The sequence below is a fragment of the Carassius auratus genome, chromosome 1 (assembly GCF_003368295.1).
Source record: "Carassius auratus strain Wakin chromosome 1, ASM336829v1, whole genome shotgun sequence".
Taxonomy (NCBI): Eukaryota; Metazoa; Chordata; class Actinopteri; order Cypriniformes; family Cyprinidae; genus Carassius; species Carassius auratus.
Window position 1 is genome coordinate 10,489,553 of NC_039243.1, and position 143,660 is coordinate 10,633,212.

The 143,660-nt window shown below is 37.6% G+C and overlaps 9 protein-coding genes and 9 long non-coding RNA genes across 22 annotated transcripts; 1 reads left to right on the plus strand and 17 right to left on the minus strand.

The window, feature by feature from the left end:
* Window positions 1-5,141: 5,141 nt before the first annotated feature.
* Window positions 5,142-33,671, plus strand: rnf24 (ring finger protein 24). Of its 3 annotated transcripts, none has more exons than XM_026273933.1 (7): window positions 5,142-5,403; window positions 5,484-5,511; window positions 17,284-17,433; window positions 23,639-23,681; window positions 23,807-23,848; window positions 28,913-28,992; window positions 30,334-33,671. In XM_026273933.1, exons 3-7 carry the CDS (start codon window positions 17,291-17,293, stop codon window positions 30,473-30,475), a joined length of 450 nt encoding a protein of 149 aa, XP_026129718.1. In that variant the 5' UTR covers window positions 5,142-5,403; window positions 5,484-5,511; window positions 17,284-17,290; the 3' UTR covers window positions 30,476-33,671. The 3 variants fall into 3 exon arrangements, with proteins under 3 accessions (XP_026129718.1, XP_026129702.1, XP_026129710.1); XM_026273917.1 differs by adding an exon at window positions 8,302-8,355 and having other exon boundaries at window positions 5,143-5,511; XM_026273925.1 differs by having other exon boundaries at window positions 5,146-5,511.
* Window positions 33,672-38,472: 4,801 nt separating this feature from the next.
* Window positions 38,473-74,566, minus strand: fbxo41 (F-box protein 41). The gene is made up of 13 exons (XM_026273071.1): window positions 74,462-74,566; window positions 62,112-63,099; window positions 53,863-54,070; window positions 50,841-50,914; window positions 47,454-47,803; window positions 46,069-46,292; window positions 45,098-45,213; window positions 44,238-44,390; window positions 43,166-43,261; window positions 42,842-42,960; window positions 41,571-41,729; window positions 41,213-41,328; window positions 38,473-39,770 (listed from the first exon to the last, which is right to left on the minus strand). The coding sequence occupies exons 2-13, from the start codon at window positions 62,828-62,830 to the stop codon at window positions 39,708-39,710; spliced, it is 2,397 nt and encodes a 798-aa protein (XP_026128856.1). The 5' UTR covers window positions 62,831-63,099; window positions 74,462-74,566; the 3' UTR covers window positions 38,473-39,707.
* A 12,656-nt stretch (window positions 74,567-87,222) lies between these two features.
* Window positions 87,223-89,986, minus strand: LOC113109712 (early growth response protein 1-like). Its single transcript, XM_026273457.1, has 2 exons — window positions 89,484-89,986; window positions 87,223-89,278 (listed from the first exon to the last, which is right to left on the minus strand). The coding sequence occupies exons 1-2, from the start codon at window positions 89,638-89,640 to the stop codon at window positions 88,014-88,016; spliced, it is 1,422 nt and encodes a 473-aa protein (XP_026129242.1). The 5' UTR covers window positions 89,641-89,986; the 3' UTR covers window positions 87,223-88,013.
* A 7,495-nt stretch (window positions 89,987-97,481) lies between these two features.
* LOC113109480 (mannosyl-oligosaccharide glucosidase-like) lies at window positions 97,482-101,884 on the minus strand. Of its 2 annotated transcripts, none has more exons than XM_026273043.1 (5): window positions 101,622-101,884; window positions 100,827-101,233; window positions 100,496-100,719; window positions 99,803-99,996; window positions 97,482-99,577 (listed from the first exon to the last, which is right to left on the minus strand). In XM_026273043.1, exons 2-5 carry the CDS (start codon window positions 101,173-101,175, stop codon window positions 97,813-97,815), a joined length of 2,532 nt encoding a protein of 843 aa, XP_026128828.1. In that variant the 5' UTR covers window positions 101,176-101,233; window positions 101,622-101,884; the 3' UTR covers window positions 97,482-97,812. The 2 variants fall into 2 exon arrangements, with proteins under 2 accessions (XP_026128828.1, XP_026128825.1); XM_026273040.1 differs by having other exon boundaries at window positions 101,612-101,883.
* Window positions 101,885-103,131: 1,247 nt separating this feature from the next.
* si:dkey-56e3.3 (zinc finger protein 16) lies at window positions 103,132-108,349 on the minus strand. Of its 2 annotated transcripts, none has more exons than XM_026273319.1 (8): window positions 107,928-108,349; window positions 107,709-107,812; window positions 107,058-107,160; window positions 106,702-106,799; window positions 106,514-106,616; window positions 106,067-106,152; window positions 105,340-105,397; window positions 103,132-105,219 (listed from the first exon to the last, which is right to left on the minus strand). In XM_026273319.1, exons 1-8 carry the CDS (start codon window positions 108,190-108,192, stop codon window positions 104,444-104,446), a joined length of 1,593 nt encoding a protein of 530 aa, XP_026129104.1. In that variant the 5' UTR covers window positions 108,193-108,349; the 3' UTR covers window positions 103,132-104,443. The 2 variants fall into 2 exon arrangements, with proteins under 2 accessions (XP_026129104.1, XP_026129096.1); XM_026273311.1 differs by having other exon boundaries at window positions 106,067-106,155.
* A 1,387-nt stretch (window positions 108,350-109,736) lies between these two features.
* Window positions 109,737-114,074, minus strand: LOC113109692 (uncharacterized). Its single transcript, XM_026273425.1, has 14 exons — window positions 113,941-114,074; window positions 113,785-113,846; window positions 113,507-113,607; window positions 113,388-113,430; window positions 113,107-113,285; window positions 112,804-112,925; window positions 112,612-112,676; window positions 112,372-112,475; window positions 112,201-112,228; window positions 111,925-112,103; window positions 111,601-111,716; window positions 111,452-111,507; window positions 111,055-111,286; window positions 109,737-110,838 (listed from the first exon to the last, which is right to left on the minus strand). Exons 1-14 carry the CDS (start codon window positions 114,004-114,006, stop codon window positions 110,743-110,745), a joined length of 1,449 nt encoding a protein of 482 aa, XP_026129210.1. The 5' UTR covers window positions 114,007-114,074; the 3' UTR covers window positions 109,737-110,742.
* Window positions 114,075-117,131: 3,057 nt separating this feature from the next.
* LOC113109740 (mucin-5AC-like) lies at window positions 117,132-120,815 on the minus strand (the record flags this gene model as incomplete). The annotated part of the gene is made up of 13 exons (XM_026273486.1): window positions 120,777-120,815; window positions 120,549-120,670; window positions 120,396-120,457; window positions 120,090-120,248; window positions 119,832-119,986; window positions 119,604-119,725; window positions 119,451-119,512; window positions 119,155-119,313; window positions 117,948-118,102; window positions 117,720-117,841; window positions 117,567-117,628; window positions 117,269-117,427; window positions 117,132-117,165 (listed from the first exon to the last, which is right to left on the minus strand). Coding segments are annotated over exons 2-13 (1,317 nt in total), but the record flags the coding sequence as incomplete, so codon positions are not given.
* A 1,019-nt stretch (window positions 120,816-121,834) lies between these two features.
* Window positions 121,835-124,593, minus strand: LOC113109730 (mucin-5AC-like; the record flags this gene model as incomplete). The annotated part of the gene is made up of 13 exons (XM_026273478.1): window positions 124,555-124,593; window positions 124,327-124,448; window positions 124,174-124,235; window positions 123,875-124,033; window positions 123,617-123,771; window positions 123,389-123,510; window positions 123,236-123,297; window positions 122,926-123,084; window positions 122,669-122,823; window positions 122,441-122,562; window positions 122,288-122,349; window positions 121,981-122,139; window positions 121,835-121,877 (listed from the first exon to the last, which is right to left on the minus strand). Coding segments are annotated over exons 2-13 (1,326 nt in total), but the record flags the coding sequence as incomplete, so codon positions are not given.
* A 70-nt stretch (window positions 124,594-124,663) lies between these two features.
* Window positions 124,664-126,459, minus strand: LOC113109000 (myb-like protein U; the record flags this gene model as incomplete). Its single annotated transcript, XM_026272463.1, has 9 exons — window positions 126,437-126,459; window positions 126,209-126,330; window positions 126,057-126,118; window positions 125,750-125,908; window positions 125,492-125,646; window positions 125,264-125,385; window positions 125,111-125,172; window positions 124,813-124,971; window positions 124,664-124,709 (listed from the first exon to the last, which is right to left on the minus strand). Coding segments are annotated over exons 2-9 (831 nt in total), but the record flags the coding sequence as incomplete, so codon positions are not given.
* A 5,311-nt stretch (window positions 126,460-131,770) lies between these two features.
* On the minus strand, window positions 131,771-132,722 carry LOC113110119 (uncharacterized). Its single transcript, XR_003293075.1, has 3 exons — window positions 132,683-132,722; window positions 131,922-132,080; window positions 131,771-131,819 (listed from the first exon to the last, which is right to left on the minus strand). It is a non-coding gene; the product is annotated as an uncharacterized LOC113110119 (long non-coding RNA).
* Window positions 132,270-132,641, minus strand: LOC113110167 (uncharacterized). Its single transcript, XR_003293089.1, has 3 exons — window positions 132,613-132,641; window positions 132,384-132,505; window positions 132,270-132,292 (listed from the first exon to the last, which is right to left on the minus strand). It is a non-coding gene; the product is annotated as an uncharacterized LOC113110167 (long non-coding RNA).
* LOC113110170 (uncharacterized) lies at window positions 132,721-133,089 on the minus strand. Its single transcript, XR_003293090.1, has 3 exons — window positions 133,061-133,089; window positions 132,834-132,955; window positions 132,721-132,743 (listed from the first exon to the last, which is right to left on the minus strand). It is a non-coding gene; the product is annotated as an uncharacterized LOC113110170 (long non-coding RNA).
* A 76-nt stretch (window positions 133,090-133,165) lies between these two features.
* On the minus strand, window positions 133,166-133,649 carry LOC113110144 (uncharacterized). The gene is made up of 3 exons (XR_003293082.1): window positions 133,631-133,649; window positions 133,318-133,476; window positions 133,166-133,215 (listed from the first exon to the last, which is right to left on the minus strand). It is a non-coding gene; the product is annotated as an uncharacterized LOC113110144 (long non-coding RNA).
* A 1,872-nt stretch (window positions 133,650-135,521) lies between these two features.
* Window positions 135,522-135,933, minus strand: LOC113110062 (uncharacterized). The gene is made up of 3 exons (XR_003293050.1): window positions 135,905-135,933; window positions 135,676-135,797; window positions 135,522-135,584 (listed from the first exon to the last, which is right to left on the minus strand). It is a non-coding gene; the product is annotated as an uncharacterized LOC113110062 (long non-coding RNA).
* A 105-nt stretch (window positions 135,934-136,038) lies between these two features.
* On the minus strand, window positions 136,039-136,510 carry LOC113110080 (uncharacterized). The gene is made up of 3 exons (XR_003293055.1): window positions 136,474-136,510; window positions 136,176-136,334; window positions 136,039-136,061 (listed from the first exon to the last, which is right to left on the minus strand). It is a non-coding gene; the product is annotated as an uncharacterized LOC113110080 (long non-coding RNA).
* Window position 136,511: 1 nt separating this feature from the next.
* LOC113110187 (uncharacterized) lies at window positions 136,512-137,370 on the minus strand. The gene is made up of 3 exons (XR_003293097.1): window positions 137,326-137,370; window positions 136,625-136,746; window positions 136,512-136,534 (listed from the first exon to the last, which is right to left on the minus strand). It is a non-coding gene; the product is annotated as an uncharacterized LOC113110187 (long non-coding RNA).
* A 75-nt stretch (window positions 137,371-137,445) lies between these two features.
* LOC113110066 (uncharacterized) lies at window positions 137,446-137,931 on the minus strand. The gene is made up of 3 exons (XR_003293052.1): window positions 137,895-137,931; window positions 137,586-137,744; window positions 137,446-137,481 (listed from the first exon to the last, which is right to left on the minus strand). It is a non-coding gene; the product is annotated as an uncharacterized LOC113110066 (long non-coding RNA).
* Window positions 137,930-138,305, minus strand: LOC113110162 (uncharacterized). Its single transcript, XR_003293088.1, has 3 exons — window positions 138,277-138,305; window positions 138,048-138,169; window positions 137,930-137,956 (listed from the first exon to the last, which is right to left on the minus strand). It is a non-coding gene; the product is annotated as an uncharacterized LOC113110162 (long non-coding RNA).
* Between the last annotated feature and the right edge of the window lie 5,355 nt (window positions 138,306-143,660).

Genomic DNA, 143,660 nt, shown 5'->3' on the forward strand with positions numbered 1-143,660 from the left:
ATTTCCCACCACGTTTAAAAAGGCCCAGGTAACCCTATGCTCAAAAAAGCCAACACTCAATCCCACAGCTGCTGAAAACTACAAACCAGTCTCTTTTCTGTCCAAACCCTTGAAAGAGTTGTGTTCAATCAGCTCTCCGCTTTTCTATCAAAGAACAGCGTAGGTCAGTCTGGCTTCAAAAGTGGACACACCACGGAGGCCACACTAAAGGGTATCTGTAAAAAAAATTTAAATCAAATTTAAGACTTTTTAAGACCTGCACAAATAAAATTTATATAATATAGGTGGGGTAGGGTAATGTCTATGGTAACATATTAAACCAGAATATTACTTTAAAAAGCATGATTGATAGGTTTCAGATAGATAGGTTTTCACAAAAATAAAAAGTTCAGCTCTGTCATCACAGGAATAAACTGCATTTTAAAACATAATCAAAAAGAAAAGAGTTCTTTAATAAAGCTGTTTTTACTGTATCATTGAATGGTTAATAAATGCAGTATTGGAGAGCTTAAGAGAATTTTTTCAAAAACATTAACAAATCTTAATTATTCCAAATTTTTGACCTGTACTGTATTGTTTATATGTCAACAATGTGACTCATAGGAAGGCTGAAATATGAAATCACCATTAAATTATTAAACCTTGAACATCCAGAGCTGTAATGCAATGTAAGTGCATATAAATATATAAAAAACTAAAGAGAGACTGATAATAGTTAACACTGCTGAAAGAAAGTCAAAGGGTTCACTGTTCACCTCTTCATTCTCTTCATTAGTAAAAGAGGCCATGAAGATGTGTTATACAACTGTTCTGTAGCTGTAAGTAATGCCACAGGCTCAGCTGTGAAATGTCTGGAGTAAAGTGTCCTCTATCAGCTAGAATTAGATTAAAATGATATCATCTGTTAACAGTGCATTCAAAAAGGACACCACCTTTGCATGCATTGCACAGACTGCTGCCTTGCACTTGCTGGAATGATATATATATAGTGAAGTGAAAATGACAGTTGTCTTTGCACCTGTTTAGTCACAACGACTAGTTTCTCAATCAAATCTGTTTTTCAGAACATTATATTTAGTCAGATTCAGTTCAGTTATGGAGACAACTGCTGTCTGTGACTGCTTGCGCAGGAGCATGAATCTCTGTGTTTTATGTTCTACAGAAACCATGGAAACTTCATTCATCATCTCTAGAGACTGAAAGAGGGAATCTGTGATTCACTGTGAAAGCGCAAGCAGAGTGTGTAATTTCTAGCGCTGCGGAGACATTAAGAGGCCCAGAAAAACACTACCCATGTATATCAAGTAAGGCTTGACCTCCAGGAGAGAAATTGCATTTCGAAGGCACCTAGATTGGTGCTGCCACATAGAGGATACATAGATGTAGAACAGAAACGTGAAAAATCTGTTGTGGAAACACTTTATTATTGATACTGTACATATTCTGATTGTTATGAAACAGATGACTTATAGAATTATTTAATTAAGGGATGATTTCATGCAGGATACAGGCATTTTATCAAAATGATGGAGTTTTATGTGTATTGTTTTAAGTGTATTATTGTTAATTTTCTGTTTTTCATATATTGGTGTTATATTTCATTTCTACTGGGTAATTATGTCAGGAATACCATGTATGTTTGCACTATGTTTGTACTTTCTTTTTCACTTGAAGGTCCTGCTGCCAAGACGGATTCCTTGTGTGTGTAAATATATTTCGTAATAAAGCTCTTTCTTTCTTCTGACTTCTGAAAGTTCACTCTCAAGCTTCATCTTGACATGAAAGAGCTCCACTTCCTCCCAGCTATGACCTCTGTCAAGTCTCTCTCTATTTCGGTTAAAGGTCAGTTGTCGCCTTCAGGTGTGTAGTAAATAACATTCCCACTAGCTGTTAGAACAGCTGATGCTCTAACCACATTACAAAACAACTACAAAAAGCTCTACACCGCCCTGTAGGGTGTTTGTTATGTCAACTCATCTTTAGAGAATTGTATGTAGTAAATAAAGAAAGTGTGCATTTATACTATAACAAACAAACTAAATTTGTATTTATTTGCAATTTGTGCATTTCATTTCGCAAAAGATGATTTAAATATGATGAAAGGACTTTTATTCAGCAAGGATGCAGATAAGTCATAATGTTACAATACATTTCTATTGTAAATAAATGCTGTTCTTTTTAACTTGTTTTTCAAAGAGACCTAAATAAAAATGTATCACAGTTTCCACAAAAACATTAAGCAGCCCAACCGTTTTTAACTTTAATAATAATTTCATAAGCAACAATTTAGCATATTAGAATGATTTCTGAAGAATTGTGTGACACTGCAGACTCCTGTACTATTTTAATTATTAGAATTTAAATAAAATGGATCTTTGTCACCATTAGAATTTTCTTCTAAGAACATTTTTACTGACCCATTATACTTTTGAACAATATCTAAAAAATAAAATAAAATTAAAAATGTAAAACCTGTAAACCTATTTTGTATCTGAAGTTTGTGCAATGTTTAAAATAGCAAAGAACATTTAGCTCTGCATATGAAGTGTGTACTAACAGTTGTGGCAGATATTCTGTTATGCAACACAAAATGTTTCATATACATCCAATCCTTTAAGAAGTAAAAACAACATGGTAGGTTCATTTTTATCTGAACTGTAATAGCTATCTTTAAACACTAGAGGGAGTAAGAAGCCCTCATATACAAATCAGAAGAAGGCTGCATTGAGATCTGAACATCTGATTTCAACTTCTGTGGTAACCATGGAGATGAGTAGCCTATGGATGAGTTCCCCTGTTGTCTGACAATTTCCTGTTCTCTGTTCATTTGCTCAAAAATGATTCATAGAACTATCAACACATTCGTTAAACACACACACACACATACATATATATAGGTGCTGGTCATACAATTAGAATATAATCAAAAAGTTTATTCATTTCCAAAGTTAGCTTTGCCACTGTGTGCAGGGGCCAAGCCATGTTGGAAAATGAAATGTGCATCCCCATACAGTTGGTCAGCAGCAGGGAGAATGAAGTGCTCTAAAATTTCCTGATATACAGGTCCTGTTGACCTTGGACCTCAGAAAACACAGTGGACCAACACCAACAGATGACATGGCACCCCAAACCATCACTGACTGTGGAAACTTTACACTGGACCTCAAGAAACGAGGATTGTGTGCATCTCTGTTGTTCAAGAATGGCTTGACACAAGGAATGCGACAGCTGAAACTCATGTCTTGCATACATCTGTGTGTAGTGGTTCTTGAAGCACTGACTCCAGCTGCAGTCCACTCTTTGTGAATCTCCCCCACATTTTTGAATGGGTTTTGCTTCACAATCCTCTCCAGGATGCGGTTATCCCTATTGCCTGTACACTTTTTTTCTACCACATCTTTTCCTTCCCTTCACCTCTCTATTAATGTGCTTGTACACAGAGCCATGTGAACAGCCTCTTTTGGAATGACCTTTTGTGTCTTGCCCTCCTTGTGCAAGGTGTCATTGGTGGTCTTTTGGACAACTGTCAAGTCAGCAGTCTTCCTCATGATTGTGAGGCCTACAGAACTAGACTGAGAGACCATTTAAAGGCCTTTGCAGGTGTTTTGAGTTAATTAGCTGATTATAGTGTGGCACCAGGTGTCTTCAAAATTTAACCTTTTTACAATATTCTAATTTTCTGAGATACTGAATTTTTGATTTTCCTTAGTTGTCTGTTATAATCATCAAAATTAAAATAAACATTTGAAATATATCAGTCTGTGTGTAATGAATGCATATAATATACAAGTTTCACTTTTTGAATGGAATTGGTGAAATAAATACACTTAATTTCAAATTGCTTGGCACTTTGTAGTTTAAATCACATTGTGAAATCAGCACTTATGTGTCCATAAGAGGACAAGACATTGTGGCTTTATTAATTTAATCTCTGGACATTGAATTAAAAGATAAAAGAATATGTAAATGAGTGTATGCTTTGATTTTTATTTTTTTTGTAGGCTAATTCAAAATATTTTAATAACCTCTATGGAAACATGCCATGAGCTATTATTTTGACTTAAGAATTGAATATGGGGGCAAAAAGATGATTGTGGTGGCTGACAAATGCTGAGATTGCTTTAATTGTCATTCTACAGGTCCATATACAATGTTAAGAGTAACACTCTCTTCTGCTTGCTCGGTTTTTGTGAAGGATAATGCTTCCTGCCTCCTTGCACTCTTTGTACCCCACATGTCGCTTGATTCAGTGCCAGTCTTGCGCCTGGTGTGCCAGCTTCAATAGGGCTTTGAAAGCACTGCCATCCTGATCTCCCGACCCACCCCCCAGGCAGCTATTCATGGGTTCCCATGATTCCTCCCAGTTGGCTCGGGTACAATATGAGTCTGTCAGGGGAACCTCATTGGCATGCACTGGCACATGCGCACAGGCTATGTCTCAACCAAGTGTGCCCTTACAATGTGCTTTCCAGAGACGGTTGAATCCAAAACGGTTTGCACTGGGCACCGAATCGCACTTTTTAAGACTTTCCTAGATTCATCAAATTTAGAAATGCAAAACATTTAATGTTATGTATATATAGATAAAAGAAATGGGGGAAACCTATATTATATTATATTATATATTATTCTGCAAACCACTTTGATCTATCATATGTAGGATTGCTTTAAATCAGCGAGAGGTATACATTTATCCTGGAGGGCCACTGTCCTGCACAGTTTAGCTCCAACCCCTGAAAAAAAAAAAATATTATAAAAAAATAAAAAAACTACCTGTATCCTGAAGACCTTGATAAGCATGTTCAAGTTTGTTTGATTAGGGCTGGAGCTAAACTCTGCAGGAACTTCAGGACCAACGTTCCCCAGCCCTGCTGTACATTATATACATTATAAAAAATATGTACATTACACTGATATATATATATATATATATATATATATATATATATATATATATATATATATATATATATATATATTCAGCAAGAGCTATATGTCTCTGCCCATCTGCCCCTCCCTCTGAGAAAGAATCCGCATCCCTCACCACACGCAGTCTCTACTACCCCCTCTCTTTCTCTCTGTCTCTCTCTCTCTCTTTCTCTCTGTGATGAAGGAGGAGCGACCTGCTCGTGTCGTGAGCTACGTGCAGAGTTCAGATCTACCACCAAAAATCTCACTCGCCCATCCCATGAAGACGTAACGTTATATCAAGAGCGCGCACAGCCCACTACAGTCTCATGCGATCTGGAGAGCGAATTTAGTTTCTGTTTTACGAGTATCCGTGAACCCACACACAGCCTGCGATGCTTGAGCTTACACGATTATTGATTTGTTAATAATGCGCACCGTTTTATGCACATTTAAATACGTGATTGTTTCATTTATGGTCGCTTGTTAGAAAAGATAATAAGGTGCGTTATATTGCGGAGGCGCTGATATTGATCTCTTTTCATCTAACGTTATTTGCGTTTGTGATCGAGCAGGAGGGAGGAGTGGCGGTGACAACGACTGGTAAGTCCATAATACTACACCCACACGAGCAATTAATACATATAGCCTATCATGTGGTATTTGCGCTGTCATAAACATACATTCTTCCTTGGCGAGGTTCATTCCGCGAGTGCACTGATCAAAGCGCGACGCTTAACAGTTAAACTGAAGTTTAAAAAACATGAACTGATATCTTGTAACGTAGACTCCGTTAGCCCGCTGGTTAGCATGTCCGAATCGTGAATGAATCGTTCATTCGAGTCGGATCTCTGTAATGTTTCGGTTGATCCGTTTCACATGTCCAATCGGACTGAATTGAGCGAGAGAACCGTTTCTTTTGAATATGTCCGATTCATAATCCAATATAATAATAATAATAATAATAATAATAATAATAATAATAATACATGCATTAAACCAAGGATTTCACTGATAGGACGAAAACTATGAAAGTTACTCTAAAAACCTAATAATTGTAATATTACATATTAAATGTACTGGATTTAATTTTATTTTACTAATTGGGTTGACAACTTTTATCAACAAGCCTTTGCTTTAATAACTCTCATTTTATTTGAGCATGAATAAACTTTTCAGAAAAGGGAATTCGTTTTTTTAATGTAAATGAAAACTATATTTAAGTTCCAAAATAAAATGCGTGTAACTATAAATCCTACAACAATATAGTATTATTAGCAATACTAAAATGGGATGACGGAAGACGTCATCATGACGTAAAAGAACGTTGAATCATTTAAAATGATTTCCTTTAACTGTTCGAATGAGTCGATTCGCATAAATTAGTCTGAATTCCTTGTTCTGTTTCAAATAGTAGAGCTGCTCGTGAGTTTATGCAAGTCGAAGCGTTAATTGTCGCTATTAGGCTTATAATGTTTATGTTAATTACAATTAGACATAGCCTACATGCTTTTGCTTTTACAAGTAATGTAAGAAAACATTAATTTCTCTGTGTATGGACGACAGAGACACTGCCTTCTATCAGTCCAATAAAAAATATATCCGAAGTTATAGATCAATGTTTTAACCGATTAAATGGAACTCGGTCGGGTTTTCAGAAGTGTAGACTGCTTTTATTTGCTTTGTCTGCCACTGCGAGAGGGGTTTTTGCTGAATGCTCGTTCATTCACGTGTGGTGTCAAAACTTCTCGACGTCATTATGAAAACAAAAGGAAGCGCGAGAGCAGAATGTTCGAGGCGCGTGCTGGTCTGACCCCAGCTGTTTGTGTACCACGCGCTTCTGTTATACAAAGTAAACACAATAGCAATCTGTGCACTTCATTATGAACTCCATGAATGTTAAGTTATGGTGTACCAAAACATGATTTAAAGTTGATTTGAGATATAGGCCTAATTCTTGAGCATACTTTTAATTGCTGTATGTCTGTCCAGTGTTAAACCTGGATTGGGTCTTACGTGTTTTTATTTATTTATTTTTTTTATTTTTTACTTTAAACTTAATGGTTTTCATGGATGAAGGTATATTCAACTTATTATTTAACTTATTATTTAGTTATTATTGAACTAATTTGGTGACTGACTACAGAGTAAAAGATTAATTTGTGCCAAAACACAATAGAGTTTCACTGACCACTTTGTTGCTGTAGTTATGCGCAATTATAGCTTGGTGTTATTTTGGACCATTTTGTTATTCTGAATAATTTTGGGTCTTGGCCTACCAGTTAAATTACACTGATTTAGATATGGTGCAAATGTAAATGTCATAAGATGAAGAAATCCAAACCACAGCATTCTTCTTCATTTGTCATGGCAAGAACATTTATTTATTTTATTTGCTTCGGTTGCATCATTAAGCAGGCATGTCTGGTCTCTGGTGTAATACACCAAGCTTGTGCATGCTGGTTTTCAGTGTAGCTGGCTGAACGACATGTACGATAAATAATAAGATCTAATCAGGAACATGTTTTTGTGCACAATGTCCAGAGATGTCAGTTTGCCTTATGCCACCTTGGCCGTTTGGTATTAGACAATGAAAATAACAGCCCCCCTATGGTGTAGAGCAGTGTTTCCCAATCCTGGTCCTGGAGGCACCCCAACACTGCACATTTTGCATGTCTCCTTAATCAAACACCTTATCCAGGTCATCAGCTCATTATTAGAGACTCCAAGATGTGAAGAGGGAGTGTCAGAGAAAAGAGACATACAAAATCTGCGGTGTTGGTGTGCCTCCAGGACCAGGACTGGGAACCTCTGCTGTAGAGGACCTTACTGTATGTGGAGCAGTGCTCAGAAACGATAAACATTTGCCTACAGCTCACTGTTAAAAGCAGTTTATTCATGGACAACTGACCCTCACCTCTATCTCTTTTCACTATGTGTATTTAAAACCAAAGTGGTAATTTCTGATGTTTATGCATTGTAATAATGTACAAAATGTTTGTATGATGCTGTATGGTTATGATTGACAAATCCATATTTTGCTAATTTAACTCTGAGGTTACTTAACATGCAAATGAGCTGTTGAACCTAGCCTGTGATTGAGCTGTGGATAATGCTTATGAACACATGCCAGAAATGACTCATGGGTCATTTGTGGTAAGTGTAGTTAACTCCAGTTATTCCATTTATTTATTTATTAATTTTTTTTTTTTTTGATAAGACCAGAAATTGTTTTATTCTAAACTATATGTGGAAATGCAACCTAGGTACTGAGGCAATTTACCATCAGCTGGATTTGCATGTTTGTTCCCCTCAATACTCTTTTGTAAAAAAAAAAAAAGATTATGTAAGTTTTTAAAGACACAGATGTGAATTAGCCATCATGTTTTGCAGGCTCCTGAATTCGGAATCCTGCCTAAAATCCACAAAGATGCTATATCTGCCAGTGTAAGTCTTAATATACTACTTTACAACATATTTGATAGCTGAGTTCAAGTTGTCTGGTCATTTAATGGAATATTTCACTCAAAAATGAACATTTGTTGAACACATACTCTCTCTCAGATCTTCAAGATGTAGAGTTTGTTTTTTCAATAAAATTTTTTTTAGGAATTTACCATCACATCACTTGCTCACCAATGGATCATCTGCAGTGAATGGGTGCCGTCAGAATAAGATTTCAAACAGCTGATAAAGCATTACAAAAATCCTTCAGTTAATGTCTTGTAATGTGAAAGGCTTTAAGAAACAAATCCATCATTAAGACGTTTTAATGCAGGCTTCCTCTAGTCGAAAATCCTTACATCTGAATCCACTGATATTTGTTCAGAGCTTTAGTTTGTAGACAGTGCTTGATCTGTGCATATTTCTCTTCTAATTCTAACTGGACAACATTATCACTGGAGAAAGCTTTGTTATGGATAGAGGATCTCGTATTTTAGCCAGAAGCAACTATTTGAAGTTAAAAATGTCTTAATTATGAATTTGTTTATTACAAACACAGCTTTTCATTTAACAAGACATGAATTAATGGACTGGAGTTGTGTGGATTCTTGTGATGTTTTTAAACTAATCAACTCAAAACACCTGCAAAGGTTTCCGATCCTTCAAAATAGTCTCTCAGTTTGGTTCACTAGACTACACAATCACGGGAACAGTGCTGATCTGACAGTTGTCCGTAAGATAATCATTGTCACCCTTCACAAAGAGGGTAAGTCACAAACATTCATTGTCAAAGATGCTGGCTGTTCACAGAGTGCTGTATCCAAGCATGTTAACAGAAAGTTGAGTGGAAGGAAAGAGTGTGGAAGAAAAAGATGCACAACCAACTGAGAGAACCGCAGCCTTTTGAGGATTGTCAAGCAAAATCAATTCAAGAATTAGCCAAAATCAACACAATTAAAAGAACCAAAGACTTAAACTACTTCAGTCTGTGCACTGCATTTATTTAATATACAAGTTTCACATTTTGAGTTGAATTACTGAAATAAATGAACTTTTCCAGGACTAATTCTAATTTATTGAGATGCACCTGTATTATTAAAGAATTAAACTGTCCCTTGTATGATTGATCATTCAGCTGAATTTCCTCACCTTCATCATGTCTTGCATCAACAGCTTGTAAGATTCTTTAATGAACAGTTGCTCTGATATTTCCAGTATCTGGTGTTTTATAGACTCAATGAAAGAAGACAACTCTGTTGTTTTAGAAAAACGAATTCTCTAGTGAAAGATACTAGTGTAATACTAATACTGAATCAAAGGGCTATTGCGTGCATATTTGTGTACAGTATATACATGGCCACACAATGAACAGAAGATGAGAAATAAGACCAAAAGAAAGACCGGCAAAAAGAAATACATAGTTGTTTATGAGGGCCCTGTGGGAAATGTCAGCTGAGAGGGTAAATTAGGGGCAACAGCTGCTGGTGTCACTTCTACAACTTGTTTGTACCATCTCATGTTACTGTTTAGCCTCACAAGACAAGACACTTGCCCTCTTTAATACATTTAAGATCATTAAACCACTCATAAAAGTGACAACAGATCTGTTCTCAGATCAGTATAACAAGCCAGCTTGCACTCTCAGCACATAGAGCTTTGGAGAGAATTATTGCAAGATAAGCTATTTGATAGCATGCACACTATACATCATTACTCTGGACCTATAAATCATATCATATTTGTTCCCGTGCTTCGTCTACAGTGTGTATTCATGTTCACCCAGAAATGGAAATTCTGTCATTTGCTCACCCTCTTGTTGTTCCAAACCCATATGACTTTCTTGCTCTCAGGGAACACAGAACGACAACATTTCTCCTTTTGTGTTCCTTAATAGATAAAGTCATACGGGTTTGGCTTCTCTTCTCTGTCCTTTATAATCCCTCACCTGCAGCTCTGCTTCTCCTTAAAATGGATTAATTAGCTGTGGATCTCACTGCCCACACATTCTGAGACAAGACCATTTTTTATACTAATCTTTGATGATTTAGATGATTGTTGCATTGATAGAAGGTTCATTTCTGTGCCGTCATTCCTTTAAGATTGAATAGAAGAACAGTAGTGAAAGAGCAGATTTTACACTGATAAGAAAAGTGTTTATTAATGCAGACATTGGCACAGTCATTGTCTGATACTATCTATTATTCTCTCAGCTGAGTTGAAGCCTTGAAAGCAAGCTTTGTGATATCAGTTAATTTTGAGGCATTCTAGGGTATATATTTTTTTTATTTTATTATTATCTCGTTTTAATAAATGTGAGTGACCGCTACTGTAGACATGGTTCTACAAGACTCACTAGCATGACACCAACAGTGTCAGAACCCACACCACTCCCCTTACGAAGCTTGAGGTCCGCTAGTTTTGTTGTGATATTAAGTTTCAAATGTGCAGCTGGGATAGCCAGGGCTCAAGGCTCAGTGGAAATTTCCACTTCAGATTCAGGCAGCAGCCTTTGTTCTGATACAGGGGCTCGACTCAATTTGCTGGGAATTGGCTTGGGACTTTGTTGCGAAAAAGTGCAAACAGTGTTTTCCCGTAATAAGAAAAAAAAAAAAATAGATGAAAACCGATAATGATTAAAAAAAAACAACAACAACAACAAAAAAAACTAAAAATCAATTTCTGGTAAAGCATGATGATTTTTTTTTAAAGGGCTCCAGTGAATAGAAGGATGTTGAGCAATCCTAGCTTTTTCCAGCCTTAAATAGTCAGACTACACTTCTTTTTTTTTAGGAAGGCAGAATCATGTTCATTCTGTAAAAATGTTTTGCCTTTCACTGCCCCTTTTTACTGACATACATCAGGAATACTAATTATCCAAATTTCTCCAATATAGCCCTATTGATTTTGTTTGGAGTCTAAACGGCTGTAAAAAGGGAACTATCAACAATCAGTGTTAGGTGGGGAGTAATGTTTAATGCTCAGTAGGGGCATGAGATATTGAGATCCTTGTTTGATGGTGGGGGTAACAACTACCCTCCCTTTTTTACTAGAAGTACCCAGAAAGGAGTCTTTTTTTTCTGCTTGATAATGTGCATGGATAAATAAGAGTTTTAACTTAAAAGAAAAGGTGGGTTATGGAAGCAAGTGTTTCAGTCTCCATTAATACCATGTTGATTTCTATGGCGCTTACACAAGTGTTGTAGAGAGGTCAAATAGTGGTGTCAGTGAGAGTAGTAGAGTTATTTTTGCCTGGTTGAATGGACATAACTGCCTTTGAATGAAAAGCTGAGTAGAGACTTTACATAGGGAAAACAATTATAGTCTGTCTGTTCCAAAACCTAGTAATCTAATGTCTGCCTATCCAGACAGCATTTTAGATCATTATAGATACACTCTTGATGCAAAGGGTGGATGACAACAGTATATTAACTTCTCAGTGACATCATTTTTTAGGAAAGTATAAGTATAGCATGGCTCATGCATCCTTTGTGACGAAGGCGATCCCAAAATGCTCTGCGAAAAATTTATATAAGTTGTAAAAATAGGATATGAGAAATGTTGATTATTAATATGCTGTATTTAGTACTGAAGGAGCCACTTCTCGCTTTTCTCTCCAAAACTGTCATCCGTGGTTTGATAATATTCAGGAGTTTGCGCTTGCCAGGGCAGATGCTGAAGTTCATCTTGGCTCTCCAACTGTCCAGGTTTTATGATCTTGACACCACCTTTTGTGCATTTGAGCATGTTTGCTTTTGTGATTTAAAGTTTTAGCAGTTGCAGCTCTTTCATGGAAGTTGACTTTGTGATGGTCAGTTTTTGTGGAAAACTGAATATTAAGGTTTGCTGTCACCTTTACTGCAGTAGTTCTGTCATGTTTGGACACAGTCCTTAGCGTTTGACATTCCTATATCATTCACTTTTGGTTTTCGCACAGTATTTTTCTTTGCTGATGAAGTCTTGCCATGAATTTGTTGATGCATTCTTAATTGTAAAGACTGATGATCTTAAAACTATAATACAATTAGGCTGTTAGGTTACAGATATGGCTCAATTTAAGGTGTTAGTTTAATTAGTTATGGAAAAATAATGCAATTTAAAATATTTTAATGCAGTTAATGCACTCGCCCCATTCCAGATCTGTATGTCATCTTATATTTCAAATAGAAAACTGTTGGCAGCAACTCACTGTGTGATTTAGTATATAAATGCAGTTATGTGCAAATTCAAGGTATTTGGGCAAAAAATACCTCTGTATGAGAATTTGTCTCATATTTATGCCATATGATATCACATGAGCAGAGAGTACAATATCACACAAGTGCTGTTTTTGTCCCCAATATCAATAGTGCACATTTCTTTTAATACAATTCAGTAAATAAGAAGTTATATTTTGTTAACTTACATTGCCTGTTTTTGCTCCGTTTTGCCAATGAGAATATTATCTATAAAGCCACAGCAGAACTCAGAACTAATATATGTCTCTTACAGTTACACAGCGATTATTAGTGTCTGAAATAATTTGTGTTTTGATGAATCATGTGAACCAATGATTCAGTCGCTCGTTCATAAAGGGAGCCTTTGACATCATTCCTCACATCAAGCCGTCTGAACGAATCAAATGAATGAATGACTCAATGACTTACTCATAAATAATTCACCAACATTTTCATAAAACAAACAAACAAACAAATGGATAGTTGGCCCAAAAAAGAAATACTTTCATCATTTACGTTCATGTTAGAATATTTGCTAAGCTACATGCTGATGTGAAACTCTATTTCAATCCATTGTGAGTTGTGTTTCCTGTGTACTACACGTGAAGAGTGCTGGCTGTATGAGTCAGATGTCCTGTGTTGTTTGTTTCAAATAAGTCACTTATGTTGTTCCATGATTGTTAGGATGCTGTCTTGGAAGGTCCACTTTAGTTTAATATTGTTTGCATGTTCATTTAAACGTCATTTATATTTAATATGTTTGGGGCCACTCAGAGGATGTGCGAAATATCTATGCATTAATGTTTGCCACTGGGTCTTTAGCTGCCAGGCAACATAAGAGAGGTCATTATAAAAGTGTGTGTGCTGATGGTTTACTTAACTTTCACAACATCTCTATGCAAACACTGTAGCAATCAGGGTTGTGCAAAGAGTGTGTAATTATAGCTCTCATTACTGCAATAAATGCTTCCTTTTGCGTCTTTGCTCAGTGTCAAAGTGAAACATGACTCATGAGCAAATATGAAAGTGAATTTGAATGTTAGAACATTTCATATCCTTAGTGTTTATTAGGGAAATGTTTGGTGGCCTATAGACAGAGAAAGAGAAAGTATCTCATTTTCTTTTCCAGAGATATGGTGGTGCTTTTCTTTTAACCTCAGAAGGACTTTTTGCTCTTTTTGGTAACAAAAATTGACATTTCCAGCTTTTATTGTTAGGATTACTGTGCATATTAAAGACATTTCCAGAAGACAGTAATCCAATGGTGGTCAAACATTGACTATATCAGCTATCAGCTATGGATCTGGCAATTAATAACACCTTTTTTCTTGCGAAGTATGAACATGGTTTGTGTGGCCTGCTGGTTGCAGATCTAGACTGCTAACCAAAATAAGTTGTAGTTTAGAAACCTGAAAATGCCTCTGAAGTATGGGTTGTAGTTTAGTTTGGATAAAATAATCTGGTAAAGGACAAAAAACCTATAATTTGACATTTCATTTCCAAAACAGAACAGAAACAGAAAGCCGTATTCTGATTCTGTCAATGACAAATTGGTTTCAAGTGTTTCCTTCAAGAGTTAAACATTTACAGCATTCACGTATTTGAACAGTGTTAATATTTACATAATGCAGTTTTAACATTGCAAGTTCTATGAGTTAATGAACTATGAATGATCTTGAATTATTTAAAGACATGTATTTTTATAAATTAAGGCTAACTTTGATAAATGCTGTAAAACAATATATTGTTATTATTATTTAATGTAAATAATAAAAGTTCATGATAAAATTCTGTTAACCAAGATTCAAGATTATTGTTAATTGTTATTGCTTTCACTCCAGTGCTATTTTGTTTTCAAGCACCAATCATTTACTAGTGTCGGAAGTCATCCTCTCAGCTCTGAGAGTGACTCTGCTCTATTGAAAAGCTTTCCCTTCTCAGCAGAGGTGAAAATACCATTTGGCAGTGTCGTTACAGCAAGCCAAGCATTACAGAATGACCTTGTCTGGCCAGTTTGGTGACATAATGGGAAGTAGGGGTGAGAAGAGACTGGATATTGCACCCTGTGGTACGGTAGATCAGAAAAAGAAGCTGCTTAATTTCACTTCCCGTTATTTTAGGTGGCAGCAATGGCCCGACACACACTTAAAAACACCTTTTGTGGTTTGGCTTGTCTTCCACAGCAAGACATTGGCTCCAGGATGCATTTGGTGTCTGCGACTATCTTGCTTAGCAGAAGCTGGTGTGTGAAACTGTCACTGCGGTTCACAGGGGGTTTCCATTTGTGGTGTCCCTGCTGCGACCTCTGCAAGCTTTCCGTCTTCTCCCTTTTGAGAAGTTGACATGTAATTCTGAAGCTTTAGACGATCTGATCAGCACACTATTGGAGATTCCCTTTACAGGCTAGGTTCTTAAAAAGTTACATAACTAACTGTAGTCCACCGAGAATGAGACTCGAAGGAAAGACGCCTATTACTCATTTAAGAAACATCTTCTCAGAATCACAGGATCAGATTTGGGGAAAATCCCTAACACTCCAAAGGTGGATTTGTGTTATTATGTCTTGAGTAAACAAAGGATTTTTTTTAAAGTGCCATAAAATCACATTGTTATCATTTACACTATAATTCAGTGCTGCAGTTCATCACATTTGGGATCTTTTTAATGGTTATAAAGACAAAATTGATAGTTGCTTTTAAAGATTCTGCTTAAGTTTTGTACATTTATGTGAGAAAGACAAAATACAGAACGTTTTGTTTGATTGTTTTTATCTTCTGTGCAGGATGAGATTCATAAATTGGATGAGGGATTTGCATTGAGTTGATATCACTTCACTCAGTAAATTGTTTCATTACCTACAAGATAAAACTTGCAATGCAAAGGTAGAACTGTGTATTTGAAATAGTAGCAGTTTAATGCACTTGCTGGGTTTAATGAGTTCATTATTAATGATATGAAAAATTTTATCACAGCCCAATATTTTATCTCATTTATTTAGTTTTACTGGGTTTATTTTAGTGTCTCAGTGAGAAATTTCTAATGATGTGACAATACTGTCTGATCTGTCTGATGCATTTGCTAATTCTGCTTTTCAGAGAGTAAAGTAAACGTATTAGTTATTGTATCATCTGCAACAAGCTGTTGTTATTGATATCAGCCCAGAATTTTCACATCAGTGCATACTTTATGTTTGTGGTGGTTATTTTAACCTATCCAAACCCTTTTACTGTTAACTGGGGTGAAAGTGATGTTGTGACAAATACATCCAGCTCTCATACTTTGGTCAAATACCTATCTGTTTTTTTTTTTTTTTTTTTTTTTAATCAGATCAATGTGTCTCTTTGTTCAACTTTGATAACAGTGAAAAATGTTTCTGGAGCACAAAATGTCAGCATATCAGAATGATTTCTCAATGAACTTAAGGAGTTTGCCCAAGTACATGCTATGTATGTTTTTGGCTTTGTGACAAGAACCAGGCCGCAAGAGCTCAGACAGTTAATTAATGGCTGTACAATCATATTCTGCATCATGACCCCGACAGATTCAGATCTCAAACTAGGTTAAACAATTAATAGTGTTTACTAGTACATACTGTATCGTTAAGAGTAAGCAATGCTGTTGTTGATAAAACAGAGTGTGTGTGTGTGTGTAAAGGCAGCTGGTTATTGATTTTCTGTTTGGATGTTTACCCTCATCTGTCAGAAAGCTTTGCATGGGTAAAGCTGTACAGACACAGACAGAGGAAAGTGGGAGCGTTTCCGAATGTCTCAAAGGCCCTCACATTCAGATAGGTCAAGGATGTCAGATGTTTATACGGAGATCACAGCACCACCAAGTCTGAGAGAATAATGTAGCATATATATATATATATATATATATATATATATATATATATATATATATATATATATATATATAATCACTAACACCCAGCTGCATTGTGCTGTTACATCACACAGCTTTCCTTTTCTATACCAAGCTTCCCCTTTGTTTACACACACACTGTCTCATGTGTCTCTTGTCTACTAAAGGGATGTCCAGACATGCCTGTACTGGGGGGAGTAACATCCCTAAGAATGTCCCACTCTCACACAGATACACAAACAAAACTGTTGGGGTGACTGTACTCGTGCCATTACTGAATTTAAGTTTTGGCTAGAAAATGTATTAATGATTCTGTTAGAAAGTTCAGGGTTCAATTTTGAGTATTTCTTCACGTCAGAAGTGAATATATGATGCATTAAATATATAACAAACATGCTCATAAGGGACCGAGTCGGAGCTGTGCTGACTCTCAGTAGATTAGTTAACACTAATTTCCCACAGACAGACAGTGTGGGTATTACTTAATGGCTCCTGCAGGACCAATGTTCTCAAACTCTCTCCCCTAGAATATTACATGCACTACCCAAAGCACAATTTAATGCATTAATGAATTTATTTATTGGTCTGTTGGGTACATAAGCAGTTGTTGTGGAAACCGTCCAGAAATCAAGCCAAGCCACATATCAAATCACAGTCATACTGACCAGAACATTTGCTTATGCGTGCATCAGCGGACAGGGTGATTATTTTCCTTTGAGACTGAGCTGACACAGCATAAATGGATTACCGCACTAATGGCCATGTGGTCTGCTAGCATTTGCACTTGCATTTAGTGTTGTGATCAATAAATCGCTCACTGATGTTTCTTTGTCTCATTTCCCTCTCATTCTAGGTTATCCATGAGCTCAGATCTACAGCATTACAGTTTCAGGATGCCGAATATAGGGTTCCAGAACCTTCCCCTCAATATCTACATTGTCGTCTTTGGGACGGCCATTTTCGTCTTCATCCTCAGCCTACTCTTCTGCTGCTACCTGATTCGGTAAGACCACCTGGTTGTTCAATGTGTGCGGCAGCAGAATGTGTTTGGACAAGCCTCAAAATGCCATACATTTGCTTTTTTATCCTCTTCAGCCAGTTACAGGGTTTTTAAAGTCTGATTTAATCTCTAAATATACAGGCTATAAAACGGGATTGTTGTAATTAAACGGCTAACACTCATTTAAGATTAATTTGCATCATGATTTGTTTGCAAATTCATGAAAAAGGATATCCACCCTGTATGAGTAAGTGGGTGTAGTCAGAACATGTGTTGCCATCAGGACTGATGTACGCCATTAAAGTCACAATTTCACCACAAATATAAAAGTAACAGTTCTCTTTCATCTTCAAATTGTGTGTATAGCTTTTATCACGCTTACCTTTAAAGACTGAACCAAGTCTGAATTTCAGAGCCATGCCTTAATTATTAGTGGCTGCCTGATAAAGAAGTAGAGATAAAATGGCAAGTTTTATTCATTTTGCTAATTTGGGAATCTAATCCTTCAAATTAACACAGTTTGTTGTTGTTTAATCTAATGGAGCTGTTCAGTTTCAGAATGGGTTCCCTCTGAAATGTTAGATTTAGTTTTGTATTTATGAGTAAAATAAGGTCTATTATTAGCATTTCATTATATAGACTTCTCTGTAAATTGCACTGTCATACCATAATGTGGTTTTTATTTATTTATTCATTTATATTTTTTAAATACACATTTAAAGTCAATTCCCATGGGGAATTCCCAAATTACAGCCTTTCCAGGTTGGTCTACAAACCACATCTTGATGGCATGCCTGAACAGCTCTACTGCATAACAGCATTTTCTTGGGGACGGTGTGTTCATCTTGTAAATGAAATCCAAAGCTTCGGAAATTCCTAAATAAGCGATGATCGGGACAACAAGGCAATTGTTTGGCATTTTGAAGGAAGATCATGATTACTTGTTGCAGAAATGGTTTTGTTACTTTACATTTTTTGTTTGATGCACTAACAAAGATTTTCACGAAGAGTGAGAAGGTCAAACAGCACAGTTTGGAGAAGCTAAGAAAACTACTGACTTGATAATCTGAATTTAAAATAAAAACACCATTACAATTTTGCCCCTGCTTGGATTTGGCTGGTAGTTTACTTGTAGATTGATATAAAGCTTCTTATTTTTCACAATAACGGAACCCAAAGCAGCTTAGTTGCACGATCACAAATTAATGCATTTTCCATTTTCAACTACATTGTATCACAAAATTCCCTTAAGTTAACTCTACAACAGCTGCTTCACAACTTGAAGGACATATTCTTTTTCTACTAAGAGAGAATGAACCTGGCAATGAGCAAACACATAGAAATGGGAATATTTGGTCCTTCATGAAGCTTAAAAAACGCTTTTTCCTTCGGCTATTGAGCTGCTGTCATCTAGTCTGATTTCATGTCAGATTTGCACTGCCATGTGGTCATTCCTGGCAGCAGAGATACTGAAGCTTTAATGTGCAACTGTGTAGCATCTCTTACATAAGACACTGAGAACCAGCGGCTCTTATCCAAATTCACACTAACCAGTGGGGAAGATGGTAAGTTCTTTCCCATTTAATATAAATTATTTCTGTTTTATTTGACTTTGCCTCCCCCCTTACTGTATTTTCAAATGTTGACCTGTATTGATAGCCTTTAATAGTACTATATTAGTAGTACCAGTAAAAGAACACTAAATTCTTGAATGAAAAACTGCCAGATTACCAAGTCATTTCTAAAACAAGTTTGCATTTAGTCCAGATTCCAAGCTTCTAAAGATGCAGTCTCCCTTGCATGGAATTAGTTCACAAATTGTCATAACTTTCCCATGGAATAACATTTGTTATGCCCCCATGCACAAAGAGTATGTGTCCACTAAAAACATTTCAGGCGCACTTAAAAATAAATTAACATCATTTTAATAATAATTTAATAATTAAATAAACAATGTCAAGATAACTGGTATTTAATTAACTTGACTGCACAGGTACACTTTTCACCTACAACATTTAACAAAAACATGTTAGTGGGGCCACTGTACATCTAAAAAAAACCAGCTCTCAAATATATACTGTACATTACACCAGCAGGGGATAATGAAAATGACAACAATCGCAAATTCAGCATGTACCAAAAGAGTAGGCCACCATTTTGCCTAGCTGCATTTTCCACTAAATTTTTATCGTACTATTTTTGACCTCCACATATACATTCAGCACTGTTGAAACAATATGGGAGAACGCAGAGTGCTTATGCACAGCTTTTTACATCATTTAACAGTTGCTTTTGATAGGATGGATACGTCCCTAATGAAAAGACCAGCATATGTTGTGCTTGAATGCTGGTTACTAACATGGGATGTCTGTATGCTAGCGTAACTTTCCTCCCGTAGAACACAAAAACCGTATGTTTAAAGAATATCTTGACTACTCTTTTCAATACAATGAAAGTGAATGAGGACTGGTGCTGTCAAGTCAAAAATGGCAACTTATCCAACTGATCCAGTCACATTGATCTGGCCACTGTGCTAAACAGCTCACTAAACGCACATTTCAGCCATTTCTATACCAAACCTTCTGTATGGCTTCAGAAGACTTGGAATGTAGTTGTTTGGACCACATCTAAGGTCCGTTTATAGTTCTTTTATGTCTTTTATGAAACTTGAAAGCTCCAGTCCCATTTCATTGTGAATGCATTGAAAAAGGCGACCAGTGTGTTATCAAATAAATTCCCTCTTTTCCAAAGAAAGAAGTAATGTGGATGAGTAAATGATAACAGAATTTTACTTTTTGGTGAAACTAATTCTCTTATATAACTTAACTAGTTACCAGCTAGAAAAGCATGAAGTTAGTCTTTTCAGCAGGGATTTCTATGTAAAAGATGCTTTCCTTTAAACTGCTATTTTATCAGGGAAATCATAGACCGAATAAAGGACCATCAGATTGTAGTCGTGCGATTCTGTGGACGTTCACAAAGATGAAGGGAGTCGTGAGCTCAAGTGGACCTGTGATGGATGTCGTGATTGAGAGCAAACACATGCAGCCGCACGTAACAGCCATGCACCAGCTCTGACACATAAATGCGAAGTGCCCCTGTGACTGGTGAACACACACATGGAGAAGAAAACAGCCGGGTGGGGGAGTGTTCGTCTGGCGCAGTCATCCTCATGGGAAGAAAATCACAAATTCACACACACCCGTCTGAGATTGAGCACTTACTGTGACATGTTAATAGCTGTACCAGCTATTTTACAATGCAGGGAAATGGTTATAAGGTGGTTTTCTACATGATTGACTGGAACACTAACCTAATGGTGCATGAGCAATCATGACTGCCTGTAGTTTATCTTGACCTAGCCAACCTCAGGAACAACACTTTGATTTTGGCCATGATTATGAAACATGAATATCTTCCTATTTTGAGTTCCCATAACGTTATCATATTTTTGCTTAGAAGAATGAATGGTCCTTGACTCCTTTTACCCAGCCACCACAGACTTCAGGTGCTATTCCCACAAAACACATTTTTGCATTCCACTTGACATCATTTCCATTGTTTTTCTTTGTAATTATGCGGCAGGCAGACATGTGCGACCACCTGCATTTTTTGCAGCATCTTATGCATGACATGGCATTCAAAAATGCGTTGCTTTTTTCATTCCCGTGCCTTAAAAAAACATTATTTTTAGGGGCCCTTTAGATATCAACATTAGCACCCGGGTTTTGGGTTCGCTTTGTTTTTGCATGCCAATGAGGACAAACAAAATTTTTCCTAAAATACCCATAAATCCCTCATCCTCACCCCAAAAGGGAGAATCTGCACCTTTACCTGCTGGTCTCTTACAGAATGTCAGTTTTCTCCTAGACTGTGCTGCCTGTTTTACAGATCCCTCTCACTCTGCTGCGAGAGGTTAAGCTTACTTGTAATGGAGGTAAATTTTTACAATACATGTCTCCAGTTTTCTCATATCTATCCAACTCTTTCTTCATTTGCTAAATCTTTTCTGAATGCATACTGTGTTGTCTTTGATCAGATTTCAAGATACTGCAGTATCGTATGTTGTGTTCTTTTCCTTCACGCAGGAAGGAAGTAATATTGGTTGAAATGATGTCAAATCTTTCAGAGCATCTAAATGAAAAGGGTTCCAGCTAAACAAACATTCAAAAAAGGCCAAGATAAATGTCTTGTAAAGCTATTGGACTAGGACTAATGTTCTAACAGCTCTACAGACATTAACAAGTCAGTGTTAACAAATTAGAGGCTAAACATAGTGTGTGAGGCATTTGCTGATTTTCTTTAAATAGCCTTTTTCTTACACCAGAGACTCGATGCATTCCAGTTATTTTCTGTCAGAGTTTCTCGCTCACTTTCTCTCTCTCTCTGTCTGTGACACACACACTTGCTCAAGATCAAAATAGTGTTAAAAGTAGACTGTCCATTGCTTGGCTGCCTCCATTTCTTGAGATTATGCCAAGTGTATCGGTATATAGTTCTTTTAAATGGTTTGGCTCCAGTCAGACAGTCACAGTCAGTAAAGCATTGCAGCGGTGTGAGAAGGTAGTATCTGGGTAGTTTGGTTCAGACAGGCTGTTAAAGTGTGGTCAAGCATGATGAAACAATACAAGACTACTCTAGAAAGACTCATAGCACTGCTAGAACTGGACGCAGCCAATGTCAAAAGGATGTCAATCTCTGAAAGTGGATGGGTTTTATTTAATTATATGATTAAGCTCAAATATGGTGGATATAATTTATACTATACACTGACCGGCCACTTTAGTAGGTACACCTGTTCAATGGCTTGGTAAAACAAATTGCTAATTAGCCAATCACATGGGAGCAACTCAATGTATTTAGGCATCTAGATGTGGTGAAGACGACTTGCTGAAGTTCAAACCGAGCATCAGAATGGGGAAGAAAAGGACGATTTAAGTGACTTTGAACGTGAAATGGTTGTTGGTGTTAGATGAACTGGTCTGAGAATTTCAAAAACTGCTGATCTACTGGGATTTTCGAAAAATAGAAAATATCCAGTGAGCGGCAGTTGTGGGGACGAAAATGCCTTGTTGATGTCTGGTTGAGGAGACTGGTTTGAGATGATAGAAAGGCAACAGTAACTCAAATAACCACTCGTTACAACCAAGGTATGCAGAATACCATCTCTGAACACACAACGCATCGAACCCTGAAGCAGATGGGCTACAGCTGCAGAAGACCACACCAGGTGCCACTTAAGGCCACTTAAGAACAGGAGACGGAGGCTACAGTTTTCACTGGCTCACCAAAATTGGACAAACAGAAGATTTGAAAAAAAAACATTGCCTGGTCTGATGAGTGTCAATTTCTGCTGCAACATTCAGATGGTGGGGTCAGAATTTACCTTGTCTCAATGGTTCAGGCAGGTGGTGTAATGGTGTGGGGCATAGTTTTTTGGCACACTTTGGGCCCTTTAGTACCAATTGAGCATCTCTTCGATGCAACAGCCTACCTGAGCATTGTTGCTGACCATGTCCATCCTTTTATGACTATAGTGCACCCATCTTCTAATGGCTACTTCCAGCAGGATAATGCACCATGCCACAAAGCTCAGATCATCTCATACTGGTTTCTTTAACATGACAATGAGTTCACTTTACTCAAATGGTCTCCACAGTCATCAGATCTCAATCTAATAGAGCAGCTTTGGGATGTGGAGATTTGCATCATGGACACAACTGCGTGATGCTATCATGCCAATATGGACCAAAATCTCTGAGGAATGTTTCCAACACCTTGTTGAATCTATCCCACAAAGAAATAAGGCAGTTCTGAAGGCAAAAGGGGGTCCAACCCAGTACTGTCAAGGTGTACCTATAGAAGTGGCCAGTGAGTGTATATGATTATCAGGATGACAGGGGCAATGCCTTTTGGGTTGAGAAGAACACAATTCATCAAATTGTGGTTGAAAAATAAGGTTTAGGCAGGTGTTTGCCATATACAGCTGGAATATAGGTCCAAAAGTGAATACAATTCATTTATCAAACCCAGAAAACCCTGTGAAAACATTGCCATTTAAAGTGGTCTGTAATTAGTGTTTTATCATGGTTCAACTTGATCTTGGTCTTTGTTTATATATAGTTTGGTATTATCAGTGTCTCTCCAGCACAGGTTTATGAAAATGTTGACACAATCTGAACTAAAACAAATATTTCCTTTTGTCCAGGTTACGGCACCAGGCTCACAAAGAGCTCTATGCATACAAGCAGGTGAGCTGCTGATGTATCTGTATTGTGTAAATGTACATTATTTACCTTCTGATTCAGTTTGGGTGTGAATGGGAGTGTTGCAAACTGATTGTTTTTTTTGTTTTGTTTTTTTGTTTTTTTAACAGGTTATTCAAAAGGAAAAGGTCAAAGAATTAAACTTGCATGAGGTGAGATTTCCATTTATCTAATGATTTATAGTGACCAATCATGTTAGTCATTATCTCAAAGAAATTGTACAAATTGTACAACACTGGTTTTAATCACTGTCTGTTCACCGCTGTAGCCTTTTCTCGTGTTTTTGTATTTTGAGAAATTCACGTTCAAGTTTAACATTGCCACCCTAATTGACTATACACTTGTAACCACAGTAGCTGTCTGTCCTTATATTAATAAATATCAGTTACACTGTACTTCTCAGTAGATACAGACTGTTAGACCTGCGTATGTGCATGAATGCAATGTAATATTTCAACAAAACAGCTATTTTTTTTTTTTCCATTTGTTGGAATACTCGGGCTTGTGTAGCATCTGGCTTCTTTTTAATTTGTATTTGATACAACAGTGCTACAGTTGCAACACAAACAAAACAGTTAGTAACACATTATCTTGGAAAGGAAGAAAAAGTTCTCCCAGCCACTTCATTTTTTTCTAGTACATATAGTGTCATCGATATTAACAGCACTATTAGTGATTTATATTAGTCATATTTTTTTAAACACACCTGAGAACTATCAGAACTGCCCAGAAGTGCCAAGCAAATGTCAGCCGCACTTGTAAACTCAGTTTTTATGGTATTCTGCATGATTTGTTGGACTTTCCGTGCCAGCAGTCATGGCGCGCAATTGTCGGACTCAAGGTTTTATATTTGATTTTTCATAAATAGGTTTGGGGAAACACTTAACACCATGTGCCTGATACTGGCTTTTTATAGTTTGCAGGTGTTTCCCATCTTTTGTTCGGTAACAATATCTGTTAACCAGGCTAATTTGATTCTGCTTTAAGCGTAAGACCAACAAGGGCTTAGTTCTCTCAGCTATTTTTAAATGTATTGTCACGGGAGGAGCACAAGACAGACACAGTGGGCGTGGCGTCAGGCCTCGGAGAGGCTTTTATTAACAGAAATCATAAAACAAAGGGAATAAAAGTGGCCAAAGGGGGAAAGTGTCCAAAATAACAGGGGATCTGGTGTCCTCGTTGTGCTGCGGGGTTCGTGTGGGTCGGGCAGTGTTCATTGAGGAAGGGTCCAGGCAAGGGGCGGAGTCCGGCGGCCGCACGCGCTCCCCTCCTAGGTCCGGGGCGCGAGGGGCGGCGGCTTCTCCTAGCGGCCGCGTCTCTCTCATTGGCCGCGGCGCTGGTAGGGGATGGACGGCCCGGCATCCTGGCCCGTCGGCCGTGTAAACGGGTGCGGTTCTCCTCCGGATCGCGGGTCCGGCTGCTCACGTCTCTTGTGGCGCGGGAGTCCCTCAACGCACCCTTCCTGGACCCACGAGGACACCAGCGTGCATGCACGGGGAAGAGACCGGTCTCCTGAGGAGAGGCGCGTTGGGCTTTTAAACAGCGGCGGTAATGAGGCTCCACTTCCTTCAGGTGTGCCCCATCACACGCCGCCAGCCCTGACTCGTCCGGCGCCCCTCCTCTCACACACCCACTCCAGTCGGGAGCCTGGTGAAGGGCGGCGATTTAGGACGGGGTGCCGGTGATAATCAGGGAGGAGGCAGCTGACTCGTCACATTCCCCCTCCCAAGCGACATCCCCGTCATCAGGGCGCCGCCCACACGGGAGTGCTACCATCCTCAACCAGGCTCCAAACGGTCGGAGTGGGCGGGGCTTCCTCTCCGGGCGGTCCTCCCTCTCGCAGCGCACCAGAACAGGGACAGAGAAACCGGGTTTTAGTGACAGCCTCAACCAACCACAGGGTAAAATGACAATGGAAAAGTCACTTACCCCTTGTGTGGCTGGGAGGCTGTCCCCAGTTTTCCTCCGTCCCAGTCTGGGTTCTCACGAACGTTTGCAAGCGAGAGGGAGTGACGTCACCAGACGTTTCCCAACTGCGCTGTCTAGGCTCCGCCTGCCCGCATTCTCCACCAGTGTCACGGGAGGAGCACAAGACAGACACAGTGGGCGTGGCGTCAGGCCTCGGAGAGGCTTTTATTAACAGAAATCATAAAACAAAGGGAATAAAAGTGGCCAAAGGGGGAAAGTGTCCAAAATAACAGGGGATCTGGTGTCCTCGTTGTGCTGCGGGGTTCGTGTGGGTCGGGCAGTGTTCATTGAGGAAGGGTCCAGGCAAGGGGCGGAGTCCGGCGGCCGCACGCGCTCCCCTCCTAGGTCCGGGGCGCGAGGGGCGGCGGCTTCTCCTAGCGGCCGCGTCTCTCTCATTGGCCGCGGCGCTGGTAGGGGATGGACGGCCCGGCATCCTGGCCCGTCGGCCGTGTAAACGGGTGCGGTTCTCCTCCGGATCGCGGGTCCGGCTGCTCACGTCTCTTGTGGCGCGGGAGTCCCTCAACGCACCCTTCCTGGACCCACGAGGACACCAGCGTGCATGCACGGGGAAGAGACCGGTCTCCTGAGGAGAGGCGCGTTGGGCTTTTAAACAGTGGCGGTAATGAGGCTCCACTTCCTTCAGGTGTGCCCCATCACACGCCGCCAGCCCTGACTCGTCCAGCGCCCCTCCTCTCACACACCCACTCCAGTCGGGAGCCTGGTGAAGGGCGGCGATTTAGGACGGGGTGCCGGTGATAATCAGGGAGGAGGCAGGTGACTCGTCACATTATTTAAATCCATTCCACCATAAAATTGTGACCATTTTACTACAAAATTACAGTAAAAATGTGCAAAAGTGGTCATCTATATAATGTAGTATAGATGATATTTTTTCCTTATTTGTAGTTTAAACTAGAGCATATTGAAACATTGTTTATAAAGACTTATAAAGGGTTCAGTTACGTTTTTTTTTTTTTTTTTTTTTTTTTGTCTACATTGATACTGTTCAGTTTAACAGTACACATGCATGAAAGATGCCCCCCACCCAAACTCAGCTCTCAAAACATTAAGTACCCTTCCTATAAGGTGATTATATTTACACACACACACACACACACATTATAGGGTAGAGTTTGTGCATGGATGATTGACGTGCAAACACACTGGTGCAGAAATCTAGCACATGTGCCAGACGGTTGCCAAGATATGGATCCTCAGTTGGCAACCAGTGACAACAGCAAGGACATAAATATCACATCATTTTGTAAGATTTATTTTTCCTAATTGCACTGCAGTGAAATAGTTGCAATTAAAACCGCATGGTTTGTGTTTTATTATACTTTTATTATACTTGGCTCTCTAGGTGAGAGATCAAACAAATGAGAGCGGCGGTGTGAAATGGACTTAGCAGTACTCATTTCCGCACGGTAAAAAAAAAAGATTCCTGGCAGACATATTTGAACTGCAGTGGTGGTCTGTTCAATTCAGAAACCCAGCAGATGATCCATGGTAGTTATATTGAGTTTTTTTATATACTATTGTAGCTATTTTTTAAATATTGTCTGTTTTCATTTTAAGTTCAGGTAATTTTGTTGTGTGTTATGTATTTTGTTTCATAAGGATGTACTTCTGTTAGTGTTTTATATTTAATTTCAGGTAACTTATTTTTTTTCTGTTTTAATCTTAGCTCAAGTTTTAGTTCATCTTAATATCCATTATGAGAATGACACTGGACTGGCTGAAAGATTTATTATAACCAGACTGGCCTTGGTTTAAGTACTGTATAAAACAATAATAGTGAAAGAAATAGTAGTGTCTGTTTTGAGCAGGATTTAGCTACATGTTTATTGCTGTGAGAAACATTCTGTCCCTTGTTGGCCTGTTAATGCCATTCTTTCCTCACAAAAGCCAACAGTGTATATTCAGCAGACAATCTCTTGCGAGACGTGTGCTTGCAGTCTCGCTGGTCTCAGACAGAGAACCATTGTGTCTCGATTAATTCGCCAGCTCCCCCCAGCTCAGGGTCAATGACACCTAAAGCACTCGGGCTGTATGCAGAACGATATCTTGTTTTATGATGCACACAGAACAGTAAATAACTGTTGTGACCGATACCCATGTGCCCCGGCACATTTGTCTGAAACCACTTGTCTTCTCTTAAAACTGGTACTGTGCATTTCCCAGCACCCTTGTTTGCTGTCAGCAAGGTTGATGAAATATTTACTTTGTAATTAGTTCTGGAAAATGTCCTGGATAAAAAGAGCTATGATACATACTGTCACTTGTATTCTAAATTATTACAGAAAGGTATTATAATTGTATGTATATTGTGAATTAAAACTTTGTCAAGGCTGTATGATTTATTATAAATATTCAGAAAATTCTAAAAAATAAAAAAGTGGCAGAATTTTTCTTAAGATTTACAGAATTAGCTTAATGTAAATTAACAGTAAAAATTAAGTCTTTATTTTTTCTGTGAATTTTTTTTTTTTTTTTTTTTTACATGGAAAATAAAATGGAGATAAATGTTTTCAGAACATTTCTTAGATATTTGCAATTTTTACATTTTAGCTTAATATCTTTACCGTGGTACAGCTTTTGTTTCTGTTTGGCTTTTCCTCAGTTGACTTTCTCATTTGCAACTACTGTAGATGTTAGCCTTCGGCCTTATATGGAATAGCCAGAGTATTTTGCCTACCTCCAGATTACATCACTATTTATATCCAAATTAATGAAACAAAGAAAATAGATTTAGCTAAATATTGAGGTTGGTACCTTGGGTGTCCAATCAGATGTCAGGGATGTCTAGTGCCACCCGTCTGGCTCCACCACTCCTTTACAGCTCTGGATCTGGATCTAGGATGTTAGCCAGCAATCAGAAAATGCTGCCTTTCAATGGATGTCCATGAAACGATTTTGTCATATCTACACTTCACTGCTAGATTACAAAGGAAAGGTCTTGAGTGTAGTCCATTTGATGGCTTAAGATGGAAAAGCCGTAAAAAAAGAAATGTTCTTAGGCATATTGATGGTATGTCTATTATAAAGATGTAGGTTAAAATCTTCACAAGAATACTGCATTACAACATATATTCTGTCCTCACTGAACTTTGAAGGATATATCGTCCATTTCTTGTAATAACATGCTGAGTGTATTCAATGGAACGGTTTTCTTCATTGAGGGCAAATTAGTTTTTATTTCAACATTTTACCGGTGTTCATGGGAATGTATTGTTTTCTCTCCCCAGATTTGTGCGGTGTGTTTGGAGGAATTCAAGCAGAAAGATGAGTTGGGAATCTGCCCGTGTAAACATGCCTTTCACAGAAAGTGAGTACCCTGGCATATGTTGTTTTCTAAAAAGAGGAACATTTCTGCACCGCTAGCTGCACCAAACAGTTTTTGCAGTCTGTTTATTTGAGTGACTCTCCTGGGCCAAAATGAACATTGGGGTCTGATGTTGGACCACCTGTCTGATGAACAATGGCAGACATGTAGTGTGTAGTAAATTCAATGAAATGCAAATGCACAATGTAACATGGTTTTAAATGTGCTGGATAACTGTAATCTGCAATTGATCTATTTGAAATGTCTGACTCACCCATCTCCTCTTTCGCCACTTTCTGAAACATTTGCACTGAGTTGTGTATCAGAGTAAATGCCAAAGTAAATGTCAGAGCAGTGCTTGGACTCTTATCAAAGGGGTGGGCAACTCTCTGTTCTTTATAAACATATCAACATTATAGTTTGCTTCTATGTGAATCCAGACAATTTTTAGCTTAAATGGGTCGTTGAAGTGAAGCCATATATTGCACGGTAAACTGGTCAAATGATAGTAGTTAATTGTTTAATCAATTTGTATTTTTATATTAATTCATATGTTTCTGTTATTTTATTTTACATTTATTTTCATTAAATTAAGGTTTGAATACTTATGATACTTTAGAGGAGACAAAATGATACTTAATGCAACAGATTTGAGCTATTAATAAAGGAACGAAAACATTAAAGAAGAAATTTAAAAAATATATATATTAAAACTGGAAATATAAAAATTATTAAATGTTCAGGATAATTATAAAATAATTATAATAATAATAAATATAAATAATAATAATAATTGTTGTTGTTTGGATGAATATTGATTATAATGGACTGTTATTGAAATACAGAGAGGTATTTCTAAATCAGTTTGATTCATTTGTGAAATAAAAAATATTAAAACTTAAATAAGTATATATAATATTAATACAAATTATAAAATGGATACAATTCCTTAAAAAAAAAAACCCTAAAGGCTTCAACATCCAGAATGTATTAGTGGTAAATGGGGACTTCTGTATCATAGATCTGTTTGTGTACCTGATGGGACCAGCACGGCCTAAAATAGAACCGTGCTCACAGTGAATTATTCATCAGTGCAGAGATGGCAACATCTCACTCAGACTAACCCGAGATTCATTCTCACATTCCACATGGGAAGAGAAGACGCATAACCAGCTCTGAGATCATATGAGCTCACTTTAGTCTCGCTATCAGTAGCATTATTAGTAGTTTGGGTTAGCAGTGTCTATAGGGAGTGGGATACTCTGTTGTGATCTTGGAAATTTTGGGACAGATTATTATCTAGTTGGCCATTCATCTTCTAAATTCTCTTTGTGTCTCTCTCAGGTGCCTTATTAAATGGCTGGAGGTGAGGAAGGTTTGCCCGCTGTGCAACATGCCCGTCTTGCAGCTGGCGCAGCAGCAGAGCATGTCCGAATCTGTGCCCCCATCGCAGCAGCCTCTGCCCGGAGTGGAGAACCTGGTGTAGCCCCTCCTGTTTCTCCTAAAAATCTGACCACCACTACCTTCACACTCACTCCTGTACAGGTACACATTCATATCCAAGGACAGAGCGCAGGATTTGTGCCTGGAGCCACGGTGACCTGTGACCTGCATATGTTCATGTCCTGCCTCGGTGGCTTTACAAAGGATTTTTTTTTTCTCCAAATTACAAAAATAGATGACTTCCAGTGGGATAATGACAAAGAATTGAGTTTACATGGCCAAGCCATGTTTAAAGTAACCGTTCCACACCAAAGCACTTTTTTGAGGACACCAGTGAGAGGCTAATAAAAGACAAGGACTAAAAAAAACATAACATTAAAACGCATTAAGAAAAAAACTTCTTTTTTTTTAACTAAAGGTTGTTTTTTTTTTTTACTAGCACTTTACACAAAACTCAATCCTAGTTGCTTGTTTTATATTTTATGATTTCAAACTTTTTTTTTAGAGCCACAGAGCAAACCATTGCTTTTATTTTCATTAGAAAGGGTTACATTTATACTGTATATTAAAGGGACAGCAGCTCTCCAGTGTGTATATGTTTGTTTGCGTGAGTGTTTATGTATTAACAGTCAGTGGAATGGCTGTTTCGGTAGATACAATTCATTGTGACCTTTTGCTGGTGGCCAAAACAAATGTGAACGCAGAGTATGTCTTATTAAGGTCAGGATGTGACCTAACAGTATTTGATCTGTGTTCTGTGGATGTCTTTATATTTGAAATGCTTTTTAACTGAGGGCTGTGTTAAATACACACACACACACACACACACACACACACACATCTGTACCTTTTGGTTCAAGGCCATATTTGATGCAAATTTGTAACCAAAAATCCTGGAGCAAAATACACGTTATTGTCTAAATAGCATAAACATTACATACTTATATATATATATATATATATATATATATATATAATACACAACTCTTCATAGTTAAAGTATCAGTCAGTTTCTGGCTTCGTTTTTTTTTTTTTTTTGCACGCCTGACTTTGGCTTCAAGTTTTGCAGATGTGTTACAGAGTTAATGGAAATAGGTGCAAATTAAATGAGGCGTTTAATCATATTTGAACAAAATGTCCCAAAGTATTGTTTGTCTTTTTATAAATTATTGCATAAATCTGGGGCTTTATGCCCCAGGCACTGTTGAGTATTATATTTTCTTAGTTATTACGTATCTCCCATGAAGCCCTGGCTCTATACATTGCAGCCAGTGTGTGTGTGTGTGTCTGTGTGTGTTCATACTGGCTCTCATATTGTGCTGCATAGCTTTCTGAAAATATGCTTGGCATAAAGCTCAGATCTGTCTCCAACAAATATTAATGAAAGAAATGGCCCAGAGGCAAATCAAACAAGACATGCAACAGAAACAAACTCCGATTTGACCTGAAGTTGCAGACACCATCTAGTAATCAGTTCAGCACAGCACCGAATCCTCAGCCATTAAGATCAATGACCAGCAGGTGGATTCAGTCAGCAGGGAAAGCCGTTCTTTATTGTCTGTAATATAATAGAAGCTCTGGCTCTTTCCTGCTCTATTATACAGCTATTTTTCTATAGGGTCAGGCTGGGTCTCTGTGCCCTCCAGGTTAAGCCATTCTAGAAAGGAAATATGTACATTATTAGACATATGGGCTGGCCGCAACACCCGAAATGATGCCAGATGTGAAAACTTATTTTTGGTGCCAAGTAGAATTATCTGACACAAGTAATGTTTTATCGAAACCCAAACTAAATCAGCACTGGTTTGGTTTAAAGTGCTGTCTGGTTATGGACTACTCATGCATTGCCAAGAAAACTGTCCGCCACGTTCTGCAATGTGTCTTTGTGTTTTTAAGCTAGATTCAGATTGTGAATTAAGTTGAGCTTATATATTGTATTTATTTTTGTATATAAATTGCATTTGCTGAGGGTATGAAGAAATTAAAATAAGTTTATTTCTTTTTCTTTTCTTTTTTTTTTTGGTACTGTCTTAACAAAGTGTAAAACACTGAGGGTTTCCTTTAGACTTGTAATTCCTTATCATGGACAAATATTGTTGAGTCCTAAATTAGGATCTCTCCTTCATCTCTTTGGTGTTTGTAACATTGCAGGTCTTAAAGACTCACTCTGATCACGAATGTATGCATATAGAGAGCTGAGGTTCATCCGTGTCAATATAATGTGAAAGTAGTTATGCCTAAAATTAAGAATTACATCACTGCACTTTTTCATATTCTTCCATTTTGGTGGTATTTTAGCCTCTCCATTGAGGCAGAACTGAAATGGGGCAGAAAAAAAATGCTTTCTTATTTATTGTGTGCTTGTTTAAAACCCATAACATTTCAGTTGTACTTTCTAACAGCTCTAAGATAGTGCTAATGCAGATTAGGGCAAGAAAAAAGGCTTTGTGGACATCGTTACAAGCTATTTCAAAATCCATAATCAATTTGAAAACATCTAGAAAACCGGTCAAATTAGTGTGTTTCTACAGGAGTGTTAGGTTACATTTTTGCTTAATATATTCAAACTAATGTTTTCTACTGATCATTATTGAGTGCCACATCTTGTTGACCAATTGTATTTTGAAAAGGCAAAATAAGGATTTCAGATCCAACTTTGCAACTTGTTTGTTCCGAGCAGGCTTTGTAGAGATAAAGATTTTATTGTAAGTAAAGAAGGCTGTTTGGGAAGATATTGGCAGTATTTCTTTTTTAAAGTAGTAGTTATTTTATTTAATGTTTTCAAGAGTCACTAAGGCACATGACATCATAAACTATAAACTATCCCAAAGTCATTGTTAACCACCGTGACAATGCAACATGTTCTTTAAACTTCTCACACCCCTTCTTTGCTTCATTCAGAGATGACCTAATCTTGCCCCACCCCTCATTATTGTGACCTCACAGATGTAAACATGAGCCCCACCCCTTCTTACCACAGTCTTTTAACACTGCTAATGTTTGTGAATTTCACAGACATGTTTGTAAAAGTAAGAATTCTGCAGCAGAATATTTTCTGTACAGTTTTTGTAAACTATATTTTTGTATATTTAATCAACATTTCAAAGAAAATAAAAACTGCAAAGATGCTTTTTTTTTTTTTTTTTTTTTTTTTGCTAATTTTGTGTTATATTCATTCAAATGTGTTGCATGTGACTGACTTGAATTGTAAATAAAGTTGCCAAGTTTTTGGAATAAAGTATATTTGTTGTCATTTTTGAATTGGGGGGGGGGGGTTTGCAAGGTCAGCATTACAATAAATATGTAAGAGTAAAGTACACAGTTTTACTTTGAGCAAGAATTAAAATCAAATAATATGTAAACAAATAGCAGCTCTTCTTTGACAGAGGCCCTCAGCTCATTTTCATTTTTTGGTCTCTTGTTTCTCATTTTCCTTGACAAAATTCCTTGACATTTCTGTATGTCTTGACCCCAGCCTCAGTCCATTCCTTGTGAAGTTCACTCAAAGTCTTGAATCGATTTTGCTTGACAATCCTCATAAGGCTGCAGTTCTCTCCGTTGGTTGTGCATCTTTTTCTTCCACACTTTTTCCTTCCACTCAACTTTGTTAACATGCTTAGATACAGCACTCTGTGAACAGCCAGCTTCTTTGGCAATGAATGTTTGTTGCTTACCCTCCTTGTGAAGGTTGTCAATGACTGTCTTCCCCATGATTGTGTAGCCTAGTAAACCAAACTGAGAGACCATTTTGAAGGCTCAGAAAACCTTTGCAGGTGTTTTGAGTCGATTAGTGGATTGGCATGTCACCATATTCTTATTTGCTGAGATTTCATCACTGAGACAAAATCATCACAATTAAAATAGCCAACGACTTAAACTACTTTAGTCTTTGTGCATTGAATTTATTATAATTAATAAATAAATTTATAAATGAATTTATAAATTAATAAATTAATTTTTCACGACATTCTACTTTGAGATGCACCTGTATTTATATATTTGCTTTGAAACCAAATGAATTTGACTTGCCATGTAGGAAAAAAACAAAACAGTGTTTCACGTTTATCACTTTTCTTAATTGCGCTTATTTTAATGACAGGAAGGTTTATTGGCTCTTTATAAACAACTGAGTGGGCGTAAATTCTTAACTTCACTTATACCTTTTTTCCACCTTTGGACCATTTGCAGAAATTTGTGACTGATTTAAAGTGTTGACTTTTATTTAAAATTATGTCGTCTGTTTCAGACACTTTCTCTGCAATGCAAGTCATTAGATGATATTTACATTCTACAAACATCTGGTAATATTCTGCATACGTAATCTCAATGGAGCCTATATCAGCGTATACCGGATCATTCTCTTGTGAATTTAATGGAGTGTTAAAGATAATAATTCAATTTGATTTTTGTTTTGCACAGGCAAGTACGCCTCACATTTTAATCTAAAAATGTAAACATCTAGTTAAAATCGAGGCGAATCTTTTTGTCCGAAAGGCCATGAACCCTGTATTTACTCTCTTCCAGCCTACTGACACACTAACACTCGACGTGTCCCCTGTGCTGATAAGAAGACAGGAGAGAAAAGGCTTGTCTGTACTGTAAACATGCACTCAAAACATATACAGCTATCCGTTTCTTTTCTAAGAGAAGACTGCTCCTGAAAACACATGTAGCCTAGGCTATTTGTATCACACACAAAAACTTATTCAGGCTGTAAACTCACGCCTGATGTTAGTGATAAAACAATGTTTATAGATAAACCGTAATGCACGATATACTTGATGTAGGTGTAACTAATAACCTTGAATCATTTACTAAAGCAATTCGGAAAGACAGGCCACGTTATTTTTCACTTGCTTCCACAGTGCACTACTGACATCTGGTGGACATGCTGTTTTTATTTAGTCAATCAGTTGTAGGCCTATTGAAACCTAAAAATCAATGTAAAGTGTAAATGCCTTACATTTTAACAACTAAAAACGTGCGTGTGTCTGTGTGTACTGCAAAAAGTTTTTAATAAGTCCAAATATAATAAAAGTACCCTAACAATACTGCCAGAGGACATACTTCACACCCCATTTTTCAACTTTAACTGTTTTTCCCCCCATGTCTGTCTTCGAATAGACTTTACGAAATGTTTAAAACATAAAAATTTGGTGCAAATAAATAGATTCAAATAAAATACAAATAAAAATACAATTTGTGCTTCAAGGGTATTTTCTTCATTCCCAATCAGTATGTAATACTTAATCTAAAGGCTGCATGCAATATAAAAATCTCTTTAGACAATATAAGTGAATGTATCAGATTTTTATTATAACTCATAGAATATGCCTGGAACAAAATGGCATGAGATTCTGGAATGTAAACAATTCCATCACACTTTTATATTCAACTTTTCGCAGACTGGGATAACCCATCGAACAGACAATAAGGAATGTTAATAAGCAGGCCAGAAAAATACAGGGAAAAAAAGGTCTGCAGTTTGTTCCCACAAGCAAGAAAAGAGTTTAATCATGAACATTTTCCGATAAATATTAACTAACTTCGGGTGATGAATTGCCTTCTTGTGCAACGGCAGAGAATGTGCATTCATTAAATAACGTCAATGCAATCTGTTGGTATAAAAAAAGCAGCACAATTCAACTTAAGTTGCCAGAAGATGTTTGAAGTTATGCATGAAAGCAGTTCAGACAGATGGCATAAAATACAATCATTCAAACGAGAGTCGAGAGGTAGACTAATGACAAGCCAAGAAGTGTCATGGCTAAAGAACAGCACAGCACAAAGCTGAACATCGGAAAAGCAAATTCTCAATATCGTGACATCAAGGACTGAATGCCATATTAATGGACAGACTAGCAGAAAAAAAATAAAACAGATAAATGAAAGGCATTAGGATGTACTATACGTGGTTAGTATCATTCCAGGGCTATGGAGTTTGAATATGGCTGTTAAGATTGTAAATTATGTTTGATCTTACACCATGTCGAGTCCACTAAACATAACCGAACAAAAAGCTGATAATATTCCACTATTAATAAATCATCTGTTTGTCTTTTCGACTTACTTGCCAATGACGAGGTCATTGATTTGATGGTTACAATTACAGCTACACATGGATAGTCACAACATCTGGCACCTAACAATAACAAACACCACTATAACTGATCGATTCAAGAAGTTCTGGTTAGTGGTACAGAAACAATGGTTATGCTTACAAAAAAAAAAGAAAAAAAAAAGTATATTTATCTTTCTGAGTGCTGCAGGTCTTCTGTTAAAGTGGCATTCTGTAGACATGGAGACACGTTTCAATCGATCTCAAAATCTGTCTGTTTATCGAAATCCATCCAGATGAATTCAGTGCCAAGTTTGGGTTGGTATAGTTCAGAATCGTTTTAGGCTATTTTTAGTCAAATAAAATGACATATTCAAAGTGCTCAGTCCACACACTATCACCCAGCATGTCATCACATTCACCACTTGCTTAAAGCAAATAAAAAAATATTAATGTTGCTATTTATTGTTATATTGCAGGTTAATGCTATGCATTAAAAAGAACACTGAGAGGGTTTCCTAAAAAGTCACTAAAACTATTGAACAGACTGATCACATGATGAACGGAAAGCTGATAGTCTTCTGGTGCAAAGCTTAGGAAAAGAGGAATTGCACATTAATTATATGAAACCAACCGTCACAGAGCAGTGGAAGTGCTCTGATAAAAAAAAAAGTGCATTACATATGTCAGATTCTTTAAAAAGACTCGACATTAAAAAAGAAAAATAGAACATCACCGGCTTAATACTAAACATTAGCAGTTCATTTTTTTCATCATAATGGTGCAACGGTTGCTCAGTCTAAAAATGAAAGGCAGCAAGCAATAATCCAGAGCACTCAGATCTAATAATCTAATAACATCTACAGCAGAACACTTGAAAAGGCAACATGATATATATATATATATATATATATGTATATATAATGCTTTAGCACAAACATGCCATCATCATAGACATCTTTTTATAGAAATAAATAGTTGAAATAAATTGCACTCTGTTTTTAAATTATATCCATCTCTATAGGACTCTGATACACATTCAATATAAAGCATCTATAATACACAGCATACTGCAAATTCAATATCTTTGAACTCTGAAAGTCATCTGGTCAGTGTGGCCACCACACCGGAAACCATTTGTGGGTGGACATCCTTGAAACGCTGCAGGTTATCTCTTTCCTTAGGTTACATTTGAAATATTTACACCGTTTGTAATTCCTTCCTATAGAAACAACATATACATACAGTTTTTCGGCTGACGAGTGCCAACACACTCGAAGCGTCAGTGTGTGGCGTTGTGGGTAGAGTAGGTTACCCTATCCCACTTCTGCAGTTTTTCTTTCTTGAAGATGGTTTTGCAGTTTCCATTCTGGTCCACTTTGTCTCATTTTGAACAGCCATCCTAAAATAAACTCAGGCAGATTTTGTGAACACTCCTCTCGTCTTAATTCAAGCCCCATATTGTGTTTTAAGACAGGAAGTAGAATGTTGCACCGTAGAAGTGCTCGCCTTGACTAAAGCACTTGGAGTAGAGCGTTTGGACTGTGTGATTTCAGCTCAGAGACTGGCCAAGGGGAGCAGCAATGCCTGATGGGTAAGTGGTACAGCACCGAGAGCAGTCGGGACCAGTACTTGCATCAGTATTATTGCATTAGTATGTTTTTATTTTATTATTATTATTTTAAAGAAACTTGATGAGAATGGTATATTCTAGTTTCTTTGTATGACTGACTTTCAGCTAAAACACACTGAAGTGCTTTAACATTCATTGTTTTAGTGTAAACTTGATTCTAATAATGGAGTAATATTCCAACTGAAAGCAAAACCTGACATATCATACGATCTACTCAAAAATGCCCCAGCAATACACCAAAACAAAAGGAAAAGTTATTTTCACAATGCTGGCCTTGACTAAATGAGGCTATAAATATTGAATTCAATCTCGGCTGTGCAGAATCATTTTGTAGTCTAACATGGCCTGATATGGCTATTGTTAACTTATTTCCCAGTTCCAGCAGGTAAAGTTCTATCCCAGGAACCAAAGCCAAAATCTTAACCCACGCATTTCAGAAGTGAAGTTCTGATAAGAACCTAATATAAAACCTCTATATATTTATACTCATCCCTTCTATTTGATTGTGCAAGGTGTCCATTCAGTGGTGTCTACCTTTGGAACATGGAAAATACCATCTGAAATCAACAGAGCAGATGGAGAACTGATCTACTGAGTGGCACCAGCCCGAGTTTTATAGAAGTTTGAACAGCATCTGATGGAAGAGATGGAGACGTTGACATCTGAGGCGAAACAGTTGGTGTGCATTGGATTGACAGAACCATGAGCTTGTCTCTATCCCTCACTATTCCCTCTTAAATTCCCTTTAGATAAGTGCACACCTTGTAGGGCGTGACTTAATACCTTTAAGACTAATGGCACATTGGGAATGACCAAAATTCAACCTTGAAAACAAAAGGTCTGAGCTATGGATGGCACATCATGGAGAAGGCATTGCTAATCTGTCTGGAACAAGAGATCCAATGATGAGAAACAAACCCCGTTCATGGTAATACGGCTAAAGGACTGGAACACGAACAGCTTTCGTACACACAAGATAGCTGCAAGTAATAGTAATTTCTATGGAGACATGGCTTCCCTCTCTGTAAGCCACATCTGAAGCTGGTGATTTTGTTATGTTGATACTTGTCCTGGTAATATGGCTGGCTGACGCATCCAGTTCGAAGAGTAAAACTTTTAGGTGACAACTAATGAACGAATGCGCCTCTTTGCTGGACATCGGCGAAGCAATCGAGCTGATCACACAAACACACACTCCCACATTACTAACTTACCCTTGTGGATTTTAAATTTGTGCTGTTAGGATTTCACATTGATTTTATGATTCAGGTCAATCTCGACTGTGAGGCCGTTCCCTCCTGCACATCAGTGCTCTGAAGAGAGAGCTTCTCTGAGATCTTATAAAAAGTTTAGTGCGTTTGGCAAGTAGGAGAAAAATCCAGAGTCTGTAACTGGATGACTGTTGGAACGGCAGCCATGCCGAGTAATTATGCCTTCTTGTAGAGTTTGTTACGTGTTATCTTTACATACTCCTCTATTTGGTTGCGTCTGACTGAAGCGGAAGTGTATGATTCTTCCTCGTTTATTTAAGGAGGGAATGACTCGATCAGGTTGAAATAATCGGTGAACCGCAACACAGCAGAGCTAGCACAAGCCATCAGCCTTCACATGGAGGATTTTGGAGAAACCAGGTCTTTTTTTGAGTGCCTAAAAGGAGACCACAGAAAGGATATGAATGAGCAGGTGTTATATTTCTGGAAATACAGTATGTATATTGTATGTACAGTGTTATGTTGAGTACATGTTGTTAAAAGGCGAAAAAAAAAATCAGTTTTTGAACAAGTACAACAGTCAGGTCTGATTTTGCAGGCCATTTCAGGTACATAATTTCTTTGCTCCGGTGAAGCACAACTAACATTAAAAAACAGCAAATGTGTTGTTATTGATATTGAATTAAAATAATGCTGGAAAAAATATAAACATTAAATGCTAAGCTTAACTTTTTTATTGGGTAATTATTTGAACTTTTATAGTGGTTAGTTAATTCGATTTCTATTTAAGTGTTTTTTTGTTTGTTTTTTTCTAAAATTAATAAAACTAAAACTGAAATAAAAATGTATATTTTTAAAAACTTAAAAAAATCTTAATCTCAGAGAGTAAAATTAAAATAAAGACAGAAAATACAAAAATAAAGATTGATATAAAATATTAACAAAATAATATGAGGATCATAATAATATAAAGTATGTATTATATAATATATAAACCATACAGGGGTCATAATAATATAAAGGCATGTAAATAATACTAAAAACTATTTATTTTAATTCTATTGACTATTGTAATTGAGTTGTATGATAAATTTCATTTATTTATTTATTTGTGCGTATCTCTGGACTAAAAAAAAAAAATGTCTGGCAATAGAGCATTATAGTTGCATAATTTGAGACTTTAAAATATTTCTGGATAATCATAATCTCCGCTTGTGTTTTGACGGTTCAACCGATCCTGTGGTGTGATTAAAAAGTATTTTCATTTTGCTTTTTATTTAGAAAATGAAAGATCTTTCATCCGCAGGACCACACCGAGGAACCAAATCACATCTGTGATGATCTATAAATGATCTATATCTGGACACTACAAATTTGCTTCCACGTTGATGGTGGAAATAAACCGTGGGCAGTTACTGAACAAGCACAACATATTTTTGAGCCTCTTCTGAAAATGATATCTGATGAGCAATGCGCTCTGTCATCTACAGCAGCCCATTTCAGCACAGCTTGTGTAAGACATCCTGCAAGTTACTTTAGTTTGAGTTTTCACGTGGGTGGGTGTAACCCCACTTCCACTTCCTCTCCCAGCGTATCTAGAGTCAGAGCAGAGAAGAGGCAGCTTCCTGTGTCCTCACAGAAAGCAAATGGATGAGATGAATCACTTGCATTTGACTCATAGAGAGGTTCTTCTGCTTCCACTTACTCATCTTTAATGCCGTCTCAAAACACAGGAAACCCCATGGCCTAAGATTAAATTACTACACAACAGCTTTTGCTGGTAATTTTAGTATGAAAGTGAAGAAACGGATATGGATGGGTCAATTTTTTGACGGCTTCAGATATCTTAAAAACCTATCTTTAGCGATGATTCAATACCTGCAGCTTGTTCACCATTTCATCAAAGAGTTTTCTGGCCTCGGGACTGTTAGGGTCTTCAAAGTAATCTTCTATACCGATCTGGACTACTATGGATTTCAGGTTACGACACACACCTGTGAAAAGAGTGGAGCTGGGAATGAGTAAGAGAGTGAGGGCAGAGAGTCATTTAACGGAAGTGCGGGCGTATTTCAAAGAAATAACTAAATCCAATATTTAATCTGAACATTTCCATCACCAGGCTTCCACCGGTTGATACTTCGTTGAGATGCACAAACAGAATTACGGTTCACTGTTACTTTTCAAATAGCAAGCAATAATAATGAATAGGAATCTGAATCAGTTTGTGTGGACTCACTATTAAAGTGAAGCAGGGCTTTGGGAGTAACAGGAGTGGAGGTGAGCACCAGCATCTCCAGACCCTTCAGTCCCTCTCGGCACATCTCAGCAGACACTTCCTGATTGATCTCACTGACGTGGTCCAACTCTAGCACCTGCAGCCTCATGCAGTTCCGCGCTGAAGATATATACACACAAACAGGGTGATTACAGTCTTTGTGGAGATAGAAGGCGTTAAAGAAAGTCTATTGGCACAGTGGTAGCCAGCTGCAATAGAGACAATGTTAAAAGGAATGCTTCATTAAAAATTAATTTGAAAAAAAAGGCTCCAAAACAACAAAAAGCACAATGAAAACATTGTGAAAGTAGTTCATACTACATGCATACTACATACTACAACACATTATTTTTAGGAGAGCACAGGAAGAGAACTGCTCAACTAATACACAGATGTGGCGAGTTACTGAGGACAGTAACTGGAAGTGAAGTGGAAGAAAGTAGCTGAAAGGTTTGTGAAAAACTAATTCAAAAACGCTTCTGATTATCTTCCTGATTAATTTTCTAAAGTGGTCTATGTACGGCTCAGATGTTTTTCTAAAGAGTTAACCACAGTTTTGGGATTCAGAAAGGTCAAAAATCATTATATCAAAATGAGGAAGGTACTTGAGCAGAGTAGAAAATGGCTCGTCTTCCTCACAGCAGCATGTTAAAAGTGTCATTTCCGGTGTCTCTTTGTCCCAGTCGCAATGGGAAGAATAAATTACTCTCTATGCTGCATAAGTAATGAGTTATGTTGCCTTGTAATGCTTATCTGAGAACAGCTAGTTTAATAATTAAACAAACAATATTTTTTTTTTCATTTTTAGGGATGCTGGTGAGAAATCAGTACAGAAGGGGTCTCAATATCCAAAGCAAAGATAATGATTTTTAAAAGGAAAAAACACAGTAAATACAGTAATATTAATAACATTTAAAACAGTTTCCTATTTAAAATGTAATTTATTCCTGTGATGGCAAAGCTGAATTTTCAACATCATTCCTCCAGTCTTCAGTGTCACATGATCCTACAGAAATCATTGTAAAATGCTGATTTAGTGCTCAAGAAACATTTCATCTTATTATGAAAACAATTCTTCAGTTACTTATATACTCTTACATGCGTGTATGTATGTATGTATGTATGTATGTATGTATATATATATATATATATATATATATATATATATATATATATATATACACAAAAGCATATGAAGAAATAATGGCGAACACTAGTTTACTCTCACTCACCCAAAGAAGCCAATCCCTGTAAGCCACAGCCGGCTCCGCCCACACCCAGCGCTCGTAGGTGTGGCCAGCATCTGCCAATGGTCTGCAGGCACCGGTTACTGAAGCGTGCTGGCTGCTGACTGCAGAAAAACAATTTGCCTTTTTTAATTATTTACATTCAACTTAAAAAAAAAAATTTTTTTTCTAATATCAAAAAGACAAATGCTCAATAAAAAGAAATCAGATGTTGCATTTTTAAACTGACATAATATTTAAGCTATCAAACCATATTTAAGAACCACCTTAACAATAATCTGCCTTGTAATAAGTGTATTTCACTCTTACCATGGGTGTAAAGGTGCCACCTGTAGTGAGATGATGTCTCTGCAGCCAGCTCCCAGCGCCCAGATAACTTCCTGTCCAACAGGGTCCGTCGCGCTCCTACGACATAATCAAGATCAACATCTGAGAAACTTTCTCGCTCTGCCTTGCAAACCTTGTTATGACCTGTCAATGGGAACTAAGCAATCAAACATTAATCAACGTGTTTATTTCTACTTTGACCAGTACTGGCCTTGGACATAATTACAAATAGCTTTCCTGCTAATATATGTATGAATTATTTATTTTTTTAATGAAAAATGTTTGAGTCTACAGCCAGTCGGTCAAGGATGCCTGATCCCAAAATTACGTTTGCATCCTTAAAGTATAGATCCAATTTATTACATGATCACTTATTGAATAAATAACTACATATACATGAAAAATCAATTAGAGTCGATACTATTTTCATTAAAGCAATTTAACAAATTGTTTTCTCAGCACAGTGGTCATTAATAGTCATTATATTTAAATGCTTTTGTATTCATTCACAAAAGCACTGGAATATAGTTTTCCCTCCCACCTCAAAGGTTTTGTGAGGGAATGCAAAGATGCTTGGAAAAACCCAAATGTTTCGCAAGTGAACACAAAGCCACTGAAATATAAGTTTCTCATTTCACATCCCTTTAGAGCCTCTGTAAAAAAAAAAAAAAATGTGTATCTTATAAGATAAAAGTCAATGTTATGACCGTATTCCATTATCATATTATTAAATACTAAATTATATCTAACAGCCAGTCAGTTATTTAAAAAATGTATTTTTTCATCCTTTAAGTATACATTATCCAATTTATTACATGAATGCTTAGTAAATTAATAATTAAATTCATTAGAGTTTATATTATTTTCATTTAAGTTATGCAGTAAATTGATCTCCTGGGGACAGTGCTCATTAAAACAGTTTAGGAGTCATAATACAGAAATATCTTCCTATACAATGATGCAATTGACCAATCAGAGTCAAATATACCTCAAAGTTATGTAATAAAAGAATATATGAAAAAAAAGACTAAATAGTGCTCCCTTGTGGACCAACCTGTATGTGACAGCCTGTAGTGCCCTGCAATAACAGCTGGCCAACCACAGAGAGCGGTCGGTCAATAGATTCGGACAATGAGACACCTTCAGAATGAGCAGATTACTGCCAGAAGCTTTCAACAAAGCCTCCAGACCCTCCTCGAGACACCCACTAAACACAAAAGAAAGAGAATCTATTAACACAAGCTATTAACATTTCAGTTTATACCAAATATGTGGGGACTACGGTGACCAGATATGACCCATACGCCAACGTAATATACAGTACATTAGAGGTTTTTGTATAAAGTTGCATTCATAAATTAAATATATTTTGTTTACATTTGTGGTTGCTGCACACAAAACCCCATAAAATCATCTATTCAGAAAACGTACAGTACTTCTCTTTATAGGTAACGTATATGGCAATACCACTCTTGATAAAGGGATATACTGTATACAGCACAGTATGTCATATGTGACATTTTTGTATGGGGACAGGCCTGAATTTATTAGCCTGCAGTGCCATTTGGTACATCGGAGATTGCTTTTTGATTTTAAGACAAAAAAAAAAAGTATTTCATGAGGTTTTCAACTGGCACTCTGGTTGAGGTGATTTAGCATAGCAATTAACAGGCTGCTCATTCTGTGCCCTTCTCACGCTGGATCTCTGAACAAGCACTTCACAAGTGTCAGATCGTGTGAGCGAGTGAGTGTGTGTCTGTGTGGTGTGAAAGCGTGACGAGAGGATCAGAGAAGGTAATAAAACATCGGCGAGAAGAGGAGGTGGTGCGTGGAGCTGTGGGAAGGCAGTCGCCACACAAACAGCAGGGTCAGTGTGTTACAGTAAACAGCAGGTGCAGCGGGAGACCGCGTTACCGTGTGCTCTTCAGATACTCCTCCTTTGTCTCTTTTTTGCCCCTCTGCCGGGGTTTGAGGTTCTGGAGGATGAGGGAATGCGTCTGTGTGCACCACTGAGCCAGAGTGCACAAGAACTAAACAAACATAGTGAAAGACAGAGTTAGTTAGAGAGCTTGGCCTTTTTCAGGTTTACGAGATACGTGGGCAGCAGATAATTAATGCTACACCGTTTCACATCTCATTCAGAACTGTTGAATGTCTTGCGGGTCAGCAGTACAATGCAGTACATTTTGCTCTCCGCACCATATATACACATCGTAAATATATTATATTATATATTAATTTGTCTATTAACTAATAGACATTACATATTTTTCCCCCGTGCCCCTAATATAACTTTCTATCCTATCTACTTTTACAAAATAAATATTATAATAATAACATATGATAACATAAGATAAAAAAAGACATCATCCTCTAAATCTAGGAAGGGATATTATTACTTATTATTTATAAAATATCACAAGTTAACTTATTACCAGTATAAACCCTTGTGTCTACTATTTCTAATTTTTTTGAGCAATGGACAACTACAGTTCTTTTCAAATGTTTAACTAAAATACAGCACAAGCATATTATTATTAATTATCATTATTATTATTTAGATAACAATCAGCTCAGAAGTTACTGCATAACAGGAATGACCCTTTTAGTTTTGAGTTACAGTCTTATGAAGCAGTTCTGCCATTTAAACTGTGATAATGTTTGACATGTTCAAGACAGTAATTGTGGGTAATATGATAGAAATACTTGTCATGTTGTAGTGTTAGAGCAAAACAATACAGAAAAATACAATTTCAGGCTGATTTGATTTCATTCACCGAAAAGGCCATGGAGAAATTAAAAGATAAATATATTCTGAAATCAGTCTGTTCTTAAACTGAACAGAAGCACGACTGTAAAAGTGTTTGTGTGGATGGAGTTAAAACCTTTGAGGAGATGCGAGCGTTCTCCAGCAGGACTCTGGTCCACACGGCCGGGTGACGAGCCACAAACTTCCAATCTCGGCAAACTTCAGCCGCCCGCAGGAGTGTCTTCATATCCAGGTAGGTAAAGATGCAGAAGAGAGCGGCACGTATCTTCAGCACCTCAGGACTGATCACCTCGTTCAATTTAGAGGGGCTTTTCTCGTGGCGACATGGCTTGTATACCCCTTCAGAACGACACAAAAAAGAAGAGCTGCATCTCAAAGAGAAGACCTTCAGTACACTGAACTCCACACTGAACATGGGCGAGTTCATTTTTAATCCTTTTACTGGCTGCTTTACCATTTGTGTCCATATGGTGGCGCCTCAGTCAAATAAAAAGAACAGCTATCAGTCTGTTTGCTCTTCTCACGGCCTCCTACAGGTTCTGAACATCTTCCAAATCATGCATTTCTATCTCACAGCTCCAGTTTGACAGACTCTAGGTTTTCTTGAGTCATACACGGTTTGCTTTGAATTCCTTCATTACATAATTTACACAATTTTAGATTTAATTAACTAAAGAATAAAAAGAAAAGAATAAAAAAGGTCATGGTAATACGTATTTAATTAATGCTCACCAATAATTATTTATTATGAATTAATTAATTTGTGAAATAAGAAGCTTGTACTAAAAAAAATTGTTAATCCAAATATGTAAAAATAAACTATGAATAAAAATGTGCAAAAATAATAATAAAAAATAAAAATAATAATGTATACATAAAATAATAATCAAAAATCCATTTATTTTTTAATTACTTTCACATCTGCTAGAAACAAGTCTAGTAAACAAGTAAAGATCATGGCCTTAAGTCACACTGTATAAGGTATGATTTTGTATGAGAGCATATAATAGACTGTTGGTTACTCATTTTGCTCTTCCCACAATGACCTGGAGTCAGTAGGTGGAAAACTGTGCTCACTGCTCATGGCTTTATGACACACGCTCTCTACTGCTCTCTGGCCTGTGATCCTGACAGCAGTTGAATTCATGTGACCTAATTTTCCTCAGCCGGCGTCCTGGTCCTCTGACCCGACTATACCATCATTATTTGGAGAGTGGGTACTGTGGCCTCTGGCACGACAAAGTGGTCAACAAACTGATAACACACAAACTTACATCTTGCAAAATGACATTTGAAACCAGGGCAGCATTTGCTACAGACCTGCTCTTTTCTGCCTGCCCCAGATAGTGACCGACGAGCCAAAAATGGCATTAACATATATGCCTCTGAAATTGTGTTCTTTGGTAAATGAACCATGTTCTTCCATGAACATTTAGAAATACAAAATAAACCCAAGGACAAATTCTCCGCCTGTTCTACCCACGCAAGTCAATGACGCACCTGTAGCTAGCCTGTATCCTCCACGGTTCCCCCCGTGCTGGCTTTCTCTCCTGTCTTGCTCCCACATCTCGGCCTCGGACTCGGTGGTGCGGGATCCTACATCAGACACGTCGCCCTCCTCTCCCTCTGTGCTATTCCGGTACGGCCGGCGCTGCCAGTTCTGGATGGCCTGTTTACGGAGACCCCAGCTGCGAGAAGCAACCCTTTCATACCCTCCACCTCCTTCTCCGAGCCGGCACTGGACGTGGTAGTATTGAGCATCAGGGCAGTCCTCCAGAGCATGGAGGTCCACACTGTCACTGTCATAACCTCCTGAACCCTGGGACACAGTCTTCCCTCGTCTTGATACGCTGTTTAGGAAGAGCACATAGGGAAGCATGGAGAAAAACACTGGGACAATACTGTGGTTTATCTGCAGTCATTTATTAAAGGAATTAGTGGACATCTACTGACATAATTGTTTACCATGCAAATAATCACTCAAATAAAATACTGCAAAATCCATAAATTTTACCATGAAATGTAGGCCCAAAAATATGCAGAAGATATTCACACAAAACACTAAATGTATCTCAATTTATAATCTTAATTCCTTAAGTTTAATTTTTTTTTAAATAATTCAAATAATTCACAAAATTATTGTGAAAAGCACATAAAAACACTAACAATTTAACTAAAATTTAACTGGAAAATATTAAAAAATAAAAATAGGAGTGGGCAATTTGACCAAAATCTTATTTCACAATAAAGATATATTTACACTTCACATCACGATATAAACAGTAAAGCATAATCTCTAAAAATAGACACTTTATACTGTAGCCACAATATGTGTCATCATAACTGCCCAGATCCAATGAATACTATGATGGAATATATATAATACTAAAATAATAATGTATGTCACAACAAGTTCGCATAGCATTTGCTTGATTAGTCTCGCTTCTACTAACTGCCTATTTATTTTGCTATCCTAATTACGCACAATTATACGAGTAGTTGCATTGTCTTATTTGCATTCCATGAGCCAACAGAAATAGTCTTGCCACCCATTTTCTGGATCAAGAACCACCAGCTGAAAACATCTGCTTTGGATACAGGGTTTGTGTAAAAAGAACAGAGTTTACCAGGAAATACGATCAGATCTGTCTAGACAGACTTCCTATAATACACACAGTACACTATAATACACAATTGGACTAAACTAATTTAGACATGTGAAAGCATTATTCCTGATTCCGTTTTGCATCTTCAATAATTATGTAACTTCATTTTCAAAGACTCAAATAGTTGCATCCAAAATCTACAAGGCTCAAAAATCTCATGCGGGCTTCAGTTTTAATGGATAATATGCTTCTGAACTCTTCCACTATGCAAGGCATTTCGTTAACCATTACAAGTAAAACCAATCAACTCAGGCAAAAGTTAGGGCATTTGCATGGGGTTATGGGTAAGGGATGTTCTCCTCCAAAGCTTAGCAGGGACCGAATTTCCACTGGGGATTCCAGCCAGACATTTAGTAATTCTCCAGATGTTACAGTTCAAACGCCAACACTGAGATTTAAAGAGGTACGGTGCTACTGCAGTCACTAGTCACTGTAGGCAACCAACTACAATGACAGACTTTCATTTCACTGTGGCCTGAAGAGCAAACGACCCACTAGAGATTACGCTTTTACACTTCACTTCTTTCACATGTGTAATGTGTAATGCATGGCTGGCTATAGCACAGAAATCAAAAGCCATATTAAACATAACACGTAATGACTAAAGAGAAATTATATGAAAAGTTTCATGCAAACTGACAGTAAAAAAATAATGACATCTGCAAGAAAATTTGTAACTTTGAGGATAAGTCTGGTTTCGTTATAGTATTATAGAGATTTTGCAATGTTTCAGCACAACTTACATGTAAGATCTATCTATTTGTAATTTTCATTTGATGCTAAAAAAATAGAGATGCTGAATATGAAAGCAATGGCGTCCACAAAGTGTACCTCAGACAGATTTACAAACTCTTTTGCAAAATGGACTGCTGTGGACCTTTGACAGCCATTACTCAAGACTTCAGTGTCACAAGATCCTTCAGAAATGTATTATTATTATCAATGTTGAAAACAGCTGTTTTCTTTGATAAATAGAAAGTACAGAAGAACAGTATTTATTTGAAACAACCCTTTTTTAACATTAAAAATGTTTTTACTGTTACTTTTTTGATCAATTTATTGCATTCCTGCCAAATAAAAGTGTTAATTTCATATTGTCCCCATATTTTTAACAGTATTATATATGCCACTTCTTTATTTCATGTATTAATAATTGATACATGATGGTGGTTATGTCATAATAAAGGAACAGCAGTGTTCATATGTGGTCCGCTATTTCAAGCCTCTCTCGTCTGAATCATGAGCAAGACCTGTGGAGTCTGTGATGTCAATTTAGGGACAGCAGACTCCGGGCAAACCCACACTGCTCCTTCCTTCCCATCAGTGCACCAAATGGTTTGATATGGCCCATGCGTAGATGCACACACACAACAGATGGATAGTGATGTCTCATTCACAGATCAGAACCTTGTCAAAAGACCTGCCACAGAAAGGTTATGGTATGTTAGGTGAAATCACATGAGAAGAAGAAGGTCTAAAAATAAAACAAAAAACGGAATGGCCTCTTTCTCTCTCACACACTCACACACACACACACACACACACACATCTTTATTTCCATTAAGACATTATTGCATTTGTTTATTAAAAGGATACTGTAGTTTAAAGAGAATTCTATCATCAATTCGGTCCAGAATTGAGGTTTTACTAAATTTGGGCATTCGGTCTCCACTATGTAGGCAAAACCTGACCTGACACACATGCTCTCAGTACACACACAAGAAGTGTTCAGCACTATCCTTCAAGAGCCTTGGCCAATGGTTGTTTTTGGCCTTGTGCTTTTAGGCACTTTAGCTTTGCAACACACAGCAATTTACGTGTGTGTGTGTGTGTGTGTGTCTGTGTGCAACAGGACTCTTTCCGCATATCTTCTGCATGGCTGAGAGATTACAGACTGGTTTAACCCCGAGGCAAATGCAACAATCTAGCGATTATTTTCCTAGACACATCCACGCTGACTCCATGACTCTGCCATACTTGAGATAAAACTGCATAATTCTGATGGCTAGATTTTATGATAACTTTAATACTTCAAAGTCTGAAGAAAAACAACACTTTCAGCGTGCTATAAAAGAGATATTCTGGTATCTTTATTAGTGAGTCACTGAATCAGTCATTCAACCAATTTGTTCAAGCAGGTTAATTCAGTCAGGAACAAAACAATTCATTTAAACGATGTTAAAGAATTCAGAATGCAGAATTCAGCTATGATGAGACTTACGCAGTGCTGGGGGAGGAACGTCTATCGGACACTTGGTACATGCCCCTCGATGCCCCAGAGATACTGGAATTTCTCTATGAGAGAAAGAGAGAGAAATCAAGCTGTGTGTGTGAGAGAGAGTGAGAAAGATGACATTTCACTGAACACAACTGAGAAACTGCAGCTCAACATTAGCAGGCAAACAGAATCAAAGCAGATAAACAGGTAAAGTAGAAAACTAGGACCAGTCTGAGATGTTCACACATGATCCAGACTAGAGAAATGGACCCTTTTCACATTTTCGTGTTTCTCAGCAGCAGCAGTTGTCATAGTTGGGTACACTTCTACTTAATAATGAATGGGAGACTGCCATAAATATATTCCCATTTGCTCAAATAGCAAAAGAAGATGAGTTTTCATGACTTTCAAAAAAAAGGCTAAAAATCAAGAGAGACTGATAACAGCAAACACTCTCGCATTAGCGTTAACTAGTTTTTTTGTGATTTGACACAAAGGTAATATAATACAAAGTATGGTGTTATAAATGTTTATATATCAAAATACAAAATACTGTAGACCTTTACAATGTGTCTTGAAAAGGGTCCATTCAGCACTTGCAGTAACATGTCACATTTTCGTCAGAACATTGATGAAATCACGACTGTATGTTTTAGCTTCACTATTCATGCTTCATGAGAAGTAGGTTATGTCTGGATCAACACTGACAGTAATGTTTCAAAACTCCCTGAGTCCAAAATAACAGCACAGCCAACGAGACAGCAGGTTGCTTTGCATCACTGATTACTCATCTTACAAATAACTCATTTGTCATTTAGCTGCTTTTATGTAAATTAGCTAACCGTACACTTATTACACGGACAATCCCCTTGGTGCAACCTGTGGTAATGTGTCTTGCCGAAAGACTCTACCAGGCCAAATAATTGATTTGTTTCCACCAAATTGACTGTCTCCTGACATTTGAGCTCATTTGATCGATTGTGCCAGTTTAACAAATCTGCTCAAAGCCTTATCAAAGGATAATGCATATTTTATATTTTCTGTGTTTTTAAATATTGTGTATAATTGAGTTTATTTCTTTTCAGCAACTCTGCACCAGTGCTATTTTTGTATCATTGATATCCTATAATAATTTTAGTTAATATTGAAATTGATTTTATCTATTTTTATGTTTATATAGTTGTCATTGTTTTAGTTTATTTAGTTGTAATTATGTTAGTATTTTAAAAAAAAGAAAATTGAGAATTGTTGAAATGAAATACCTTTAATTAATCTTTATTCTATTTCAAGTAACAAAATGGATTGGTTTTATTTGAGTTGGTTTTGTTTTAGTTAACTATAATAATCCTAATCTATGTACATTTTATTCACATTTACATTTAGTCATTAAGCAGATGCTTTTATCCAAAGGGACTTACAATGGAAGCAATCAAAAACAACAAGAGCGCAATTACAGTATATGCAAGTGCTAAGTCTCAGTTAGCTTAAACACAGTACATAAATAAAAAGAAAACAGATAGACTACAAAAAGAATAGATAGAATACAAAAACATGAGATGCCAAAATGCAGGGAAATATGGGACTTTTTGTTGTTTTTATGAAATAAGTTTTTTTCTGATATGATAAAAAAACAGCCTGGCCTACATTGATTTCCCTGTTAAATCTTTAATATAGTCCCACTTCAGATGGTATAAAAATGTGTTCTGATGTAGATTACCCATATCCTGTAGAAATACCATATCAGTCAACTACTAATGACTTTTATTTGTCAAATGTAAGTATTAGATTTATATAATGATCTCACAAAGGAAATAGGAAAACTGTGCCTTTAAATCACTGCTCTAGCTGGTTAGGTGATACACCCAAGAAAAAAATGGGCCAAGCAAGGTGCCATAACGCTGACAGGGCACTCACACATTCACAAACAGACACTGGGCTTAGTGCCTGAAGACAGAAAAGCAGCACCATTGATCTCACTAGTGGTGGACAGCATAACAGACTGGCTGGAATTGTGGGAAATGCTTGAGGTGACAACAATAACTCTGCACCTCCATCTTTTTCTTTTTTTTTTGCTGACTTTCCTGCACACTGCCTGTCTGTGCTGTAATTAGGCCAAATGTCCTGAATCACAGCGTGCATGCTTCTGAAACACTCTGCCCTTCTTCTGACATCACTGAGTGTACTTCCTTTCCAGATAGTAGGAGACTGGAAGGCTGCGGCTGGCATTTGGGAACACAGGCTGTGTGTGAACTCAAACTGAGTCACCAGTGCTGTGTGCAGTACACTATATGAGTAAATGACAAATCTAGATTGCTGTTTCCATGGTGATTAAAGGATCCACCCCCCAATGATGTCAGAGTGTGAGGTGTTAGGGTGCTGCCTGAATGTGCCATTCACTGTCAAAAGAAGCCTAAAAAAGGCAGTGTGAGTAACCGTGCACATATACATGCACACACTGAATTTTTCTAGAGCTGCACGATAAATCGCATGCCATTATCATGCACATCTCATCAGTAAAGCCGGTTCTTTGATTAGTAGTAAATCTCCATCAATATTGCGTTTATAATCACAGATAATTTGTCTTCGATTATGAATTGCGTAGCTTGTCAGTAATCTATGACTCTGTGTATTAAATGCCGCTCCATCTGCAGCAGCATTTATTTGATTGAAAATAAAATAAAAGATTTATACTGAAAAAAATGCATGTAAATAATGCTAATACAAATAATGCCGAAGCAGCCATTCCCTTCAGAAATGTTTCTAATATAATGAAGAAACATTTATTATTATCATTGTTGCTTTATATTAATATATATATAAATATTTATAAGGAAACTGTGATGCATTCTTTCAGGAATCTCTGATGAATAGAAACTTCAGTGTTTACCAGAGGGCAGTCAAATTCATACTTATTTAAACTTGGTAAATGTTCAGTAATTAAACAATTCACATTCTGCACATTTCTCTTAGTACATCACTCCAAAGTCTTTTGTTCTCCTTCATCGCTTTCGCTCAGTCATTGTACCTGTTGTCCATTGTGTTTGGATCCCTGGAGACTGCAGTGTCCCAGGCTGCCGTTGGGGGTGGTGGCACAGCTGCTGATGATCTGGAGCTGTTTCTCAGCACGGTCAGCCCGGTCCAACAGCTCCTCGATGAACTGCTGAAGACGCACTTTAGCATTGGCTTCACGTGCAGCTGTTTCCTGCAGAAACTGGTCGATATGGGCCACCTCTCTGAGTGAGGAAGAAAAAAAGAAATGAGAATTACTGTGAGTACTGTCAGTTGCTCTTGATCATTTTTGAATGTGTATGGAGTTTGTTAAAGAGAATTAAGCATGTAACTCTTAAGATATGGTGGTATTGGGTGACATATAGATAAAACTAATGATGTATCCCTAAAAAACTGTATTTTCTTTTAAAGACCTTAAAGTCTACAGAACATGCTAATTTATACCTCTCACATCTCGCCAAATTGAAAAAGGGCATCTTATACCACTTTCTCCCTCCCGTTTGTCCCTTTTCTCATTCTTGTTTATCTCCTCTAGAATTCTGCAATTCCCTGGAGTGTGCGTACAGCCAGTGAAAGCATGACAACTGTTATCTCCGTGTAGGTAATGTCTCAGTACACATAAACACTGGTGTGCGCCTCGACAGCATCAGCTCAGCTATTCCAAGCTTCTCTCACATTCACAGTAGATTCTCACACAGTTGGAGTTATTATTTTCATACGTCAACAAAAGGATATTTTGAGATACTGACATCTCGAGTATTACATCAACAAATGTTGCAAAAAATATCAAAGGCCATAGTGAATAATGCAGCACTCCCTGTACTGAAAGAAGAGGCTTTAAATATCCACATAAATTAAAAGCAGCATTTAATAAACTAGGAAAATGAATGTGAGTAAATGTTCTCAATGCCATTTATGCAATTGTGTAATCTCAAATATCCTCTAAGTAAATAACAATGATAAAGATCAGGCACTATTAAATCATCACTGTCAAACAGATTGTAGTCTGCACTGGTTGGGATTGTTAATTTTGTGTGGACTGTTCAATTCAAAACAGCTTTTCAGTATCTCATGTAATCACTTCTTGAATGGCTGCTTTCTAGTCACTCGACTGCATTCTTACTGTAGTAAAGGTCATAATTGTTTTTGTTTACTCACAGCAGAGAGAATGACAGTCAATCAGCACTGTAAACTAATTACGGGCCCAGTAATGTGGAGGCAGGGAAGAGCGGTGTGTGTTCAGTGTGTGCTATACCATGCACACAGCCGCATGCATTATATCTGCCTCTGACCCTCACTATCTTAAACTGCAGTGAGTTTTCAGTAATTAAAGGGCTGGCACCTAATTTCATGGGTCAGCTTGATAAATCTGTTTATCGTCCCATAATGTGTGGGGGCTTTCAAGTGAGAGTAACACTGTGATCAGTGTGTGCTTGACCCCAGGGAATCAAAAATGAAGTTTTGTGGATTTTAGTCCATGTTTACATAGAGACTGTCTCTATATGAGTATACACATTCATATGCACATAAATGCATTTTTACTAAAATAGTAGTCATTCTCTTGAAAAAAAGAAAAATAAAGAAAAATACAAAAAGTAATGATGACTCATGTTGTATGCAAGGGTGTATGCACATTTTGGGTAATAAATGCTAGTCGGTTTGATATATGCCCCAAATTCCTGTTTTAATAGTTTCAGTTATATGCCACCACCAGCATTTTTTATCGTTTTCACAAAAGTTTAATGGCACCCAAAAAACCTGTTTTATTCTAGCTTCATGCAATCTTTTTTATCAACACTTGAATGCGTTTCATGGAAAAAGCAACATTTTGAACAAAAAATCTGAGAAAAACTGCATTTTTTGTTAAAGACTACATCTGGATCAGATTCAGAACAATGATCAAAACATATATGGTATAGATCGCTTCCATCAACACATCCAAAGTTTACACGATATACCATGTCCTAGAGCTACAATTCATTCTGTAAAGTTAGGCAGTTTATATGCTGTTTTATACATTATTGTACATATGAATCTGCTTAAATACGTGATTGCATGTTTCTTCTGCTACTTCCTCGTGTTTTGACATGGACCAAAACATGGAAAGCCAGAAAATTCTGTCAAGGAACCAAATTAGACAAGGTGTGAACAACAGGTAAATTTGACAACATATGACAAAAAAACTAGGACAACCAAGGCAACAAACAAGAGCATAAATAGAAACCAAGGATACAGGGACTAACATGAACAAAAATGTACAACCGATGACCAAAGAAAACACAGAAGAAGAATTAAATATTAACCTTCACTTACTCATCATTGTGAATGACCACTAATGATCTCTGGTGGTGGCATCCAATCCTCAAATCAGATCGGAAAACTCTGCCTTTGCATATCTCCACAGGAAATTAATGACCTCCGGTTTGTCATTTATTGGAGATAGTGAAAAGGCAGCTTAACCCTTGTCCAAGCAGATGCAGTTATGGGCAAAAATGTTTAAAAAATATCGATATGTACAGGATTAAAGTGAACACAGTTAAGTGACAGAAGAAAGCGTGAACAATTAAGTGGCCGAAGCAACAGGACATATAACAGTGAGTCTCCCGCTGTCTGTCCTAAATCAAAACTCTCCCGGTGTAGCTTCCAGTCCTGTAGCTGACTGAAGCTTCTTCACAGTGAAACATGAATGCAAGTAGGACTGCCAGCCCAAAAGGCTAATATCTAAATTCCAATATGCTACAAGCAAAGCACGCTGAGAGACATACCCTGGCTTTCAGATTCACACTGAGAATTCAAACTAAGTACGGCTGTTTGAAAGTGCTCTAGCTTGTGTTTGCTAATAGACGTACCCTTTTCTAATGAGCTCAACCATACATATTCCCAAACATGCAACCTTTTTATAACTAAGAACAAATAACTATTTATTAATATCTCAACTCGAGGTCACACCTCAAGGTTCAACTGGAATGTATGAGAGAATGCAGTGTGAATGTAGCACTGAGAACACAGTGTACAGAGAGACTGACAGAGTGTGTGATAACCTGTGTGCCTGCTTACTTCCACACAGCCCTTATCTAAAAGCAGAGGATTAAAACTGCTCCGATATGATGCTGCTGGTGTTCAGAAAGATACATTCCCCCCAGAAACCATTTGTGGTTGGACTCCAAGAAGTTCCCATTTGTAATGCCTGATCAAAAACAAATGCTGTTTTCATCTGGTTTGAGCTGGTTGTATTAATCAGGAAAAATATCCAGTTATGCATATGTAGCAGTGGTTATCATAGAAGAGGAGATGTTTTTATTGGTAGACATTAACATTTATATTAAGATATGCTAGAAAAATAGAATAATCAGTCAGGCCTAAAGCATGTAAGATAACCAGTTAGCTTTCTAATCATTTCTGTACATGCAGAAATGCGATTTTCTGTAATTCTGCAATCAAGTCTATCCGGTTAAGTCAGACATCAAGCGTCACTATTGTGCTTCATGGGATCACAGTGCTTTGTACGATTTGGAGATTTATATGCAGTATCATTGGTAATGTAGTTTTCACCAGGAATTCCACTATTTAATAAGAAAAAACAAAAAAACAACAACAACTTGACATAATGCTGGCTGATGGCTTCAACAAAATAATATACCATTGATTAACAACCTCGTAGCGCACTGCAAGTGTGTTTTTAAAGGTTATTGTTCCAAATCAATTCTCTTACAGAGAAAATGAACAGGATTTTTACTTCAGGAACAAAGTCTGGGGGACTGAATTCTGTGATGGTGCTGCTTAACCTTGCAAGACACCAGTGCAGAGCTCCAAAAGGAGGCTCTCTGTGAACCTCCTTACAAGATGCACAGAGCGTGGGGCGTAGTTAGGCCTGCTCTCATTTTAGAAAGTTGTAATGCTGAGGCCTACATTTCTTGAGCTCAGCCATCTACTGCGAGCATCGTCAGGCCTCCTCTCCCTACAGAGAGTTATCTTCATAGAGGCCTCCGCTCGCCATAGCTCTGCTAAAGACAGCATCTGTGAGTAGAAGGCTTTCTGTGAACCCCCTTCCAAGATGTCGAGCATGGGACATAGTAAGGCCTCCTCTAGTTTTAGAGTGTTGTCATGCTGAAACGCATTTCATGCCTTGTTTAAAATCCATGTTTATGGTAAGAGCACCATAATCTTGTTGAGGCCTCCACTTCTTCTCTCTTGTTGCGGCCTTCGTTCTTGAGAAGCTCCGGTCTATGATCGCATTACTGGTGCAGGGGTGAAGACTCTTTTGAGTCTTTGACTTAGCTCAGACAATAAGGCACTCATCCCTTCAGCATGTGTGGACATACCGTTAGCACCCTCTAGGGGACAAATGCTTGAAGCATTCCTGTGTATGTCTCCTTCAGACAAGAAGTAGATGATGCATTTCACAGGTGCTTATTCTCTCTGCTGCACCAGTTGTGACATCATAGGCTATTGCGCTATCAAGTTAATTGTTGTGTTTAGATTTATGTTTCAGACACCAGTATTGCCAAAGGCAATCCCCATACCTCCCTCTAGGGGATGCAGCGTCTCGTTCCCTATTCTCAGACATTTTCCACGCTGCTTTCAACGGGAACAACTATTGGTTGGCTGTCAGATTATTGCTTTTTATTGCTACAACAAAGAATATTTGAACAATGCACTGGGAGTTACTTAAATTTAATAAGCCATTTAATTCAGATTTATAGAATGATATTCCATTCATATTAAGTGAGAAGACTAATACAAGATATTATGGAATATTAGTTAACACAATACAGTAAGAAATAAAATGAGTACAAATGTAATGTGCAAACCTACATCTGCATTTTTTTTTCACCACTGATAAAATAAACAAAAAAAATTATCTACAACATCACTTAATATCAATCAGTTATTAAATGTATATGAAAGCAAATGAGCTAAAACCACTAACTGACTGCATAACAGGGATGGAAATTAGCACCCGCCACCAGACAAATGCAAGTGATTTTGTGTTGTGGCGGGTAAACTCGCTTCACCTACTGGCCACCGTGGCGGGTAAATAAAAATAGCATACTGTTTCACCCAGCCAGTGGACAAAAATGTAATTTCCATCCCTGGTGTGTGTACAACACACAATAAGGTGTAATAGCATCCGAAGCAGCTCCGTGGAGAAAAGCGGTCTAAACCGGGCTTGAAACGGAGGCGTTGTTTCCAGTACAGTGTCCCGTACAAGTCTGTAAACACTATGTGATTATCCCAAAAAAATACTGATGCAGGGCATCAGACATGGACAGATGAGAAACAAAGACGTTGCCTGGAAATAGGAATTGAACATCTGATATTTAACTTTCCCCAGCACTAACGCAGATACAATTATTTCAAGTGCACATAAAAATAGCAGCAGAGGACTAATCAGTGACACACTGTGTTCAGAATAGTAATTGATTGTGTAAGGCTGTAAGCAACACACAGTCTCCAGACAATATGAATGATAATTAGATGCAAGTAACAGAAGAAACGAGTGGTTAGTGAGATCAAATTAGAGGAGAGTAAAATGGGGCTCTTGGAATGCTTGGAAGTATTACAGATTATTAGCCTGACTAAATTGATTTAGTACACACCTCAGAGATGTACATGCTATCAGTCACTCAGCTGAACCTCAATCAATTAACAGACTTATTTATTTGCTTGTTACAAAATGTAAAAACAGATGTTTAGACTAGTGATGAACCAGAAATCATTTTTAATGTACCAAAACCAAGTTTTAATTTAGCTGAAAGTTTATTAAATTTAATCAGGTAATGTATTTAATAACACAAAATTGTTGTATATGAAAATTTAAATTTCACAAATAAAATTGTTTAATGACTGATTTATTCCAAAACACATTAAATAAAATCAATGAGTTCAGTAAAAATATGTGTATGTAATATAGTGCATATTTAGCAAAATGCTCCTCTAGAGTTCTTTTTTTTCTAGCTAACTAGTGAGTTTATGGACATTGAATGGTTTTCCTGAGGTAAATGTAACATTATATGACATGATGTTTACAAGCTGTTTTAATGACATCTGACCGCATTGAACAATGATTGAGCAATATGAAAAATTTAATTTCACAGAATTTTTTAAACAAAGTTTTTGGTTTCAGAACCGATATTAGTTGCTTAATTTTCAATTTATCACTATATTCTATGACAAGAAGCTCATGTCCTCAAACTATGTCTATCCTGTACATTTCAACATCAGTATGACAGGATAGGTCACAGAGACAGCAAAAAGAGAACACTAGCAGATATTTGTATGCAAATGCATAGAGAGGTTATTATATGAGAGCCCTCTTATGAACCGAAAACTAAACACACACACATAGTATATCAATCTGTAATTCCCACATCAGAGATACTCTGACTGCAAAACAGATGAATTAATCATGATCCACAAAACTAAGTTTGCATAACAATGGCAGCCATGGACACTGGATATTTCGATTCACATTTAAAATAGCTAAACAGGACATTGTGACAGGAATATAAGGATGATCATTAGTTAATTTGAAGCATGAAAAAAAATTGCTAAAAAAAAAGCAACTGTTGCTTTTTGCTAATAAAGCAGGTCTGGCTGGAAAGTTTAATCATGTTTTTAAAAACCTTGAAGATATAAGTCAGTAAATGTGATCAGTGCATATACTGTAGCACACCAAGAACAGTCTAAAGATTTGTGTTTAGCTTGAAAGCTCCAGAGGAGACACATATGATAGGCAAATGAAGCAAAGATCAGCAATTGAGAGAATAATCCAGAGTCTGCAGAGGAGAAACAGAGATCAGATGGGATATGAGACGCTAACAAGATCGAGGTGACAGTGAGAGGGAATAAAACGAGAGAATAGAGGAAGAGTATTGAGGGTCAAAAAGCAGAGGTGAGAGAGGTAAAAGAGAAATGAGGCCTCTTTCTTTCTACCTGCCAGCAGTGCGTGACCAGTTTCTCAAGAAAACTCTAATCCGCAGGCAGCTACAAATCAATCACAGCGGGTGTATATTTAAGATGAAGTCCTGCTGAGAATATCCCCCACAGCATGAGTCTCTTTACTCCGACCACTCCAAAACCTCAATTCCCGTATTGTAGTATATCAAATGAAAATCATTTTGGGAGAGGTGATATTTTATTTTGAATGACTTTAACAAAGAATCAATTTAAAGCATTTGTCTACCTTTTTTCCCTATTCATTTTTGACAACCAAAATACCATTTGAAAGGTTTTATACTCAGTATTGTTAGAATTGTATACATTAAAACTATTTGAAAACTGTCATTTGTAATTTTCTGACTTTTGGTCAGAAAGGAAATTAGATGTTGGGAAATTGAAAAGGCTTTGTGATATGCAACCTTTAAAACATAACATTTCATTGCATTCAAACTGCTTAGAAATCAAAGTTATAAGCTCATAACATCCAATGAAAGTTTTCCAATGGACTCCATTTATTACTTTCTCTCAGGGTGGCAGTGAATCTTATCACAATAACCCCAACATCAACACATATTTGTGACTCAGCAGGAGCTGCTACAGAGAAACAATACTGCAAGGAAGCTGGTGCCATTGCTATTATAACTGTGGAGTGGACTGGTGAAAGACACTGGCAATTAAATGCAATGGCCCGTAGGGTGTAGGGTAGTTTATCAACTCTTAGGCAAAGGCAGTAAAAACATCTGCAGATCCCAGGTGCACAAGCCTTCAGGAAACGGCATTAAGGGATTGTCCATAAAAAATGTCAAATTCTGCCATCGTTTGCTCACCCTCATGAAAAACCTTTATAACTTTTTTCTGCAGAACACAAAAGAAGATATTTCGAAATGTGTTAAAAGATGATTTGGTGACCAATAACATGGACGCTCAAAATAATTTCCCTTGGGTTGAGTAAATGAGGACAGAATTTTGTTCTGCATTATTCTGCATTCAGCTAAGCTATAGAAATGTACAAACCTTTGTCACGCCAATAAAGCACACTAAACTGAAACAACCACGAAGATGGAAAGCCTGCAACAGAGCAGTCTAGTTTAATGCCTTGTCTAAATGAGGCTATGGACCCATGGAACTGTCGAAAACAATTTCTGTCTGCTACACAAAGCAACCTGTGTTGGAGAACCCTAGAGTGAATCAAGCCTTTGAGCAAAAACAGCAAGGTTCAAGCAGTCAAGAACATTTCTCATTATTTCTTCAATCAAAAGCCACTTTTTCCTCATTCTAAGGGGTGGTCTGGTCATGCAACAAGGTGGGATGCCTGTAACTTACTGTTGTTTGTGTGAGAGCTCCTGCTCCTTGTTAACAAGATCCTGCTTAAGGCTGGCCAGCATCTCCACAGACACGTCAACTTGCCGCGAAAGCTCTGTGGCCTTGTCCTCCAGGTCTTGCTTCTCCTGACTGAGTCTCTCACTCTCCAGCGTTGCCTTTTCCAGCTCCAAGCTTTTCCTCTCCAGCTCCGCCTGCAGACGGCCAACACGCGCTGCGATCTTCTGCTCCACCTCCTCCGACAACTTCTCGAGCCTTTCGTCTAGCTCGAGCCTCTCAAACGCTCGCGCTTTCAACCGAGCCAGACCCTCTTCATAAGCTGCCTCCACCGCACTAGCAGCCACATTAGCGGCCACCGCCACAGCGTTGTTCCCTGTGGAGGACAAGGCGTCGCCAGAGCTCATGGCTGTCTTCACCAGGATCTCGCCCAAAGGAAACTCCACATTGGGCAGGTAGCATGCAGTAGACGAAGGCGCAAGCCTGAGCTCTTCACCGGGACAGGGCAGTTCGCGGTATGGAAAACGGGATTCGGCAGTGAGGGCTCCGTCTGCCACTAGGGGGAGCAGTGCAGCGGCATCGCATACGCTGTTGGACTTTGACAGCACATACAGGGTCTCGTAGGTGTGGTTGTACTCCAGATGGGCACGCAGAGAGGACAGACTTCGAAAGCGCTTGTGTTCCCCACAGCGAGGACAACGGTACGGCAGGTCCAAAGAGGCCATTCCACGCTCCCGTGGATGCCAGGATGGAGCAATCTGCTCACGCCACCAAGCGCTGCCAAGAGCAGGCAGGGACAGCGGCCGGGGACCAAAGAGGACCACTCATCTCAGACGCGCTGGGTTTGCTACGGGCTGAGCAAGGTACAGGGGATCACCACACATGCTCCTTCTGAGTCACACGTTCTTGATTTAGATCTCCAATGAGGTCTTGACTGCAGTTAGGCCTGTTTCTGGCACTTAATCTGTTTTCCTCACAGTCCAAACCTTTTGTCCTAGAGAGAAAAGACACACAAAATGAACAAATATTAACAAATACAGTACAGGGTATCTGCAGGTATCAGCACTTCTGATTTATTACTTTTTAATACCATTTTCAAAACCTTCCAAATATATTTTAAGAGTGGCTCTTCACTTCTATCAGCTTTTATGCAAAGACACAAAATCACCCTGCTCAACAGATATTTGCAAATTAACCAAACTGATAATTTTTTTTTAAATACAAGTCTTTAAATAAACTAAAGCAGTGAAACCTTAGCCATTAGCCATTAAAAACTATTTGCTGCAATGATAAAAAAAAAAAAAAAAAACTGAATCCAGGTAAAAGGAAAATGGTTTATGGTCGTCAGAAGAGAGAAAGATGTCAAATTTACCATCACTCCCTCAACAGCTGTTAAATGAATTAATTAAAAGTTATTCCTTGAATATGCATGTTTGAAAGGTAGTATTGTTCAAAATAATAGCAGTACAATGTGACTAACCAGAATAATCAAGGTTTTTAGTATATTTTTTATTGCTACGTGGCAAACAAGTTACCAGTAGGTTCAGTAGATTGTCAGAAAACAAACAAGACCCAGCATTCATGATATGCACGCTCTTAAGGCTGTGCAATTGGGCAATTAGTTGAAAGGGGTGTGTTCAAAAAAATAGCAGTGTCTACCTTTGACTGTACAAACTCAAAACTATTTTGTACAAACATTTTTTTTTCTGGGATTTAGCAATCCTGTGAATCACTAAACTAATATTCAGTTGTATGACCACAGTTTTTTAAAACTGCTTGACATCTGTGTGGCATGGAGTCAACCAACTTGTGGCACCTCTCAGCTGTTATTCCACTCCATGATTCTTTAACAACATTCCACAATTCATTCACATTTCTTGGTTTTGCTTCAGAAACAGCATTTTTGATATCACCCCACAAGTTCTCAATTGGATTAAGGTCTGGAGATTGGGCTGGCCACTCCATAACATTAATTTTGTTGGTTTGGAACCAAGACTTTGCCCGTTTACTAGTGTGTTTTGGGTCATTGTCTTGTTGAAACAACCATTTCAAGGGCATGTCCTCTTCAGCATAGGGCAACATGACCTCTTCAAGTATTTTAACATATGCAAACTGATCCATGATCCCTGGTATGCGATAAATAGGCCCAACACCATAGTAGGAGAAACATGCCCATATCATGATGCTTGCACCTCCATGCTTCACTGTCTTCACTGTGTACTGTGGCTTGAATTCAGAGTTTGGGGGTCGTCTCACAAACTGCCTGTGGCCCTTGGACCCAAAAAGAACAATTTTACTCTCATCAGTCCACAAAATGTTCCTCCATTTCTCTTTAGGCCAGTTGATGTGTTCTTTGGCAAATTGTAACCTCTTCTGCACATGCCTTTTTTTTAACAGAGGGACTTTGCGGGGGATTCTTGAAAATAGATTAGCTTCACACAGACGTCTTCTAACTGTCACAGTACTTAAAGGTAACTCCAGACTGTCTTTGATCATCCTGGAGGTGATCATTGGCTGAGCCTTTGCTATTCTGGTTATTCTTCTATCCATTTTGATGGTTGTCTTCCGTTTTCTTCCACGTCTCTCTGGTTTTGCTCTCCATTTTAAGGCATTGGAGATCATTTTAGCTGAACAGCCTATCATTTTTTGCACCTCTTTATAGGTTTTCCCCTCTCTAATCAACTTTTTAATCAAAGTACGCTGTTCTTCTGAACAATGTCTTGAACGACCCATTTTCCTCAGCTTTCAAATGCATGTTCAACAAGTGTTGGCTTCATCCTTAAATAGGGGCCACCTGATCCACACCTGTTTCTTCACAAAATTGATGACCTCAGTGATTGAATGCCACACTGCTATTTTTCTGAACACACCCCTTTCAACTAATTCAACTAATTGCCCAATTGCACAGCCTTAAGAGCGTGCATATCATGAATGCTGGGTCTCATTTGTTTTCTGAGAATCTACTGAACCTACTGGTAACTTGTTTGCCACGTAGCAATAAAAAAATATACGAAAAACCTTGATTATTCTGGTTAGTCACATTGTACTGCTATTATTTTGAACAATACTGTATATTAATAATATGTATATTATATGCTCTTATTTGTATTTGTGCATTGCAGTATGCTGCAATATATATAATAAATCCATTGGTTAAATATAAATCTCTGTTCCTGAAATCTGCACCAATCACTAAATTTATCAATTCTAACAACTTTCCACTAGTCCACATGCATGAACTAGCATCATGAAAGTGAATGGAAATGTGCAATGATAAAACCTCAGGACAGTCTAAAGCAAGAGTTGAGAAGTAAAGTCGACTAATCTCTGTCTGAGTGGTTTCAGCCTCTATGAGAATAGACTCGCATGGAGCCGATTTACCTGAATATGCATTTCTATGCACTAATGGGAATGAACATATTTTGTCCAGGCCTCAATCAATTAAGTATATCTTTCAACATGCTACACTTCAATGTGATTACTCAATGTAATGTTGGGCAATAGTTCAAGGAACAGTCTTAATAATACTTAATAATACTGCCAAGGAGGCATCTATTGTGTGAAATTATTGGTAGTAGGTCACGTGGTATGATAGTTCATCTACCTATTTCCAAAGAGTCACTTCATCAACATAAAACAAGTCAAAATGTGTAATTAATCCACATTAGTGTTCCTCAGTCTTCTATACTGTTTCAATTCCCACCCTTTTCATTGCCACAGTACTGCGAACACTGCAGATAAGAATGAGCATGAAACTGAAATGATGAGTATTTATCCTGCACACATGATCTTGGAATGAATTTCAGCCTGAGGCTAAAGTGAAAGAGCAAGTCATATTCATTCAACTGGGGATTAGACGAGCACAATTCCCCAAATTAATCCAAGATATACTGAATCAAATTATCTGCCATAGCAGGTCAAGCACAGTGCATTTAACAAGCAATATTATAGAGTAGAAGAGCAACCACTAAATTGTCCAGCAGTCTTGGCTCCAGAAGTTTATTCTGTTCGTGTTCTGAATAGAATTTCTTCATTAATTCTTTTTAATCCTGGAGCAAAACCAATCAACTGACAGATGAATCACAAAATACATTTGATTCCCAGTACTGAGAAAAGAATAAAAGACAAACATTCATGCACTTATAAAGGTATGAACGAGCGGTCATTCATAATCTAAGGAAACAAATCTCCAATGATACTGTGCAAAACATTAAAAATTTATAATAATTAAAAATGTAAATAAAAAAATAATACGTCATGCAAATATGTCATATATAAATATACACTACCATTGCAAGGGTGCATTAAATTGATAAAAAGTGACAGTAAAGACTTCTACATTGTTACAAAAATATTAAGCAGCACAAGTGTTTTCAACATTGATAATAAGAAATGTTTAATAAATGTTTCTTCAATAGTCTCAAAACCTCCTATATGAAGGATTTCTGAAGGATCATGTGACACTGAACACTGTAGTAAAAACTGCTGAAAATTCAGCTTTAAAGACAAAAATGACAAATCTGGCTGCCGTTGTTCAGTATTGCTATATTGGTTTTAGAATTATCAGCTAGTCAGTTTAGGAGACATGCTAAACAAGTTAAGACCAGTAAACCACCTTAAGCAGGTTTACATTGTTAATATAGAATTACTGTATGTGACCTTTGCAAGAAGTGCTTAGTCTGAGGTAATAAATAGAGCGTGATTTCACAAAATTTTGAATTGGGTTGGCTGGACTACATCTCACTGTTTAAAAATTGAAAGAGGGAAAACAAATCTGGCAACACGCTTAAACAATCATGTCAAAACCTATTCCACATTCGCTGTCCTTTGCTCATCAAATCTCCCACACAGTACAACACATCGTCTCTTTCTCTGAGGGCCCTTGCTGATTTAAGAGCATCATCATTATATCATCTATTGTGACACAGATTCGAAAGAGAGGATACACGTGAGAATCTATGCAATCAGATTCATTATGTGGATGTCTTCATATGTCATTCTGTCAGGAGTGCACATCATTATAGGCACTTGGTCGTTCTTGGTCTTGTCCCTATTGTGCCACAAATGATCTCTGTCTGGGTTTGTCTCTAGTGATAAGCTCCTTCCTCCTCAGCTGAGGAGACAGAGAATACCTTGTCATTACTAATGGGGCTTGAAGACTCTCTCGTCTCAGATCTGTGATGGGACAACAAAAGACTTTTGATTAAGGCCTTCTTAGCAAGCATCAACAGTAAAAACATAACTAAAACCATTAGAGGGTTCTTTTAACAGCAGCCATTTAAGCCTAGCAAACAGCCTGGTGCTATCAGAGGCTATAAAAGAGGGGCTGCTTTGACGCTACATCACGATCAACATTCCTGCAATCAGCTCTGACCTTGATGACAGAGAGAGGCGTTTGAGTCTCACAGACAAAATGCTGCTTCCAAGATGGAGGTTCGCTGTTGCCACGGATACAAGCTTAGAATGTAATGCACAGTAATAAATGGATACAAACAAGCCAGCCAGTAATGATGAATCATCAGAAAGAGGCAATACGGAGAGGAGGATGGGGCGGATAAATCAAAGAATGCAGGATGAATGTTGGAATGGATCGAGAAGAGAGTTAATGACAATGGACTGGAGCGATGCAGGGAACTCCAAGAGAAGATGATATTATGAATTAAAAATTATGAATATTGTGAATAAATAAATAAAGATTATGATTGTAATAGGAATATATTGGTTATTGGCTGATTATTATTATTATTATTTTTTCATTTATTAAAATGTAATCCTAGATTTTTATTTTTAGATTGCCTTTGCCATCATCTTATGCTCACTGAAGGGTACAATTTGTAAGATATTTGCAGTAAAATATCCAGAAAACACTAGGCTAGTGTTATATATTTTTGTCCAGCTGATTACTAGCAATATCTTTAATGTTTTCAACTACTTTTAAATCATTAGAAAATTCCCCTTCTAAACCGTGACACGGGGCAGTGCAGTCGCCTGTCAATGACGTTAGTTTCCCTTTGTTACCGCCTTTACTGACGTGGAAACCAAATGACAATAGTTTCGCGGACAAATGCGGAAGTAGCTTCGCGACAAAACAGATGCAGATCTAGCTTGTGTTTTACTCGACAGTTGAGTTGTTTTGATTCGTATCTTTGCAGAAAACGTATGCTATTATAACAATCAACAAGATTAGTATTATTGGGCATACACGCCAAACGTGGGGCATCGCATCTGATCCATAGTCTGATTGCGTCTTTGCATTGACTTTGTGTGTAATCTACTCGCGCAAATCTTTGAACTCCCATTAAATTCATGATTTATCTTTCCGTCTGATTGATGGCCATCAGCAGTTGGGTAGAAGACAACAAATCCCATCATTCCACACTCCTTCTTAGCGTCAACAAACCACGCAATTGTTATGGTTTTGGTAGTGCTCCCTCTAGTGGCAGGTCCTACAACCTGTACCTTTAAAGGGATCGTTCAAGAAACGATTGTGTTATTGTGAGAAATCACACAAATGACAATGCCTTATTTTTAGTGATCTTATTGGCTGTGATTTTATTATGTCACTTTAGCTTTCAACATGGATGGGGGAAAACATTGTATTGCATTTTCCTGGTTAGGAAACGGTGTTAACATTTTACTGAAAGATTCATACATATGCGAATTGCATGTGTCCACGTCATTGTGTTTTATTATAACAGGTCATGGTGAGCAACGTTATCTGTATTTCTTGACACATCAGTGCATTACATAATTTTTATCATGACATTTGAATTCTATTCATGGAATAGAAAGAGGCTTTGTACGAGCTGAATACTGCCATTTTATCCATTGAGTCAACACATTGACATTTATATACATTTTAAGTCTAGGAAAATGAACTGAAGTCATATTATTCTAAGCCTACATATGATTAAGCCAAGATTTTGACTGATCCTTATTACCTATATATACAATGCATAATTAAGTACCATGCATAATACCATTTCACTTTCATGTATAAACAAGTCTTAAGCCAGAAAGACTGCTCTCAAAATGCTATTGATTCCTAATACCATTCATTCTTGTTTCTGGAACTAGTGGTTTCTCCTCAGTGAGTAACACTGGAAATGCTAGCATGATCACACAATGTCCCGTTTAAAAGTAGCATCCAGAATAGCTCAGCTCTTATAGTCCACTGTGTTGGAACACAAAAGAGTGACAACAAGCAAACAACCAATGATACTTTTACAGAGTTCCACTAGCATATTAACATTCAATATATACATACTGTTATGCCTACGTATTCCTTGTTTTTTCATCAATAATTTAAAACACTAGCATAGTGGCGGTGCCATTTAGCTTAGCACCATTCATTCCTTAGGATCAAAACAGGGATAAATTTAGAAGCTACCAACCACTTCCATGTTTTGCTTATTTAAAGACTGTTACAAGAGTAGATATAGTGATATAATTCCAATGGAATTAATGGTGCTAAGCTAAACACTAGCATAGTGGCACCATGTGCTACAGTAATTGAGTGTACACACTGAGACAGGAGAGGTACGTATCAACTCGTCTAAGTTAAGGGAAGAACATAGTGGAATATGGAAAAAACGGTGGCATTTTCCTGGAAAAACTACTTATTTGGACTTATTTTTGGAAAAACTAAACATATGGACAAAAAAAATCTATAACATTACTTCCGTCAAACTTCAATTTTTAAAGTAAACTCAGTATGCAAATTTAGTCCACAAATTAGACCTACACTCTCAGAAAAAAAGGTACAAAAGCTGTCACTGGGGCAGTACATTTACAAAGGGTACACTTTTGTACATTTTAGGTACTAATATGTATCTTTAGGGTACCAATATGGACTCTTTAGGTACAAAGTTGTGCCTTTTGAAAAAGGTACTGCCCCAGTGACAGCTTTTGTACCTTTTTTTTTCTGAGAGTGTACCTGAAAATCCAATTCACATAATACATATTTCATATTACATATTCATGGTCTTACTGTGTATAATGCATCAGTGCACATTAACCTAAAGATTTATCTTATTACATCAAAATCTAACAACTAGATCTGCCTCTGGAATGATTTTCTTGATGGCACTGAGCGCTCTTATATTTCTAATCAATCCAATCAATTCTCAAACGATAAAATCAAATTCTGCCTTATGGTTTTGTCACGTTAAATTGTGTTACACCCAAAAACACATTACAAAAGGGTCAGTGCATCTCAAGTTTCAAAATGTTTCAAAAGTCTGAAGCATCTTGACCATTTTTAATTTCCCTAATAAATTCGTACCTCTGGTACTAATGGTATTGCAAAAAAATAAAAAATAAAAAAATCCCACTGTCACATGGTTTAACCACATTAGCTGTCTTTGTGTCAAAAACCACAATAAATGTTTGGATATTTATGGAAACCTCGATCTCATTCTTGGAACAAAACCAACTTCTGAGCACATATGACCTGCACTGGTAAAGGCATTGTGAATGCCATTTCATGCATAGACAAGAAGGTAAAAGACACTGTAGGAAAAGAACATGAAGGAGCCAAACCAGAAGAGCCAGCTGGCATAGCAGCAGAATCACAAGGACAAAGCTAATGCTTGTATGAAGCATGCAAACAATCCTCGTAGCTGCCGGAGCAAAATTAATTACAGTGAAGGCCAAGACTGCTCAGGGTGGTTGATTCCAAAAGTTGAAGCTCCACTGGTGAAAGACTCATCTGGCTCTTATTGATCCATGGGATTTCACTGAGCCAATTATCCCTCATTACCCACAGCTCATCACATGCCACTAGTCTGGGAAGACATCCCAATAAAACACAGACCCCTCTCACACTTCCCTTTCTGTACCACTAGCTAAAGCAGGCCAATCGATTTCACAGTTATGTTATTTTCCATACAGGTTAGCAAACATTCACATCCACTGAGTGCACCGTTTGCTGTAGTTCAGTTGCTGAAAAGGAGGCACACAGAAAAAAAAAACATTATTATTGTGTTAACAGATGCAATTAACAGACATAACTACTTCATTATCTCGCCTAGTGGTGCTTTACATTTTAACATTTGGGTTTAATCAACATCAGTAGCCTGTGGTAATTCCTCTGTGCACTTTAAACACATTTACACTTTTCTCTAAAGCACATAGATTTGATAGATTTTAACCCAGAAGCAAATTTGTGAAGCACAACTCACTGCCAACTGGGAACTCTCTGGAAAAACACTTTGTGCAGCTCTGCTAAAAACTATAATTATTCCATCATTTTTTTCAGCAACCAAATTGATTAAACATAGTATAAAAGGGCATGTATAATACTAATTTCCTAACCCTGTTTACTAACATCTACACTCACCTAAAGAATTATTAGGAACACCATACTAATACTGTGTTTGACCCCCTTTCGCCTTCAGGACTGCCTTAATTCTACGTGGCATTGATTCAACAAGGTGCTGAAAGCATTCTTTAGAAATGTTGGCCCATATTGGATAGCATCTTGCAGTTGATGGAGATTTGTGGGATACACATCCAGGGCACGAAGCTCCCGTTCCACCACATCCCAAAGATGCTCTATTGGGTTGAGATCTGGTGACTGTGGGGGCCATTTTAGTACAGTGAACCCTTTGTCATGTTCAAGAAACCAATTTGAAATGATTCGAGCTTTGTGACATGCTGCATTATCCTGTTAGGAGTAGCCATCAGAGGATGGGTACATGGTGGTCATAAAGGGATGGACATGGTCAGAAACAATGCTCAGGTAGGCCGTGGATTTAAACGATGCCCAATTGGCACTAAGGGGCCTAAAGTGTGCCAAAGAAACATCCCCCACACCATTATATCACCACCACCACCAGCCTGCACAGTGATAACAAGGCACGATGGATCCATGTTCTCATTCTGTTTACGCCGAATTTTGACTCTACCATCTGAATGTCTCAACAGAAATCAAGACTCATCAGATAAGGAAACATTTTTCCAGTCTTCAACTGTCCAATTTTGGTGAGCTCGTGCAAATTGTAGCCTCTTTTTCCTATTTGTAGTGGAGATGAGTGGTACCCGGTGGGGTCTTCTGCTGTTGTAGCCCATCCGCCTCAAGGTTGTGTGTGTTGTGGCCAGTATCTGTAACTGAGCATATTGTAAAATACTCAGACCGGCCCATCTGGCACCAACAACCATGCCACACTCAAAATTGCTTAAATCACCTTTCTTTCCCATTCTGACATTCAATTTGTAGTTCAGGAGATTGTCTTGACCAGGACCACACCCCTAAATGCCTTGAAGCAACTGCCATGTGATTGGTTGATTAGATAATTCCATTAATGAGAAATTGAACAGGTGTTCCTAATAATCCTTTAGGTGAGTTTATTTCAAATGACCCTAACATCTGTAATCTGGGTCCAAAATGTGTTGTGATCTGATGATCAGTGAAATGCTTGTGAACTCATTGTATTTGAAGTGTAAATGTTAATGCATCTGAGTCAGTCTGAACAATTGCCTACTCACCTGTCAAATAATCATTGCACTACAATAATGTTTTAAACTTTGTCTAGGGCTAACTGTGTCACTTTTTTTTCACTTTCACTTTTACTTTCTTTGTCACTATGGATACGTCCAAAGGTTTGTATGGCAAAAGATTTAATAATATGAAATTATATGATTAAGTCTTTTTTTTTCAACTTTTATGTTACAGGACTTAAAGCACAAAAGGTCAACAATAACCACCAAAAGGCTCCCTGAACCCCTGTCAAAACACTACTTATTATAGTCTTCAATAGTCTTACATATGATGAAAAGGTCGTATCATGCAAATTTCTTTTTTTTTTTTGCAAAGTTGTTACACATTTCCTTGACCAAACACATGAAATCTGAGAAAACAGGACTTTACACAGGCGGTAAACAAACCAGCCCTGAGCATACTTAAGATCAATAGCAGATCAGGCACAGGGGACCACCAACTTCTGAAGCAGTAAATAACAGTATGTCACATTGTCATTTTTCATTGAGTCTTATTATCATCATGTTATGCAAAAGAAAGTGGCAACATTGATAACCTTAGACTTCTTTACAATAATTAGAGAAATTACATCTACATTGGCTGTCAATTGATTTTCTTTACAGTAAATTTTAATTGGTCAAAATAAGTGCAACATATCGCTTTGACCAATATTTTAACAATATTCACAATTTTATACTTGGTTATTGGTTCTTTAATATTGGGTTTACTGATAAAGACCACCAATTGCTCAAAGTCTAAAAAACTGTAAAAGAAATTAAAGATTTATACAGGTACAGTCCGAAACAAAGATGAGAGATCAACAACCAACTTTGCATTAATAGTATTATTATAGACTGCAGTTTTTAATGTAGTCTATCAAATAGTTATTATTGTAGATAGATATTGTTAGAAGCAAAAAAATAAAATAAATAACAATTAAAAAATCACATCTAAATAGTAGTTTTTGGACATTTACACAAAATAATCTGTTTTGTTTTTTTTTATGATAAGCATCAGTTGGATTTAAAAAATACATTTTAAATTTTAGTGGTCTGATATTTTCTTTTTATATATATATTTATCTCAGTGTAGGCTAGTTATGACAATCTTAAACCTTTAAATGTAAGTATTCATAAGCTGTCGGATGCCTTGGAACGGATATGAAGCAAAACTGAAAAACAATAAAAATAAAATAAAAATAAAATAAGTTTTGCTAAGCTGATTCAATAATTTTAACGGTCCACACAATTTAGAATCATCCAGACAAGAAAAAGGCCGGCGACATCATGGCCATGTTTACGCAGGCAGCTAAAAACGCTGTCTAGTTAGGCAGCTCACTAGGTTTTGAGACACAACCTATCATTTCACACGGGATCTCTCCCTAAATAATCAGGATTGTGTTCCGTGTCACTGACAGCTGATGCGGTCGTGGGCAAACATGTAATGTATGATAAGGGTGGAGGCACTAAATAATCAGAAATGGAGCTCATGCTCTCACTCAATCTCTTGGGTCCGTGGATGTGAGAAATTATACCGCATACGTCTCTACCGCTTTTCCTACTAACCATGGAGATCATGCCACAATTTATGACAAATAATAATAATGCCAAACGCAATTTAAGCATATCGGTCATGGGCATATATTTGGAGGTATGTTACCTCGCAGCAAAATCGTGCCCGACGGCGCAACCACGGTTTAACAGATTTTCACCGTTTTTCTCCAATAACGTAGGCGAGTCGCGGTACAAACCCGTCTCCTCGAGCCCCTTACATGACCGCAGCTTTCTAATATCAGCAAATCCGATGCCTAGAAACGCGCATTTCCCATCGTCACCGTCCAAACCTTGTTACATGTGTCAGAAAGTATGCCTCTCACCTCGCAGTTCTGTGCCCATTTTCCGCCCGTGCCCAGCAGCCGCTCCGGCAGGATGACGTCACGAGCGCTACTCTCTGCAGCAGTAGACGAGCGCGAGCGCGAACACGCGTCGCGTCGCGTAGCGCAGGGCAATAAAAAAGGGGCGTGTGTGACGCTCAACGCAACAAGCAGAACACAAGCCCTACTCGTCCAGCTTGTAGTCGGGATTTTATGAAAGGTGGCTGCGAATCGGTTTTTTAGCAGCGTATATTGATGATTAAAAGCATTTATTGTGGATCGGTTTAATGATGAAGGTACGCCACACAGTGTAGGCTACATTTTTCAAACTTTTTAATGCCAAACAATTACTTAAATTTAAAAGCAGTTGTAGTTTATTGTATATAAATATAAAATGTGATGTAGCTAATAAAGACAAATTTAAATAGCTTACTGTCGCTGTACTAAAGCGCAATTTCTTAACATTTTAACTAGCCTATAAAATGGTACCTTATTTAAATATTATCTTATGTAATTTCCATTCAATTGGTCAAGCCATCTTCCTATTTTTTTTTTTTTCTTTTTTCGCCTTGGACAAATTGGTAAATAATAGAAAATTAGGGGGAAAAAATCCTTTCTAAACCCGGTCGGACATATTAAAGATTTTTTTTTTCTGAACAGAACATGGACATTTCTAACTAGAGTAACTTAAGTCTAAAGGAAAAACGAGCTCTAATGTGAAGCAATTGCGCTCATATCGTGTAGGCTTAATAATTGTGTTGGTGTATCTGGGAAATCATGCTTCGAACCGGTCGAATTTGTGCTGGAAATAAATAATAATTTTAGCATTGGCTTGTTGTCCAGAGGTTTTGTTGTTTGGCTGTGTTAAACAGCTGATAACATGTATAACAAGCGCAGTGCAGAGCTTGAGAAACAACCTTTCAGTCCAAATCCTGAAACAAATGCAGAGACTTGGAGGACATCATTACACAAGACATTAGCGCCATCTCGTGGTTGTACGGTAAATACGCACGAGGTATGGGACTGGACAAAGTAATGTAACCATTGTAATAGGGCTTAATATCATTTGTGTAGGCTGCAGTGAAATTTGATCGTTGTCTATATTCTCGAGGTGTATATCAGTGTAGTATAAGTTCAGCGGTGTTTAGCAGGCTACAAGTCGTGGTTGAAAAGAGTGTTTTAGTTGTCAGACTTCCAAAAATGACAAATAAATGAAGCCCATTTAGCTGGCACATCTATAACCTCAACAGACCAATATTTTGGTGGTTTAAGAACAACAGTCTTTACATTTATGGTTCGTACACACAAAGCATGGCAAGACTTTATTAGCAATTAAATATTGGCCGAAAACCAAAAGTGAATATTAAAGACTGTCAAACACTAAGAAAGACTGAATGCAGCATAGTGACATCAAACCCCGGTATTCACCTTTTCCACAAAAACTGACCACATAAAACTCCACAAAGCCAACGTCCCTGAAAAAGCTGGAATTATTAAAACTTTAATCACAGTCACCAGTGCTAAAATGCTATCTATCCACTATCAAGTGCTATCTATGAGCACTGCAAATGCTACTTCAACACAAGCCACTATAGTGAACACTGCATGTCGTAGCAGACACGACTTCCAGCACCAGGAGTTTCATCAGACCTTCATCTGCTCCCTTACAGATAACAATGTTCTATCTTGTTATCTGTAAGGGAATATTACACGGCCGCGTGCATTCCGGTGTCCTCGAATAGCCTTTAATGAGACCAGTAATTCCTAAATACCTGCTGAAGATGAAACACTGTCATTTTCAGCTCAGCTCAATTAAAGGAAGTGTTTTCCCCCAACCCTTTGATACACACACACACACACACACATTCTCTCTACAGCCTTTTAATTCAGCCATTACACAAAAGTGACAACCACACTATGGGCTAATTATTAACCTGTCATCTACTTTTGTATTTTGATGGATTCCATTCATGATGTGCTGTGCTTTTCCATAGCTTTTTAGCAATAAATGCTTACTGAGGATATTATTAGCTTCTGTTTGCTTAGCAACGATAGCATGTGCTTGAAATGTGTCGTTTTTTCACTGTAATTTAAACACTGAGACATTGGAGACGTGCAGTATTGAAGCAAAACAAGAAATTCGAAAGAAATCTCTGCAATTTACATGCAAGGGTATGGTCCGCATAATAAAAATAATAAGTGCATTTCTGTTAAAGTCAAATGGAAATCAATACACCTGCAAACGATATGCATTACTCACATCCTGTATTACAAGAGTATTATCAACAGGGGCCAGCAACAGATAGAGCTTGTCAAAGGGGACAAACAACTGCATGTACCACAACCACAGAATTGTTGTTGCATATCACATCAATTAACTACATACAACTACTTTTTGCATGCTAATTTATATAACCAACATAATTGTGTTATTCATTGTCATAATTACATGTATTGCAGGAGAACAATTGCTCATACTTAATAAATAAAATGTAATATAAATGCAAAGTATAAATATATCTTTAAAATATAAAAAAAAACTTTTTAGTACAGTGATAACTGCAATATTGACATCAATATTTCTCATAAGCCAGCCAAAAGATATACTGAGACTGAGAAACCGAATAAGCCATTAAAAATCTAAAGATAAGCTAAAGAAATATTTGTAAAATATATAAATATATAAATATTTGAAATCAACCAGAATTCTGTTCAGATTTTGAATTCACTGCATTGAAAATGCAAACATGTAAAGGTTGTTTTTTTTTCTTTGAAAAAATGTGATCAAACAATCAAAAGCAAGTGTGTGCTAATAATATGACTCAAGTGGCCATTACACGTACTGATAAAATGAAAACAAGACCAAAGTGAAGGGCATGATTAAAACAGTCACACAATATGCATATCAAGCTAGATTAGACACTAAATGCTACAAAAATGATTGTTGTCTTACTGAAGACATTGTAATTGCACAGGGATTTGATTTTCAAAACTAACACATCAAGTGGACAAAAAAATCTAGTACTCTTTATCTGTTAATGACACTGTGCAGATAAATGTGTGAAAATCACGTTCAGTAATGACAATAGTACAGACCTCTGCATTCTTAGCTTGAGCCACAGATGTTGCCATAGTAACAGAGTATATCTTATCAAGTATGGCTCTTGTGTGTGTGTGTGTGTGTGTGTGTGTGTGTGTTTTCTGGAACTTATTTGGGCTTTCAGTGTAGGTATGACAACAGGCTGTTGTTATACTGATTTGCATGTTAATAGATTTAACAGCTATGGTGTGTTTGTTTAACCCCTAGCAATGGTTCACATCAATCGCAGTCTTATAGGTTGAATTAGGATCAATATGGGCTTTTATGTAACTAGTATAAGATACTTGTAAGCCAAAAATAGTCGCTTCGGATGAGAGCAAATCAATTCAACATTGGGGTGGATATGGTTGCCAGTAGTATTAACTGTATTATATTGAGCCAGTACTTTCTCTATTTTTTACACCTCAGAAAAATACATCCAGTTTCATAATGATTAAAATACTGCACATACCGAGGGATCTGACAATCCAAGGCAAGGATGATTGACAGGTGAAACCTGTTCCAATACATGGCTTTGACGCTCATGCAATCTGCCGTGAGCTGTAAGGCAACGTTCATGAATTTCCCTTTCTTACCCCTTAAGTCAACGATCTCCGCATAAAACAAGACGGGTGGCCCATGGCCCTTGTTGCATATCCACAAAGACTAAATTGTTTGAACCTGCTAGACTTTATAGCCCCCGCTCAGCTCAGGGAATCGCCTGGCGCGCATCCCATTGTCAAATATAATGAGGCTGTTTGATGTGAGGGCACTGTGGTACATAATGAGGTGTGTTGCTCTGAACACATAAAAGTACATCTGGACTATGCTGGACCGCTGCGGGAGAAACTTTGAGCCCTGGTCGCCTGGACAGAAGATTTAGTCTCATTTATGGAGATCTGAATAAGTACATGCAGTTATTAACCTTGTTTTGAAAAAAAAATACTAAGTTTTGATACAGCCAGAAGAGTAATTGATGACTTTTATTTCAGATATTTCATTACAGATATTTATTTGTTCTTACAGAAAATAATAATAAAAATTATTATTATTATTTTTTTTTTATATATATATATATATATATATATATATATATATATATATATATATATATATATATATATATATATATATATATATATATATATATATAATAAAACAATCTTTCAACTGATTAACTGTCAGTTATCTTATGAAATACAGTGAAAAAGTATAAATGGTTTAACATCACATGGTTTCTGGAACTAAAACCATTGTATTACCATGTAATTTACAATAAAAAAAAAAAAAAATTCAAGCAACTATATAGCTTTATATATCTGGTCATCAATATTGCTGCCTGTACACACAAACACATACACACACACACAAATAGAGAGAGAGAGAGAGAGAGAGAGAGAGAGAGAGAGACAGACCAACAGACAGATAGATAGAGATTTATTCAAACATCTTGGAGATGTTGCCACACTTCTTCTTGATTTTTTTCTTCAGACTCCTTGTGCATACAAAAATCTCACTGGATTATTACTATTAATGGCAAAAGGAAAGTTTGGAAATATAAACTAATATTTCTTATTGACACACACTACAGCAAAAGACAGAAATAACTGGTGTAAAATCCTAATGGCCTAAGACTTTTGCACCACAGCCACACACACAAACACACACACACACACACACACACACACACACACACACTAACTGTCTTTTTTTATATTGAATTTCTGGCAACCACATCTATACATTTAATGGCATAAATGTTACAGTGTATCTAAAAGCTATCTTATAGCTTGTACAACTTAGGTTAAAATGATATAACTGTATGCAGAACCATCACAGGCTGTCTGTCAGTGTAGAAATAAAGATGGACGACGGACATCATGCCTGTGGAGATCTCCGACATAGTCAATTGTTAGACCGAGTCAAGAGAAAGCCCATAACTCTTACCACATGCATCCTGATACACTCAGTTGGTTAATACTTAACCTGCACATCCTGCCACCGGTCTGTTAGGCACAAAGAAGCAAACAGGGTAGAGCAGCCCAGGGAAGAAATGGGCTTCCCTCTTAAAACTAGGCTTTCCTCACTCAACTGATGGCCAATGGCAGTAGGCTGACACTTCATGAATGCACTGAGCCATCAATCCAGTCAGCTGTCAGAGCTCACTGAAAAAAGGACTAGAGAGACAGGACTTAGATCGGTCTCCCATTGACTTCTAATAGATCTGAATGGCCAGCCAACCCTAAGAGGATGTAAACGGTATCTAACAAGCGGTGAACATCAGGAGATCAAAGGTGCTCCTGCTGGTTGATGCATGGCACCCTTGGAATATCTTGAGAAGAGAAATAATGTCCAAAACTCTTTGATTTGTCAGCCAAATGAACTAGATTAAAATCAAACTTGTGAAAAAATGCCTTGAGTGTCCTTACTGTGAGAAAATATCACATTTTCCTAGGTGAAGATTGTGTTGTGTCAAAGGGTGACAATCTCTTAACTGGCTTTACATATACTAATGTAATTTCATTCAGAGAATAGAGAAGCTAAATCTCTATCGGAAACACTTCCTCTCAGAAATAAATGCTGTTAATTACTGTAGAGAAGAGACTTCATGTGTCTTCCCAGTGGTTCACACATATCTTACCTTATGCGGCCCTGTGAGGATAAGAAAACTAGGTTTTCTAAAAAGAGGGAGAAACTATTGTTTCCTTGTCTGCTTTTAAGGGTAAAATCTTATTTACTTTGCACACACACCAAATATCCAACCTATGTCATTTCAGTAATTAACATGCTTTAGACGAACTCAAATAATTATACAATTTATAATGGGCTGCTAATTAAGGACATAATGACAGGTTTTTCAAAGTGCGTAAGCACTGCAGGACACTATCGGAGGTCAGTTTCATCCTCCGTCATGGTCTTGCCTACCTACTGGTCAAGTAGAGTCCTTAAAGCCTTAAAGAGCTCGTGTATTTTCACAGCGAGGTCCCCAAAAAGACAGCACCCCCCGCTCCCCTCACTCTCAGTGACAATCCATTTTCAGTAAAAAGCCACAGTGGGAGGGAGAGGGGGTGGGGAGATGACAAGGCTCTTACAGTTTCTGCTCAAACAGAAGAAGAAGAATCTTAGTTTGTTTCACAATACCCTGCATATACTCTCCAAAGACCAACAACAAATAACACAGCTTTAAAACAAGTGGAAAATGAACCAGATTAAACAAAGAATTTAATATTTCTGGTCATCAAGTGTGCACCAGAGACGGATAATGAGGTTGTAATGTTCCTACATTTCCCATAAAATATGTAACAGAGATGAGACACAATAATAAAATATCATTTCTGAAAAAATAATAAAAATTAAAGCAGAATATTTCCATTCAATTTGTAACATATTAATAGTAGATAATAGTGTATTAGACTAATAGTAGATAGACAGTTGCGGTCGTCAATATATCTTATTTATTGAAAACAAGTCATTTTTCTGAATAAATTCTTTCGCAATCCTTATTTATCAAGAATCAAGAAAAGTCAAACAAATTGGATAAAGAAAAGCAGCTTAACACTATTAAGATCAAACCTGCAGACAGGTGACATTATGATAAAAGGACTTAGAATAGTCAAAGAAATAGTATTGCAGCTTCTCGTGTTACACGTTACTGATTTAGGCAAACAGACAAATATTTAGACGCAAATACTGATGTGTCAAGGACAAAAATCGTATTAAATGAACTGTTTTCTTTTACAATATAGTACATATAATGTTAAATTAAAGTGATAATGCATTTAATAATTATTATTATTTAATTCTTTCAGAAGTTTTAGCTGGAAGTCAAGCTAACAATGTCTAACATACACAGATTCTTGTATAAAGACATTCTTACCCAACCATAACACAATCTTTAAAGTACATATTAAGAGTGCACAGGGGCCACTGTCATGCATACTTTTATGTTAGTATTTTGTTGTATATTTTATGTGCAAGTCACTTTGCGGTGTTTCTACAACAAACTGGTCATCAAGCACAGACCAGTGTGAAAATGTCAGCATGAAAAACGACATGTCTGTTCAGACACAAATGATGTGTGTGCATACAGCTCACGCACATATAATGGCACCATGATTCACAGGCAGTGTTGAGGAATAGTACAGCAAGTGTATGTATAGACTACTCCTGCCGAGCCCTGACGGTGTGAGTACAGCCAACCCACTCATTTGCTATTGCCCTTTTGGAACAGGATTTCAACTACATTCTGATAGTGTGGGGGTGGTGGGGGTTGGGGGGTGGTGTAAAGAATGGATAAACATGCAGGAATCTATTGCTGTATAGAAATGTAATCTACAAACAATTTAAAGCACAAACTCTATTAACACAGAAAACACAGAGGCTAAAATCACAGGTTATGAAACAACACATTTGTTGGCAATCATTATAACAGCACAACACGGGAGTCTGTTTCTGATAGTGGATTCCAGTGTGTTCAGATGTGGTAAACTTCATTTGAGGTAACTGTTGCCTCACTGTGGCACTCAATCGTCTGACACGGCATGTGAAACCAATGGCAGCGGTGTGACTGTGACTGACCATATTGTTTTTTCTCGCGCGCCAATTCTCTCCATATCCGAATACATGTCATGCTGTTTCTTTCTTTTTATCTCAGCCAATTTCATCCTCTCTTTCTCTTTCTTTACCTCTTCCTCTCTCTCTCTCTGACACACGCTGACATGGGTGGCCCAAAGTGACATAGCCGTTGCAGGCCAAGCCTCATTACCGTGGCACAAATGTCAGCCACACCACAATCACTGTCCCGCTGAGGACAGGGTAACAGCCTCAACTCAAGGTGTTCTTTTTTTTTAATATATATATACTTATAACTATGAATGTGTGCTATGGATGTATGGGTATTTTTGCATTTTTAGCTTAATGTGTTGAGTAACTGGGATGAATATCTTTATACTGGATTTTGATATAGTATATAGCCTATAACTTGTGTATTTATACCGAACTGGAGCTGTCAGTAAATTGACGCATCTTATCAAGTTTGGATTTTGACTAAAAAGTTAATTCAAAAAGTTGGCTGCAGCAGTTGCCCACTTACATGGTCATGTTTAATCTGAACATCTTTCTTTCTTTTTTTAATTACATTTTGAAGTAATATGAAAATACATGTTTAGCATTCACACTCATTACCGTCTACTCTCAATGCTTTAAATCATACACTGCATTATTAATTTTAATAACTATTAGGCAGTTAGTGTTGTAATACTCAAGTCAGGACAAGAGTCCAGGACGAGACCAAATGCTCCTGAAAATACAATCATAGACTTAGACCTGAGACTGAGACTGACTCAAGTATTACATCACTGGCTTCTAGATACAAAAAGCAATAAAGTCCTACCTTAAATTTAATAGATGAATAAGTTTACATGCACTCGTTTTTGTCAAGCAGAATGAACCAACTCCAATAGCTGATTTCAAAAGTACTAGTTATAATTACCCTAATCTTTGCATCCCGACTGCAATATCAATACGCAGTTTACTCATATACGAGCAAAGCCCATGTGCAGAGCATCAGATGAAAAGTCACAAGCTCAGAGGAAACAACCGTGAGTATGCAACGGTTTTTACCTTAATGACATATAAAAAAAAAAAAAGTATTGTGTATTTCTTTGTATTTTTTTTTTTTTTTTCAGGTAGAAGTATTCAGTTTTCTCCTCCAGCTAGTTCTTTCCACCTGGCGCCATGTAAATAAACATGTGCAGCGCACTGGCCTACTGCACTGCGAATGTGAACAAAGTATTTTTGTACTTTCTTGTACTTTTACACACATTACAATTACATAAAAGATGGATTCTTTAAAATAATATAATGTTAAGTAAAAAAAAAACAAAAAAAAAAACTTTCCGTTCATTGGTTTGCTACACGCTATTAAATCTAACACAAAATAACACCATTCTCCTGCTTTATTATTATACCAACTGCATTGCATTAACTCCTAACAGTTTTATATGAACTGTTCTGGGGCCTAAAGTCTCTTCGCCCCCACCGCACCATCAAGGACACCTCTGAACTGTTCCACCATGTGATTGAATTGCTTTCAGGCAATTCATCTCACTCAAAATGTTCACCTCTCCATTCCCTTTTGGCGCACCGTGACGCTTAACCCTTGTTGCCATAGTGATGTTTCAGACTCCTTGACCCCTTGGATTAACTTGTCATTTATTGCGGAATAAAAACACCTCGACAAGTTCTCGAATCCATGCACTAGTGTCTACCCTGACCAGTAATACTAATGAAGAAATTCGCTTTCGGAACAATGGGGAGAATCAAACACTTAAATGTTTGCATAACGAGCTCTTTTACCTCGCCACTTCTCCATCTTAATGATTCGCACTCTCCAAAACACCCACACCCTTCTTCAGGATCAGAGACAGGACCGTCGGGCCGAGAAGCCATCCGATGAATTAATCCGCTAAGGCTGATTGCCATCAGGAGTTTATGATTATGCACCCTGATTACGAAGCCCACCCGAGGACCACACTATACGCCGGCTACACATCGTCAAGGTGGATATAAAATCACTCAATGATTGCACTGGGACGGATCAATCTACCGGCCGCGTCGTCTTTTAGCTTGGTCTGAAGTGCAACTATGATTAATAAGGTGTACTTGAGACCCATATATCTAGTAACACTTAACGAGACCTCCGGCTTTTAAAAGTCGGGCCTTTGCGTGTCATAAAACAAACACTTAATTTGACAGACATGAAGAAATTTCACTGACTGTAAACTGGCGACTTGAATAAGACAATTAATCTATCAATGAAAGCTAGAATTGCCTTTTAAATGGTCTTTCCTGAACCGAATTTCACAAGATACTATACATTTTTAATAAAGTTGACTGTTCACTGACTGAAAGAAAAATACACATAGTAACACATCACTTTAAGTAATAACTGCAACGCTTTAGAATAGGGGACACATATTCACTATTAACTAATTAATAGCAAGAATTGATCATTTTAAAAGGTGTTACCGAAATAACAACTAATTCTGCCACTTACTTTCTCTCTCTATTTTATATATTTTATATATGTCTTATACAGATATCAACAGCCACATAATTGGTCTGGAAGAATCATTCAGAATTTTCATTGTAAAAGAGACAAACAAAGGCTTGTACCTCTAACCTGACAATACATAGCTTAAGCAGGTCATTTTAGAAGTGATTTTGGACAATAAATTATAGAAATATAAGCGATGTATTGTCAGGTTAAAGGTACAAGCCTTTGAAAGCCTTTATAAAGAGTTGCAGTAATGATTACGGTTTTGTAGACCACCCTGGAAGATAGCACCACAACTAAACGCAACTTTGATTAAGTTTGAGGCCTAATCAAATTGCCAGAAGTAGATGGTTAAGCAAAGCTAAATGAACTACAGTGCATTCACGTAACTTTAATGTCACATCACTAAGCTTCAGACAACTCTTTCAGTCTTTATTTTCCAAAAAAAAAAAAAAAACATTTTCCCTGAACGTTTGAGTTATAATAGATTGCAAGAGTGTAAGTACAAACACAACGAGGCTGTGAAAGTGGACTAGAGAATTGATTTTCCTGCTGGGTGTGATGATGATATATGTGACCAACAACCTCTCAGTCCATTTAGCTAATAAGTAATTGCCTTTTTAAAGACAAGGGAAAGCTTTTATTAATTATGTATTTTATGCTGTAGAATAAAACGTGAAAATATCTTGACTTTATCATGCTTAGAACCAAATCAATTCAATTGGGACAATGGAAAAAAATGTGTTTAAATGCCAACTTGTTTCTTTGTTTGACCTACAAAAAAAACGGCAAGCCTGCAGCACTCTATTACAATAAAGATTCTGAATGATTCTTACAGACCAATTACGTGGCTGTTGATATCTGTTTGACACATATGGCTGCCTAATGTAGGCTGTCGCTTTTTTAGTAACATGGAGGAACTTCAACCCAAAGGAAAACTTTCACCAAAGTTTATATATATGTATATAATAGTGAGGGTAGAAGAATGAGTTGAGCTAATGGAACTAGGGTTTAATTTGGATTTTAGCCTAACTCCTATTCTCAGTAGTGGAAAATTAGAAAATATAGCTTGTGTGATTTCTGGTTTAAATACACACTCTAAAAATGTTCCAAAAGGGGGTTTAAACAGTGATGCCATAAGAGTTCCATTTTGGGTTCCCGGAAGAACCTTTCGGTGAACAGTCTTTAAAAGAACCATTTTTTTTCTCAGCGTGAGAAACATTTAAGGTTCTCCATGGAACCATCAATGCCAGTGAAGAACCTTTGTTTTTAAAGGTTTCAAAAAGGGATATTCACAGCAAATCATAGAAGATTCTTTTCAACTAACAGTTCTTGAAAAAAAAAAAAATTCTTAGTGAGAGGAATATTTTAATAGGATTTTAAAGGTTCTTCACTGAGCAATCAATGCGATTAAAGTACCTTCATTTTTAAAAGTGTAGGCTTCCATCTCTTCTCCTCCATATTGAAAACGTGAATATCATTCATAGATAAAGTGCTGCACTATAACTATAAGCCACTACAGTACAAAAGCAGCACTTAAACACTTGTCAATCCATGACACACCCTGTTCCAAAGAGGACAGTGATAGCATCAGAGGAGATCTATGCCACAGTTTGATCAAATTCATTATGCTGAAATGTAACTGCGCTGTCCATCACTCGCTGATCACTGACAGTAGCTAGAGTGTCAGGAAGACAGCACAGGCTCTTACGCACTGGAGTGGGAGCCAGCGATGTACTGCCAGCGGGACACGTCATGCGTACAGGGCAGCGTACATGCTGAGGAGTCCCTATTGCTGCTGCTTAGCACTTAGCGACAGATTGCAAGAGCTCAGAGCCATGCAGTGTAGATGTATGCATGAGAAGGACAGGAGGGATGGGAGGAGTATATACAAAATCACATTTATAGCAAAATATGCTTCCAGTATCATTTGAATGACCACTCTCAGTAAAAAGCTTTCTCCTTAAACACCTCAAGAAATGGTTTTATTCATAAATATTTGTCATAAAAATAACAAACATCAATGTTCATCCAAAGTATTTTGTATAAATGGTCTTGATATGTACAAAATCATCACTCCAGTATAATTATTATAACTTAAGGCAAGTTCACATTTTCTACATTTCCCCATTACCTATATTGAATAATTCAGCTAGTACAATGGAAAAGCTTTTAGACTGAAAGGCATGTTGAAACTGTTCTAGTATCATGTGAAAGAACTATTGAAATCTGCAGCAACGTATGCTATCTAATCACTCAACAGCAGTGTCGAACCCTGTGCTATTCTACTTTTTTCTCATCACATTGCAAAATAAAGGAGCCATGTGAACTGGATAATTCATAATTAATGAATTAGGGTCACATGGTCACACTAACACACAATTATGATCTGGTAAAAAAGAGAGAGAGTACCTGTTATTGAATAGCAGATACCTAGGGCAGATACCTATTAAAATGGCTTAATACATTCAAATTATGGATTGAAGAAATTCAAGACATCTTATGCGTGGCCCGTGTTTTCCATAACACAAGGGCCACACTGAAGAAAGAAAAAAAAAGATATAAATAGTCTTTCAGTTCAAAATAAAATGTAAAAAGTAGCACTTGTTAGAAAAATACAAATGATCATTGGCATATAAATGTATTTATTTCTTCCCACTAGCTGTGTTAATTTGACAACAGTAGAACTGGATTGTATAATTGCACAACAGAATTACTAATCGATAGAGCATAGCAACAAAAATAAACAGTGATAAAGTGAAAAATACGTTGTAAAAACCTTGGCACAAATTAATCAATAATGCCACAATGTTGTAAAACGAGGTAAATTTGACTTGTGAAGCATCAGTGATTATTAATATCACGCAAACATATACATGCATTTTTAAAGAATTATTAAACAGGTGACAGCGTTAGGATAGAAAATACCAAAAAGCACGAATTAAAACAACTTTAAGTTCAAAAGTGGAGATAAGTGCAATACATTCCAGCTGTGCGTTTTACTGCCGCATTACAATGCAAGGTCGAGGTTGGAGCTGTTCCATAGTGAAAGTGCTGAACTGCAGTTCATGTGTTCTGCAAAAGACGCTCCTCGAATAAGAAATATAATGGTCGAGGACAAACTGTAAATAAAAAATACTCGATTTAAGTTGCTGCACACACCCCAAGCTGCACGCAAGGTTCAGTGTGGGTGGTCTTGGTTTAAAATTCTATTCCCTATTTCACAAAAAGGGATCTGTCACCTCAGTGGACCTTTACGCTCACGCGGATCGCTTGAATCAGTTGCCACGGCGTACTATTGAGCTTTGGAGTTGTATTCTGTAGCTTAAGCAACTGTTTTAGTAAGCTTGAATCTTCCAAGACGGTAAGATTTGACATCACGCACAACGAGCGCTCATTACGCCTTTCACGAGTTTCGCTTAAATGGCCTCTGGCAAAGTGAATGGCCACGCGTTGACTACTTGTGGCTTCAACTCCATCTTTTCTTTCTGTTTGAGATGCACCCGACCGTGTCGTTTCCTTTCGTCGCTCCTAGCAAAGCGTTTGCCGCACACATCGCAAGAAAAGGGCTTCTCGCCGGTATGAGTGCGGGTGTGCGTGGTCAGATGGTCGCTTCTACTGAAGCTCCGCAAACAGATGCGGCACTGGAAAGGTTTGTGTCCCGTGTGGATGCGGATGTGCCTGTTGAGCTCATCCGACCGAGAGAAGCGCCGGTCGCAGGTCTCCATTGGACACGTGAAGGGTTTTTCCTTGGCCGGTCCGGTAGAGGAAGCAGGGCTTTTTCTTACACGGTTAGGTTTTTGAGCACGTGTGTAAGTTTGACTGAAAGACTCCGGCAATAATGATGAATACAGTACCGAGTCTATTGTGGAAGTCGAATAGTTCGTTTCGCAACTCGACTGGAGTTCAATATTTGGAAAAATTGTTGGTTTTAAAATACTGGTGGGTGGGATATCCATAACTGGAGTGGAGTAGTTAAACATGGGAGCACTGAAGCCCTGTGTGCACGCATCTCCAAAGCACTGCTCTTGTTTCAGGGTACTCTCCACTTTGAATTCAGTCTCTGGGTTTGAACAAATTGGAGAATAAGAGTCCAACAGGTCTTTTACGTCTACCTGTTGTTGATCAGTTTGAAAACTATTCGACATGGAGAACGGCTCTGACTGGAAGCCAGCATCCAAGTACGACTTATGGAATGCCCCCCACTCATAACAGCTGCTCTCGAATTCATTTTTGATGACTACCGGGAACGTCGCGCTCTCCGACAGCGGCTCCGCGTCTTGCGCAGAGGAGGCAAAGTTTAAATGCGTTGCAGCGGAGTCTTGGGCCTGCGCGGCAGTCTGAGAGTCCAAGTAGCTTTGGCCTGCCTGTCCCGGGGAATACAGCGGCGGGGTGGTGCACGTGGAGGCCTGCGTCTGGACGCCTTCGTCACCGAAACTGCTACGGCTTGCGTTCATCGTACCGTCTGCACACTGATGCGCATCCGAGACCGGGGTAGTTGAGATGCCAACGATTTCGGTGATCATGTTGAGCAGTGTTTCCGTGCTGCAAGGTGTACCTTGAGCTGTTTCCACGTAGAAGCTGCCTGAGTAAGCTAAGGAGGTTGTGTAGCTTTCTTTCGGACCCTGACAGGAGTTATACTGATCTGTACTCGTGGGCTCCGTTTTGGGGGTAATAGGCGCACCTAACGTGGTGAAAAAAAAAAGAGAAGGAAAAAAAGACATGCATGCGTCAATACCTTCAGTGAAATGTGCAATCAGTTATATAACTATATAGTTTCGTGAGTGGCTTGAATGAACTTGCATATTATTATTTTTCCACACAGCAGTACTGATATCTGCTCTTTAATAAACAGAGCTAAGATTTGTAAAAATCTGCCAGAAACTCACCGTGTGCAAACTGGGCAGGTGCTGTTCTTCCAGAATCCATGAAAACATTCTGGCTGTCTTTGGAGCCGTGAGTTTCCATCCCTATCGCAGAACTGTTACAGTTTTCAAACTGAGAGTAGAAAGAATCTTGAGAGTTCAAATCCATGTTGTTAAGCATCTTTCCGTTAATGGCTTTCCAATGGCTGTCAGACCGAGCAGGTTATTGATAAATGGGTATTGCAAACACAAGAAAGAGCAAAAACCGATCCGATAGTTAAGTCCGTGAAAGCGTTCGTCCAAAAAAGAAATGTAAATACTTTGGAATTCCCCTTTTTTGATATCTGCCTCGAGGTAATAGCTCTCCAGCTGTCTGTTGATGTGTAGATCTGTTGATTCTCACACCAACGGCTTCCCAACGCTCGGCTTTTATACACTCCGTCTCACCGATCAGCCCTCCTCTCCATTCATTGTCTCCAGTGAGAGGATTCCCCGCTGCGTGTCATCTTCGTGACCATAAATGGACAGAGGATATGACGGGCTTCCCCAAAAAAGGAGAATTACGGTTCTGACGCTTCAGTAAGACTGTCGTTAAGTGTACGGGAACGACGGAGAGCCAGGCTTAAGCTATGAATGTTTCTTAGCTAATTCAGACGAAAGCGTTTTCAGACTGCGTTTTCGTAGACATCTGAAAACGGAAAGAGTTTCGTAAAAAGCTCATTTTCATGTTCAGTCTCTTTCAAAATCAGCCTCTAAAAATTCGACATCGAATTCAATCCATTTCCTTTCATTTCGTTTTATGAACGTCTTGTAAAACTTAATTTACTCCTATGTGTTTAACAAACATAAACGTTCACGACATTCTGTTGTTTATAGCGCCATAAAAATGTGTAAAATTAATTTAACCAATTTACTGACTGTGAACGTAGACATGTTTGTGTTTTGAAATTCAGTTTGTTAGGACATGCAAATTAGTTATGAGGTAAAAACCCATTGCAGTACGCAACAGTATATGTAGCATAAAACGTGAAAAGAAATTCTCATTTACATTTCCCTCGTTTTTTTTTTTTTTAAGCGTAAATTATATTTTCACCTTATTAATGTTTTGTCATTACATTGACTAGGCTGTAAAGTTATTTCGGTCCTAAACATACAATTTTTCCAGAACATAATTTCGACTGATTGTACACTAGATATACTTTTACAAAGATAAAACACACTTCATAGAACACCATAAACAAGACAGAATACAAAACTAATTATAATATACAACATTAAGTAAAACGGCCCTGAGATAAATGTGGATATTTTCCTCATACAAGTAGATTGTTGAGACGCTCTGCCATCCTGTCGCGTAGAGCTGGCGGTAAAAGTGATCTGTTGTTCAGCACCATGGAGAGCACCACTTGAAATAGCAGGCTGCTCTATTCTACAATTATAGTTCACGGCCTGCAGTCTGTGTAAAATGCTATAACGGTGAAACTCTTGTTGTCGGTCTAATATAACAGTCGAACTGATAATGGTTTCCTTTTTCCTTTGCCTTTTATTTATTTTTTATTTATTTATTTTTGCTACATTTTTTAATGCATTTAACTAACGCAATTCATTCAAATAGACTATACTTAAAGACCTCTTCATGAAAAATTTTTAATTTCTGAATGAAAAGTCTTTTTTACATTTTTTTTTAGGTTAAAATAAAAATGTCTAGGTTGTTTAATCATTAGAAAACTTTAAACAAAAGTCTCATCAACAAAAAAGCAATCATGGGGAAGTCGTGGCCTAATGGTTAGAGGGTTGGACTCCCAATCGAAGGGTTGTGGGTTCTAGTCTCGGGCCGGATGGAATTGTGGGTGAGGGTAGTGAATGAACAGCTCTCTCTTCACCTTCAATACCACAACTTAGGTGTCCTTGAGCAAGGCATCGAACCCCGAACTGCTCCCCGGGTGCCGCAGCATGAATGGCTTCCCACTGCTCTGGGTGTGTGCTCACAGTGTGTGTGTGTGCATTTCGGATGGGTTAAATGCAGAGCACAAATTCTGAGTATGGGTCACCATACTTGGCTGAATGTCACTTCACTTCACTGCATAAGTTGGCCTTATTCTTTATAAAATATATATATTTTTTTAACTTTTTTATAAGTTTAAAACTTTAATAAGTTTTTTTTTAACTTTTTAAGGAACAGCTTAAACAGCTCTATAAGCTCAAGTTTATTTATTATTATTTACTCAAATCATGTGTGTGTCTGTCTGACAAAATGTTATTAAAACAAATGTTTTTTAAATGAATAAATTCATATATATATATTTTTTAAACATATTAAAAAGTTAATTTTGTTTAATGTTTAAATTTATGTAATAATAATAATAATAATAATAAAAATCTTCTGATATTGGGAATCTTTATTTGTCACTGACCCATGTACTGTTGTCAAATCTAGGCTAATTTCTAGGATTTTGCCTCTTCAACAAGAAATGATGGGAATATTGAGTTATTGAACAATATCTAAAACATATTTTCTAAGAAGGCATTTCATAAGAACAAAAAAAGTAGCCTAGATTTTAGATTAGTAAAATTAAAGTTATGTTTTGCAGCTTCTAAGCCAAATGTTCTAAAAATTACAACAGTGGCACATGAAAACTCCTACACTGGTGGCTTTACTCTACAACTACAATTCCCTGTTGCAAAATCCAGTTAAATCTGGAAACGGTTTTGGAACATAGTTGCTGGCTGATCAGCCGCCATGCTCAAAAACTACCAGCTACCAGCCAGGTCTACCAGCTTGGAGCAGCTAATGATCAGAGCTATCATGTTCCAAAATACAGCTACCAGCCTAAGCAATACTTTATGGCTTGGTTTGCAAAACCTCTGTTTAAAAAAAAAAAAAAAAAAAAAAAACATGTTGGACAATGATGTCTTCTTGTCCTGTAATAGGTAGGTGAAAACTTTATGAGAATTTTAGGTGCCTTTAAAATCACTAGAGAACTGTGTTTGCCCCATCCAACTGTGCAGTAATAGCTGTGACTGTTACTCTTGTGCAGTATTACTTTGCATAGGCCACTGGAGCACCAATGGAGGACAAAAAGAGATGAGGAAGAATATGTTGAGCAGTGGGCTGAAAAAAGCGAGGCTCTTATTTAGCACATGCCTACTCAAGTATCCTTTGTTCACTAAATCTATTTATGTATTTTTCTTTTATGGCATTTTTTTATATATTGAACAGCATGTGCATACAATAGTTGAAAATATTGGCAGTTGCAGTCTTTTTTTATTTGTTTTGGAACAGCACTGAGTAAATAGATTGACCATGTGGGCCCATTTAGGCAAGGTTTCCATAAATGCATATGACCGGTGACAAAGAAACAGCCATTTGGATTATGGAACTGGCTTTGGTGGTGAATGAAATATTCTTCTTATGAGGATACAAAATCACACTTAACAACGAGTTTGACATTTTCTGGAGTTAACTGTTCGCATCACACTACTTTCCCCTATTTGAGCCCCTACTATCCCCCTCTCCAGTGGTCTCTTCCAGTTGACCTAAACCTATTAAAAAGCTCTCCTCTTAAAGAGTTCATAACACTGAGATGCTGTTGTGATAACTGCCGAGTAGTGCTCACCTCTCGCCTCTGCAAAATGTCACGGAGCTCAGTAATGGATTTATGTAATTCCTGCACTTACCAAGATTATTATACCAAAGAAATGCAATGAAGGTAAAAGTGTAATGAGACCATCGATCTGTCAGTATTTTCTTAAAAGTTTGTCAGATGATCTGAGCTTGCACTGCAACATCAGATTTTTCAAGCCAATTCAGTGTTTTAAAAGAATCAAATGGCAAAATAGATGTCTGTAGATAATATTGGTTTTCCAGTACAGTATAAGCTCCTGCAAGTGCAATGCATATGAAAATGAAATGAATATTGTCTCTACAATGTCTTCCCTTTTTTTTCATGCTCATGATCCATCTGTTCATAGCAGCATTTTGCAGAACACTAACAACACCATTATCAAATGGTATAATCGTATCAACACATAATTTGACTAATTCCCAAGGCAATGATTGGGCTGAAGGAAGAAGCAGCGCTACAAAGAGAAAGTTGGAAAATATTGCATCTAATATCTAAAAAACAGAGCAATAAAAAGGAGCAACAAAGACTGATGTAAAATATTATGATAAAATAAGTTATTTACTATTGCAAAAAGCTTAGGCTCAAGCTTATGTGCTTGAAATGCATGAAGACATACTGAAAAGAGAGGCTTTGGAGTAAATTCAAGAATGTCTGATAGATTTTCAAGAGGCAGAGGAATCGTACGCCCTCCACATCACATTTCTGTAGCATGTCCCATATTACAAACCCCCCAATGGCACCGGATGAAGGCTCATCTTCCTCAAATCATAGCAACAAGGAGAAACCGGAAAAAAAGGGATTGGGAGAGCTAACATCAGAGTTTCCACGAACGGAAACACGACTCAATGCAAGCTTGCATCATGCTGCCAAATAATTTAGCTTTCTTTTCCCTTTCAATCACAATCCCATGTATGACCACGCTCCAGCGCTTGAACCCCTTTCAGAAAGCACAGATCTTTCGAACCAGCGACTTAATCACTCTCCACCATCTATGGAGTGTGGGAGTGGGGTTAGGGAAGCCCGAATGCAGAACCGAAACCCCACTCGGCGAGCTGCAGGTTTTCCTTGCAGGTCCAGAAATACACCCTTGTGCTCGCCCACCCTTGTCCCCAGACAACCATCCTCGCCTTTCAGGCTGGGAGGGGCCGGAGCTTAGGCTTTCTTCCTGATCGTGACTGTGGAGGGTTCCAGCAGTTCCCCGCCCGCTCTGACTGACACCCCCTCATTCCCAGCAACCTCTTCTCTACTCTGAGCCACAGCTACAGAGCATACCAGCAGGCCAATCTCTCCTCCAGCTACCTGGAGTTATCTAATCATGATAAATGAGGATAAATTAGCTTAACACCACTGCGACAGGGCTCACTTCTTGTTACACAGCATGGCGTTCATTGTTGTAGCACTCATGCTTGTTAAAGGGATGAGGCCCATAACTTTTCCTTCAACTTCCCAGCTGCCACCTGAGCCATTTAGAGAAATCAACAAACTCATTGTGCACTTGCATGGCAGTCCTCTTCCTACTGTGTAATTCGAGCAGCTAGCACTGCGTATTTCTTCAGGAAGCAGACTTCATAAAGCCTGACCCTGTCAAGGCGATTCAATAAAAGCCTGTAAAAGAATTCACCTTTTCTGAGGGACAATTGCAGACTGAAAAGGAATGAGTCTATTGAAACAGATTGCACTGCTGCTATGAGGAAACCAAATAAGAATGTGGCGTCTCTCTCTCTCTCTCTCTCTCTCTCTCTTTCCTCGCTAACATAAGTAACTATGGTAACAGGCGCTCTGCATGGCACTGCTTCCACAAGCTCTCCAGAAATAAAACTGTTGGGCTAAGAGCGAGCGGGTAAAGACAAAAGATCCCGAGCGCCACTATTTATAGAGGCAGGCTTACATAATTGCCACACAGACCAAAGCTGGCAAAGGGAGGGTGGGTTTTGGGGTGAGTGGCACTGGGGCACCAGCCCTAGAATCGAGTGTGCGAGAGTGCTGTCTGGAGGCTACACTGAAGATTATGAGCAAGCATGAAAGGCTACAGGAGGGGGAGGAAGTGGGAAAGAAAGAGTTTGAACAGAGAGGTGGAAAGGCAATGGTGGATTGAATTTGATGGTTGCACTGCTAAAGGGTGAACGCTCAGCATACATGTGCTTGGTGATCAGCAACTCAAGCTCCCATGAGACGCATATTAGCCTGTGGTGGTGGGAGATGTTCGCCACTGGACGTCACTGGTTCAGTGATTACATCACCACTCCATTCTCTGAGGTAAGAAGTGCTTATGACAGATGGAAAGAATGCTGTCAGGGATAACAAACACAAGGTTTTACCCACTGGCACTGTGAGCCACACTCACTACATTCCACACAAAATCAAGAGAACACAGCTGAGGGCCTGAGACGAAAACGTCACAATATGTTTGGCTAATGATACTGATTGAAGTAGAACCGGACAAGTCTTCTATTGTTGTTACAGTACCTTGTTTAAAAGAGAACGCTGAAAGACCCGGTGTCAGGAAATACATTTGTTTAACGCACCGAGTGTGACTAAATGGCTCCCCCTATCAGTCGTGCACAGTCATACACCCTCCACACTATAATATTGATTCTTTTGAGCTTGACTGAATGAGGTGTGAATGAACATCCCTATTGTTATCCATCGGTTGATATAATCAGCAATTAAAACTTTCACACTTCATGAAACAGGAAGCTTTGAGAATGTAATGTAATAATTGTCAATTACGGGGCAAAAAAAGTGTGACTCACGTAAATATGCCCCAACTACTCTTACCAATAGATGCAAACAGAGGCTCGGGATCTCATCAATGCGCAAATGGAGGCACTCTGACTCATCTATTTATGCTTGTGCGTTAGATCTGGCTAATGCTGTTTTGGCTATTATCCCATTGTACCGTGCGCCTGAGAAGAGGGAGGGGGATTGCGCATTGAGTGCTTTAGTCACACCGAACAACCAAAAACTACAAGGGCTGGGAGATGCATTTCAAATGGCAATACCCATGAGGGCACACATGCTATGATGCCCAAAGGGAATGAAAATATAGAAGGAGATGTGTGTTTATATCATCATTCGTCATATTGCTCACGTTGCCACGTGGTTCTTTCACGGTGTTAAAATATGTTGAAGTAAAATAAATAATAAAACAATGTGAAATACAGCATGATTCATCAACAGGCTTGTCTCCAAAACACTACTGATGCAACCAGGAGAGTGTAAACAGAGTTATGTCAACTCTTTTGAACTTTCCCTCCGATCATCATCATCAAAAACTTAAACAATCACAATTAATCTACAATCTTAGCTACCTATCCTATTAAGGGTCCCAAAAGTGTTGCTTAATTAGACTGTCAATCCACTGTGTGAATAACAAATAAAAATATGTATAAGATGCTAGGTATGCAACAGTAATTTAATAGACTAGTATACTGTATATGTAATTTACAGATTCTGAAGTTCAGATTAACGAAAGGAGAAAGCCTTTTGTATAGTGCAAATACTACCTCCAATTAATATTTTAATAAGTCATGCCACATAATTTGTTTGAACAGCACTCATTCAAGCTGCACATAAAGCACTAAACGGTGCTTAACGATTGTTTTCTGCTTAGTCAGCCAGTAGTTCAGATTTTTACTTGACCTACCAAAATTTGAATTTCTTTAAAAAAAAAAAAAATAATAATAATAATAATAATAACAACAATAAATAGCAATATAATTTTCTGTTTTAAAAAAACCTTAACTTTTTTTTAGAAAGTAACTCCATACATTCAAATAGAAAATAAAAAAGGAAGAAAATATTCTGGAAAACAATGCCATACGATGCTGAAAAATTTGATTGGTTTATAGATTAACATATTCTTGTTGATGCTTCCAAGACTATCACTATACTATTCCAAGACACTGTACATGTAGACACAGGGAGAGAATATATATACTTTTCCTGCAAAACAATATCAGCTTTCATATTCAAACTTGTTTTTAGTATATAAACATTTCTTCAAATGTTTTTACACTTCTAACCAAAATTGTTAAAAAACAATTAAACTGAGCTGGAATAAGTTTAAATGTATTGTAAATGTAAAGATTGTTCAGACTAACTGTGGCATGACAAAGACTTGTTTGAAAAAATTAAAATTAAAAATAAGTTAAAATATGTCTTGACCAAACAGAAAGAATCAATTCAGTATATTCCTTGTTCTGTCACTGCAATTCAACTTGCTGTGAATTGTGGTCAATTCAATGCAAATTCTAAAATATGAATTACATTCAGTATAAAGAGAGCAAATCTCCAACCCTATTTATAATCAGAGTAAATTACATAACACTTTTTTTTTTAATAAATAAAGAGATATGACTGTAATATAAAGTATAGGATTCAATTAATCAGAAAATGGTTTTATAATAAGTTTTTAATTTATTCTGTTAAATGAAGCCAAACAGCAATGGACCGAAATAAGAGCACGGTCTCCTCCTGGTTCACACAGATGATATGGTTTTGTCTGATCCAGAAAAAGCCTACGGCATTTTGAACCTGAGGATATAATCACATTTAACTGGACGTAAATCTGAAATATTTAAAGAGGACTGTTCATTATTATATTAAAGTATCAAATAAAAAAATCCAATTATCTAAATTATGTAAAAATGAAATACACTGTTGTAATAAACATATGGCACCAGTTGATCTTGATTTATCATTCTGATTCTGGCCTGCTACTGATTTTAATACTCTTCAGCCATTATCAGTACAGTCAGAGCTGACCAGCCAGTAAAGGGGTGGCTACCCTGCCCCCTTCCAGTGCTATCATTGTACTGTTCCCAGATGTATCCAGTTTCCATATACTGCTTGTAAACATTATTGATAAGGTTAGTCCTGAGATCTTGATATAGGGTAGCTGCCTTCTTTTTGTACGGCCCTTCTATGCTGCCATAGTGATGCAGTGCTCTAACTGCCAGGTAGTTGATGTTGATCCAGATCGGTCCTCGCCAGTAGGGGGCATCATGTTCCGTGTTCCTCTTCATGTAGAGGGGATCTGAGTGCGAGAGCGAGCGCAGGCCATATGGTGTCCAAAGGCGTTCAGGATCCTGAATGTCCCGCAAAATATGCTCTATTTTTGGCGAATCTGGTTTCAGAATTTGCAGCAAAAACGGAAAAAGGCTAACATAGCCTAAAGCATTCACGTACTGGAGCTTAGGGGCTTTACGAACAGAGCGAACCAACCGTGTGACTGGGTACTGGTGACGTGGTTGTCCAGGAGGCACAAACACTTTCTCCTGCTGAAGTGAGACCGCCTGGGTGTGATTTCCATAATCACTGAAGGCGTGCAGATTCTCGGACCAATGCAGTTTGTTTAATAGATCATTATTGCTCAGAGTACGGTGGGTGTTTTCGTACACCAGGTGGGGCTCCCCAAGTATTCGTGCCACATTCGCCATGATGCCAGAGGCCAGGGTCATCCAGCAATACAAGTCCACATGCCTCTCATCGGCAGATGGGTGAGAAGCCCGCGGGTAGTCGTCCAGGCCAGAGGTCAGGGTCTTGGGATTTAGGAAAAGGTTGGTGTCTTTGTCCCGGCCTCGCCAGCGATAGGAGTTGGCCATTGGTCCAGCTTGTGTGGTATTAAACCACTCGAACCAAACCTGCAGTCTAGGGTACAACCTTCTCAGGAAAGGAATCATGGTTTGAGAGGACGACAACTCTGGTTGAGCATCCAGCTGCTCTAGTAACTCCTGTAGGGCCAGGAAGAGCGTGGGCGGGTTAGCGTTTTCGTTGTGCTGCACTATAAACTCAGACGGTACTTTGCTGCGTGCTTCATCATCCAAGATTTGTTCGCGTGGGATCCATCCCTCTATATTGATAAGATCAAGCCAGTGTGCAATGACTTCCTTTGTTAACTGAGTGTCCCATTTGCTGATGAGAAGTTGATGAAATCCTTCATCCCAAAGAAAGCCCCTTGGAAAGAAAGAGCGAGATGGTACTGCCGTAAACAGCGGACCCTCAGGGTAAAGTACAGGGTGCTCATTATAAACCGACTGAACCACCGACTGTCCGAAGAAATATCCCATGCCACCAAGCATATTGCTTAAAGCTGCCTTAGCAAATTTAATCTGTGAAGATGTGAAGCCTTTAGCTTGGAGGCCAAATGTACTCTCAAACCTCTCGTCAAATGCCACCTTACGCTTCTCCAGCTCATCTGTAAGCATCGAGCCCACAAGTTGATTCGGTCGGTCCCAGAAGCTCCCGGATTCAAACAAAACTTCAATCTGGAAAGGGGTTTGAACTGTTACTTGATGCACCACAAAATCACTCTCCATCTTAAGATCGTTCTGTTGGTTCTGGTGGTTAGTGACTTTGTAAGAATCCACAGCAAAATAAAATCTTTTTTCACCTTTGGGAGGACTGAATTCAAACTTGTGATTTAGGCTGTTCTTCACAATATCTGTTAGCTGATCAAGGCCAGGGCTCTTCGTTTGCAAGTAATTATATCTGAAAAAAAGAGAGTAAAACAATACAGCAACTTGTTAAAATAATAAAATGACAGAAAACCTTATTATCATATTGTTTTCTCACAGTCCTCCATTCTGTTCATCTAAGAATCATACTAATAGTGTGCTAAACTGCTAAAAACTTACAATTCTCCCTATAACTAATTATATTGTTCATAAACCTACTTGCCACAAAAGCTTGTAGTGCACAATAAATGTAAGATACCTGGCATATTTGCCACTAGCACCTTCCCCTGCAGTGGGCTTGCCAAATGTGATCTTGAAGTTGCCAAGCTCCTCAGATGTTCCAGTTACAGAGCTCAAGCGATGTTTCTCCTCTACATGAGCCTGCAAAGACCCCTGAACATCTGTAGCAGTGTAGAACATCAGCGAGATCACAGGAGCCGAGGAAGCAGTGCTCTGCCAATCAGAAATAAAAGACAGATTTGAAGTGATTTTTATACTATAATTAATAAAAAATATCATTATCTTTTATCCCAGTGTCTGTGAAGTTGTTAAATAGAGGAAGTATGAAGCTGTAATTTTATGTATCAATATTCTGTGTATTTTGTGAATTGTATTTTTTCTAATGTGTGTACTCTATGGTTGCAGAATGGTAGATGGGCCAAGACACATTTCCCTACTGGGGACAATAAAAGTTCACCTAACCTTACCTTACCCAATTATAAATGCTTTGTGTTTATCAGAAGTAACCACTTTATATCATATTATATCATATTAAAGGAACTACAAGAAAACTGTAATGTTTAGTGGATCTGATGTATGTCTACCATACTCTACAGTATCTGACCGTCAGAAATCCACGCAAATTGTATATGTTCTATTAAATTTCATGTAATTAATTTTGTATTGGATTGGCTGTTAAACACACAAACTCAGAGCATTACTCTTAACTTACATGTTGTTTTGCAGTAATCCTCCAAGTCCAGTCTCCACCATGGTCTCCACCCATACGCTTCACAAACTCTGTGGTCAGGGTGAACTCACGGTCATGTACCTCTTGGACTCCAAAAGAGACTCCGTCATGCATCAGCCATCCGTAGCCCAGCAAATGGTCCCCTTGCTCACAAGTGTGCCTCAGATTTCCATCCATTTCAGCAAACTGACGCATCCACATTAAGCCTAATCAAATCAGTAGGACACGGCAGGCTTGTAATAACATCACAAAAAGACAAGTAAAAATATAGAAATGTTGCATTAAGATAAAATGTGAATATGAAACACCCCACCTGTCACAACAGATCTGGGACTTCTTGTTTTCATCCCAAAGTAGACCTGGGGCCGATAGGTACCCCAATATCTTTCAGGAGACACATCAGGACTTGAGCTATTAGCATCCAAGACCCGTGGAGAGGGGTGCAAGGTCACAACCCTCCTGGCCAAGGATGAGCGCATATAAAGGGCGTAGAAGAACCAGATGAGACTGAAGATACACAAACCGATGGATATATTGATAAACATCTTCCCGATGTCAGCTTTCTTCTTTTTCTCCTTGCGTAAAGGAGCAGGTGTTTTTTCCTCCTTTCTTGGGCTAGGTACTCCATCACCTGCTGCAACCCTCTTCCTCCGCCTTCCCATCTTTCTTTTGACCTGACCAAGCTGGTCTGGGGACGGCAGTCATTCAAATGTACAGTACCTGCAGATCAGCACAACTCAAGAGGTTTTGAATACAGTTAGCAAAGTGACTGCAGCATAAGAAGCTAATAGTGGTCATACTGGTTTATGCACTTCTGTCCTATAGTAATGCATTTAAAGAAATATATTCCCCTAAAACAGGATTAGAATTTTACACCGGTCTAAGTACAAAACGCTGCAAATTACATAAACTGCTGGCTAAATGAACAAAAGAATGAGGAAATGAATTAACGAGCGAGGCAAAGAACTGATGAATGAATGAGATTCAGCTCGTCAGTGTCTATTTAACGCGTCTGCATGTATAGTTCTTTCTGTACTAAATGTGAACTATGCAATGAGCAAAGCAACTATAACGATGCAAACATAATTTATATTTTACCTTATGTTACCTTATGTACGTGTCAGTTCTCTACCCAATTTTGTAATCAGCAGCACGTACACTTCCGCATTGTTTTGGGAAGCTGACGACAATCGTAGATGCTTGTTCACTCATATTCAAATTAAAAGTCCCACAGAAGCGTTCTTTCGCTGACGAAGTTACATGAAAATGGGTTAGCTCAGCCAAAAATAATGCCATTAATGACTCACCCTCATGTCGTTCCAAACCCGTAAGACTTCTGTTCATCTTCGGAACACAGTTTCAAGATAAATTAGATTTAGTCCGAGAGCTCTCAGTCCTTCTTAGTGAACCGGTTGAACCTGTTCACCAAATCGAACTGAATCGTTTGAAACGGTTCACATCTCCAATAAGCATTAATCCAAAAATGACTTAAGCTGTTATCTTTTTAATGTGGCTGACACTCCCTCCCGAGTTAAAACAAACCAATATCCCTGAGTAATTCATGTACTCAAACAGTACACTGACTGAACTGCTGTGAAGAGAGAACTGAAGATGAACACCGAGCCGAACCAGATAATGAACAAAAGATTGACTCGTTCATGAGTCAAGAACCGGTTGCATCTGTTTTCTTGGACTTTTGTCTTTCTTTTACGGTCTAAGGTCTTGTCCTTATAGTGAAAGGTCCGATGTTTTTTTTGTTTTTTTTTTACCCCATTGACTTTTATCCAACTTAATGTAAGCAAGCTAATTATAGTCAGCCTTCTCTAGTTATTTATTTTGTTGTTTAATAGGCTACCTATTTGAGTTAAGTGGCTATTGAAATATGCATTTATTAAATTATTGTATTTAATGCGTTTCTATTTTGTTGTTTTTGTGTATAGTTCTACAATGAAAGTGTATCAACCAGACCCAGTTTAATATGGTCCCACCATTCATTGCTATAATTATCACTGTCAATCACTGCTATTTCGACTCAAAATTTTCGAGAGTGATATCCCGAAACTCTGCAAAGTGTTAGTGTTAGAAAAACAAAACCAGCATTTACTGTCAAGAGGATGATGAAAGTGTTTTCACTTGAGTAAAGTAAAAGTCCCTTTATGTGCTTTTCTTCATTTGAATATGTACAATTTCTTATGTGGTAACATATAATTTATTTGATTTTATTCGACCCAAAAATATTAACCTAATTAACCTATAGGTTACATTGATAAAATGAAATTTCTGAGATTTCAGGCTTTCTAATATTAGTCATGAAAACATGAGACCAATACTCCATACTCATAATATTCTTTCTCCAACTTATAACTATTTATCATACTATTTATACACTTAAGTAAAACAGTATAATAGATGATGTATGGGAGCCTGCAAGACATTGAGCATCCCTTTTATAGTGGTGTACAATGGATCTGATGAGGTCTTCAACATGGATATGCTAGGAATGACCGTGAGTTTGCCGCAGTATTTCCCAGCCCCATGACTGCTGGAAGTAGAAACAGTGGAAATAGCACAGTAAATCTCACTGCATTAAATCAAGCAAAGATGAAATCACAAAGACCTTTAAAATCTTACAAAGATTTATTTTTCTGTACCTTTAAAGAATCCTGAAAACAAATGTATCAAGATTTCCACAAAAATATTAAGCGGCACAGCTGTTTCAACACTTGACAATAAGAAATGTATCTTGAGTAGCAGGTCAGAATATTAGAATGATTACTGAAGACTGAAGTAATGCATGAATGCATCACAGGAATGAATTATATTTTAAAATATATTAAAATAGGAACCTTCAACACTACCTCCGTAATCGGGGATGGAGGTGTGAACGTCACTCTTGCATTCTACAGCGCCTCTTGTTGTTCTGGAGTAATGGAACTGGTTGCTGTAGACGGAGCTGGAAATGTTGGCATATGCTCAAGATCACATAACATCTGCCGTTACCACCAGGACAAACACCTCCATGTCTACCACTTCTACAACAAACAGCATGACTACAGCAATCGCAAAAACAACTACTTTCTCTCCCTCCACTAATGCCACAACCAACAAGTGCTGGATGCCCTTTTAATCCACCCATCAATTTTTGGGTTAGTGTGGGAGCCATTTTTCTTTTCCATCTAACTGTTTTATTCTACTTGACTTTATACTAACATTCTATCACCCCTACCAAATAGGCAGAGTCTGTGATTTGACGTTTACAGTTGATTGATGTATTTATTAATAAAAGTTTATGCATACTTGATGATTTAATACATATGAACTAAGAATCAATCAATTTCAGATCTGATTTGACCAGGTCAACAGATTGAATAGATCTTCTGAACAGAAATATGGTGGTATTATAAATTACACTGACAATTTTAAATCATAAAAACCAATGGTCAGTACACCTCACACTATATTATACTATCCAAATCAAAATGACTGGTTTTATGAAAAGAGGCAGTTGCTTGTGATATATAAAATCATTGGTTTATAAATTTTAACACATGAAAATTATATTAAATCGACCATATTCAATATTGCTTAATATGGTGTGTATTATTATTACTTTTGTAATAAATTCTGATCGCAACACAGTTTACTTCAGAAATCTGTGATGTATTTCTCTGTGAAACAGGATATTCAATGAGAAAAAAAAATGCAGGGACTTGATTTTATCTATCGAGAATTGTTTAGATCATAAAAAGAGTCTTCAGAATGGAACGAGGTGGATTGTAGGAAGCAGTTTAAACGATTATTACACTTGATAAAAGATTCCTATTTATTATTTGGAATAATGTGCACCACTGCATTTTCCATTCCAATGTTAATTAAGCTGATTAAGTTAATGATAGGTACCAATGGGAGTATTCTCTACCTTGTGAAGTCCTAGAGTTGTCCAGCAGACACACAGATTCTCTGTTGGTGTTTCACCAAAATGTACTTGTGTGCAAACATCCGCCCACATCGATCACAACCAAAAGGCTTCTCATGTGTGTGGATCATCATATGTGTTTTGAGGTTTGAAGACTGGTTGAACATTTTCCCACAAAGGTTACAACCATAAGGCTTTTCACCCGTGTGAACAGTCACATGTTTTCTGAGGTTACTTTGATCTGCGAACTGCTTGCCACAGTGCACGCATCTGAACGGTTTTTCTCCTCTGTGGATGCTATGGTGTCTTTTGAGACCAGACGCCTGACTAAATCGCTTACCACAGAGTGTACAGTGGTGAACCTTCTCCCTGTTATGAATTTTTTGATGCAAGAGGAGAGTGCTAAGCTGAGAGAACGCTTTCCCACAATGTTTACATACAAACTTGTCTTTCCTTTGTGTCTGAGGAGAGTCTGAATGTTTGATAGAAAAGTTTGGTGTGAAACGGGACCGGTCGGATCGAGAAATGTTGTTACCTTCATCGCTGTGTGTTAAATGACCTTCTATATCAAGCATAGACAAGCCATTAGAGTCTACTGGAGTTGCGTAGGAACACATGGGATCTGCGCTCCCTCTGTACATCAAGTACTGATTCACAGAAAGTCCTCCATTGCATTCAGATTCAGAATAGGAGGGATGATTTGTGGTGGAGTCAAATCTCGTGGAAACCCATGAGGGGTAAGAAGGCACAGGCTGCAGGTTAGTCTCTGAGTCTCCATCACAACGTCCCCCTATTTTGAAATACAACACGCATAAATGAAAACTAGCACGCAAGAAAATACTGTGTTTAGTAATCAAGTCACTCACAACAACAATTTCCTAGTTACTATTTAGAAAATGCGCATCTTCACCTATATCCTTCATTTCTGGGGTTTCGTCCTTAAGGTGATCAGGTAGCATCCCATTGGACTGCCAGAGGAACAAATCATTGATGGTGAATTATGTGATTTTGAATGTTAAGAGCAGTTTTAGAAGAGAAGAAAAATTTTATCAAATTGTAGTCTGTATTCAAGATATACCATCTCTGTACCATGAAATATGAATTTTGAATTTGATGTGTTGGTAATAGTTTACAATAAGGTCTCATTAGTTAACATTAGTTAATGCATGAAGTAAAAATAACTAACAATGAGTGATATATTTGTTGCATTATTTATTATTCTTTATTGACGACAGTTGATAAAAAATCTGTTCATGTTAGCTGTTGATTAAATTATATTATACACTGAAAAAAAAACTTTAGACAATTTTTTTTCCACTAGTCAATTTCATAAATAATGACAAGACAAGTATTGAAATAAACCAACTCCAAAAAAAAATTTCTTTAATAATTTATAAGTAAATTACACTGATAAATGCTTTAGATGTATTTTAAGTATCACTTAAGATGTATCACTCTCGGTTCATGTTAAATCTAAATATACTAGAGCACAACATAAACTAGGAATGTTAATCATATGTGAACAAAAAAAAGGCAGCCGTATGTAAATCGCCACTGCTGGAGGAAAGCAGTTTGTCTGCCATGAGCCTGATTTGTAAACAATTACAGGTATGTTCAAATGTGTCTCTCACACTAACCTCTTGATGGCAGTGCTGGACTGTGTCCTGATCTATGAAGTTATCTCTGTGGAAGGTTACAAAAACTCCTGCATCATACTGTGTGTCTTCTTATCCAGAAAGCAAAGAGTAGAAATAACACAGGGTAAGAAACTATAATTTTACATTTTTAGTATCAATATCTATTCAAAAGTTGGTCATGTTTTAATTATTTCAAGAATAAAAAATACAACAAATAGATTGAATAAATAAATAACACTATTATTGATACTATTATTTTGTTACTAGATAAGTACTTAGTATACAAATAATTAGAAATCGAATATTTAGTAATATATGTAATATCACTAATTACTTATCTGGATTAATTTGTAAAACCTTACAAATATTTTATCACCCATTTTGGGACAACTAAATAAGTGAAAAATAAAGTGTTCACACACACTACATACAGTACACTACACTCACGGTCTTCAGTCGTCTCGATTTCTCTTTCTGACTGTTCACACCTCATGTTGTCAGGTCTCTCTTCTTTGATAATGAGACAATCAGGCTCCTCGTCTTCTACAGACTGATAAAACCACAATGCTGTCATGATTCCTGATGCATTATTACTGGTCAACTGAGCTCTTTGTTTGTGAAATACAGTTTCTTACTTCTTGTTGGCAGTGCTGGACTGTGTTCTGGTCTATGAAGTTATCTCTGCAGACTGTAACAGAGACTCCTGCACTCCTGTACTGGCTGTCATCTTTATCTGCAACATGGACATATCAGTATATAATGCAAAAAGAAAATACTATGTAATATCCGTATGTGATAAAATACTTAAATACAGTTGTCGTTGCATAATTCACATATATCTGTGAACTTTACATTAGTTGGTTGTATAAAGCCTCCTTAAAAGCTATATTTTGTCATCCTGTTGACATCAACTAATCACAGATCTGACCACTATATGCAATTATTCCCCAAAGTACCTTTCAGCGAAAATAAAACAATACACCATACTCACGATTTTCAGTAGTCTCGGTTTCTCTTTCTGACTGCTCACACCTCTCGTTGTCAGGTCTCTCCTCTTTAATACGGAGAATGTCTGGCTCGTCAATCTCTACAGACTAATCAAAAGTACAATGTTGTCATGATTGTAAGTGTTTAGGGTGAAAAAAAATGTGTTCTGAAAGTTAGCAACTTTTTCATTGAACAAGCATGCATGATATTGATAAAAATGACATTAATGGCATTTACAGTATTACAAAAGATTTTGTTCTGTTCAAATAAATGCTGTTCTTTTGAACTTTGTGCTTCAAGGAATTCTGAAAATAATTATTTATTTTGTTAATTTTCAACATAGTTATTATGCTGTTATTATGAGGACTAAATCAGCATAATAGACACAGCATATTATGATTTCTGAAGGATCATGTTCAATCAATCTTTGCTTTTACTGTATCTATCTATACAAAAACAACTCAATGATAGTAAGTTATGTACAATATTTGAAGTACTTTTTTTAGGTTTTTAATTATCAATATGATGTATGGGAAATTAACGTTATAAGTTGAAAAAGGTTCAGTGGAACTGTCAGATTGGATGAGCAGGTAACAGATGTTTGTAGTTTGCAGTGTTCAGTGTACAAAACGAGACATTCACGGTTTACGCAGACCTGGTCTAGTGTTTCGGGTTGAAGACGCGAGACTTCACGAGAGCAAACGGTTTCATCATCATCATCCTCATTAGACAGCGAAGCGATTCTCACACTAATTCGACCTGGAAACAGAAAACGTTGCCCATTAGTAATTAATAAGTTATAACAGTGACTTTTAACATAATGGAATAAGTCCAACATCACTATTGTCTAAACCCATGATCAGCCATTTGTTACCTGATTCTTTTTCGTGACCTCCTGTTTTTGTCAAAACAGTTGATTCGTTTCTTAGTTTGTGCGCTCTTCGATGAAACGAATCCCGGATTTCTATCATTTTGATTTTATTTTTAAGGAGGTTGTTCTCCTTCTGTGTTTTGGATATTTCAAGCTGTAATTCGGTATAGCTGTCCTCAACAAGTTTGCATATTTCTGCAACAGCGGCGTTTGCGAGCACTTCCATGACTGAAGCGATTTGCGTCTGAAAAGTTACTGTATTTGCCATTGCATTGGAATTTATTAAGATGAAGCTCCTTTAATAATAACGAGGCAGTCTTTACAATAACATAAATCCTTCTAAATGAATATGGCTCTCGAAACCGTTGTTGTGTACAGCTCGAAACGCGAAGCTGACCAATTAGTCGACAACATCCGCTTGTGCTTTTCAAAATAAAAGCAGCCCGTAAATAGGCATGGAGTGAACATAACGGTTTATTTGGAAAATTATCGGATGTAAAAACCAGAACCTGGCACGGACCCAGAAGGCAAAAACATTATTTCTTATGTTCTGGTCAGTTTTGAGACGGAAGTAGGCTATTTATTCCATTGCAATTTATTTGTATATGGACAAAGTAGATTTTAATGACAATAAAATCTTTTGTCATGCAACATTTTTTTTTTGTTTGTTTAGTTTTTTTTTTTTTTTTTTTTTTTTACTTTCAGAACTTTTTTAATATTTGGTTTTCCGGGTTCATGATGCGAATTATAAAAATACTGAGGCATTTATCAGTAACGTTTCCTGCACAGAAAGTCAGTTCAGGTAAAGCGAATTCATGTTTTTAAAAGCAGATCTGAATCCCTGTAGTCATGTGATTTCGGTCATTGGTAAATTATTAATGTCTCCTTTTTCGCTTTCATCTGTGAAATCACTTATTGTTTTAAAGTACCCAGACAGCAACATAGTGTTGGCCCACATCTGGCCCATATGAAATCCATGCGGGCCAGATCTGGCACGAAACCGCTTGCTGTCTGGGTAGTAATATTGTTGTTGTTGTTTTTTACCTTATCCCTGAACCGATTACTATATAGTGCAGAATTGCATCTAAAAACAAAAAAACGTTAACTAAATAAACGTGTGTACATTTTATATATTTATTTATATAACTTTTAATTTAGGATGCAATTATTCATTTTGTGTCCTGTATCATAGCTACATGAATGACCTTTGCAGCAAAAAAACCTGACAGCTCATCGCACCTAGCAAACAAACAGTCTCTGGTGGAGCTGACCATAGACAGTAAAAGAAATGGACACAGCGACCCCATTGGAACTCAACTGAGACAAATGAAGCCCAGTTTTAGCGTTTTTTAGCACTTCCGTCGACGCGCAGACTCAAACGAAGCTTGACAACGTCAGCAACCTGTCTGCCAGATGTAAATCTTCTAAGTGGCTGTGCTTGCAAACTGCCATCGTTAATCTTGCAGAGACGGCGAGCTTGAGTGGGGAGTTCTTTGTCGTGAGTGAGCAGGAGTAAGTATTCTGATTAATTATTTTGTATAGTATTTTAAAATGTAACGCCAGTACGCCGTATTAAGTTAATTGCCTGCGAGCTTCTCCACCTGTCTGTACGGTAATACGACAGAGAGCCGAGTGGTTATGACGCAATCGTTAGCCTATTTTTTTTACAAAAACTGTTTATACGGGGCCATAATGTAACATAGAAGGTAATGGAGCCCTTTATACATTGTCGTGTATCTTTAGAAATAAATAATGGACAAACAGAGTCTTTAAACGCCTCAGATGTAAAGTTATACGCTGTCAAAGTGACGCCAAAATGAATGGGAGTCAATGGAAATGCTAACGCAAGTGAAGTTCTGCTAAAAGATGGCAGCCCCCAACCGACTTCAACTTCCGGTCGAGTTCCTTGCCCCTTGGAGCTGACGAGTGGTCCAAGATGGCGGCTCCACGGCTCGACCGTGCCTTTATTTTATTGTCTATGGACTTTGCCAATAGGCAGTAGCGTTCGATAGGGCGTCTACCTATATGATGTCTATGTATACGACAGCGTGTTCCAGTTCCTGCCAATATCATAGACAGCCAATATCCAGCAACTTCGCAAAGCCATTGAAGAGGAGTGGACCAAGATTCCACAGGCCACTATCAAGTTATGCGAAGGATATGTGTTGCACTGCGTGAGGCAAATGGTGGTCACACCAGACTGTCTGGTTTTGGACCAGAATTCTGGGTAACATCGTTTACCATAAATTAGCACAAGCCAATAATTGGTGAACTTTATATTTAAAGTACATTAGAATGAGAAACACAAGCATCTGTATTTTTCTGTATTCTTTATTGATCTAGTAATTTGATAACAGTTTTATTAACATGTTTATGCCAATGACGTTCATAAATTATTATTATTAATTTTGCATTTCGTTTACATCATGAGCTTGCTTTACATTTGCTTTAGATCTATAAAGTTAAAGTGCATGAAGTATGAATAAATAATAGCTCCCATTCAAATGTTCTACCTTTTACCCCTTAAAATTAAATTGTGTAATGTCAAGCAGATTAATGATTTGCAAAAGATTATTAACTGTAAACATAAACAGAATATTACAAATAAATAAGAATAAATAACAATAATACAATTTAATTATATACTATAGGACGTATTCAAATGTCACATTAAAATAAATCATTTATAAAAGCATTAACATAGTACTTTCATTACTATAAAAGAAGCAGTATTGAATAGCATATTGAATATCCAAAATCCATGATTTTTGTTTTCATTGGTGTTCAGTCCTGTTTTTGTTAAATATCTCAGAATTCTCTAGAAGAGACTGTTTCGAGTGGTGTACTGCACGTTGTACGACTGTCTTCTGTGCCAACGTCTTCTGATTGCCGCACAGCAACCACACAGCAAACACTAAACAATAATCAAAGTGAGAGTTAGCATCATGGAAGGGAATTTTATACATTTTAAAAATGTTTATCATCATCTGTACATAACACAATTATATACCACATTTAAAAGGCAGATCAATGTCTAATACTGTAAGAATAAGACATGCCTGTTGTCAGTAATCACTTCACTACCAATGCACACACAATATTTGACATTCAGTAACATAATAGTACTTACGCAAAGGAGAATCCAGCAAGGAACAAGCCCGAGGATAATAGCACAGGGGACAATAATAGCCACAACCCAAGCTGCATTTGTACCATTGTTGGAGGTTGTAGTGCTTATGGTGGTTGGAGCTGGTGTAGTAAAAGCCTTGAAAAGGGCACTGACCAAGAACCCGGAGGCCGTGTTGTTGTTATTTTGTGAGAAAACATACGTAACATTGGCCACAATCAAAACGTCACTCTCCCTATGGAAAGAATAAAACATACAATGAGAAACAAAAGGAGATAAAATGATATTAAAATTAATACGCCCATGTATCAAAACCATTACATTAACAAAAGCTGTTTTCTTAAATTCACTGAGACAGTTCTTCTCAAGATCAAGTAAAAAGCAGTGGATCAGAACTCACGTGAAATTGGCTGGGATGGACAGATTAACCGAGGGGTCCTTTAGTATCTGGAACACCTGCAGAGTGCAACAATAAAATTCAATTGGTCAGTGATTAAAATAGGGCAATTTCAATTTCATGATATCTATATCTAAGCCTCTCCAACTCACCAAATAATTTATCTTCTTTTGGATTTCGTTATAGGCTTCTTGACTTTGTGTCGCTGTCAGTGATACTTTGTTCATTTCAAATGTAAAAATGAGTGCGTAGGCGGTGTCATTAATTCCTTAAAAATATACAACAAAAACAATTAGTTGTGTGACTATATATCGGTCATGATATTTCATGATCCATTTTCATTATTCATTATGCATAATTATTGTATTTTTTCAATTATTATTACTTTCCTTCAAAAGAAGCCATGCATTTTAATATTATGTTATAATTATGTTATATTCACAATAAAAATAGAGCATCAAAAGAGAAAAACTCACCCAAATACTCAACATTCTCCAAGGTCACAGGTTCACTCATGATTGTTACTCTCGTGGTTAGTTTAGTTGTGAGATTTGTGGCCACCACAGATTTAACCACCTGAAGAACATCACTCTCACTTGGTCTTGTTCCAAGTGTGATAAACTCGAGACGGATCTTAATAATCGCCCTCTTAATCCTGCAGAAATAAAGATGATAAATAATTGGAATATCACAGAGTAGCTTAAAAAAAAATCAAATAATAATAATAAATCTAAATCCATCATTGGTCTTACAAGTTTGGTGGGGAAGTTGTAGTGCTCGCTGTAAAAGAAAATAATAATTAATGGAGGAGAATCGGACTTTAAATTACAGCATTTTATGTTTTTGAAGCAAGATATAAAACATGTAAGTTAAACATTTGATTGTCAGTTACAGATGGTTGACAGTAGTGGATATGGTAATACCTTCGCTAAGTTGGATAAGTTCCTGAACAAAGATGCTGGGTTGCGTGATATCACTTGGTGAGAAAACATACTCTACATTGGCCTTAATTACTGTGGAATTGCCCCTGTGGGGAGATTAAAATGTACAATGAGAAACTAAAGTCAATAAGTAACAAGCCATAAACAAAAACTGACTGACACCCAAGAAGAGTCATTAGGACATATTTCCTCAAATTAAAGTAAAAAGTGAGTAAGACATACGTGAAATCAGCTGCTTGGAACTTAATGATAGGAGCTGAGGAGTTACTGAGGAGGATCTTGCCCAGCTGAAAAAAAAAGAGGTAAATTTGTTTATAAATATTTTGATGTTAATGTGGCAAATGAAAAAGGGAGACAGAAGAAGAAAAAAAAGTGTTTGTAACAGACTGCACTATTGAAATGTTTCCTACTTACCAATGTGTTTATAGAGTCTTGTATTAACAGGTGGGTGCCATTCCTGAGTTCAAGCTTCTCAGTCATGGTTATATTGCTGATTTCAAATCCAAAGTCAAGAGCATAGGCCGTCTCATTTATTTCTTAAAAATATATGAAAAAATTATTTAGTTATGTGCTTATATGTGGGTGGGGGAATTTCACTAATGCATTCCTTAATATTATTCTTCAAAATAGGCTATAAAAGCTACTAATATACAACATTAGAATTTAAAAAAACATATTCAGAACAAAAAGAAGCCAAACCAGGAGAGAGAAACTCACTTGTATATGTGACGTTGACAAAGCTCACAGGATCACTCAGGTCTTGTGTTGTAGTGTCTTGTTTAGTTGCGAGACGCGTCTTCAGAAGAGTGTTGGCCACATCAAGAACCTTCTCTGGATTTGGCAGGGGGCCCAGTGTGACAAATACGAGGCGAATGAATATAAGCGCTTTGCCTCGCCTACAAAGACAATAAATGATATAAATTAAGGCAGAAAATTAATATATTGAATAAAAAATTAAATAAAAGAAGTACATATCGGACTGAAATCGCTGCTCTTACACTATCAGTGGAGTAGTTGTCACAGTGCTGGCAGTCGTTAAGACTGTAAAAGAAAGTAAGGATTAATGGAAGAGGCTTGCAGTTTCAACATTTGCAATCCGTTGTCAGTTTTGACAAACCTGTCTGTGAACGAAGCTCATTGAGGAAGCTGACTGGTTGTATGACATCTCCATTCTGGAAGTTGTATTCCATCCTACCTTCAATCTGGTTTGAAGTGATCCTACAAGACAAACAAGAGATATCTGTTAGGGGCTTTAACCCACATCTTGAAAAAGTTTATTTTTTATTATTACTTATTTGCTCTTTTCTTTTGATTTTTGGTAGCTTTAGGTAGCTTCAATAAGCTAAAATGTGAGGAGAAATGAAAAAAAGGTTGTGATGTGAGTTTGCATCTTACTTGAAGTTGGAGGTATTGGGTTGTAAATTTGGACTACCGGGTTCATTCAAAAGAGTGTTCAGCTGTAGGAGAAAAATCAAACCAATTTAAAAAGCTTCTGGAGAAGACTGGCATTGAACCTAAGCCTTTTTAAACTGTTCATTTTTTTAAGTTTACCGCATTATTGCTGGTATCCTGCACTTGCTGGGTGGTTTGTTCTCTAGACACAGGGTCCTCTGGCATGCTGATGTTAATCAAGTTAAATGTAAAGACCACAGCATAGGAAGTTTCGGAGATTTCTGTTTGGATGGAAATGGTAATTTTAGAATTTTGACAAAAGCCTGTAAAACATGATTGGTGACTCAGTCTCAGTTCAAATTTTGAAGTGAAAATGATGACACTTACTCTCATAGGTGACATTCACTATCTTCACCGATTCATTGAGCTGTGACTCTCTGGAATGACGGAGAGTATTGATAGCACTGAGGACCAGAGATTCACTGGGCACTGGAGATGAGGAGTTGAACACCAGCTTGCTTGTGACCACTGCTGAACCAGATCTGTAAATATAAACACTTTTATTTAATTTACATCAATATATTTGCCATAAAAACATTACTTTTGCATTTTTTTATTTTCTTAAAATAGAAAACCAAAATTTACATGAGTTTTGGAGTAGTAACAGAAACACTGGTTGTTGTGACTGGAAACACTGTTGTAGTGGTTGGTAGACGTAGCTCATAGAGGAAGCTGACTGGTTGTATGACATCTCCATTCTGGAAGCTGTATCCCATCCTGCCATTAATCTGGTTTGAAGTGCTCCTACAAGACAAAAAATAGGTTTCATTTAGGGAATTTAACCCACTTCTTCTTTTTTCTTTTTTTTTGGTATTTGTAACGTTACGTAGCTTCAATAAAGATAAAATGCAAGGACACATGAAGCCAAGACTGTCAAATTAATTTGCATCTTACGTGAAGTTGGAGGTCTTGGGTTGTAAAGTTGGACTTCCGGGTTCATTCAGAAGAGTGTTCAGCTGAAGGGGGAAAATCAAACCATTCATCAGTTTCTGGAGAACACTGGAATTGAATCTAAGTAGTATTAATCAGTTAATTTTTGACGTTTACCGCATTATTGATGGTATCCTGAACTTTCTGGCTGGTGTTGCCTCTAGACACAGGGTCCTCTGGCATGCTGATGTTAATCACGTTAAATGTAAAGACCACAGCATAGGAGGTTTCTGAGATTTCTGTTTGGATGGAAATGGTAATTTTAGAATTTTGACAAAAGCCTGTAAAACATGATTGGTGACTCAGTCTCAGTTCAAATTTTGAAGTGAAAATGATGACACTTACTCTCATAGGTGACATTCACTATCTTCACCGATTCATTGAGCTGTGACTCTCTGGAATGACGGAGAGTATTGATAGCACTGAGGACCAGAGATTCACTGGGCACTGGAGTTGAGGAGTTGAACACCAGCTTGCCTGTGACCACTGCTGAACCAGATCTGTAAATATAAACACTTTTATTTAATTTACATCAATATATTTGCCATAAAAACATTACTTTTGCATTTTTTAATTTTCTTAAAATAGAAAACCAAAATTTACATGAGTTTTGGAGTAGTAACAGAAACACTGGTTGTTGTGACTGGAAACACTGTTGTAGTGGTTGGTAGACGTAGCTCATTGAGGAAGCTGACTGGTTGTATGACATCTCCATTCTGGAAGCTGTATCCCATCCTGCCATTAATCTGGTTTGAAGTGCTCCTACAAGGCGAATAATAGGTTTCATTTAGGAAATTTAACCCACTTCTTGTTTTTGTTTTTTTTGGTATTTGTAACGTTATGTGGCTTCAATAAAGTTAAAATGCAAGGACACATGAAGCCAAGTCTGTGAAATTAATTTGCATCTTACGTGAAGTTGGAGGTCTTGGGTTGTAAAGTTGGACTTCCGGGTTCATTCAGAAGAGTGTTCAGCTGAAGGGGGAAAATCAAACCATTCATCAGTTTCTGGAGAACACTGGCATTGAATCTAAGTAGTATTAAAATGTTAATTTTTGACGTTTACCACATTATTGATGGTATCCTGTACTTTCTGGCTGGTGTTGCCTCTAGACACAGGGTCCTCTGGCATGCTGATGTTAATCACGTTAAATGTAAAGACCACAGCATAGGAGGTTTCTGAGATTTCTGTTTGGATGGAAATGGTAATTTTAGAATTTTGACAAAAGCCTGTAAAACATGATTGGTGACTCAGTCTGGGTTCAAATTTTGAAGTGAAAATGATGACACTTACTCTCATAGGTGACATTCACTATCTTCACCGATTCATTGAGCTGTGACTCTCTGGAATGACGGAGAGTATTGATAGCACTGAGGACCAGAGATTCACTGGGCACTGGAGTTGAGGAGTTGAACACAAGCTTGCCTGTGACCACTGCTGAACCAGATCTGTAAATATAAACACTTTTATTTAATTTACATCAATATATTTGCCATAAAAACATTACTTTTGCATTTTTTAATTTTCTTAAAATAGAAAACCAAAATTTACATGAGTTTTGGAGTAGTAACAGAAACACTGGTTGTTGTGACTGGAAACACTGTTGTAGTGGTTGGTTGACGTAGCTCATTGAGGAAGCTGACTGGTTGTATGACATCTCCATTCTGGAAGCTGTATCCCATCCTGCCATTAATCTGGTTTGAAGTGCTTCTACAAGACAAATAATAGGTTTCATTTAGGGAATTTAACCCACTTCTTCTTTTTTCTTTTTTTTTGGTATTTGTAACGTTACGTAGCTTCAATAAAGGTAAAATGCAAGGACACATGAAGCCAAGACTGTCAAATTAATTTGCATCTTACGTGAAGTTGGAGGTCTTGGGTTGTAAAGTTGGACTGCCAGGTTCATTCAGAAGAGTGTTCAGCTGAAGGGGAAAAATCAAACCATTCATCAGTTTCTGGAGAACACTGGCATTGAATCTAAGTAGTATTAATCAGTTAATTTTTGACGTTTACCGCATTATTGATGGTATCCTGAACTTTCTGGCTGGTGTTGCCTCTAGACACAGGGTCCTCTGGCATGCTGATGTTAATCACGTTAAATGTAAAGACCACAGCATAGGAGGTTTCTGAGATTTCTGTTTGGATGGAAATGGTAATTTTAGAATTTTGACAAAAGCCTGTAAAACATGATTGGTGACTCAGTCTCAGTTCAAATTTTGAAGTGAAAATGATGACACTTACTCTCATAGGTGACATTCACTATCTTCACCGATTCATTGAGCTGTGACTCTCTGGAATGACGGAGAGTATTGATAGCACTGAGGACCAGAGATTCACTGGGCACTGGAGATGAGGAGTTGAACACCAGCTTGCTTGTGACCACTGCTGAACCAGATCTGTAAATATAAACACTTTTATTTAATTTACATCAATATATTTGCCATAAAAACATTACTTTTGCATTTTTTAATTTTCTTAAAATAGAAAACCAAAATTTACATGAGTTTTGGAGTAGTAACAGAAACACTGGTTGTTGTGACTGGAAACACTGTTGTAGTGGTTGGTAGATGTAGCTCATTGAGGAAGCTGACTGGTTGTATGACATCTCCATTCTGGAAGCTGTATCCCATCCTGCCATTAATCTGGTTTGAAGTGCTCCTACAAGGCGAATAATAGGTTTCATTTAGGAAATTTAACCCACTTCTTGTTTTTGGTATTTGTAACGTTACGTGGCTTCAATAAAGTTAAAATGCAAGGACACATGAAGCCAAGTCTGTGAAATTAATTTGCATCTTACGTGAAGTTGGAGGTCTTGGCTTGTAAAGTTGGACTTCCGGGTTCATTCAGAAGAGTGTTCAGCTGAAGGGGGAAAATCAAACCATTCATCAGTTTCTGGAGAACACTGGCATTGGATCTAAGTAGTATTAAAATGTTAATTTTTGACGTTTACCGCATTATTGATGGTATCCTGTACTTTCTGGCTGGTGTTGCCTCTAGACACAGGGTCCTCTGGCATGCTGATGTTAATCACGTTAAATGTAAAGACCACAGCATAGGAGGTTTCTGAGATTTCTGTTTGGATGGAAATGGTAATTTTAGAATTTTGACAAAAGCCTGTAAAACATGATTGGTGACTCAGTCTGGGTTCAAATTTTGAAGTGAAAATGATGACACTTACTCTCATAGGTGACATTCACTATCTTCACCGATTCATTGAGCTGTGACTCTCTGGAATGACGGAGAGTATTGATAGCACTGAGGACCAGAGATTCACTGGGCACTGGAGTTGAGGAGTTGAACACAAGCTTGCCTGTGACCACTGCTGAACCAGATCTGTAAATATAAACACTTTTATTTAATTTACATCAATATATTTGCCATAAAAACATTACTTTTGCATTTTTTAATTTTCTTAAAATAGAAAACCAAAATTTACATGAGTTTTGGAGTAGTAACAGAAACACTGGTTGTTGTGACTGGAAACACTGTTGTAGTGGTTGGTTGACGTAGCTCATTGAGGAAGCTGACTGGTTGTATGACATCTCCATTCTGGAAGCTGTATCCCATCCTGCCATTAATCTGGTTTGAAGTGCTTCTACAAGACAAATAATAGGTTTCATTTAGGGAATTTAACCCACTTCTTCTTTTTTCTTTTTTTTTTGGTATTTGTAACGTTACGTAGCTTCAATAAAGGTAAAATGCAAGGACACATGAAGCCAAGACTGTCAAATTAATTTGCATCTTACGTGAAGTTGGAGGTCTTGGGTTGTAAAGTTGGACTGCCAGGTTCATTCAGAAGCGTGTTCAGCTGAAGGGGAAAAATCAAACCATTCTTCAGTTTCTGGAGAACACTGGCATTGAATCTAAGTAGTATTAATCAGTTAATTTTTGACGTTTACCGCATTATTGATGGTATCCTGAACTTTCTGGCTGGTGTTGCCTCTAGACACAGGGTCCTCTGGCATGCTGATGTTAATCACGTTAAATGTAAAGACCACAGCATAGGAGGTTTCTGAGATTTCTGTTTGGATGGAAATGGTAATTTTAGAATTTTGACACAAGCCTGTAAAACATGATTGGTGACTCAGTCTCAGTTCAAATTTTGAAGTGAAAATGATGACACTTACTCTCATAGGTGACATTCACTATCTTCACCGATTCATTGAGCTGTGACTCTCTGGAATGACGGAGAGTATTGATAGCACTGAGGACCAGAGATTCACTGGGCACTGGAGATGAGGAGTTGAACACCAGCTTGCTTGTAACCACTGCTGAACCAGATCTGTAAATATAAACACTTTTATTTAATTTACATCAATATATTTGCCATAAAAACATTACTTTTGCATTTTTTAATTTTCTTAAAATAGAAAACCAAAATTTACATGAGTTTTGGAGTAGTAACAGAAACACTGGTTGTTGTGACTGGAAACACTGTTGTAGTGGTTGGTAGAAGTAGCTCATTGAGGAAGCTGACTGGTTGTATGACATCTCCATTCTGGAAGCTGTATCCCATCCTGCCATTAATCTGGTTTGAAGTGCTCCTACAGGACAAATAATAGGTTTCTTTTAGGGAATTTAACCCACTTTTTTTTTGGTATTTGTAACGTTACGTGGCTTCAATAAAGGTAAAATGCAAGGACACATGAAGCCAAGACTGTGAAATTAATTTGCATCTTACGTGAAGTTGGAGGTCTTGGGTTGTAAAGTTGGACTGCCAGGTTCATTTAGAAGAGTGTTCAGCTGAAGGGGGAAAATCAAACCATTCATCAGTTTCTGGAGAACACTGGCATTGAATCTAAGTAGTATTAATCTGTTAATTTTTGGCGTTTACCGCATTATTGATGGTATCCTGAACTTTCTGGCTGGTGTTGCCTCTAGACACAGGGTCCTCTGGCATGCTGATGTTAATCACGTTAAATGTAAAGACCACAGCATAGGAGGTTTCTGAGATTTCTGTTTGGATGGAAATGGTAATTTTAGAATTTTGACAAAAGCCTGTAAAACATGATTGGTGACTCAGTCTCAGTTCAAATTTTGAAGTGAAAATGATGACACTTACTCTCATAGGTGACATTCACTATCTTCACCGATTCATTGAGCTGTGACTCTCTGGAATGACGGAGAGTATTGATAGCACTGAGGACCAGAGATTCACTGGGCACTGGAGATGAGGAGTTGAACACCAGCTTGCTTGTGACCACTGCTGAACCAGATCTGTAAATATAAACACTTTTATTTAATTTACATCAATATATTTGCCATAAAAACATTACTTTTGCATTTTTTTATTTTCTTAAAATAGAAAACCAAAATTTACATGAGTTTTGGAGTAGTAACAGAAACACTGGTTGTTGTGACTGGAAACACTGTTGTAGTGGCTGGTAGACGTAGCTCATTGAGGAAGCTGACTGGTTGTATGACATCTCCATTCTGGAAGCTGTATCCCATACTGCCATTAATCTGGTTTGAAGTGCTCCTACAAGGCGAATAATAGGTTTCATTTAGGGAATTTAACCCACTTCTTGTTTTTGTTTTTTTGGTATTTGTAACGTTACGTGGCTTCAATAAAGGTAAAATGCAAGGACACATGAAGCCAAGTCTGTGAAATTAATTTGCATCTTACGTGAAGTTGGAGGTTTTGGGTTGTAAAGTTGGACTGCCAGGTTCATTCAGAAGAGTGTTCAGCTGAAGGGGGAAAATCAAACCATTCATCAGTTTCTGGAGAACACTGGCATTGAATCTAAGTAGTATTAATCTGTTAATTTTTGGCGTTTACCGCATTATTGATGGTATCCTGAACTTTCTGGCTGGTGTTGCCTCTAGACACAGGGTCCTCTGGCATGCTGATGTTAATCACGTTAAATGTAAAGACCACAGCATAGGAGGTTTCTGAGATTTCTGTTTGGATGGAAATGGTAATTTTAGAATTTTGACAAAAGCCTGTAAAACATGATTGGTGACTCAGTCTCAGTTCAAATTTTGGAGTGAAAATGATGACACTTACTCTCATAGGTGACATTCACTATCTTCACCGATTCATTGAGCTGTGACTCTCTGGAATGACGGAGAGTATTGATAGCACTGAGGACCAGAGATTCACTGGGCACTGGAGATGAGGAGTTGAACACCAGCTTGCCTGTGACCATTGCGGAACCAGATCTGTAAATATAAACACTTTTATTTAATTTACATCAATATATTTGCCATAAAAACATTACTTTTGCATTTTTTAATTTTCTTAAAATAAAAAAACAAAATTTACATGAGTTTTGGAGTAGTAACAGAAACACTGGTTGTTGTGACTGGAAACACTGTTGTAGTGGTTGGTAGACGTAGCTCATTGAGGAAGCTGACTGGTTGTATGACATCTCCATTCTGGAAGCTGTATCCCATCCTGCCATTAATCTGGATTGAAGTGCTCCTACAAGGCGAATAATAGGTTTCATTTAGGAAATTTAACCCACTTCTTGTTTTTGTTTTTTTTGGTATTTGTAACGTTATGTGGCTTCAATAAAGTTAAAATGCAAGGACACATGAAGCCAAGTCTGTGAAATTAATTTGCATCTTACGTGAAGTTGGAGGTCTTGGGTTGTAAAGTTGGACTTCCGGGTTCATTCAGAAGAGTGTTCAGCTGAAGGGGGAAAATCAAACCATTCATCAGTTTCTGGAGAACACTGGCATTGAATCTAAGTAGTATTAAAATGTTAATTTTTGACGTTTACCGCATTATTGATGGTATCCTGTACTTTCTGGCTGGTGTTGCCTCTAGACACAGGGTCCTCTGGCATGCTGATGTTAATCACGTTAAATGTAAAGACCACAGCATAGGAGGTTTCTGAGATTTCTGTTTGGATGGAAATGGTAATTTTAGAATTTTGACAAAAGCCTGTAAAACATGATTGGTGACTCAGTCTGGGTTCAAATTTTGAAGTGAAAATGATGACACTTACTCTCATAGGTGACATTCACTATCTTCACCGATTCATTGAGCTGTGACTCTCTGGAATGACGGAGAGTATTGATAGCACTGAGGACCAGAGATTCACTGGGCACTGGAGATGAGGAGTTGAACACCAGCTTGCCTGTGACCACTGCTGAACCAGATCTGTAAATATAAACACTTTTATTTAATTTACATCAATATATTTGCCATAAAAACATTACTTTTGCATTTTTTAATTTTCTTAAAATAGAAAACCAAAATTTACATGAGTTTTGGAGTAGTAACAGAAACACTGGTTGTTGTGACTGGAAACACTGTTGTAGTGGTTGGTAGACGTAGCTCATTGAGGAAGCTGACTGGTTGTATGACATCTCCATTCTGGAAGCTGTATCCCATCCTGCCATTAATCTGGTTTGAAGTGCTCCTACAAGGCGAATAATAGGTTTCATTTAGGAAATTTAACCCTCTTCTTGTTTTTGTTTTTTTTGGTATTTGTAACGTTACGTGGCTTCAATAAAGTTAAAATGCAAGGACACATGAAGCCAAGTCTGTGAAATTAATTTGCATCTTACGTGAAGTTGGAGGTCTTGGCTTGTAAAGTTGGACTTCCGGGTTCATTCAGAAGAGTGTTCAGCTGAAGGGGGAAAATCAAACCATTCATCAGTTTCTGGAGAACACTGGCATTGGATCTAAGTAGTATTAAAATGTTAATTTTTGACGTTTACCGCATTATTGATGGTATCCTGTACTTTCTGGCTGGTGTTGCCTCTAGACACAGGGTCCTCTGGCATGCTGATGTTAATCACGTTAAATGTAAAGACCACAGCATAGGAGGTTTCTGAGATTTCTGTTTGGATGGAAATGGTAATTTTAGAATTTTGACAAAAGCCTGTAAAACATGATTGGTGACTCAGTCTGGGTTCAAATTTTGAAGTGAAAATGATGACACTTACTCTCATAGGTGACATTCACTATCTTCACCGATTCATTGAGCTGTGACTCTCTGGAATGACGGAGAGTATTGATAGCACTGAGGACCAGAGATTCACTGGGCACTGGAGATGAGGAGTTGAACACCAGCTTGCTTGTGACCACTGCTGAACCAGATCTGTAAATATAAACACTTTTATTTAATTTACATCAATATATTTGCCATAAAAACATTACTTTTGCATTTTTTATTTTCTTAAAATAGAAAACCAAAATTTACATGAGTTTTGGAGTAGTAACAGAAACACTGGTTGTTGTGACTGGAAACACTGTTGTAGTGGTTGGTAGACGTAGCTCATTGAGGAAGCTGACTGGTTGTATGACATCTCCATTCTGGAAGCTGTATCCCATCCTGCCATTAATCTGGTTTGAAGTGCTCCTACAAGACAAATAATAGGTTTCATTTAGGGAATTTAACCCACTTCTTCTTTTTTCTTTTTTTTTTGGTATTTGTAACGTTACGTAGCTTCAATAAAGGTAAAATGCAAGGACACATGAAGCCAAGACTGTCAAATTAATTTGCATCTTACGTGAAGTTGGAGGTCTTGGGTTGTAAAGTTGGACTGCCAGGTTCATTCAGAAGAGTGTTCAGCTGAAGGGGAAAAATCAAACCATTCATCAGTTTCTGGAGAACACTGGCATTGAATCTAAGTAGTATTAAACTGTTAATTTTTGATGTTTACCGCATTATTGATGGTATCCTGAACTTTCTGGCTGGTGTTGCCTCTAGACACAGGGTCCTCTGGCATGCTGATGTTAATCACGTTAAATGTAAAGACCACAGCATAGGAGGTTTCTGAGATTTCTGTTTGGATGGAAATGGTAATTTTAGAATTTTGACAAAAGCCTGTAAAACATGATTGGTGACTCAGTCTGGGTTCAAATTTTGAAGTGAAAATGATGACACTTACTCTCATAGGTGACATTCACTATCTTCACCGATTCATTGAGCTGTGACTCTCTGGAATGACGGAGAGTATTGATAGCACTGAGGACCAGAGATTCACTGGGCACTGGAGATGAGGAGTTGAACACCAGCTTGCCTGTGACCACAGCTGAACCAGATCTGTAAATATAAACACTTTTATTTAATTTACATCAATATATTTGCCATAAAAACATTACTTTTGCATTTTTTAATTTTCTTAAAATAGAAAACCAAAATTTACATGAGTTTTGGAGTAGTAACAGAAACACTGGTTGTTGTGACTGGAAACACTGTTGTAGTGGTTGGTAGACGTAGCTCATTGAGGAAGCTGACTGGTTGTATGACATCTCCATTCTGGAAGCTGTATCCCATCCTGCCATTAATCTGGTTTGAAGTGCTCCTACAAGACAAATAATAGGTTTCATTTAGGGAATTTAACCCACTTTTTTTTTTTTGGTATTTGTAACGTTACGTAGCTTCAATAAAGGTAAAATGCAAGGACACATGAAGCCAAGTCTGTGAAATTAATTTGCATCTTACGTGAAGTTGGAGGTTTTGGGTTGTAAAGTTGGACTGCCAGGTTCATTCAGAAGAGTGTTCAGCTGAAGGGGGAAAATCAAACCATTCATCAGTTTCTGGAGAACACTGGCATTGAATCTAACTAGTATTAATCTGTTAATTTTTGGCGTTTACCGCATTATTGATGGTATCCTGAACTTTCTGGCTGGTGTTGCCTCTAGACACAGGGTCCTCTGGCATGCTGATGTTAATCACGTTAAATGTAAAGACCACAGCATAGGAGGTTTCTGAGATTTCTGTTTGGATGGAAATGGTAATTTTAGAATTTTGACAAAAGCCTGTAAAACATGATTGGTGACTCAGTCTCAGTTCAAATTTTGGAGTGAAAATGATGACACTTACTCTCATAGGTGACATTCACTATCTTCACCGATTCATTGAGCTGTGACTCTCTGGAATGACGGAGAGTATTGATAGCACTGAGGACCAGAGATTCACTGGGCACTGGAGATGAGGAGTTGAACACCAGCTTGCCTGTGACCACTGCGGAACCAGATCTGTAAATATAAACACTTTTATTTAATTTACATCAATATATTTGCCATAAAAACATTACTTTTGCATTTTTTAATTTTCTTAAAATAAAAAAACAAAATTTACATGAGTTTTGGAGTAGTAACAGAAAAACTGGTTGTTGTGACTGGAAACACTGTTGTAGTGGTTGGTAGACGAAGCTCATTGAGGAAGCTGACTGGTTGTATGACATCTCCATTCTGGAAGCTGTATCCCATCCTGCCATTAATCTGGTTTGAAGTGCTCCTACAAGACAAATAATAGGTTTCATTTAGGGAATTTAACCCACTTTTTTTTTTTGGTATTTGTAACGTTACGTGGCTTCAATGAAGGTAAAATGCAAGGACACATGAAACCAAGACTGTGAAATTAATTTGCATCTTACGTGAAGTTGGAGGTCTTGGGTTGTAAAGTTGGACTGCCAGGTTCATTCAGAAGAGTGTTCAGCTGAAGGGGAAAAATCAAACCATTCATCAGTTTCTGGAGAACACTGGCATTGAATCTAAGTAGTATTAAACTGTTAATTTTTGATGTTTACCGCATTATTGATGGTATCCTGAACTTTCTGGCTGGTGTTGCCTCTAGACACAGGGTCCTCTGGCATGCTGATGTTAATCACGTTAAATGTAAAGACCACAGCATAGGAGGTTTCTGAGATTTCTGTTTGGATGGAAATGGTAATTTTAGAATTTTGACAAAAGCCTGTAAAACATGATTGGTGACTCAGTCTCGGTTCAAATTTTGAAGTGAAAATGATGACACTTACTCTCATAGGTGACATTCACTATCTTCACCGATTCATTGAGCTGTGACTCTCTGGAATGACGGAGAGTATTGATAGCACTGAGGACCAGAGATTCACTGGGCACTGGAGATGAGGAGTTGAACACCAGCTTGCCTGTGACCACTGCTGAACCAGATCTGTAAATATAAACACTTTTATTTAATTTACATCAATATATTTGCCATAAAAACATTACTTTTGCATTTTTTAATTTTCTTAAAATAGAAAACCAAAATTTACATGAGTTTTGGAGTAGTAACAGAAACACTGGTTGTTGTGACTGGAAACACTGTTGTAGTGGTTGGTAGACGTAGCTCATTGAGGAAGCTGACTGGTTGTATGACATCTCCATTCTGGAAGCTGTATCCCATCCTGCCATTAATCTGGTTTGAAGTGCTCCTACAAGGCGAATAATAGGTTTCATTTAGGAAATTTAACCCACTTCTTGTTTTTGTTTTTTTTGGTATTTGTAACGTTATGTGGCTTCAATAAAGTTAAAATGCAAGGACACATGAAGCCAAGTCTGTGAAATTAATTTGCATCTTACGTGAAGTTGGAGGTCTTGGGTTGTAAAGTTGGACTTCCGGGTTCATTCAGAAGAGTGTTCAGCTGAAGGGGAAAATCAAACCATTCATCAGTTTCTGGAGAACACTGGCATTGAATCTAAGTAGTATTAAAATGTTAATTTTTGACGTTTACCGCATTATTGATGGTATCCTGTACTTTCTGGCTGGTGTTGCCTCTAGACACAGGGTCCTCTGGCATGCTGATGTTAATCACGTTAAATGTAAAGACCACAGCATAGGAGGTTTCTGAGATTTCTGTTTGGATGGAAATGGTAATTTTAGAATTTTGACAAAAGCCTGTAAAACATGATTGGTGACTCAGTCTGGGTTCAAATTTTGAAGTGAAAATGATGACACTTACTCTCATAGGTGACATTCACTATCTTCACCGATTCATTGAGCTGTGACTCTCTGGAATGACGGAGAGTATTGATAGCACTGAGGACCAGAGATTCACTGGGCACTGGAGATGAGGAGTTGAACACCAGCTTGCCTGTGACCACTGCTGAACCAGATCTGTAAATATAAACACTTTTATTTAATTTACATCAATATATTTGCCATAAAAACATTACTTTTGCATTTTTTAATTTTCTTAAAATAGAAAACCAAAATTTACATGAGTTTTGGAGTAGTAACAGAAACACTGGTTGTTGTGACTGGAAACACTGTTGTAGTGGTTGGTAGACGTAGCTCATTGAGGAAGCTGACTGGTTGTATGACATCTCCATTCTGGAAGCTGTATCCCATCCTGCCATTAATCTGGTTTGAAGTGCTCCTACAAGGCGAATAATAGGTTTCATTTAGGAAATTTAACCCTCTTCTTGTTTTTGTTTTTTTTTGGTATTTGTAACGTTACGTGGCTTCAATAAAGTTAAAATGCAAGGACACATGAAGCCAAGTCTGTGAATTAATTTGCATCTTACGTGAAGTTGGAGGTCTTGGCTTGTAAAGTTGGACTTCCGGGTTCATTCAGAAGAGTGTTCAGCTGAAGGGGGAAAATCAAACCATTCATCAGTTTCTGGAGAACACTGGCATTGGATCTAAGTAGTATTAAAATGTTAATTTTTGACGTTTACCGCATTATTGATGGTATCCTGTACTTTCTGGCTGGTGTTGCCTCTAGACACAGGGTCCTCTGGCATGCTGATGTTAATCACGTTAAATGTAAAGACCACAGCATAGGAGGTTTCTGAGATTTCTGTTTGGATGGAAATGGTAATTTTAGAATTTTGACAAAAGCCTGTAAAACATGATTGGTGACTCAGTCTGGGTTCAAATTTTGAAGTGAAAATGATGACACTTACTCTCATAGGTGACATTCACTATCTTCACCGATTCATTGAGCTGTGACTCTCTGGAATGACGGAGAGTATTGATAGCACTGAGGACCAGAGATTCACTGGGCACTGGAGATGAGGAGTTGAACACCAGCTTGCTTGTGACCACTGCTGAACCAGATCTGTAAATATAAACACTTTTATTTAATTTACATCAATATATTTGCCATAAAAACATTACTTTTGCATTTTTTATTTTCTTAAAATAGAAAACCAAAATTTACATGAGTTTTGGAGTAGTAACAGAAACACTGGTTGTTGTGACTGGAAACACTGTTGTAGTGGTTGGTAGACGTAGCTCATTGAGGAAGCTGACTGGTTGTATGACATCTCCATTCTGGAAGCTGTATCCCATCCTGCCATTAATCTGGTTTGAAGTGCTCCTACAAGACAAATAATAGGTTTCATTTAGGGAATTTAACCCACTTCTTCTTTTTTCTTTTTTTTTTGGTATTTGTAACGTTACGTAGCTTCAATAAAGGTAAAATGCAAGGACACATGAAGCCAAGACTGTCAAATTAATTTGCATCTTACGTGAAGTTGGAGGTCTTGGGTTGTAAAGTTGGACTGCCAGGTTCATTCAGAAGAGTGTTCAGCTGAAGGGGAAAAATCAAACCATTCATCAGTTTCTGGAGAACACTGGCATTGAATCTAAGTAGTATTAAACTGTTAATTTTTGATGTTTACCGCATTATTGATGGTATCCTGAACTTTCTGGCTGGTGTTGCCTCTAGACACAGGGTCCTCTGGCATGCTGATGTTAATCACGTTAAATGTAAAGACCACAGCATAGGAGGTTTCTGAGATTTCTGTTTGGATGGAAATGGTAATTTTAGAATTTTGACAAAAGCCTGTAAAACATGATTGGTGACTCAGTCTCGGTTCAAATTTTGAAGTGAAAATGATGACACTTACTCTCATAGGTGACATTCACTATCTTCACCGATTCATTGAGCTGTGACTCTCTGGAATGACGGAGAGTATTGATAGCACTGAGGACCAGAGATTCACTGGGCACTGGAGATGAGGAGTTGAACACCAGCTTGCCTGTGACCACTGCTGAACCAGATCTGTAAATATAAACACTTTTATTTAATTTACATCAATATATTTGCCATAAAAACATTACTTTTGCATTTTTTAATTTTCTTAAAATAGAAAACCAAAATTTACATGAGTTTTGGAGTAGTAACAGAAACACTGGTTGTTGTGACTGGAAACACTGTTGTAGTGGTTGGTAGACGTAGCTCATTGAGGAAGCTGACTGGTTGTATGACATCTCCATTCTGGAAGCTGTATCCCATCCTGCCATTAATCTGGTTTGAAGTGCTCCTACAAGGCGAATAATAGGTTTCATTTAGGAAATTTAACCCACTTCTTGTTTTTGTTTTTTTTGGTATTTGTAACGTTATGTGGCTTCAATAAAGTTAAAATGCAAGGACACATGAAGCCAAGTCTGTGAAATTAATTTGCATCTTACGTGAAGTTGGAGGTCTTGGGTTGTAAAGTTGGACTTCCGGGTTCATTCAGAAGAGTGTTCAGCTGAAGGGGGAAAATCAAACCATTCATCAGTTTCTGGAGAACACTGGCATTGAATCTAAGTAGTATTAAAATGTTAATTTTTGACGTTTACCGCATTATTGATGGTATCCTGTACTTTCTGGCTGGTGTTGCCTCTAGACACAGGGTCCTCTGGCATGCTGATGTTAATCACGTTAAATGTAAAGACCACAGCATAGGAGGTTTCTGAGATTTCTGTTTGGATGGAAATGGTAATTTTAGAATTTTGACAAAAGCCTGTAAAACATGATTGGTGACTCAGTCTGGGTTCAAATTTTGAAGTGAAAATGATGACACTTACTCTCATAGGTGACATTCACTATCTTCACCGATTCATTGAGCTGTGACTCTCTGGAATGACGGAGAGTATTGATAGCACTGAGGACCAGAGATTCACTGGGCACTGGAGATGAGGAGTTGAACACCAGCTTGCCTGTGACCACTGCTGAACCAGATCTGTAAATATAAACACTTTTATTTAATTTACATCAATATATTTGCCATAAAAACATTACTTTTGCATTTTTTAATTTTCTTAAAATAGAAAACCAAAATTTACATGAGTTTTGGAGTAGTAACAGAAACACTGGTTGTTGTGACTGGAAACACTGTTGTAGTGGTTGGTAGACGTAGCTCATTGAGGAAGCTGACTGGTTGTATGACATCTCCATTCTGGAAGCTGTATCCCATCCTGCCATTAATCTGGTTTGAAGTGCTCCTACAAGGCGAATAATAGGTTTCATTTAGGAAATTTAACCCTCTTCTTGTTTTTGTTTTTTTTTGGTATTTGTAACGTTACGTGGCTTCAATAAAGTTAAAATGCAAGGACACATGAAGCCAAGTCTGTGAAATTAATTTGCATCTTACGTGAAGTTGGAGGTCTTGGCTTGTAAAGTTGGACTTCCGGGTTCATTCAGAAGAGTGTTCAGCTGAAGGGGGAAAATCAAACCATTCATCAGTTTCTGGAGAACACTGGCATTGGATCTAAGTAGTATTAAAATGTTAATTTTTGACGTTTACCGCATTATTGATGGTATCCTGTACTTTCTGGCTGGTGTTGCCTCTAGACACAGGGTCCTCTGGCATGCTGATGTTAATCACGTTAAATGTAAAGACCACAGCATAGGAGGTTTCTGAGATTTCTGTTTGGATGGAAATGGTAATTTTAGAATTTTGACAAAAGCCTGTAAAACATGATTGGTGACTCAGTCTGGGTTCAAATTTTGAAGTGAAAATGATGACACTTACTCTCATAGGTGACATTCACTATCTTCACCGATTCATTGAGCTGTGACTCTCTGGAATGACGGAGAGTATTGATAGCACTGAGGACCAGAGATTCACTGGGCACTGGAGATGAGGAGTTGAACACCAGCTTGCTTGTGACCACTGCTGAACCAGATCTGTAAATATAAACACTTTTATTTAATTTACATCAATATATTTGCCATAAAAACATTACTTTTGCATTTTTTATTTTCTTAAAAATAGAAAACCAAAATTTACATGAGTTTTGGGAGTAGTAACAGAAACACTGGTTGTTGTGACTGGAAACACTGTTGTAGTGGTTGGTAGACGTAGCTCATTGAGGAAGCTGACTGGTTGTATGACATCTCCATTCTGGAAGCTGTATCCCATCCTGCCATTAATCTGGTTTGAAGTGCTCCTACAAGACAAATAATAGGTTCATTTAGGGAATTTAACCCACTTCTTCTTTTTTTTTTTTTTTTGGTATTTGTAACGTTACGTAGCTTCAATAAAGGTAAAATGCAAGGACACATGAAGCCAAGACTGTCAAATTAATTTGCATCTTACGTGAAGTTGGAGGTCTTGGGTTGTAAAGTTGGACTGCCAGGTTCATTCAGAAGAGTGTTCAGCTGAAGTGACCACTGCTGAACCAGATCTGTAAATATAAACACTTTTATTTAATTTACATCAATATATTTGCCATAAAAACATTACTTTTGCATTTTTTAATTTTCTTAAAATAGAAAACCAAAATTTACATGAGTTTTGGAGTAGTAACAGAAACACTGGTTGTTGTGACTGGAAACACTGTTGTAGTGGTTGGTAGACGTAGCTCATTGAGGAAGCTGACTGGTTGTATGACATCTCCATTCTGGAAGCTGTATCCCATCCTGCCATTAATCTGGTTTGAAGTGCTCCTACAAGGCGAATAATAGGTTTCATTTAGGAAATTTAACCCACTTCTTGTTTTTGTTTTTTTATTTGTAACTGTACGTGGCTTCAATAAAGTTAAAATGCAAGGACACATGAAGCCAAGTCTGTGAAATTAATTTGCATCTTACGTGAAGTTGGAGGTCTTGGGTTGTAAAGTTGGACTTCCGGGTTCATTCAGAAGAGTGTTCAGCTGAAGGGGAAAATCAAACCATTCATCAGTTTCTGGAGAACACTGGCATTGAATCTAAGTAGTATTAAATGTTAATTTTTTGACGTTTACCGCATTATTGATGGTATCCTGAACTTTCTGGCTGGTGTTGCCTCTAGACACAGGGTCCTCTGGCATGCTGATGTTAATCACGTTAAATGTAAAGACCACAGCATAGGAGGTTTCTGAGATTTCTGTTTGGATGGAAATGGTAATTTTAGAATTTTGACAAAAGCCTGTAAAACATGATTGGTGACTCAGTCTGGGTTCAAATTTTGAAGTGAAAATGATGACACTTACTCTCATAGGTGACATTCACTATCTTCACCGATTCATTGAGCTGTGACTCTCTGGAATGACGGAGAGTATTGATAGCACTGAGGACCAGAGATTCACTGGGCACTGGAGATGAGGAGTTGAACACCAGCTTGCCTGTGACCACTGCTGAACCAGATCTGTAAATATAAACACTTTTATTTAATTTACATCAATATATTTGCCATAAAACATTACTTTTGCATTTTTTAATTTTCTTAAAATAGAAAACCAAAATTTACATGAGTTTTGGAGTAGTAACAGAAACACTGGTTGTTGTGACTGGAAACACTGTTGTAGTGGTTGGTAGACGTAGCTCATTGAGGAAGCTGACTGGTTGTATGACATCTCCATTCTGGAAGCTGTATCCCATCCTGCCATTAATCTGGTTTGAAGTGCTCCTACAAGGCGAATAATAGGTTTCATTTAGGAAATTTAACCCTCTTCTTGTTTTTGTTTTTTTTTTGGTATTTGTAACGTTACGTGGCTTCAATAAAGTTAAAATGCAAGGACACATGAAGCCAAGTCTGTGAATTTAATTTGCATCTTACGTGAAGTTGGAGGTCTTGGCTTGTAAAGTTGGACTTCCCGGTTCATTCAGAAGAGTGTTCAGCTGAAGGGGAAAATCAAACCATTCATCAGTTTCTGGAGAACACTGGCATTGGAATCTAAGTAGTATTAAAATGTTAATTTTTGACGTTTACCGCATTATTGATGGTATCCTGTACTTTCTGGCTGGTGTTGCCTCTAGACACAGGGTCCTCTGGCATGCTGATGTTAATCACGTTAAATGTAAAGACCACAGCATAGGAGGTTTCTGAGATTTCTGTTTGGATGGAAATGGTAATTTTAGAATTTTTGACAAAAGCCTGTAAAACATGATTGGTGACTCAGTCTGGGTTCAAATTTTGAAGTGAAAATGATGACACTTACTCTCATAGGTGACATTCACTATCTTCACCGATTCATTGAGCTGTGACTCTCTGGAAAATTTGCATCTTACGTGAAGTTGGAGGTCTTGGCTTGTAAAGTTGGACTTCCGGTTCATTCAGAAGAGTGTTCAGCTGAAGGGGAAAATCAAACCATTCATCAGTTTCTGGAGAACACTGGCATTGAATCTAAGTAGTATTAAAATGTTAATTTTTGACGTTTACCGCATTATTGATGGTATCCTGTACTTTCTGGCTGGTGTTGCCTCTAGACACAGGGTCCTCTGGCATGCTGATGTTAATCACGTTAAATGTAAAGACCACAGCATAGGAGGTTTCTGAGATTTCTGTTTGGATGGAAATGGTAATTTTAGAATTTGACAAAAGCCTGTAAAACATGATTGGTGACTCAGTCTGGGTTCAAATTTTGAAGTGAAAATGATGACACTTACTCTCATAGGTGACATTCACTATCTTCACCGATTCATTGAGCTGTGACTCTCTGGAATGACGGAGAGTATTGATAGCACTGAGGACCAGAGATTCACTGGGCACTGGAGATGAGGAGTTGAACACCAGCTTGCTTGTGACCACTGCTGAACCAGATCTGTAAATATAAACACTTTTATTTAATTTACATCAATATATTTGCCATAAAAACATTACTTTTGCATTTTTTATTTTCTTAAAATAGAAAACCAAAATTTACATGAGTTTTGGAGTAGTAACAGAAACACTGGTTGTTGTGACTGGAAACACTGTTGTAGTGGTTGGTAGACGTAGCTCATTGAGGAAGCTGACTGGTTGTATGACATCTCCATTCTGGAAGCTGTATCCCATCCTGCCATTAATCTGGTTTGAAGTGCTCCTACAAGAACAAATAATAGGTTTCATTTAGGGAAATTTAACCCACTTCTTTCTTTTTTTTTTTTTTTTGGTATTTGTAACGTTACGTGGCTTCAATAAAGGTAAAAATGCAAGGACACATGAAGCCAAGTCTGTGAAATTAATTTGCATCTTACGTGAAGTTGGAGGTCTTGGTTGTAAAGTTGGACTCCAGGTTCATTCAGAAGAGTGTTCAGCTGAAGGGGAAAATCAAACCATTCATCAGTTTCTGGAGAACACTGGCATTGAATCTAAGTAGTATTAAAATGTTAATTTTTGACGTTTACCGCATTATTGATTATCCTGTACTTTCTGGCTGGTGTTGCCTCTAGACACAGGGTCCTCTGGCATGCTGATGTTAATCACGTTAAATGTAAAGACCACAGCATAGGAGGTTTCTGAGATTTCTGTTTGGATGGAAATGGTAATTTTAGAATTTTTGACAAAAGCCTGTAAAACATGATTGGTGACTCAGTCTGGGTTCAAATTTTTGAAGTGAAAATGATGACACTTACTCTCATAGGTGACATTCACTATCTTCACCGATTCATTGAGCTGTGACTCTCTGGAATGACGGAGAGTATTTGATAGCACTGAGGACCAGAGATTCACTGGGCACTGGAGATGAGGAGTTGAACACCAGCTTGCCTGTGACCACTGCTGAACCAGATCTGTAAATATAAACACTTTTATTTAATTTACATCAATATATTTGCATAAAAACATTACTTTTGCATTTTTAATTTTCTTAAAATAGAAAACCAAAATTTACATGAGTTTTGGAGTAGTAACAGAAACACTGGTTGTTGTGACTGGAACACTGTTGTAGTGGTTGGTAGACGTAGCTCATTGAGGAAGCTGACTGGTTGTATGACATCTCCATTCTGGAAGCTGTATCCCATCCTGCCATTAATCTGGTTTGAAGTGCTCCTACAAGGCGAATAATAGGTTTCATTTAGGAAATTTAACCCACTTCTTGTTTTTGTTTTTTTTGGTATTTGTAACGTTATGTGGCTTCAATAAAGTTAAAATGCAAGGACACATGAAGCCAAGTCTGTGAAATTAATTTGCATCTTACGTGAAGTTGGAGGTCTTGGTTTGTAAAGTTGGACTTCCGGGTTCATTCAGAAGAGTGTTCAGCTGAAGGGGAAAATCAAAACCATTCATCAGTTTCTGGAGAACACTGGCATTGAATCTAAGTAGTATTAAAATGTTAATTTTTGACGTTTACCGCATTATTGATGGTATCCTGTACTTTCTGGCTGGTGTTGCCTCTAGACACAGGGTCCTCTGGCATGCTGATGTTAATCACGTTAAATGTAAAGACCACAGCATAGGAGGTTTCTGAGATTTCTGTTGGATGGAAATGGTAATTTTAGAATTTTGACAAAAGCCTGTAAAACATGATTGGTGACTCAGTCTGGGTTCAAATTTTGAAGTGAAAATGATGACACTTACTCTCATAGGTGACATTCACTATCTTCACCGATTCATTGAGCTGTGACTCTCTGGAATGACGGAGAGTATTGATAGCACTGAGGACCAGAGATTCACTGGGCACTGGAGATGAGGAGTTGAACACCAGCTTGCCTGTGACCACTGCTGAACCAGATCTGTAAATATAAACACTTTTATTTAATTTACATCAATATATTTGCCATAAAAAAACATTACTTTTGCATTTTTAATTTTCTTAAAATAGAAAACCAAATTTACATGAGTTTTGGAGTAGTAACAGAAAACACTGGTTGTTGTGACTGGAAACACTGTTGTAGTGGTTGGTAGACGTAGCTCATTGAGGAAGCTGACTGGTTGTATGACATCTCCATTCTGGAAGCTGTATCCCATCCTGCCATTAATCTGGTTTGAGTGCTCCTACAAGGCAAATAATAGGTTTTCATTTAGGGAAATTTAACCCCTCTCTCTGTTTTTGTTTTTTTTTTTGGTATTTGTAACGTTACGTGGCTTCAATAAAGTTAAAATGCAAGGACACATGAAGCCAAGACTGTGAAATTAATTTGCATCTTACGTGAAGTTGGAGGTCTTGGCTTGTAAAGTTGGACTTCCGGGTTCATTCAGAAGAGTGTTCAGCTGAAGGGGGGAAAATCAAACCATTCATCAGTTTCTGGAAACACTGGCATTGGATCTAAGTAGATATTAAAATGTTATTTTTGACGTTTACCGCATTATTGATGGTATCCTGTACTTTCTGGCTGGTGTTGCCTCTAGACACAGGGTCCTCTGGCATGCTGATGTTAATCACGTTAAATGTAAAGACCACAGCATAGGAGGTTTCTGAGATTTCTGTTTGGATGGAAATGGTAATTTTAGAATTTTGACAAAAAGCCTGTAAAACATGATTGGTGACTCAGTCTGGTTTCAATTTTGAAGTGAAAATGATGACACTATACTCTCATAGGTGACATTCACTATCTTCACCGATTCATTGAGCTGTGGACTCTCTGGAATGACGGAGAGTATTGATAGCACTGAGGACCAGAGATTCACTGGGCACTGGAGATGAGGAGTTGAACACCAGCTTGCTCTGTGACCACTGCTGAACCAGATCTGTAAATATAAACACTTTTATTTAATTTACATCAATATATTTGCCATAAAAACATTACTTTTGCATTTTTTTTTGCATTTTTTATTTTCTTAAAATAGAAAACCAAAATTTACATGAGTTTTGGAGTAGTAACAGAAACACTGGTTGTTGTGACTGGAAACACTGTTGTAGTGGTTGGTAGACGTAGCTCATTGAGGAAGCTGACTGGTTGTATGACATCTCCATTCTGGAAGCTGTATCCCATCCTGCCATTAATCTGGTTTGAAGTGCTCCTACAAGACAAATAATAGGTTTCATTTAGGGAATTTAACCCACTTCTTTTTTTTGGTATTTGTAACGTTACGTAGCTTCAATAAAGGTAAAATGCAAGGACACATGAAGCCAAGACTGTGAAATTAATTTGCATCTTACGTGAAGTTGGAGGTCTTGGGTTGTAAAGTTGGACTGCCGGTTCATTCAGAAGAGTGTTCAGCTGAAGGGGGAAAATCAAACCATTCATCAGTTTCTGGAGAACACTGGCATTGAATCTAAGTAGTATTAATCTGTTAATTTTTGCGTTTACCGCATTATTGATGGTATCCTGAACTTTCTGGCTGGTGTTGCCTCTAGACACAGGGTCCTCTGGCATGCTGATGTTAATCACGTTAAATGTAAAGACCACAGCATAGGAGGTTTCTGAGATTTCTGTTTGGATGGAAATGGTAATTTTAGAATTTTGACAAAAGCCTGTAAAACATGATTGGTGACTCAGTCTCAGTTCAAATTTTGAAGTGAAAATGATGACACTTACTCTCATAGGTGACATTCACTATCTTCACCGATTCATTGAGCTGTGACTCTCTGGAATGACGGAGAGTATTGATAGCACTGAGGACCAGAGATTCACTGGGCACTGGAGATGAGGAGTTGAACACCAGCTTGCCTGTGACCACTGCTGAACCAGATCTGTAAATATAAACACTTTTATTTAATTTACATCAATATATTTGCCATAAAAACATTACTTTTTGCATTTTTTTATTTTCTTAAAATAGAAAAACCAAAATTTACATGAGTTTTGGAGTAGTAACAGAAACACTGGTTGTTGTGACTGGAAACACTGTTGTAGTGGTTGGTAGACGTAGCTCATTGAGGAAGCTGACTGGTTGTATGAACATCTCCATTCTGGAAGCTGTATCCATTAGAATTTTGACAAAAGCCTGTAAAACATGATTGGTGACTCAGTCTGGGTTCAAATTTTGAAGTGAAAATGATGACACTTACTCTCATAGGTGACATTCACTATCTTCACCGATTCATTGAGCTGTGACTCTCTGGAATGACGGAGAGTATTGATAGCACTGAGGACCAGAGATTCACTGGGCACTGGAGATGAGGAGTTGAAACACCAGCTTGCCTGTGACCACTGCTGAACCAGATCTGTAAATATATAAACACTTTTTTTAATTTACATCAATATATTTGCCATAAAAACATTACTTTTGCATTTTTTTATTTTCTTAAAATAGAAAACCAAAATTTACATGAGTTTTGGAGTAGTAACAGAAACACTGGTTGTTGTGACTGGAAACACTGTTGTAGTGGTTGGTAGACGTAGCTCATTGAGGAAGCTGACTGGTTGTATGACATCTCCATTCTGGAAGCTGTATCCCATCCTGCCATTAATCTGGTTTGAAGTGCTCCTACAAGGCGAATAATAGGTTTCATTTAGGGAATTTAACCCACTTCTTTGTTTTTTTTTTTTTTTGGTATTTGTAACGTTACGTGGCTTCAATAAAGGTAAAATGCAAGGACACATGAAGCCAAGTCTGTGAAATTAATTTGCATCTTACGTGAAGTTGGAGGTCTTGGGTTGTAAAGTTGGACTGCCGGGTTCATTCAGAAGAGTGTTCAGCTGAAGGGGGAAAATCAAACCATTCATCAGTTTCTGGAGAACACTGGCATTGAATCTAAGTAGTATTAATCTGTTAATTTTTGGCGTTTACCGCATTATTGATGGTATCCTGTACTTTCTGGCTGGTGTTGCCTCTAGACACAGGGTCCTCTGGCATGCTGATGTTAATCACGTTAAATGTAAAGACCACAGCATAGGAGGTTTCTGAGATTTCTGTTTGGATGGAAATGGTAATTTTAGAATTTTGACAAAAGCCTGTAAAACATGATTGGTGACTCAGTCTCGTTTTCAAATTTTGAAGTGAAAATGATGACACTTACTCTCATAGGTGACATTCACTATCTTCACCGATTCATTGAGCTGTGACTCTCTGGAATGACGGAGAGTATTGATAGCACTGAGGACCAGAGATTCACTGGCACTGGAGATGAGGAGTTGAACACCAGCTTGCCTGTGACCACTGCTGAACCAGATCTGTAAATATAAACACTTTTATTTAATTTACATCAATATATTAAGTAGTATTAAAATGTTAATTTTTTGACGTTTACCGCATTATTGATGGTATCCTGTACTTTCTGGCTGGTGTTGCCTCTAGACACAGGGTCCTCTGGCATGCTGATGTTAATCACGTTAAATGTAAAGACCACAGCATAGGAGGTTTCTGAGATTTCTGTTTGGATGGAAATGGTAATTTTTAGAATTTTGACAAAAGCCTGTAAAACATGATTGGTGACTCAGTCTGGGTTCAAATTTTGGAAGTGAAAATGATGACACTTACTCTCATAGGTGACATTCACTATCTTCACCGATTCATTGAGCTGTGACTCTCTGGAATGACGGAGAGTATTGATAGCACTGAGGACCAGAGATTCACTGGGCACTGGAGATGAGGAGTTGAACACCAGCTTGCCTGTGACCACTGCTGAACCAGATCTGTAAATATAAACACTTTTATTTAATTTACATCAATATATTTGCCATAAAAAACATTACTTTTGCATTTTTTATTTTCTTAAAATAGAAAACCAAAAATTTACATGAGTTTTGGAGTAGTAACAGAAACACTGGTTGTTGTGACTGGAAACACTGTTGTAGTGGTTGGTAGACGTAGCTCATTGAGGAAGCTGACTGGTTGTATGACATCCCATTCTGGAAGCTTGTATCCCATCCTGCCATTAATCTGGTTTGTAAGTGCTCCTACAAGACAAATAATAGGTTTCATTTAGGGAATTTAACCCACTTCTTCTTTTTTCTTTTTTTTTTTGGTATTTGTAACGTTATGTAGCTTCAATAAAAGGTAAAATGCAAGGAACACATGAAGCCAAGACTGTCAAATTAATTTGCATCTTACGTGAAGTGGGAGGGTCTGGGTTGTAAAGTTGGACTGCCAGGTTCATTCAGAAGAGTGTTCAGCTGAACGGGGAAAATCAACCATTCATCAGTTTCTGGGAGAAGACTGGCATTGAATCAAGTAGTATTAATCTGTTAATTTTGGCGTTTACCCGCATTATTGATGGTATCCTGAACTTTCTGGCTGGTGTTGCTCTAGACACAGGGTCCTCTGGCATGCTGATGTTAATCACGTTAAATGTAAAGACCACAGCATAGGAGGTTTCTGAGATTTCTGTTTGGATGGAAATGGTAATTTTAGAATTTTGACAAAATCCTGTAAAACATGATTGGTGACTCAGTCTCAGTTCAAATTTTGGAGTGAAAATGATGACACTTACTCTCATAGGTGACATTCACTATCTTCACCGATTCATTGAGCTGTGACTCTCTGGAATGACGGAGAGTATTGATAGCACTGAGGACCAGAGATTCACTGGGCACTGGAGATGAGGAGTTGAACACCAGCTTGCCTGTGACCACTGCGGAACCAGGTCTGTAAATATAAACACTTTTATTTAATTTACATCAATATATTTGCCATAAAAACATTACTTTTGCATTTTTTAATTTTCTTAAAATAAAAAAACAAAATTTACATGAGTTTTGGAGTAGTAACAGAAAAAACTGGTTGTTGTGACTGGAAACACTGTTGTAGTGGTTGGTAGACGTAGCTCATAGAGGAAGCTGACTGGTTGTATGACATCTCCATTCTGGAAGCTGTATCCCATACTGCCATTAATCTGGTTTGAACTGCTCCTACAGGACAAATAATAGGTTTCATTTAGGAAATTTAACCCACTTTTTTTTGGTATTTGTAACGTTACGTAGCTTCAATAAAGGTAAAATGCAAGGACACATGAAGCCAAGTCTGTGAAATTAATTTGCATCTTACGTGAAGTTGGAGGTCTTGGGTTGTAAAGTTGGACTTCCGGGTTCATTCAGAAGAGTGTTCAGCTGAAGGGGGAAAATCAAACCATTCATCAGTTTCTGGAGAACACTGGCATTGAATCTAAGTAATATTAAAATGTTAATTTTTGACGTTTACCGCATTATTGATGGTATCCTGAACTTTCTGGCTGGTGTTGCCTCTAGACACAGGGTCTCTGGCATGCTGATGTTAATCACGTTAAATGTAAAGACCACAGCATAGGAGGTTTCTGAGATTTCTGTTTGGATGGAAATGGTAATTTTAGAATTTTGACAAAAGCCTGTTAAACATGATTGGTGACTCAGTCTCAGTTCAAATTTTGAAGTGAAAATGATGACACTTACTCTCATAGGTGACATTCACTATCTTCACCGATTCATTGAGCTGTGACTCTCTGGAATGACGGAGAGTATTGATAGCACTGAGGACCAGAGATTCACTGGGCACTGGAGATGAGGAGTTGAACACCAGCTTGCTTGTGACCACTGCTGAACCAGATCTGTAAATATAAACACTTTTATTTAATTTACATCAATATATTTGCCATAAAAACATTACTTTTGCATTTTTTTATTTTCTTAAAATAGAAAACCAAAATTTACATGAGTTTTGGAGTAGTAACAGAAACACTGGTTGTTGTGACTGGAAACACTGTTGTAGTGGTTGGTAGACGTAGCTCATTGAGGAAGCTGACTGGTTGTATGACATCTCCATCCTGGAAGCTGTATCCCATCATGCCATTAATCTGGTTTGAAATGCTCCTACAAGACGAATAATAGGTTTCATTTAGAGAATTTATCCCACTTCTTTTTTTTTTTTTTTTTTTGGTATTTGTAACATTACGTAGCTTCAATAAAGGTAAAATGCAAGGACACATGAAGCCAAGACTGTGAAATTAATTTGCATCTTACGTGAAGTTGGAGATCTTGGGTTGTAAAGTTGGACTGCCAGGTTCATTCAGAAGAGTGTTCAGCTGAAGGGGAAAAATCAAACCATTCATCAGTTTCTGGAGAACACTGGCATTGAATCTAAGTAGTATTAAACTGTTAATTTTTGATGTTTACCGCATTATTGATGGTATCCTGAACTTTCTGGCTGGCGTTGCCTCTAGACACAGGGTCCTCTGGCATGCTGATGTTAATCACGTTAAATGTAAAGACCACAGCATAGGAGGTTTCTGAGATTTCTGTTTGGATGGAAATGGTAAGTTTAGAATTTTGTCAAAAGCCTGTAAAACATGATTGGTTGACTCAACCTCAGTTCAAATTTTGAAGTGAAAATGATGACACTTACTCTCATAGGTGACATTCACTATCTTCACCGATTCATTGAGCTGTGACTCTCTGGAATGACGGAGAGTATTGATAGCACTGAGGACCAGAGATTCACTGGGCACTGGAGTTGAGGAGTTGAACACCAGCTTGCTTGTGACCACTGCTGAACCAGATCTGTAAATATAAACACTTTTATTTAATTTACATCAATATATTTGCCATAAAATCATTACTTTTGCATTTGTACATTTTCTTAAAATAGAACACCAAAATTTACATGAGTTTTGGAGTAGTAACAGAAACACTGGTTGTTGTGACTGGAAACACTGTTGTAGTGGTTGGTAGACGTAGCTCATTGAGGAAGCTGACTGGTTGTATGACATCTCCATTCTGGAAGCTGTATTCAATCCTGCCATCAATCTGGTTTGAACTGCTCCTACAAGACAAACAAGAGATATCTGTCAGGGGCTTTAACTCACATCTTGAAAAATATGTTATTTTTCTATTATTTGTTTGTTCTAATTTGTATTTATTTTATTTTTTGGTATTTGTAACATTACATAACTTCAAAGCTTCAGTAAGCTAAACAGTGAGGACATATGCAATAAAGATTGTGACATTTGTCTGCATCTTACGTGAAGTTGGAGGTCTTTGGTTGTAAATATGGACTACCAGGTTCATTCAGAAGAGTGTTTAGCTGAATGGGAAAAGTCAAATCATTATTCAGTTTCTGGTTAAGATTTACAATGGACCTAAAGTTTGTTAATGGGTTAATAATAATTTCTTACCGCATTATTCACAACATCCTGTACTTGCATGTAACTGTTGTTTCTTAGATCAGGGTTCTCTGGCATGCTGATATTACTCAGACTAAACTGGAAGATGATGAGGTAGGAGGTTTCTGAGACCTCTGTTTGGAAAGACACCAATTTACAGTCAGTTAAATGTTGACATATTTGTCTGGTTGAATCTTTCATGTTTTAATTTTAATTTTATTTTTAATTTGATATTTTAAAATGATGAAACTTACCCTGATAAGTAATATTTGCAATCTTCAGTGATTCATTGAGTTGGGACTGTCTAGATTCCCGAAGAGTACTAATAGCATTTAGGACCAAATCTTTAGTGGGCATTGATGACAAGGATGAGAATACCAATTTGGTTGTGACAGTTGCTGCACCAGTCACATTCGTTGACAAAGTTTTGGGTATGCTTGAAGTTTCTGGTTGCAAACTTGAAGTACTTTGAAGTGCTGCAGATGCATCTGCTTTTGTTGTATTGTTTAGCGGGGTAGTATTGCTAGAAATCATTTCAGCTGGTGTAGTTTTGGTTGATGATTGAAGTGGAATTGTAGATGTTGGAGATACTGATGTGTTTGTGTTTGAAACTGATGTAACTGGAGCTATTGGAAATTCTGCTGCACTGATGAGACCTGTACTAATTCCAGTTGTAGTTGTTGATGCAGTTGTAGTCTCTGAATCCATTTTTGGCCTTGAAGTTGTTTTGGTTGAAAGTGCAGGTGTGACTGGAGCAGAAGATGTGCTGGTAAAAGCTACTGTTGTTCTTAAAAGACCTCCTGTTGTTATTTGAAATGCATCTGTTGTTTGAGCTGCAGTTGAACTTGAAATAGTGGCTGTTGTTGTGCTTGGAACTGTAACTGAGATATCAGCTGGAATTGTAGTGGTGGGAAGAACAGTCATGGTTGTAATGGGTGTAGTTGGGGTTCTTGGAGGTTCTGTTGTTTTTGTTGGAGTTAATGTTGAGAATATAGTTACATGTGATGATGAGATAGGCATAATTGTTACAGCAATAGTTACAGTTTCTGGAGACACAGTTGTGATAACCGGAGGTGCATTTGTTGTTGTAAGGAGTCCTGCCTGGCTTAGAGCTGGAGCTGTATTAGTGAAAGCAATAGTTGTGGTTGATATAGGTGCAGTTATTATTTGGAATGCAGTGGTTTTTGCCACTGTAGGTGTGTTTGTGCTTGGAATTGAAGCTGAGGTTTGAGATGGACGTTCAGTTGTGGGATAGTTAGTAGAAGAGAAAGCTGTAATGGTGGATGTTGCAGGTGCAGGTTTACTCTCTGAAGTTGCAAACATTGTCGGTG

Coding starts and splice junctions, on each gene's coding strand:
- si:dkey-56e3.3 (XM_026273311.1), bottom strand. CDS start 108,192: ATGGCAAATACAGTAACTTTTCAGACGCAAATCGCTTCAGTCATGGAA. Junction 107,813..107,927: donor AGGTCACGAAAAAGAATCAG/GTAACAAATGGC, acceptor TTCTGTTTCCAG/GTCGAATTAGTGTGAGAATC. Junction 105,398..106,066: donor TCCAGCACTGCCATCAAGAG/GTTAGTGTGAGA, acceptor TTCCTCTGGCAG/TCCAATGGGATGCTACCTGA.
- LOC113109480 (XM_026273043.1), bottom strand. CDS start 101,175: ATGGGAAGGCGGAGGAAGAGGGTTGCAGCAGGTGATGGAGTACCTAGC. Junction 100,720..100,826: donor TCCCAGATCTGTTGTGACAG/GTGGGGTGTTTC, acceptor TGATTTGATTAG/GCTTAATGTGGATGCGTCAG. Junction 99,997..100,495: donor GGATTACTGCAAAACAACAT/GTAAGTTAAGAG, acceptor TCTGATTGGCAG/AGCACTGCTTCCTCGGCTCC.
- LOC113109692 (XM_026273425.1), bottom strand. CDS start 114,006: ATGCCAGAGGACCCTGTGTCTAGAGAACAAACCACCCAGCAAGTGCAG. Junction 112,926..113,106: donor TGTCAACGTCACATATACAA/GTGAGTTTCTCT, acceptor TATATTTTTAAG/AAATAAATGAGACGGCCTAT. Junction 111,287..111,451: donor TCCATCCCAGCCAATTTCAC/GTGAGTTCTGAT, acceptor TTCTTTCCATAG/GGAGAGTGACGTTTTGATTG.
- LOC113109712 (XM_026273457.1), bottom strand. CDS start 89,640: ATGCTTAACAACATGGATTTGAACTCTCAAGATTCTTTCTACTCTCAG. Junction 89,279..89,483: donor ACCTGCCCAGTTTGCACACG/GTGAGTTTCTGG, acceptor TCACCACGTTAG/GTGCGCCTATTACCCCCAAA.
- fbxo41 (XM_026273071.1), bottom strand. CDS start 62,830: ATGGCCTCTTTGGACCTGCCGTACCGTTGTCCTCGCTGTGGGGAACAC. Junction 50,915..53,862: donor CCAAACACAATGGACAACAG/GTACAATGACTG, acceptor TTTCTCTCATAG/AGAAATTCCAGTATCTCTGG. Junction 43,262..44,237: donor CTACAGGCTGTCACATACAG/GTTGGTCCACAA, acceptor ATTATGTCGTAG/GAGCGCGACGGACCCTGTTG.
- rnf24 (XM_026273917.1), top strand. Junction 23,849..28,912: donor AAGAATTAAACTTGCATGAG/GTGAGATTTCCA, acceptor TTCTCTCCCCAG/ATTTGTGCGGTGTGTTTGGA. Junction 28,993..30,333: donor AAACATGCCTTTCACAGAAA/GTGAGTACCCTG, acceptor TGTCTCTCTCAG/GTGCCTTATTAAATGGCTGG.